General features: G+C 55.8%; 5 protein-coding genes across 22 annotated transcripts; all 5 read right to left on the bottom strand.

Annotated features, from left to right (window-relative positions):
• Positions 1 to 8,466: 8,466 nt before the first annotated feature.
• Positions 8,467 to 67,290, bottom strand: TRIOBP (TRIO and F-actin binding protein). Of its 6 annotated transcripts, XM_073788197.1 has the most exons (24): positions 67,141 to 67,290; positions 66,514 to 66,643; positions 65,404 to 65,564; positions 60,218 to 60,357; positions 58,525 to 58,714; positions 56,904 to 57,072; positions 48,914 to 51,365; positions 44,706 to 44,820; positions 42,878 to 44,008; positions 39,408 to 39,485; positions 36,745 to 36,882; positions 27,346 to 27,402; positions 24,679 to 24,747; positions 24,467 to 24,556; positions 23,966 to 24,075; positions 21,970 to 22,495; positions 21,198 to 21,329; positions 15,879 to 16,026; positions 13,704 to 13,806; positions 12,977 to 13,136; positions 12,785 to 12,898; positions 11,719 to 11,805; positions 10,796 to 10,959; positions 8,467 to 9,189 (listed from the first exon to the last, which is right to left on the bottom strand). In XM_073788197.1, the coding sequence occupies exons 3-23, from the start codon at positions 65,515 to 65,517 to the stop codon at positions 10,798 to 10,800; spliced, it is 6,285 nt and encodes a 2,094-aa protein (XP_073644298.1). In that variant the 5' UTR covers positions 65,518 to 65,564; positions 66,514 to 66,643; positions 67,141 to 67,290; the 3' UTR covers positions 8,467 to 9,189; positions 10,796 to 10,797. The 6 variants fall into 6 exon arrangements, with proteins under 6 accessions (XP_073644298.1, XP_033721976.1, XP_033721979.1 ...); XM_033866085.2 differs by lacking the exon at positions 36,745 to 36,882; XM_033866088.2 differs by having other exon boundaries at positions 66,514 to 67,290.
• Positions 67,291 to 68,769: 1,479 nt separating this feature from the next.
• On the bottom strand, positions 68,770 to 79,977 carry NOL12 (nucleolar protein 12). 3 transcript variants are annotated; one of them, XM_033866091.2, is made up of 7 exons: positions 79,839 to 79,977; positions 78,186 to 78,291; positions 77,851 to 77,899; positions 77,171 to 77,313; positions 76,116 to 76,213; positions 75,604 to 75,716; positions 68,770 to 73,799 (listed from the first exon to the last, which is right to left on the bottom strand). In XM_033866091.2, the coding sequence occupies exons 1-7, from the start codon at positions 79,919 to 79,921 to the stop codon at positions 73,783 to 73,785; spliced, it is 609 nt and encodes a 202-aa protein (XP_033721982.1). In that variant the 5' UTR covers positions 79,922 to 79,977; the 3' UTR covers positions 68,770 to 73,782. The 3 variants fall into 3 exon arrangements, with proteins under 3 accessions (XP_033721982.1, XP_073644301.1, XP_033721981.1); XM_073788200.1 differs by lacking the exon at positions 68,770 to 73,799 and adding an exon at positions 73,806 to 74,742; XM_033866090.2 differs by lacking the exon at positions 68,770 to 73,799 and having other exon boundaries at positions 75,286 to 75,716.
• Positions 79,978 to 84,651: 4,674 nt separating this feature from the next.
• On the bottom strand, positions 84,652 to 87,909 carry LGALS1 (galectin 1). Its single transcript, XM_004312145.4, has 4 exons — positions 87,772 to 87,909; positions 86,467 to 86,546; positions 85,172 to 85,343; positions 84,652 to 84,851 (listed from the first exon to the last, which is right to left on the bottom strand). The coding sequence occupies exons 1-4, from the start codon at positions 87,778 to 87,780 to the stop codon at positions 84,705 to 84,707; spliced, it is 408 nt and encodes a 135-aa protein (XP_004312193.1). The 5' UTR covers positions 87,781 to 87,909; the 3' UTR covers positions 84,652 to 84,704.
• Positions 84,652 to 102,105, bottom strand: PDXP (pyridoxal phosphatase). Of its 8 annotated transcripts, none has more exons than XR_012324190.1 (7): positions 101,435 to 102,105; positions 96,454 to 96,829; positions 91,789 to 91,888; positions 90,483 to 90,563; positions 87,772 to 89,909; positions 86,467 to 86,546; positions 84,652 to 84,851 (listed from the first exon to the last, which is right to left on the bottom strand). XR_012324190.1 is itself a non-coding variant. In XM_019943194.3 (2 exons), the coding sequence occupies exons 1-2, from the start codon at positions 102,006 to 102,008 to the stop codon at positions 96,513 to 96,515; spliced, it is 891 nt and encodes a 296-aa protein (XP_019798753.1). In that variant the 5' UTR covers positions 102,009 to 102,104; the 3' UTR covers positions 95,487 to 96,512. The 8 variants fall into 8 exon arrangements, 1 of the variants encoding a protein (XP_019798753.1); XR_012324189.1 differs by having other exon boundaries at positions 90,443 to 90,563; XR_012324191.1 differs by lacking the exon at positions 91,789 to 91,888 and adding an exon at positions 95,077 to 95,295.
• Positions 102,106 to 104,490: 2,385 nt separating this feature from the next.
• Positions 104,491 to 117,180, bottom strand: SH3BP1 (SH3 domain binding protein 1). Of its 4 annotated transcripts, none has more exons than XM_033866095.2 (18): positions 116,780 to 117,177; positions 115,590 to 115,632; positions 115,253 to 115,357; positions 114,033 to 114,109; positions 113,612 to 113,723; positions 113,444 to 113,520; positions 112,804 to 112,942; positions 112,176 to 112,244; positions 111,934 to 112,024; positions 111,367 to 111,512; positions 110,276 to 110,387; positions 109,841 to 109,922; positions 109,670 to 109,750; positions 109,023 to 109,139; positions 108,377 to 108,474; positions 107,877 to 108,042; positions 106,761 to 106,866; positions 104,491 to 104,674 (listed from the first exon to the last, which is right to left on the bottom strand). In XM_033866095.2, exons 1-18 carry the CDS (start codon positions 116,836 to 116,838, stop codon positions 104,549 to 104,551), a joined length of 1,806 nt encoding a protein of 601 aa, XP_033721986.1. In that variant the 5' UTR covers positions 116,839 to 117,177; the 3' UTR covers positions 104,491 to 104,548. The 4 variants fall into 4 exon arrangements, with proteins under 4 accessions (XP_033721986.1, XP_033721983.1, XP_033721984.1 ...); XM_033866092.2 differs by lacking the exon at positions 104,491 to 104,674 and adding an exon at positions 104,731 to 105,341 and having other exon boundaries at positions 106,772 to 106,866; positions 116,780 to 117,178; XM_033866094.2 differs by lacking the exon at positions 104,491 to 104,674 and adding an exon at positions 105,222 to 106,687 and having other exon boundaries at positions 106,772 to 106,866; positions 116,780 to 117,176.
• Between the last annotated feature and the right edge of the window lie 2,430 nt (positions 117,181 to 119,610).

Genomic DNA, 119,610 nt, shown 5'->3' on the forward strand with positions numbered 1-119,610 from the left:
TAACCACCGCACCACCAGGGAAGCCCTATTTCTCTTCTTTTACATAAATAGTGGCTCACCCCACACCCAGATCTGCACCTTGCTTTGTTCACTTCACAGCACATCTTGGCGATCTCTCCGCATTAGCATGTAAGAACGTCCTCACTGCTTTTTATAACTGCTTGACCCTGGAGCAGTTATAAAAAGTTATAACTGTTATAAAAAGTTATAAAAACGTGGTGGGGAATTTATTAAATACTTCCTACTCCCAATGCGGCCATGAATGTTCTCGTACAGGCGCAGACTTTGACTGAATGAATGGATCAATGAAGGAACAAGTGAAGGGGAGAGAGGATGCCCGAGGTTGGGGCCTGGGTTATGGGGGGATCCTGGGCGTGGGGCCAGAGGTGCCTCCAAACCTGTCTTTCTAAGGAAATGGGAGAACATGAGAATCCGCTGGAGTCCTGAGGGTCACCGCCAGCTGGGTCCCAGGTGAGGGTCTCTCGGCAGGACCGCCTCGGCTCCTCGTCAACAATGCAGCAACGTCACGCTGCTGGGGAAGTGTGCCCGCCATGAGTCACCTTTCACACCTGCTTGGCCAGTGCAGCCAGCCGCCCCCCTCTCAAAGCTAGAGATGCCTCCGCTGAGGTCTCCGGGCCAGTGGGTGGCCAAACCAAATGAGCATCTTTGGGACGCAGGTTCCATGCCCTGCCCTGATGGGGGAGATGGAGACACAGAGATGGCCACTGACCTCGTTGAACCATGAACCAGGAACCACAAGGGAGCTTGGAGACAGTGGCCGACCGGGTCCAGGGTGCCCAGAGCTGGGGTGGGTCTGCTTTGGGAGTTCAGGGAGTGGAGTTGGAGGTCCAGGCAGGGATCCACACTGCAAGAGCTCAGGGACTTTGAGAAGAAGGTGTGATTGGCACCCCTCGTGACACAGGGGGGAGACTGGAGCTGCCGGATGGTGAAGGGGCAACAATTCAGGCACCTTCTTGCCCTTTCTAGGGGCCTCCAACCTTCCTAGCCCCCTTGGGAGGAACCTCTTGATCTGCTTAACCAGGGAAACTGAGGCAGGAGTGTGGAGGTGACTCATCCAAGTCAGTCCAACAGAGGTGCACCCAGACCTCCCCCCAAACGTATGCCCCAAGGAAGGGACCCAGGGCACCTGGTCTCTGGGCAAGTTTCCAATGAGAAGACCTTGGTCAGCTTGGGAAGCCCCTGCTATGAGAGCCATGGACCTGGACTCCAGCTCTGTGACCTCGGCGCTACTGAGTCCCAGCCCCCTCCCCTAGAAAATGGAGGTAACTGCGCACCTCCCTCACTGGGCTGTTCAGGGGACTAAAGGAGATAGTGAATGCAAATGCCTATTCCAGGACCTGGCACACAGTAAGTGCTCCACAAAAGGTAGATATCTTTCTGTTTGGGCAGGTGGCCTGAGTAAGAAGATTTGGGCGCTGGAGCCAGACATGCCGTGATGTGACTCAGTAAATTACTGACCTTGGTGAGTCATGTCCCCTCTCTGATCCTCAGTTTCCTCCTCTGCAAATGGGCTCAGCCCTTCAAAGAGTTGTTGTCTAAAAGTCTGCTCACGGCAGGAGCTCCCTCAGTGCGAGCTCCTCCTTTCCCGGGCCTCAGAGTCCGCTTGTAAAGTCAGATGGGATGCTGGGATGACAGGGATGACTCACGGTTACAGCGTAGGCTCTTCCATGTGCCAGAAACTGCCATTATCTCCTAGCACCTCAGGCTGGTTGCTGGGCTTCCAGGCTGATTTACGGGGAGACCCAGACCTTTGCCCTTTGGCGTGGGAGTGAGGATGAGGCTGAGGCTGTGGCTGTGCCCTGTCTTGAGGGTGCCTGGCTGGGTAGTCATTCACTTCCAGTCAGTCAGTCAGTAAGTCAATCAACAAACATACATCATACCGAGACTCCATGTGTTCTGTGCTGGGTCCTGGGGAAACAGAAGTGAATCAGAGCTGGTCCCTGGTTTGGGGTGCTCACAGTCTGGGGGAGCCATGTGGAGACAACATGTCAAGTAGAAGGGCTGTGGAAGCCAGAGCGGGCATCTAGCCCCATCTGGGGGGTCTTGGAGGTGGCAGGTGATGATTGATCTGAGTCCTGACTCTACTGGGTCTCCCAGAGGAGGGGCGGGGAGTGGGCAGGTGAATGTGGAGGAGAGGGGTGAGGACAGATGAGTGCCTGGCTGGGCACCCTTAGGAGCTGCAGGTGCCTTCGTGGAGTGGAAACCCAGAGCCCAGGGATCCTGAAGGGGCAGCAGGGGCTCAGAGCAGGGTTTCACAAAGGGAAAACCCTGTTTTAGAAAACCCACACTGGTGGTGTGCAGATTGGATGGGAGGGGAAAAATCAGAGGCTGGGGACTGGGAAAGATGCAGAATGAGGCATGGGCTTGGGGACAAAGATAGGCAGTAGCATCCAAGGGTGGAAAAGGGGTGGCCAGGAGGAGAGGGCAGTACCCCACGGCCACGCTGGGCTCCTACCAGACTGCCAGCTTCCCCCACCTGCTGGGGTCGAGACGGCGCAGGGGCAAGTTGGTGAGAGCTTGCTAATAAGACACTCTTCCAGAGGATTTATCATAGAGCCCCTGAAGGGGTCTGGCTTTGTACCTGGCAACACATCCCACCCCGAGAGACGGGAAGTCTCAGGACGCCCTGAAAAGTGACAAGTGGGAATCTGCCAAAATGGGAGGAAGAGGCCTGGATTCTCACAGAACATGGAGTCGGGGTTTGGACCAAGTGTAACCAGATCTCCTGGGAATGGCAGGGGGCAGGGACAGCCAGCTGACTTCTGACTAATAATAATAAAATAATAGCTCCTGTTTTTGAAATACTTACTGTATTCTGGGCCCCATGCCATGCATTTTACTTCCATCATTTCACTTAATCCTCATCACCACCCCATAACAATAACAACACCACAATGAGCACTAACATTTTCATTGCATTTTACTCTGTCCCAGGCGCTCTTCTCAGCATTTTATATGTATTGGCTCATTTTTGAGCTTCACAACACTCCTGCGGGGTATGAACTACTATCCCCATTTTACAGATGAGGAAACTGAGGCACAGAAAATTTGTATAACTTGCCCAAGTTTGCAGAGCTAGGAGCTAGGATACGGATGGAGGGCTGTCTTGGTCCCCTTACCCCCCGCCACTGACCTCAACCCTTACTCCTTCCTCATCCTGCCTCTCTCAGGCATCATGGGACGGGGAGGGGAGGGTCTGCATCATTAGTGCCTTCTGAGGTGACATTGCCCCCCCCTTCCCAGAGGAGCTGCAGGTCCCTGGAGCTGAGGGTGAGATGGTCCCAGAGCCCCTGGATGGGGTGGGCCTGGGGTGACTGAAGCTCTAGGCCTTAGAGTAAAGTCTGACAAGGTGTAAAGAGTAAAGGTGACAAGGAAGTGACAAAACTTCTCTGACCTCCCCTCACAGCCTCTGTCCCCCTCATGGCTCCCCACCCTCTGTGGCCTGACGAAATTCAGTGGGCCCTTGGTGGGCCTTTTCTCCCAGCCCCAGTCGGCCACTCCCTTCTCAAAGCATCCGCTCCCTCCGGTTGCTGGGAACCTACTTACTGCTCTTCCTTAGGGTCCTGTCCCCCTCTCCACCCCCCCGCCCCCACCCTGCTACTTGCCACCCTGAGACCAACTCAGAGCCTTCACCAACCCCCCCTGCTGATGATGCCCACAGCCCCGTCTTTGCCCAGACCTCCGTCCTGAGCCAGGGCACCGCCCACCTAAAACTCCCCAATGGCTCCCCACTGGGTTAAGAATGAAGCTAGAGGGACTTCCCTGGCGGTGCAGTGGTTAAGACTCTGAGCTCCCAATGCAGGGGGCCTAGGTTTGATCCCTGGTCAGGGAACTAGATCCCACACGCATGCCACAACTAAGAATTCCCACGCCACAACTAAGGAGCTGGTGAGCGGCAACTAAGGAGCCCTTGAGCCACAACTGAGGAGCCCACAAGCTGCAACTAAGACCCAGTGCAACCAAATAAATAAATAAATATTTTTAAAAAAAGAAGAATGAAGCTAGAGCTTGGATGCAGGGTCCCCACCCTCCTTGCAGACTGAATTCTATTCTAGCTCTGGCCTGTTCCTCTGGCCTCATTTTGGATCCCTGTACGCACTCCAAACTCCAGCCAAACCCAGCTGCTCTGTCCCCGAATGGGCTTTCCTTTCCCATCTACTGCCTTTGAATGTGATGTTCATTTGACCTGGAATACTCTCTCCACCCTCTTAGTCTAGCTAGTTCCTCCTCAGCTCCAGGGCCCCCTCCTCCAAGAAGCCTCCCCTGACCTCCCAGGCTGGGTTTGCTGCATCCTCTGTGCTGATTGTGGCCTCTTGTAAGTAACTGAAGCGGAACAAGTTGGAGGGAAGACAGGGCCTTGATAGCAGCCTTGAGACTGAGGCTGCCCAGGTCTGGAGTTCCCAAGAAAGGCTTGGGTTGCGGACAGACAAAAGCCAAGGACAAGAGATCAAAGACAGAGATCAAGCTTGTCACAGGAAAACACGTAGAAGGAGAAGACAGGAGAGCTGAGGACAGACCCTGGGGAACCCCAACATTAGAGGGCTGGACAGAAGAAGAGAATTCTCGGGAGACTGAGAAGGAGGAGGTGGAGAGTTAGGTGGAGAAGCCAGAGCGCAGAGAAGAAAGCTAGCTCCCAGGGAATCACCCCCCAGCATCCATGATCAGGGGTTGTCCCCTCCCCTTGACTATGGGCCGGCCCTGTGACTTGCTTTTTTTATTATTATTATTTATTTATTTTGGGCTGCATTTGGTCTTCGTTGCCGCGCGTAGGTTTTCTCTGGTTGCATCCAGCGGGGGCTACTCTTTGTTGCAGTGTGTGGGCTTCTCATTGCGGTGGCCTCTCGTTGTGGAGCACGGGCTCTAGGCGCGCGGGCTTCAGTAGTTGCAGCACGTGGGCTCAGTAGTTGTGGCTCGTGAGCTCTAGAGCGCAGGCTCAGTCGTTGTGGCTCATGGGCTTAGTTGCTCCACGGCATGTGGGATCTTCCCGGACCGGGGCTCGAATCCGTGTCCCCTGCATTGGCAGGCGGATTCTTAACCACTGCGCCACCAGGGAAGTCCAGTGACTTGTTTTTGATTAATTTGATCGGAACAAGTGCCACAGCACTTCCAAGCCTGAGTCATAAGAGGCTTGTAGATTCCACCAGCATCACTTGAAACTCTCTAAGGGGAAGTGAACTGCCATGTAAGAAGTCGGACTACAGACTGCCCTGAGACTGCCATGCTGAGAGGAAGCCCAAGCTAGTCACGTGAAGTGGCCACGTGGAGAAAGGGAGAGATCTGTCCTGGGGCCCCCCAGCTGCCACCTTCACCCCAGCTGAGGCACCAGATATACGAATGAAGAAGCCGTCTTGGACGTCCAGCCCAGCCACCATTGACTGCAACTGCAAAACAGACACCAAGAGAATGGTCCAGTTGAGCCCAGTCCATCCACGGGACCAAGAGTGATAATAAAAAAACTGTTTTTCTAAGCCATTAAGTTTACGGTAGTTGATTACACAGTAATAGATCATTGAACCAGTTGGTAATTTAATACCTGAACAACCCTCTGTGGTAGACATTATCATCCCCATTTAAGAGATGGGAAAATAAAGCCCAGAGAGGGATGTGACTCTGTGAGATTCATGTAGCCAGCTGGAGGCAGCAGTTGGGGTTTGAACCCCTATGGGGTTGTCTGATACCCCACCCTGTGCTCTTTCCGTAGCACATACTTGGCTGTCTGAGGAGGCCAGACCTAGCAGTCAAACCTTGTAGTTTCGGCCAGATTCCCTGTGTGACAGGTTATTGGGGTTTTCCCCAGGAGCCTCACCTGGGCACCTGCTGGAACCCTGGATTTTTTTTTTTTAATTAGATGTGATTCACACAGTCAAATGCACAAATCATTAAGTGTGCAAAGTGGCAAATTTTTACATGTGACCACTACCCAGGTCAAGATATGCTACATTTCTGGCACCCCAGAAAGTTCCCACTAGTCAATGTGCCCCACCCTACCCGGAGCCCAGATGACTATCACCATAGCGACAGTTTTGCTTGTTCTTGAACTTCCTGTAAATGGACTTTTCGTGGCTGGCTTCTTTCACTTAACATTATGTCTAGAAGACTCATCATGCTGTTGCAGGTAGCAGTAATTTTTTTTTATTTTGCCCGTGCCGCGCAGCATGCAGGATCTTAGTTCCCCATCCAGGGATCGAACTCGTGTCCCCTGCAGTGGGAGCTCGGAGTCTTAACCACTGAACCGCCAGGGAAGTCCTAATAATTCTTTTTTTTTTGCAGTATAGTATTCTAATGGATGAATATGCCACCATTTGTTTATTCATTCTACTCTTGATAGACGTGTATTGTTTTCAGATTTGGGTTACTGTGAGTAAGGCTGATGTGAATATTTTTGTACTAGTCATTTTATAAACCTAAGCACTCATTTCTCTTGGGTGTATACGCAGGAGTGGAAATCCTAGGTCACAGGGTCGGTGCGTATTTAACTTTATAAGAAACTGCTGGGACTTCTAAGATCTCGCATAGTGTGCAGTGGGGCCAAAAAAAAGCCAACAGTTCCTCACTGTGCTACTACCAAGAACACCCCCACCAGCAGTTCGTGAGAATTCCAGTTTTTCATATCCTCAGACACTTGGTATCATTAGTCCTGTTAATTTGAGCTATTTTTTAGTGGGGTGGGGTGGAAGTGATCTCTCATTGTCTTTAAGTGGTTCAGGTGGGGCACCTGTTCATAGGTTGGCCAGAGTTTTTGGTTTGTCCAGGAAGCCCTGCCTGAGGAGAGGGTGGCGTGGGAGGGAGCCGGTGAGGAGGACGTTCCCATAGCCCAGGTGCTGCACAGGCAGCCCGAGTTGGGCTGAGGGAGTCATGAAGACAGAGGAGGGACTCGAGGGAAGCCTGGGGGTGCTGGTGGGAGACAACAGAGCGTGGTGAGGATGGGCAGGGTGCTGGATGGGGCTGCCCATGGGATGCCCCTTATGAGACAGAAGTCCCGAGGCAGGGCAGTGCCAAGCCTGGGTGATTTGATGGCTCGGGGTCCTGGTTCTTCTTTCTTTCTGCTCGGCCATTTTTAGCGTATTAATGAGGCAAGATGGTGGCAATGTGGGGACTTCATCCAACAGTGTCCAAAGGCTGGGAGAAAGAGGCCTCCCTTCCTTGTGCCCCACCCCCCTTTTGGCCACACCATGCGGCTTGTGGGAACTTATTTCCCCCTCCGGGGATTGCGCCCAGGCCCTCGGCAGTAAGAACGTAGAGTCCTCACCACTGAACCGCCAAGGGGTTCCCTCCTTGTGCTCCTTTTTAAGAGCAAGGCAGACCTTTCCAGATGACGCCCTCCAGCCCTCCACCCCAACGAAGACTTTCCCTGGCATCTCATTGGCTGGAACTGCAACGCATCCCATGCTCATTCCTCAACCCATCACTGGCAAGGGAATGGGGCACATTTCCCCCACAGCCCACAAGCTTACTCCCCTGCGGGTCATTCCCTGAACGTACCAGGAAGTTCACAGGGCATCTGATCATGCTGTTCCCTTGGAACTGGAATGCCCTTCCTGATTTTTCCATCTAGAAAAGTCATATTCCAAAGCCACCTCCAAAAACCCTCTCTGACCTGCGGGCTGGGTTGGGGGTCTCCTCTGGGTTCCCACAGCCTTCCGGGACCCAACCCAATGTGACCTGTTTTTGTGGCCTCGGTGCAGGGTAGGGCCAGTTCTTGTTCAACTCTATACACCCAGTGCCCAGCCCAGAGGAGGTGTTCGAGGGTTGATGGGAAGCGCATGGGGCCGGCTCAAGTTGTCCCCTCATCTTCATCACCTTCGCCACAGCCCTGCAAATCGGAGAGCCCAGGCTGGACTGGCAGTACCTGGGGCCTCTTCTCAGCCCCACGTGGAGCCACAATCAGCACAGCCAGCCAGCAGGGATGAGGCCTCCTGGCCTGATGGGCCTGGGGTGGCCTCGTCCACTGCTCCCGCCCCCAACCCTGCCAGGGCTGGACAAGCCCTCTGGGCACAGCCTCAGTACAGGACTGGGGCTGAAAGGTACCCATTTGATGCAGAAGCAGATTAAGGCTCTTAGAGAGGGGCGTGGCTTGCCCAAGGTCAATCACCGGCAAAGCCTCAGCTCCAGTCCTCCCTCCAAGGCTGGGCCCAGCGCCCACTCCCGGGCTTCTCAGACTGAGGGGCCTTGTTAAAGTGCAGATCCTGAATCAGTAGGTCAGGGCGGGGCCTGGACTTGGTGTTTCTAAAAAGCTCCCTGGTGTCACTGCTGTTCCTGCTGGTCTGCAAACCCCACGTGGAGCTGCAAAGCCTAGTGGAGGAACCAGATTCACAACCCCACCCTCAGAAGCCCACATGCTGCCCCTTCAGGAAGGGTGGAGCGCTGGCGGGGGCAGGTGGTGAAGCCACTTTAAGAAACCCCAACCTCCATTGCCCTCCCTGCCCAGCCACCCAGGACACCAGAGCTGCCGGAACATTTTATTAAGTTAAGGCTCACAGAGCAGGAGAGAAACGCCTGCCTGCACGGGGTGGTCCCCGCAGATCCATGCCCAGCACCCCTCAGAGGAGGGGGTGGGGCCATGGGGACAGCTGCTGGCTCCCTTTGTCCATCTGTCCCTCTGTCCAGAGTCCCAGGGAGTGGGTCCCCCCAGGGCAGGAAGTAGTTAGTGGGAGGTAGGGTAGAAAGAGGGTGGCTGGCTCCCGGCCTCTCCCAGCAGAGTCAACCCTGCCATAGCTGCTGCTGGGCCTCCGCTAGGCCCCGGGCCAGGCTGTGGGCCCAGAAGCCCAAGCAGGCGTCTGGAGACACAGGGGGAGCCAGTGTTAGAGGCACACGCCACCAGGAATTGCTTTTTAAAAAGTATAAAGTGTTTGGGGGAAAAAAAAAAAGGAAACAAAATCTATATAAAAATCTCTTCACATATAAAATCCTGAAGAAGGTGCAAGGTAAGACCCAGTGCTAGGGGCGCGCTCAGATACGCAGAGAGTGTGCGTGTGTATGTGTATGTGTGTGGACGTGTGTGCGTGTGTGTGTGTGTGTGTGTGTGTGTGTGTGTATAGTGGGTGTGAGTGCATGTGCGGCCCACAGAGGGTGGGGAGAAAGCTTGGCTTCTGACGTCCATCCAGCAGGGAAGGAGGGAGATTGGTCCCCTTGGGCTGGGGGTCTGCAGCAGGGCTGGACCACGAGGACCTAGAAGACAAGAGTGGAGGAGTCTACTAATTAGAAAAGATACACACACCCCAGTGTTCATAGCAGCACTATTTACAATTGCCAAGACACGGAAACAACCTAAGTATCCACTGACAGATGAATGGATAAAGTATACATATACAGTGGAATATTACTCAGCCACAAAAAGGAATGAAATAATGCCATTTGCAGCAACATGGATGGACCTAGGGATTAACATACTAAGTGGAATAAGTCAGACAGAGAGAGACGAATATCTTATGATGTCATTTATACATGGAATCTTAAAAAAAAATGATACAAATGAACTTATTTACAAAACAGAAACAGACACAGAAAACAAACTTATGGTTACCAAAGTGGAAAGCAGGGGTGGGGGGAGGGATAAATTAGGAGTTTGGGGTCAGCAGATACACACTGCTATATATAAAACAGACAAATAACAAGGTCCTACTGTAGAGCACAGGGAACTATATTCAATATCTTGTAATAAAATATAATGAAAAAGAAATGTATGTATGTCTTTCTGTATATAACTGCAGCACTTTGCTGTACACCAGAAACTGACACAACATTGTAAGTCAACTGCATTTCAATTAAAAAAAAGAGTGTGGGAGTCTGGCTTAGGCCAGGCAAGGGTGGCTGGCAGGTCCTTCCAATGCCTCTTGGCCCCAAAGGCTGGGCCAGATCCTCTCCTCCGGGCTTCTCCCCAAGCCTGGCCCACAGGGTGGCCTCTCCGGAGTGCCTTAGGAAGTCTCCAGGGATGTGTTAGAAAGAGGAAGCTCCAGGTAGACAGAGCAGTAGGAAAAGGCATCATAAAAATGTTTCACACCCTGCCAAGTCAGGGATGACCGTGAGCAGAAGTAGGGCAGAGCACGGCCTCCAGTGATGTCCGGGGTGTGAAGCACGGAGGAAGGAACGCTGTGGGTGATCAGTGATGCGCGCCGTGCTGCTGGGTCTAATGAGGGGGTGGCCACACCGGATTTGCCACCCAAGCCCAGGCAGATCAGTTAGGGCACTGCCAGCCCTGAGGAGGGGTGTGGACTGCTCGGGCTGTGGCTGTGGCTCTGTGTTAAGAAGCACCCGCTGTCACATGGCAGGGACAGGGCGAAAATCAGACCCTGAACTCACTGGCCCGCCTCTGAAGACACATGCTCAAGTTTACAGAGCAGCCTCTGGCGGAGTCTGACAGGTCCCCACGACAACCCCGAGTCGCTAGTGTCACTGTCCGCATTTACAGAAAGGGATACGGAGGCTAGGAGAGGGAGGTGCCCTGGCCCCCATGGCAGGGGCAGTCAGGTGCGGATACGGAGGCTAGGAGAGGGAGGTGCCCTGGCCCCCACGGCAGGGGGAGTCAGGTGTGGATACGGAGGCTAGGAGAGGGAGGTGCCCTGGCTCCCATGGCAGGGGGAGTCAGGTGCGGATACGGAGGCTAGGAGAGGGAGGTGCCCTGGCCCCCATGGCAGGGGGAGTCAGGTGTGGATACGGAGGCTAGGAGAGGGAGGTGCCCTGGCCCCCACGGCAGGGGGAGTCAGGTGCAGATGAGCCTCAGCTCACACCTCCAGGCCCCGCGTGGCCTCAGCCCCGCCCAGCCCGGGGCGCCCACCTCTACTCGGCCAGGCTGTTGCGCACGGCCTCCTTCTCCTGCAGCGCGGCCATGGCGAGGCGCAGGTGCTCTTTCAGCTGCTCGATCTCCCGCTCCGACCGCGTCTTAATGTGGTTCAGCTCCACGTACACGTCCTGGTACTTTCCCGAGGTGAAGCGCCTGTCCTGGGGGGCGGGGAGGGGTTGTGAGGGCACGAAGCCCTCCTTCCTGGCCCTGCCCACCTGCCGGCACAAAGCAGCCAGGCCCCTCCACTGCCCCCATGGCCTCCTCCCTCCAGGTGGCCCCCCTAGATGGCCCCCGGCTCCACTCAGTGACACAGGTTTCGGCGTCATTTTCATCCCATTCAAGATGACAGCTGAGGCCCAGGGAGGTGAAGCTTTTGTCCGAGATCAAACAGCAGTGAGTGGCTGGGAGGAGAACCAGGTCAGCCTGGCCCAGTGCTTGGGCCCCTTCCATGAGTTTGGCTCACACACATTTCAGAGCCACCAACATGCAGCGGGTGTCAAAGACAAAGGGACATGGCACCGAGGGTGGGCCAGACTGGGCCCCGAATCCTGGTCCCCCAACTCCCAGCAACACGGCTTATCCCTCACTGCGACACACGCTGCACACGTGCGGGGTTTTGGTCTTGCCCACGGCTGTCACCCAGCACCCAGCACAGTGCTGGGCACATAGTGGGTGCTCAATAAATATTTTCTGACTAAATAAAAGCAAATGTGGCCGTGAGCAAGTCTCTTACATTTCTTAGCCTCAGTTTCTTTGTCTGTAAATGGGAATAGTGACACCTACGTGGGGGAGGCACGGGGAGAGCCTGATGAGGCCAGGAGTGGCCGGCACAGAGCAGGTGCTCACAAGATGGGACACAGCTAGATCCAGGGGCTCCCCACCCCGCTGACGCCCTGCCTTGGCCGGCTGGGACTCACCTTCTGCATCATCTGGAGCTCATCCCGGAGGCACTGTACCTCCTTCTTCAGGTACTGCAGCTCATTCTCCTTCACTCGCAGCAGCACCTGGGGTCACAGGTGCCAGGCTGATGCAGGGCCAGAGGCCAGAGCTACCCTGGCTCACCGCACCGCTGAAGCATGGCTTCTCTCTGCCTCAGGCCCCTAGAATGCAGCTCCCAACCTGCACCAAGACCCATGTCCCCAGGAGCAGACTCCTCCAAGAAGTCCTCTCTGATTTCTCCTTGCTCTCTCACCCTGTCCATACAGTGTGAGTGGGTAGCTTATGGTCACCTCTGCTATGGCCTCAACACAGTACCAGGCGCTCCACTTCAGGGCAAAGAGCACGAAAAGAAGCCATAGTGTGGCCCTAGTGTGAACCAGAGTGGGCTGGGCTTCCTCGTTAAGACCTCCCCAAACCCTGATGAGCAGGTACTGCTACCCTGACCTGACCAAGGAGGAGACAGTTTCAGCCAGGACGAAGGAGGCTTAAAAGCTTAGACTCTGGAGCCAGGTTGCCTGGTTCAAATACCAGCTCCCATACTGACTAGCCATGTGGCCTTGGGCAAGATACTTGACCTCCCTGTGTCTCAGTTTCCTCACCTATAAAACGGGAACAGTAATGGCATCTTTCTCATAGGACTGTTAGGAAGCTTCAATGAATTAGCAGATATAAGGGCTTACAGAAGCGCCAGCCACAGAGTAAAGCTGTATATAAATTTTTGTTAAATACAGCAAAAGGCTAGGGTGGCCCTGGGATCACCCCGGCTTCTCCCAGTAAGGGAGGTGCTAGCTCCATTTTATAGATGAGCCACTGAGGCTCAGAAAGGTGAGGTGACTTGCCATGGTCACACAGCAGGTGGGTGGCAGGACCTACCACGGGAGGGCTTTCACCCAGTCACCCACTAGTGCTGGGTGCACAGCAGGCATCCTTCCTAGCTGCCCCGTCCTCTCCCGGCTACAGGGCAGACCCAACCTGTCTGGATACACTCCCCACACCCAGGCCCCAAGAACCAGCTGGGCGGCCTGGCACAGGGGGTGGACGCACCTCCAGCTCACAGGAGCTCCGCTCGCTGCTGCGCCCGCAGCCGTTGCCGGTGCCCTGTGAGGCGATGAAGCTGCGCAGCCGGTCGATCTCCTCGGACAGGCGGGCGTGCAGCTCCTGGGAGGGGTGGGATGGTCAGTGCAGGGGCGCCGGGATGCCCACGCCCCACCCCCACCCCAGCGGGGCCAGGCCCACCTGGTTGTGGCGCAGCAGCTCCTGGCCCTCCTGCTGGCAGCGCCGCAGCGTGTGCTCACGCTCCTCCGCCTGCCGCGTCAGGGCCCCAATCTCCAGGCACTTCTGCGAGTACTGCTCTGACAGCACCTGCAGCTCCCGCTTCAGTGCCTCCAGATCTGACCTGCCCAGGGCAGAGGAGGGGAAGGATGGCCCGGGCTCTCTCGCCCTCTGCCAGGCTGGGTCAGGTCACATAGACTCAAAGCCGCTTAGGGCTCCTGGTTCCCGCCCTAGTTTTGCCTTCAGCCAGCTCTGGGGCTGTGAACTGGTGACAGCCTCTCTGGGCTGCAGGCGCCTCCTCTATGAGGGGAGGGGTCGGAGAAGCCCATCTCTAAAGCTTCCATAGCCCCAACATTCCACGGCAGAGGGGCACCTGCTGGCTGATACTGTAGCCCAGCTCTAGGGAGACACTAAAGAGGCGAAGAGAAGGGTGGAGACTGAGACTGGCTAGACAAGAAGGGGCCTGAGAACTGCCGTGTGCACTGGCGTGCGGGTCTGGCTGAGGCCCCACTGCTTCTGTTCCCGGTGCCATGCGACCGGAGCAGGCGTCTCAGCTGGGGGCAAACTGACATGCCCTCTGCCAGGGGTCTTAGCACAGGTCCCCCACGCATAATCATCAGGGTGGACAGCTGGGCTCCTGGCTCAGAGGGAGCCCCTGTCCCCAGACCGCAGGGCCCAATTGCCATCTTACTGGTGCTGTTTCTGGAGGCCATCCGGGCCCTGTGGGAGACTCTGTGTCTTGCTCAGCTCCCGGCTCAGCTCCTCCTGGTAGGCCTTCTTCATGGCTTCGATGGCTGGAAGCAGGGCAGAGAGGTGGAAGGGAGATTGGGGAGGGGTCAGCGGCAATAAGCCCCACTTCCTCCGGGACTCCATATGGAGACAGGAGCAGAGAGTGGTAATGAAAGAGCACTGGGCCGGGCTGTGTCATGGACTGAGCGGCTTCGGGTAAGGTGCTCAACCTCTCTGAGCCTGTCTATCAAGGGAGGATGACAGTGCCTGTCTGACGGACCCTGCTGGGGAGACACCTCAATGTCTGACCACTGGTACCTCTTGTTGTTAGTGATTTCTTGGCAAGAGCCCACACAGTCCTCCCTGCAGAGCCTGGAAGGTTCTTTAACAAGGTCCATCCGCCTGGCCCAGCTTAGTGGTCAAGAATGCAGGCTCTGCGGTCGGTACAAATCTGTGTGACTTTGTGCAGGGGACTTAACCCCTCTGTGCCTTGGATTCCTTATCTGGAGAACAGGGATGACAACAGCACCTTCTCTCGTGGGTTGTTGGGAGACACGTGTAGAGCAAGCAGAACAATGCATGGCAGAGAGTCAGTACTCAGACACTGGCCCCCGCTGGTTTATTTTCAGGCTGTGAGACCCCAAGGACTGAGTCTCTTTCCACGCTCAAACGGGGTTGTTGTGAAGATTAAACAAGCCCTGGGCTTCCCTGGTGGCGCAGTGGTTGAGAGTCCGCCTGCCGATGCAGGGGACACGGGTTCGTGCCCTGGTCCGGGAAGATCCCACATGCCGCGGAGCGGCTGGGCCCGTGAGCCATGGCCGCTGAGCCTGTGCGTCCGGAGCCTGTGCTCCGCAGCGGGAGAGGTCACAACAGTGAGAGGCCCGCGTACCGCAAAAAACAAAAAACAAAAAAAACAAGCCCTCATTCATAGTCTTATCCAGAATTCCAAAATCCCAAAGCTCTGAACACTGGACTCTTTTGGTGGCGACCCCCAACCTGAACGGACACAAGGCTGTTTGTGATCATGACTATCCCACTTAAGTGACTTTGAGACTTTGAGAAAGTGACTTTGAGAAATTTCCAAAATTTGCCAAAACCTTAGTGCTAGATTTCAGGGTGAAGCCCAGACCCTGCTGGGAGAGGATATTTAATATACATACCAGGTTATCTTTCTAAAATGCAAAACGCACTGACCCCAGGGTTTGGGATGAGGGGCCCTGGGCTTGAGTGCTTGAAGCACTGGCAGGTGGTTAAGTTCCAGATCATGTGGCCTCTTTCATCATTTCCATTATTCTGCAAACCTTATGAAAGTGTCTAGGATGCCAGGCACACACAGCAGGTGTACGGAGAGGGAGAGCTGGCCAGCATCTTGGGCCTTCCTGTTTCTGACTTGGGAGAGCAGAGGGGAGAGGGAGAGTTGGCCAGCATCTTGGGCATTCCTGTTTCTGACTTGGGAGAGCAGAGGGGAGAGGGAGAGTTGGCCAGCATCTTGGGCATTCCTGTTTCTGACTTGGGAGAGCAGAGGGAAGGGTTCAGAGAATGGCTTTGCAGTCAGAATGCTCTGAGCTCCAACGTCAGCTTCTGCCACCTCCAAGCTATGCCATCTGGGACAAGTCGCTAACTTCGCTGAGCCCCAGTTACCTCATCTGTGAAATGGGTTCACTCCCTCGGGCCCTGCAAGGACTAAGGTTGCTCACGTGGGTAACGGGCTTGGTAAATCCTCACACCTTTCCCTGCTCTCCCCAGGGTCCAGACCACATGCCCAGTGAGACGGCACTGCCACGAGAGCAGGGTCTATGGCTGAGCGGTCTCCCCCCAGCACACGGCATGGGCCTGGACGTGGAGTTGCAGCTCAGGGCATGTGTGTGGCTTGAGGGGGGCTTCCCAGTGGCCGCAGGCCCCTGAGGGAGAGGAGTCACAACCCATGGTCTGTGAGTCGGGGTCTTTTATTGCCTCGGTTTCCTCTTCGCAGGCAGGGTTAGAGGCCAGATCTAGGGGCTCCTGACCCCTCACCCCAGGTTTGGCATCAGGCCCTCACCTCCTATTTACAGGCCTCCCGAATCCGGTCAGGAGGAGCCTCTGCTTGGAGGTTCATGGGGCTGGGCCCCCCTGTGCCGCTCCTGCCCAGGGACCTCACCTGAGGCTGTGGCCGCCGTCTCCTCGGCCAGGAGCCACTCCTTCTCCTGCTGCAGCCGCTGCAGCTCCCGCTCGTGGTGCCGCTGCAGCTCCTCCATCACCTGCTGGTGCGAAGACTCCATCTCCGCCAGGCTGCGCTCGCACGCCTCCTGCGGGTGGGAGGCCAGGCGGTCACGGGGCTGCCCCCATTGTCTGGCTGGTGGCCCTTTCCCAGCCTGTGACAAGAGGTCTCAGGGGCAGGCCTGCCCTGGTCCAGGCTTCACCACCTCCCCCAAGACCCTGGCATCATCGGCCTGTATCTGCCCCTGCTCCCCGCCATCCGCAAACCTCACCCTGTCATTCTCCTGCTTCGAACCCTTCTGAGCCTCCCCATCCCGCAGAGCCAAGTCCCTGCTCCAGTTTCTGACCCTGGTGGTCTCATCCCTGGCCCTCCCCACCAAGAAGTCCCGTAATTATATAAAAAAAAAAAGCACAACCAGTTCATGGCACGTTCACACCTCTGAGCTTTAGCTCATGTTCCCACTGCCTGGAACATTCTTTTACAACTTTCTCTTCCTGGGTAATTCACTTGGCCAGCAGACCAGTTTAAAGATCCTCCTAGCTCTGACTCTGGGCAGCCCCTCCCCTGCCTCCAAAGGCTCTGCTTCTGGCAGATCATAAATTCCCCCAAAAGAAGGAAGATTTGATCCAGCTCAGAGCCCCCGGGGTCTGGGCTACGGCCTGGTTTGTGGCAGGTGCTGAGCAAGTCAGCTGAAATGAATGGCTCACTGCAGAATGGGGCTGTGTAGACAAGACAGGCAAGTGTTTAAATGATTGACAATACCCACTGCTGGGAGAGCAAGCCGCGACCGGGTGCATGGAGGGCAGTTTGGTGGCATCATCTAATTTTAACGACCCCTTCACCTAGCAGGTCCACTCCTAGGAATGATCCCACAGAAAGTCATACGTGTACAAAGACTCTTGGACAAGGGTATTCCCTGTGGCAAGGTTGGTAACAGATGAAAACTGGAAATAATCTAAATACCTAACAGGGAAGCCCTTAAATAAATTATGGGATTGAGTTTTACAGAGAACCCAGGCAACTGTTAAAAGACAGAGCTGCCCACATGGACTGCTGTAGAAAGTGTCCCAAAAATTAGGTGATGAAAGCTGGTTTCTGACAATACACATGGTGGGACCCCAGTCACGGACACAAGACACTTAGAGCTGTAGGTCTGAGTACATGTACATGAAAACACAGAGAAAGGTATGGAAAGATACTGTGGAAAGCAATGGTGCCCCAAAGATGTCTATGTCCTACTCCCGGAACCTGCGAATACGTTACCTTACATGGCCAAGGAGAACAGAGGCTGCTAATCAGCTGACCTGAAAATAGGGAGATTATTTTAGATTATCCTCTGGGCCCAAAGTAATCACAGGGTCCTTGAATGTGGAAGAGGAGGCAGGGGAGCAGAGGGAGAGGCAGAAGGGACTACGGAAGGAGCTCAGTGGGAAGTGAGAAGGACTTGACTCTCCTTCGCAGGTTCTGAAGGTGAAGGAAGGGGCCACGGGCCAAGGAATGCAGGCGGCTGCCAGACGCTGGAAAAGGTGAGGAAACGGAGCCTCCCCAGAGCCTATGGAAGGGAACGCGATCCTGTGGATGCCTGGATTTTAGCCTGGCGAGACCTGTGTTAGACTTCCACCCTACAAAACTGTGAGCTGATAAATTTGTGTCTTATGTTAGTGGTTAATTTGTTACGGCTGCAACAGGAAACTCTATAGATGTGCTCAAATGGTAACCAAGGCTCCCTGGGGTTGGGAGCAGGCAGGGGAAGGAGAGTTCACGTGTTTGTTTCTAACCTTTTGATTTGTTTGAATTATTTTTGAAAATGTAAACAAATTCATTATATAATTTAAAAATGTTTAAGATCATTAAAAAGGGAAGGGGAAGAGCCAAGGAAGAAACTGAGGCACGGAGGGCCAGTTAAGAGGCTGCATTCTCCCCCGTGCCACAGGGCACCTCACGGCCGGTGGGGACTGACCCCCACCTCGCCAGCAGCCACATCTGGGGGCTGCACGGGCCAGTTTGGGGGAAGGGCAAGGGTCAGGTCCCCTGGGTCCAGGTGTTCTGAGTGGTGGACAAGGGACACCTGTCCCACTGAGCCTCTGTGCCTGTCCTCTGTGTGTGCCCCCAGTAAGGGCAAGAGAACATGGCTCTGGAATTCCACAGACTGGGTCCTAGTCTTGGCTGTACCATGGAGCGAACTCGAGCAAGCTCCTTTCCCTCTCTCAGCCTCAATCTCCTCATCTGTAAAACAGACCCCATAAGACCAACTCAGGAGGGTCCCTAAGGTAAGTCAGAGTCCACCTGTAGAGATCGCCGACCTGTAGAGACCGGAGCACTGTGGGAGATGGGACTGCTGTTCTTAAAGAGCTAGATCAGGCAGGCAGACCCGGCAGCCAATAGGGCGTCTGGAGGCTGACATCAGGAGGTGGGAACCAGCCCACGATGAGGGGCTCCCAGAAAGCCAGGCGCTGCTCCCTCTGACCTGCCTTCCCGAGGGCCCAACGTGTTGGCCGCCACCTCTGACATGGATCAAAGTAGATAAAGAAGTACGCGTGGCCCCCACTGCAGTAAGCACCCGCGGGGTGAAGCGCCAGGCCCTCGGCTGCTGTCCTGTGGTGGCAAAGCCCCACAAGCTGGAAGAGGGGTGCCCACTCGGCCTGATACCAGGCTGGGGAATCCCTCCCCTGCTGTCACCCCTCCAGGGTCCAGTGACTCTCCGGCTGCCTCCCCAGGGACCCGAGGGGACGCAGATGGCTCGGCTCCTCTCCTCTGGTGCCCCTCCCCCACCCCGTCTCCCCATTATGCCCTTCTCACCCCCCATTCCTCCTGCCCATCCCAACCTAGCAGGACGAAATGCTGACAGCCTTGGGGTGCCCAGTGGGCGCCTGGGGACCAGGAAACCTGGACTGCAGACACAGGTCTGCTGCCAGCTGCAAGGTCTCGCTCCCTCTCTGGGCCTCAGTTTCCCCATCTGTAAGCTGAGAAGTCAGAGCAGTGCTTTTCAAACTTCATTTTAGTGACAGAAACCTCCTTCCAAAGGGAATCTAATGCAGGTTCTAATAGTAAAATGGACAAGGATGGAGCTGCTCTGGTACTGGTGACTGTGAATGAACCCACCCAGAATGGACCCTCCACAGAGCAAAGTCTGAAGCCCTCTGGGTGGGGGTCTCTGAGGTCCCCAGATGCCTCAGGTGGTGGTGGTGTTGGACCTCACCCTGTCTAGAGATGCCCCACCTTCCTCTGGCCTCAAGGGAGCCCTGACAACACTGGGCCCTCCCTTTCCCCCTTCCCCATGTCAGGTGATCCCCAAGCTAGGCCTCTATATCACACCCCAACTCCCCTTGGCCCTGGTCTCCCTTCAGCTGAACGTTCCATCAACCACTCAGCCCCAGACGGCCCTTGGCCTTGCATGGAGGCCCCAGCTCCCAGCCGCTCCCCTCTGCCTTCCTTGGGGCAGTGGCCCAGCCTTAAGCTCACCTCCCTCCACATGCCCTCCCATATATCTCTCTCCTTCAGCAAAGTCCTAGCTCCTGATTCTGGCCCTACCCCCTCCCAAGCCCCCTGCACTCCAACCCCACCTTCCCGATGTCACTGTCAGACCCCAAACCTCCTCAGATTTGTGGGATGCGATCCCAGCTCCTTAGCTTGGCAGTGGGGGTCTCCACGATAGGCACCCACTGGCCCTCCACCTCCTGCTGCAGCCCACGCTCCCACCCACAGCTCCAGGAAGACTTCCTGAGAGCCCCACGCCCCCTCAGAACTTCTAGAAGGTCCCCCTGCCCAGAGCCTGGGATCCCAGCATTCTTTTTTGCTTCAGTCAAGGGTGTGCTGGCTGGGGGCAGCCGACTGTCAAAATTTTTAGGAATTCTGTGGCACGGTTATTCAGCATACCCATTATTAGAAATTATATAAACTTATAATTAATTGTTACATTAAAAACAAAGCTGATACTCAAAACTCATCACTTCCTAATCATTTCACTGCATTTTATTAGTAGCTATGCTTTGAGGTTATTTACGTCTCCTGTATCTATAGGGTGGAAATGTCATTATGACGGCGGGCACACAGCTTCCCAACTCTGTGTTCAGGGACATCAGCCATAGCAGGAGTATTTACACCATGGAAATTGGTAAACGTTACAAATCAGGGCTTGATTTATTGTTTTGTTGATTGTCCAGATTTAAGCAAGAGATGAGAAAGAGCTGATAATGCTCACAGTACAGATTATACTTCAAATCGGCGCGCCCTATCCACGACCGTCACGCTGTACACAGAACAAAAGCCTGAGAAATATTCTTAAAAGAATATCCTCAAATAGTCTCAACACAAAACTATCCTCTAATTCAGCAAAGAAGTTGCTATGACATTGACCAAGTAAAGTTTCAACATTTGTCTTGCTGTCTTACTCATTCACACAAACGAAAAGGCCAAACGACATTCGTGTTAGAACGATACTCGCTTGTCAGCTGGCTGTGGATACGAGCATTCGGAAAAAATCAACGAAAGTATTCTGAGAAAAATCAATTTGCTATATGGAATTCACAATAAAAAACATTACATACTTTTTATTTGTAAGTTGCACACTAAACATCCTTTATATCAGTGAAATTTACAATAAACATATACAAGTGTGTCTGTGTGTACACACACATGTATTTTTTCTGGAGAGCTAGTTGTCCCAGGCATAACAATCAAAAGTGTCTCCGGACACGGCCAAATAGCCCCAGGGGAACAAAATCAGCTTGGTTGAGAGCCGCTGTCCTAGGCAGACCGTGCGTCTCCCGAGGGCCACTGGAGGCGCCCACGTCCCGCAGACCACCTTGCGCAGGGCCTCGGCCTGGCAGGCATGGGCAGGATTTCCCTGTGTTTAGGGGGCGACTTCCAGGGGCCTGCCCATTAGGAATTCCACTCTCCACCAGGCCCCCTCTTCCCCAGACATGCAGGGGAAGGGGTCTAAGTACAGAGGATCACGTGGGGGCTCACACACAGGCTCTGCAGTCAGCCTGACCCAAGCTCAAATCCCACCTCTGACATCTGCAGGCAGGTTGACCTCAGGCAAGTCACATAACCTCTCATAGCTCAGTGGCCTTGTCTGTAAAAATGGGCACAGTGCTCACGTCCACCCGCTGGGGAGATTAAATGAGATGATGAATGTCGAATGCCTCACACGGGTTCCGGTACACAGAAAGGGCTCCCAGAATGTTAGCCGTTTTCTCACAACGTGGCAACCAGAAACCTGCCCCCACCCCCAACACAACAGCTTCTTGGCCTTACCTGTGAGATGTAGCCTGGGGGGATGTGGCCGTCCTCCTGGGACTTGGGTGCACCGTGAGAAGCCTCCCCTTGGAGACGCCGAGCCTCCCCTTGGAGACGCCAGGCCTCCAATTGGGCACGAAGGGACTGGACCTATCGCAGGGGTGGGCAGGAAGGCGAGGTCAGTGAGGGCCTGAAAGTGGGGATGTAGCTGATGGGAGGAAGTGGCCCTCGTGTGGAGATGCAGGCAAGGGGGACATTCTAGGTGTTTCCTGGATGGTCAGGTCAGAAACCCAGGAGAGTGCTGGCCCAGAGTAGGATCGACAGGGCTGGGAGCAGGACACTGCGGTCACCCCCACGTTATGTAGGTGGGGAAAAATGGCTTGGAGCCTCAGTTTCCCATTAGTAAAACGGTGATGAGGTCTACCCTATGGGACCATGAGACTGCTGTGAGGATTACATGAGCCAATGTAGGTAAAGAGGGCCTAGCACAAGGCTTGGGATGCAGAAGGTACTCAATAAATGGTCTCTCCCTTCTCTTCCTCTTCCCTTCTATGTGACTGCTGAGGACAGAACTCAGATGGGAAAACAAAAACAAAAAGTCCCCAAGGTCCAGGAAAGAAGATTCTAGTTCATAAGGAATCGGGGGGGGGGGGGGGGGGGGCAGGGTGTCAGTGGTCAGGGGTGAGCTCCCCATCATTGTAGGTATGCAAGATGAATGCCATAGAGCGACTGCAGGGATAGGAAGGGTGTTGGTAGGGTGAGGAGGCTCCCAGAGGCCAGTGCCGCCTACCTCCCTCTCCAGTGCCTCATGGCTGTCGCTTGGGGCCCCCCGGCGCTCCCTGCGGCTTTGGTTGAGCAGGGCGGTGAGAGGTACCCGCTTGTTCTCCCGCAGGGGCAACTTCTCCAGCTCCTGCCACTTCTTCTCGATCTCCTCACTGAGCCGGTTCTGCTGGTCCTCAGTTAAGGGGGCACCCAGGCCCCGGCGCGGACCCTCGCCGGCCTGTGTCTCCGTGGCCCTGCTGTCCGTGGCCTGGAACCACTTGCGTCGCTCCTCGGAACGCTGGGCCAGGTCCCGCTCCAGCTCCTCCTGCTTGGCCGGGCGGTCGAGAGCGCGGGCCGGGGTGCGGGCCCGCTGCAGGGAGCCCTGAGTCAGCGGGGAGAGCTCCACGTAGTCCAGTGACTGCCGCTGCCCGTCCGCCTTCCGGGGGCCGCCCCAGCCGATGACCTCAGAGCCTGCCCGCTGCTCCCCCGCCTTCAGGGAGCCCTTCGGCGTGCCGTAGCTGTGCAGCGTGTTCTCCTTATTGCAGTCTGAGAGCCTAGGGGGCCAGCAGAGCCACATCAGGCGAGACCTTGCCCTCTTGGTCCCAAAACAAGCACTTCTGCAGTGTCGCCCGTGCACTGGGGCCAGGGGACAGACCCCAGTGGAGGAAGCAGCTTAGAACTAGAGCTTCATCATTAACAGACCCTGGGAACCATCCCAGCTCTGCCACTTACCGGCAGAGGGTCCAGGGTACCTGGCCTCTCTCTCTGAGCCTCAGTTACCTCATCTGTGATATGGGACAACAGTGCCACGCACAGGAGGGACTAGGTGAGCAAACGTGTGCAAAGCGACCAGGAAGCCCTTTGAGAATGTGATCGAAGCATTAGTATTAAGGGTGTGCTGTTTGACAAGGCCCTAGGTTCAAGAGCCTCACAGCGGGATAGGGGAGATGCCCAGGGTCACTGCTGGTGAGATGAACGGTGGCCTCTGGGTGGGTGCACAGAGCACAAACTGTGGAGACCCGTAACGACTGAGGCAGTTGCCCTCTTCTTCCATAGCAATACTGAGTACGTGCTTACCCGGCCAAACACTAAAGCACCCCTTGGGGCTACACGTGGCCGTGTGACTCCACTCTGCCCAGTGCATATGAGAGGTGGCACGTTTTGAAGGACCAGGCGTGCCCTGGCCTGGCTCCTGGCTGGGACCCATGAGAATGTGAACAGTGCTCTGGTGCAGAGGCAAGGCTGTGGGCTGCTGTGGAGCGAGAAAGAAACCTGTCCCTTGTTTAAACCCGTGTTTGGGGTTTCTTTGTTATAGCAGCGGAGCCTATATACTAAGTCACAGTCCAGCTGCACGGCAGCTGAGAGTTTACAAGGGGCCTCCATGCACGTCCTTGCATGACACACCTCGGTGTGACACGTGAGGAACGTGAAACTCAGGCCAGACGGCAACTGGCCTAAGGTTGACCAGCCAGGGTGTGGCCAGGCAGGTGGACGCGCACTCAGCACCCCTCGATACCACGCTTCCGTTCCTACTGCCCAGCAGCCAGAGTCCCAGCCCCTACGGGCATCTGGGGTTTATCCTGTGTGGGGCTCTACCACCAGGTCACTCGGTCCTCCTGCCCCTCTACCCTCAGTGACCGCCACAGGGAGTGAGCTCCCCACCCAGACTAAGTAGCCATCCCCTCTCCCTGACACAGGCTCAGACGCAGCCCCTGCGGCACACAGTCAATCAGCCACCTCATGGGGCTGTGACTGACCGGCATCTTCTCCAAAGAGCCAAGGCCTCTCCCTGCCTTTTCAGGATGTGGGGAGATAGAGAGGGACAAGAGGCAAACCTCAAATCCTCAACGTATTTCTGGATGAGTGCCACGGATACCCCGTGCCCTCTCCCTCTCCCTATTCTGCTGGTGGAGAAACTGAGGCCCAGCAGGTAGAGCCACAGGGCCCTCAGGTGAGTGCCGGAAACCCACTCGGGATGCGGGGTAAGTGCCTCCCCGCAGGCCCCGGTCCAGCCCAGCACGTACTTGGTGACATCTGGGGCTGAGGTTGGACGCACAGTCTTCCTCAGAGCCTCGATCCAGTTCCTCCGGATGCCCGAGGTCATGGCCGACAAGGTATAGACAGCATCTTTGGTCTGTAAGTCCACCCCACAGGTAGGTTGCCACCTGGCCAGCCCCCTTGCTCCCTCCCCACTATGGATTCCAAAGAGGTGCCCTTCCCTCCCAGGTGGGTATCTAAGGTCTTAAGCCTGGAGGTGAGCAGAGCATGCAAAACCTCCCCTCCACTAGCCTCAGGAGAGCCCCATCGGCTCCAAGATCTCTCCAACATCTGAATAGCCCTGCCAACGATATCCGGGATCGCCCCAGAAATGCTCAGCGCTGGCAGCAGGGCTTCTGACTGGCTCTGAGGACAGGATCTCCAGGTAAATGAGTGATAGGAGCCAGTCTGCTGGGCCACGCCCCACCCCGACACCTCCTCTGGGGGGCCCTCCAGGCATGCCACCCCCCAGCCGCCCGCAGGCTCACGTGGATCTGGAAGCCATAGTTGCGCTGCACCGCATACTCGGTGACGTCCGTGCAGCAGCGCAGATCGATCTCACCGTCCAGCTCATCTGCCTGCAGCAGGAGGGCTCACGATGGTCCCTGGACTCCAGTGACCCTACCGGGACCCCCAAGCCCCTTCCAGGTGTCCCCCGGCACCTGATGGGGGAGAGAGCCCTCCCATCTCATCGTCTCACCTCCTCAGCAGTGGAATCCCTGTAGTACTTGAGGCTTGAATCGGTCAGCACAAACCAGTGCTTCTTCCACTGTGAAGGAGAGATGGTGGTGAGGGAGGGGGTGCGGGGGTGTGGAATGACAGTGTGCGTGCGTGTGTGCACCATTCCGCGGGCATCCTGGGCGCTGCCAGGTCAACCGTTCTGTTTGCAGCAGGGGCCTGGCACCCTCATCTGCTCTGCTGAGGGGTGGGGGACAGGGGGCAGTGCAGAGTCACAAAATCCACATTTGAAGTAAGCCCCCCCATTTCCTCTCTGCGGGGACAGCATCTGTGAAATGGGTCGGCTTTTCCTCAGTAACCACACCCTTCTTTTCTTTCTCGGGGCCCTTCTCTGATTTGTTGACACTTCCACAGGCTTCCTGATAACTTTCCACCAAGATCACCAAGGCTCCTACGTGCAAATCCCACCCAGTGCAATCCAGGAAGGGGATATGACCTGTGTAAGGTCATTTGCCTAGCAAGTCGGGGGCCAGAACTTCAAAAACCTTTTTCCGTACACTGACCCCAGATCAATCACCCCAGTGGTCAAAGACAAGTCTACCAGAGAGCAGGACTGGAAGGGTGCCCAGGGAGAAGCATCCGAGTGCTGGTCGTATTCTGTTTCTCGATCTGGGTGCTGGTTACATGCGTGTTCAGCTATGTGAATACATTATCTCTACATTTATGATGTGGGCTTCTCTCTGCTCCAACCAGGACTAGGTTGGCAGGACACATAAGAGAGGGGTGGGGGCATCAGAACAGCCTGATATGAAAGTGCCAAGCTCAGCCCACCTCTGGGCTTCTGACCGTTCACTGAAAGGCCAGTCGAGGTCCACCCACTGCCAGGGTCAGTCCATGTCCTCCTGGTGCTCTCCCACATCACTAAGCCCTTGTTTATTACTTCAAGTACTTCGTTTTCTTTCCTCAGGAAGACAGTAAGTTTTCAAGGATGTGCCAGGATGATACTTTCTACTTCTTTCCACACTGCCTCCCCTAACAAATACGATTTTAGCATCCAAGAGACCAAGGTTACAACTATTGTATGCCTTGCTAGCTGTGTGTCTTTAGTCAAGTGTCTCGACCTCTCTGAGCTTCAGTTTTCTGACTTATAAAGTAGGGCTAATAAGACCCTAAGCCTCCTAGTGAAGTTAGAAATGCCTAACCCTCCCTGGAACGTCTCTCGTGGCACTGCACATAGGGTCAGGCACTAGGTTGTTGGGGATCGTTCTAAGAGGCTGGCCTTAGAACCACCCTGCTCTTCTGAATGGCCCGAGCTGCTGCTCAGGACAACTGTCCCTCTGTAAAGTGGGGCAGGGGTTCTGTGTCAACTGATCTCTTTGGCCCCTCCAGGCCTAGTCTGTGACTGCCTGAGATGGCAGCTGCATGGGCCTCAGGTGCCCTGAGTTCTAGGCCAGGGTTTGCCCAAAGTGCTGCTAGGCCCGGAAGAGATTAAAGCCCTTGTGGGCCTGTCTCCTGCCTGTGCACTGAGGGGTTGGGCTGGCTGAACTCCCAGGGCCCTTCCAGCTTGGACATTCCAAAACCCTGTGAAAGAGAATGAGTAACGGCCAGTTCTGGGTGGAGCCCATAATCTCTGCCCTCCAGAGACCCTGGGTGGGGGTGGCCGGGAAGGGTCACTGGCAGGGTGCCCAGCCTTGTGTGAGCCTGGAGCCCAGCCACCAGAGGACTGGCAAGCAGGCAGCGGGTACGAAGGCTGTAGGCTGGAGGGAATAAAGCGTGTGGGTAGGAAACACAATGAGATTCCCTTTGGCTCCATGCCCTCCCCGGCATGCGGGCTGCACACAGACTCAAGCCGCAGGCGCATGCAGGACCTGGGCGGGGAGATGTCCCTTCTCAGGCTGGGTGGGCAGGAGGCCAGCTCCAGCTTCAGCTTGGCAGCCAGAAGGGTAGAGTTGGTGCAAGGCTACTGTCCCTTCTGGCTGTAAAGAGGCGCACGTTAGAAAAAGGGAAGGTTATCAGCTGAGGCCCATCAGGCACTGGGGGCTGTGTGGGACCCTTTACATGCTTAATCTCTGTGACTCCGTTATCCACCCTGGAAAGAACTATTACTATCCAGTATGTCCATTTCACAGATGAGGCCACCGAGGCCAGAGGAAGCTGTGACTCACCCGATGGGGCCCCAGGTTGGTGAGACTTCAAGAAATGTGGTCTGAGCCCCACCCCCAGGGTTGGGGGGAGCTGCTGCAAAGCTGAGTCTTTGGGAATCTGTACGTGTCTCAGGCTGGATGATCTCTGTGAACGCTTCCATCCCAGACCCTTGGATACCCAGCCAGGGTCGTCAAGAGGTGGGAGGGCTGAGGGGCTCTTGGTGAGAGGAGGGGATGGGGTGCAGGGCGTGAAGCACCAGGAGGCCGCCATCCCTGGTGACCTTTACAGACTGCAGACTGCTCCGAGAGGCTGAGATGACTAGCAGCCTCTGCCCTCCCACCCCACAGCCCAAGGCCTTCTTTCCAACAGGACAAGAAACATCCTACCCTCAAGCCTCCCACTCCGGCCCCCACCCTGTACCCTCTCCACCCTGAAGCCAGGGTCTCTAGAAAGCCGGACAGGCCAGGGAAGCAGCTCAGCCACCTGGGCCCTGCAGCAACCCCACCTCCCACCCCCCACCCCACCCCTGCCTCAGCCCTCCTACCTCTCCAGGTTCATCCAAGATTGACATCCATCCCTTCTTGAAGTTGAGCAGATCGGGCTATGGGGAGAGGAGGGGGCAGATGAGTCAGGCCCAGCAAGAACCAAAGGGGCCTGGGGAGGAAGGGGGGCTGCCCATCCTGCCCCCGAGTGAGGGAGGGCTGAGGGCCCAGGTAGCCCCCTAAATCCAGGCAGGCTCCCCAGCCACTGAGGCAGCCTTGGTCCCTTTCCCGAACATCCGGCAATCTCTGAGAGGTGGGCTGGGTGACTGGCCACCCACCACAGACCTCTGAGCTCCCTTCCCACCAGCCGGCTTCCTCACCTGAGAGTGGGACAGGGGGCAGGAGATCTCTGACTGTAAAAAGGGACCCTTAGAGAGCTCAGAGGACAGGCCAGATCAGCAGGGCTGAGCGAACCGTCCAGTTCTTCTCGCTGATGAGGCCCAAGCGGCCCAGCAGGACAATGCCTTAACGCTCCTACCCATTCCCAACCCACTAACCCTCCCATGGTCCAACCAGCCCTGCACTTCCCTCATCTCCTGGAGAGCCTGAAAGATGGAGCCAGGCCCAGGCTGAGGTCAGAGACCTCCTGGTCCCCCCTAGATCTCTGGAAGGGCCGGGGAGATGGTACCTCAGTCCCAGCAAGCCCTACCTGCCGGGTGCTGCTCAGGGGGGCACGGCCCCGGGGTCTGGGGGCTCCCAGCTGTAGCATGTTCCACGGGGGCCTGTGAGCTAGGTCCCCCACCTAACCCTAGATGACGAAACTGCTCATCCAGGCATTTTCTCTGGCCAGGCCTATCCACAGACCCTCCCTGCCTGCTGGGGAGACCACTCTCTCGTCTAAGTCCCGGTCCGCCTGCAGAGGTTCAGCTCGTGCCCACTGGCGGGCCAGGCTGGCAGGCAGGGAGGAGGCGGCCACCTGTTGCCATGGCTCTGAGCCCACCTATCAGCACCTGCATCACAGCCTCACCAGGCCAAGGTGTCCGGTTGCATGGAGGGAGCGGGTGGCATGGCTCAGTGGGGTAGGCGGTGACGGCGGTGGCGGCTGGAAACCTGGAAACCGGAGCCACCTGACCTGGCCACCTCCCCTGACCCGCCTTCCTGTCAGGGAGCCCCATTCTCCTCTTCCTCAGGTGGAGGAAGAGACCTGAGAGGGGCTTGGGCCAGCAGCCTGGACATCCTGAGCCGTCTCCAGCCATGGCCTTGGGACCAGGGCCCCTGGATCTCGGCAGGCCGGCAGCCCAACTCCTGCATCGCAGCCCCTGCCCGGAGACCTGTCTGAGGGAAGGGACACAGGCTCTGCCCAGACCTGGGAAACCCCAGGCTGCATATGCCCTGTCTGCTCTCTCTCCTTCCCCACCCTGTTCCCCACGTGGGCCGGAAGCCGCTCAGCGTGGTTCTAAGCTAAGACTGAAAACCGGTTAGCCACGCTCAGGGCCACCAAGTCACCTGGGTCCACATGCAGATGGAGACCGCCCCCGTGGCCCCAGGGGAAACGTGCTGAAGAAACATCCACCCTCCTCTACCTCCCTGATCTAAATTCCTGTGCTGCTGAGGCAGTCCGCACCTCCACCTCCTGGCGCTGAGAATGAGAAGGTAGGCCTTCTGGGATGGACCACGGAGCTGGCATCACTGTGCTGACCCGAAGAGAGCCCCCGGAAAGGACAAGCAGATAACCCAGCCAATCGGACTGAGCTGAGCCAGGGCTGGGAGACCAGCCGTGGGCTTCCAGAGGCTGAGGAAGGGCAGGAATGACAGGCTGGGACCCTGAGGGCTGCCTGGGAAGTGGGGTCACGGTGACCTGCCTAAGTCACATGCCCTCCCTGAGCCCGGCTGCCTGATGTGGCTAATGATAGCAGGACCCTGCCCTCCTGCCGGTTCCGTGAGAGAACTGAATGGGCCACACGTGGAGACGCCAGCACACACACCGCACACGTGCCGCACACGTGCCGCACACGTGCCGCATCAAGCACGAGGTGGCGCAGTGACCTTGGGGACAGGAGCTTTTAAACCCGCTGGCAGGAGAGGTCCTGAAGTCACCCTGGAACCCCCCCAGGGGTCACAAGGTCTGATAACATAAATCGCCTCCCCTGCACCTTCACGCGTGGCCCCCAGGCCCAGACACCATTCCTCCTCCCGAAGGAAGCTCCCTTTCTCCTTTTTCCTTTCCGGAGCACTGACAGGTCCTCACAGTGGGCCCTCGTTCCTTTGGCCACAGGTCAGCACTGCCTCCCGCTGGCCTGGACCATCGACACAGCCTCCTGTAAGGACACTCTGGCAGGGGACCCGATCCAAAAGGCCGAATGTCACAAGCCGCTTAAAACCTCCAGGGATGGCTCCAGATGGCTTCAGAACAAGGTCCAGCTGCCTTAGGATGGCACAAAAGCCTCAACCTGGACTCCCCACTGCTTAGGGGGCCCCATGTTTATGTCATCACACATCCTCTCTGATGCCCAACACATCAGGACTAGTAGGGCCCTCCACACATGCCTGTGTCCTCTGCTTGAAATACCAGGCCGCCGCCTCCTCCTCCTTCGACCAGGCAAACCCCTTCGCATGCCTTAAGACCCGGCTTAATTGCCACGGCAGAGGCCCCTTTCCCAGTACACACCACACACCACACCAGGCGACCTCCCACGGCCTCTGTTGCATCTGTGATTGTCTTGAAGCCATTTACTTATCCCTCACAGGCTAGACTAGAAGCAACTCAGTCAGGGAGTTCATGCCCCAAGACCCGAGGACTCAGGGAACATTCATAAAAATTTCTTTCTTTCTTTCTTCTTCTTTCTTTTTTTTTCCTCTCTCTCTTTCTTTTTTTTTCCTTTGGAACCAGGCCCCTGTTCTACGCCAGAAAATAAGCTGTGAACAAGAGATGTGGCCCCTGCCCTGGTGAAAACTCAGGGCAGAAACAGACAATAAACAAGCGCACAGGTATATAATTTGATGCCAGGTAGCAGCTGGGGAATGAAGCTCCAGGGGCAAGGCTGCACCCGGCTAGCGCAAAAGGAGGTGGAGCAGATCCTGACTCCAGGCCTGGCTTCCCGAAGCCTCTAAGCATTTACCCAGTCACAGCACCTTTGCCACTTGCTCGTTCAGATTCCTGAGGTCGGGGAGATGGGGCCAGAAGAGAGGAAAAGGGTATGAAGATGAAACAGGAAGGACCCCGGCCTGGAGCAGGCTCAGGTCTGAAAGCGGCCAGGATGAATCCGGTAAACGCTGTCAAAGGTGACTGTGAGCCTCCCCTCCGCTCTGAAACCTCTCATGGCTCCCCAGTGCCCCTGACCAAAGCCCAAGCTGCTCTTCCTGGCCTCTGAGGCCTCCTCCCCAAGTCCCTTTTCTACGTTTTCACCATTTAATTCCCCAAATATGGCCACCAGCCTTTGTCCACACTGTCCCTCCTCCCCCAGCCCATCTCCACCTGACCAAGTCCTACAGTCACAGGAGGACATCTCCCTCGGGAAGCCCCCTCCCATCAGCAGGGATGTGCTGTCTTCCTCCACATGCTGCTTCTAGCAGCCTTACCCTTGTTCAGTGTGTGCTTCCCCAGGAAAGGCAACTGTGTACATTTCTTATCTCATCCTGAGAGAAGACTGGGACAGACCTGGTTACAAACTCTGGCTCGGCCAGGGCCCAGCTGTGTCACCTGTAACTTCACCTCTCTACACCTCAGTGTCCTCATCTGTTAGATGGGGAGTTACCATCAACCTTCAGGGTTCCAATGTGGTAATGTGAAAGCACCCAGTTCAGGGCCTGGCAGGCACCCAGTCAGCAATGAAACCACCCCCCACTAGCCTGCTGGGGGGGCGGGGGCGGGCGGCCAAGACACTGACTCAGCTCCTCCCCCCACATCCCTCTCTACTCCTCCCTGACAGGGAAGGGGAGGCTGCTGACAACAGGAAGGGCCAGCAGAGAGGTGGCAGGATGTGCAGAGCCTGAGGAAGTCCAGGCAGTGAGCAGGTCATCACACTCACAGGGGCAGGGCCCCTGCACACAGCACCCTGCTCAACTCTCCCCACCCTCCTCATCAGGCTGTCAGAGCCTCCCTAAGTCACTTGCCAGAAACCAAAAGCAGTCCTGCCCCTCTCTTCCAGAACATCACAGTCAAGGGGCCAGAGTGACGTGGAAAAGGGCTACTCCTTCCCTTACAATCAGGGTAACCTCTGGCAACTCACCAACGCCCCTCCCCAAGCCTCAGTTTATCTGACTGTAAAATGGGGGTAATGGTGAACTCAGCTATGAGGTGCAATATGATAAATAAGGCGCATGTATTGAGAGAGCTTGGGTAGGGCTCATCCCCAAGAGAAAGACAAATCCCTGCCATCGTGTTCCCCACCCCCAAGAGCGGGCCTGCCCCACCCAAGGTCCCAGCGCCGCTGCGAAGTGGCAAGCTCGAAGTGGCAAGCCCGAGAGAACATGGTATCCTGCTGCTTCAGAAGTCCCAGGACAGGCTCTGGTCAGGATGGGAAGAGGCGGCCCCTTCTCACCCACCCAACCTCCGGCCAGCGCCCACACAGGCGTACAGCCTTCCCAGGCCCACATCAGCGCGACCCATCCGAACCAGGGAGCGCCTCTCTCCAGGCCCCGGCGAGACCCAGATCCAGGCCAGGCCCATCTCCGCTCCTCCCGTGGCCCAGAACCCTGAGAGACCCTACGGATCTGGCAGCCTAGGAGGATCAGATCAGGTTTTCACCAAGGGGGGAGCTGGAAAGGAGAAGGGAAAAGGCCACCCGGAATCTGTCCGTGATTGGTCCCGCAAAAGTGAGGGGGTGGTGCCTGGGAACGAGAGTTCCCATCTTCTCGGGGGTTGCCCGGGCTTCTGGCCCAGAAAGGTGAGGCGGAGGCCGGGGGAAGGTGAGGCAGGACGGCCGGCCCGTGCCACCGGAGTCGCCCTGTCTTCCGGCCGAGACCTCCTCTCGCCTCCGAGAAGTGAGGAGGGGGCTGCCCAGGAGGGGAGCGGCTCGGCTCTGGCTCTGGCCGTTGCTCTCATCCGGACCTGGGGCGCAGAGGGGCTGCCCCCCGGGGAGGCACTCACCGTCATGGCGGCACCCCGGGGCGGCGAGAGCAGGAGGCAGGAAGGTGGAAAGGGCTCTCGGGCCGGGCTCAGCGGCGCGGGAATCCCGCCGCCGCCGCCGCCGCCGCCGCCGCCCCTTTCGGCCGGCCGCCGCCGCTCGTCCGGCCCTTCCCTTCCCCGGCGCTGCCCCAGCCCCTTCCATCCGCCCATAAAACTTTTTTTTTTTTTTTCAAACTTCCTGGGAGGATCCGGGCGGGCCAATGGGCGGCGGGGAAGCCGAGACAAACAGTGGCGGGGGCCGCGAGTAGGCCAATAGGAGCGCGGGAGGGGCCCGGGGGCGGGGTCTGCCGCGACGGGACGGGTGAGCTGGGGCAGTCGGGGCGGGCGGATGGGGGCGGATGGGGGCGGAGGGAAGTGAGGGCGGGCCGAGCTCTGACGGCGGGCAAGCTAGGAGGAAGGAAGGGCCTAACGTGCAGGTGACTCCGTCGGGCCACGGCTAGGGAGTGCGGGGTGGGGGCAGCCGGGTGTGGCACCCTCGTCGTCCAGCAACGGCTTCCCGACCCACGCCAGCCGCCGGACGGAGCGATGGGTCCATTAGGCCTCGGCGCCTCGGTTTGATGGCGACATGGGCAAAGCACCCATTACTACCAATTCAGCGGGTCCCACACGCCAAGCCCTGTTCGTTACCCATGTAATGGACTTTCAACCTTACCACAAACCCGACAGGTGATATCCTTGTCCCCATTTTACTAATGAGAAAACGGAGGCTCAGCGAGGTGAGCCAACTTGCCCAGGGTCACACAGTAAGAAGAGAAGGGATTCCTAGGAAGTAATCTAAGCACAAAGTGAGTTCTGGAATTGGTAGGGCCTTTCCTAAACGTGCCCTCCTCACCGGGGGTCTTTCTCGCCTTAAGAACCTCATTTTGGGTTCTTGGGTGTGGGCTATACCCGTTTCTCACTTTCCCAGAACACTTGGTGGTTTCTAAGAGTACATTTGCCCTGCAGAATCTCCTCTAAGCCTGCAGCTGAAGAGGTACTGTGGTGGAATTTGTTGCTAACTGCATGAGGTGGCTTATGGGGCATTGTGACTTAAACCCTATATTACCTTAAGCAAGGTCCTTAACCTCTCTGTGCCTCAACTTCACCCTCTGTAAAATGGGATAATGCTGTTATCTCACAGGCTACTGTAAGTATTAAGTGTTAATTTAAGTAAAGCACCTAGAACAACCCCTTTATCCCTAGTTAGCTCTCCTTAGGTAGGGGCGCAGGGGAGCTTGGAATAATTACCACTTCAATGATTCTGCCATCTCAGTTTGGGGTTCGAAAATTATTGCTGTCATGATTATAATCACTATCTGCATTTCACAGATAAACAGAGGCCCAGGGAGCTGAAGTTTTCCCAGCATTTCCCATGGGAATTCTCTCCTCCACCCTGAGGAATGAGACCAAGGGTAAGTCCTCCTAGACACTGGCCTTCTGGCATCCCTGTGCTGAGTGTTCCCACACTACCCTGTACCTCACTCAGGCATTTGGTCCTTGGGAGAGTGCATGGACAAACAGAACACCTCAGCTACCACCAATGCCCTATCGCAGTGGCGTGGACACCTGGCAGTACCAGCCTCCTTGCTGGTTTCCTGGCCTCTGGGACTCCCTTCTAGTACCCTCAACACAGTGATGAGAACACTCCCCTGCTCAAAGTTCTTCAACACTTCTCCACTGTTGATACACACATCCTTGTGCCCGCAGTCATGTCCACTATCATCTGGCCCCTGCCTGCTGTCCTCTATCATTAGACACACACATTTCACGTGCTAGGGCTACACAACGCTGGGAAGTCCCAGAACGAGCCAGGTCCTCTGTGCCTCCCTAACTGCACATGTGCTGTGCCATGCCTGGAACACTTCCCTTCCCGTCCTCTTATGCCCCAACACACGCACACTCACTCTCTCCCTTCCCTCCCTCCACATGTTTGTTTGCCTGGAAAATTCCTCCTTACCCTTCAAGTCTCAGCCCAAAGGAAGCCAGAGTGCCCCCAGCACAGACTTAGAAGCTCCTTTCCCAGGGCTGCCTGCGTGAACTCCCTGCCCAGAGCTCCCTGCATCTGTACACTCCCCAACTCCACTGATGACCACACAGTGTTCTAATCAATTATATGTCCGTGTCCTCACAAACTGTGAGCTCCTTGTGGGCAGGAACAGAGTGGTTTTTGTCTATATCATGGTAAGCCTAGGGCCTCAGCCCACATTAGGTCCTTAGTAAACATTGGTCGAGTGAATGAATGCACAAATGAAGGAATGACTGCCTCATTGCAACTTGCCCCGGTAAGACAGAGATGGCACGGCTTCAGGGACCCAGGATTGACTTATTAAACAGAGCCACCAAACCTTGGGGTTATCCAGTCTCAAAGCGTTACTCTATTGAAGATAACAGTGTGAGGCTCAGAGAAGGGAGACGATGGCCCAAAGTCACACAAGTTAGGGGCAGAGACAGAACTCAAGCCCAGGCTTCCTAGCTCTTGACCTTGGACTAATTTCACTGTCCAGCCCAAGAGATGTGTGAAGCTGCTTTAAGTAACTGGGTGGTTCCACTAGCAGTTCCGTCTCTCAGCTCCTGATTTTCCTCATTCCCAGGTGAGAGAATAGCTGCAAATTCATTGAGCCTCAGTTGCCACATCTGTCCAATGGAGAAAATCTGCAGAGACTCTCAGGGCTGCAAGGAGGACTCAGGGAGATACGGATGCACAGAGGTGGGGGGGTGGGCTCTGAAGTCGGCCAGAGCAGGGTTCAAATCTTAGCTCTCCCCCATTGTGTGACCTGGAACAAGTGAGTTTCATTCCCTCATCTATGAAATGGACAATATGAACTGTACCTAGTATGCCTAGTGGTGAGGATTCAATGCAATCAGATGTGCCACGCACTGAACACAGAGCTGAGCACATAGTAGGTGCACAATAAATGCTGGCCATCATCACCATCATCATCATCCCAGAGTCCATTTCCCCATTTCTCTCCCCCTTCTCTCCAGCCAAAAACTTACCTGCCCCCTCCTGCCGGAACTGCTGTGTGTTAGTGACCCTTAGTTAGGTTGATAAGGTAATTCCCACCCATGGCTTGAAGATACCACTCTGCCCAGATAACCACGTTTGCCTGGTTACCCTTGTGCCTTAACCCCCAAAGAGCAGCAGCGAGGAAATTAAGAAGTGGATGGAGAAGCTAGTGTTTGGACGCCCTCCTACCCCGTACCCCACCCCATCACACCTCTGTGCATCCTGATTTCCCTGAGCCTTCCCTGCAGCCCTGATCATCTCCATAGATTTTTTTTTTCCCCATTAGACAGATGTTGCAACTGAGGCTTGGTGAGTTTGGCTGCTGCCATTCTCTCATCTAGGAATGAGGAAAATCAGCAAGAGGCCAGTTCCTCTAAACCAGGGGTCCCCAGCCCCCAGGCTGTGGACTGGTACTGGTCCTTGGCCTGTTAGGAACTGGGCCGCACAGCAGGAGGTGAGTGGCGGGCAAACGAACGAAGCTTCATCTGCCACTCCCCCGTTGCGCCCCATCGCTCCCCGTCGCTTGCTTTACCGCCTGAACCATCCCCCCCACCGCCTGTCCATGGAAAAATTGTCTTCCACGAAACCGATCCCTGGTGCCAAAAAGGTTGGCGAACGCTGCTCTAAACCATAGCTGTGCAACCTCGGGCAAGTCTACCTCACCTCTCTGAGTCCCGGTCCCTTCATCTGTAGAATGGGTATACAGGCTCTCAGCCTAGAGCTAGACCCCAAGCTGATGAGAGTATGAGAGTCAGCCTGTCACCGAGAGAAGAGACCCCATGAGCCAGGCTGTGGCTCCTGGAGATGGCCAGGCCTCTTCCCTCCCACCGTGAAGGGGGCAGGAGAGCACAAGTCACAGCTGCCTCCCCTCCCCGCCCTTGAGAAAACCACCAACCAGAGGCCTGAGTGTTTACAGCCCTCTCTGGGCAGGGAATGGGTTACGTAATGCCAGATGTTTGTGCAACTGGCTCAGACCCAGGTCTGAGACACACTTTGCAATCCCAGAGCCCCTCGCAGGCCTTCCCTCCCTCTCCCCCTTGCTCCCAGCCTGGCTCCCCTTGGCCTATTTGCTGATTGGGAGCTTTCAGCTGGGTGGATTATTCCATCACCCCTCACCCTGAAAGCTGAAAACAGCCCCAGCCTGGTCCAGCAGGTGGGACGTCCCCCTCGCTGCAGAGACCACGGAAGCTCTGGGCTCTGCTTCCAGCTCTCCTTCCTCACATGGGGCCTCCACATCTCTCACTCCGAGCCCCTACTGGCTTTCCTTTGACTGACACCAGCCTCCTCCCTCCCCTCCCCCACTCTCCCCACCCTCACCCGAGCCCCACCCCACTGGAGCCAGCCTACCCTTTGCCACCTGAGGACCCCCAGAGACAGCAGGAACGGATTGAACAGCGTGGGACGGTCCCCGGGCATCCGCCATGAGGTCACCAGTCGGCCCTTGAGTGGGCTCTCAGCCTTGCCCTCCGCTGGCCTCTTGTCTGCCTGTCAAACAGGGTCCAGTGTTGGCCCCCACGTCCCTGACGACAGCCTCCCCTGCCCATGCTGCCATGCCCACCTCAAAGGCCCAGGGTTGCCATCTTTCTCCTCTCCCAGAACTGCCGAGGTGGACTGCCACGTGTTCACACCGCGTGGTATTGGTTGACAGGGCTCCTGGGGCTCAGCGCCCTTGGGAATGTGCACTTCTCCACCCTCAGGTCAGACCCCAGGTGGCCGGCGGGAGGGCAGTGCGGACCATAGATGTGTATTCAGCCCGCATAAGGTTTTTAGATTATTTTGCATTAGGTTCCAGTGTTAAATAATCATGTAGTTTAACACATAGCTACATATTTCCAGCTCCTCTTGAAATATCTAAAGATGGAGAAACTCTGGGCTCCTCTTCCCCAAGGCAACAACCCTCTGGAGCCAAGGGGTCACTCAAGGGCCCCCTAATCCTGAGTCCTCCATCTGCCTACTCTCCTCCCCTTTGTGAAAGGAATGAGTCACAGACTTCCACAGCCACACACCCGGCAGAGTCCCCAGTGCACCCTCTTTGGAGTCATCCTTGTTGGGGAAACTGAGGCCCCAGTGAAGCAGAGGCATTTGCCCAAAGTCACACAACAAGTTACTGGCAGAGGCAGGGCAGAGCCCAGGTGTCCCAACTCTTCAGAATCCAGGGATTCTCTGGACGTGGGACATGAAGCATCAAAGCACAGATCCAGGGCTTTGGGGGGAAGGCCTGCCTCCACCCTGCACCTCATCGCCATCACAGCCCTGACCACTAGACCGTGGGCTCCTTGAGGGGGCTTTGGGGGGAAGGACTGCCTCCACCCTGCACCTCATCGCCATCACAGCCCTGACCACTAGACCGTGGGCTCCTTGAGGGGGCTTTGGGGGGAAGGACTGCCTCCACTCTGCACCTCATCGCCATCACAGCCCTGACCACTAGACCGTGGGCTCCTTGAGGGGGCTTTGGGGGGAAGGACTGCCTCCACCCTGCTCCTCATCGCCATCACAGCCCTGACCACTAGACCGTGGGCTCCTTGAGGGGGCTTTGGGGGCAAGGACTGCCTCCACCCTGCACCTCATCGCCATCACAGCCCTGACCACTAGACCGTGGGCTCCTTGAGGGGGCTTTGGGGGGAAGGCCTGCCTCCACCCTGCTCCTCATCGCCATCACAGCCCTGACCACTAGACCGTGGGCTCCTTGCTGGTGCTTCACGTCGCCCCTGGCCCACACCCAGGCATACACAAGGTGCTCACGAAGGGTATGTGAATGAATGAGTGAGGCAGTTATCAATTCTGTCCAGTCCAGGCTTCCTGGGGGGGGATTGAGAGGTTTTCTGGGTTGCTGGGGCAGGCCAATTTCATGGAGACTAGAGGGGGACACCTGTATTGCTGTTTCCTCTTTGTTCACAAAACTCTGGCCCCAGGAAGTATGAAGAAATAACCCAGAAAGAGGAAGAGCAAAGTTGCCGGAGTCCCTGTGAGAGCTGGAAGTGCTTTTGGTGACCAGTCCCCGTTCCCTCCCATTTCACAGATGGGAAGACTGGCCACCAAGCAGTTAGAATGCTGCTTCTACTATGCGAGGCCACGCAGGCAATCAGGGCAGAGCCAGGAAGCGGCGTTGGGGGTAGCAGAGAGAGCGCTGGGTAGGAGATCCTGAGCCCTAGGTCCTAATTTGAGCCCGACCACCGACCGGCTATGTGATCTGAGATGACTGCCTACCCCTCCTTTCCTCATCTGCACAGTCAGGGGCTGGGCAGAATCCCTCCAGCTCTGACTAGCGGCAGGGCCAGACTTGGGGGCTCCAGACTGCCAGACAGACACCCCCCCCCCGCCCACCCCCGTCACACCCAGCTTCTCAGGAAGCGGCATGGGGAACAGCAGAACAACAGCAGGATTAGAAAAGCACAGCCTCAAACCGCCTGGTGTTCTCCTCGCCCCCCGCTGCCCCAGGCCCTCAGCTCTGACCTCACCTCTCTGGAGGCTGCGGGTGATGAGAACAGTCTGTTTGGCAGGTCTGTGGGGAGGGGCGGGGCAGAGCATGTGCTCCAGCTGCAGCCAGGCCTCAGAGCGGCCTCGGCGGGTCCCACCCCTTGCACACATCTCTCCCGCCCCAGGACCCTGGAGCTCCTCCAGGCCCAGCTGACTTCTGTACCTCCTTGGCCCTCTTCAGTGCTTCTCTGGCTCCAGCTCCTGGAAGCTCTACCCTTTCTCCCAGCCTGGCCAACCCTCCAGAATCAGGAGGACCTTGCCTTCAGAGACCATCAGGGCCAAACTGCCATTTGCCCAGGGAAGGGCAGCGACCTTTCAGGGCATCCTAGCAAGTTGAAAGCAGAGCCCTAGGCTTCTGACCCTAGGACTGTCCACCCACCCAGATGCGGTGGAGCCCCTCTTCTCGATGTCCCCATGGCAGAGCCAGCCTTGGTCTGGATGACCCCAGAGCTGATCTGAGGGCCTCAGCGCACCTCCAACCTGATTTCCCTTCCCTTCCCCTCCCTCTGTGCCCACACCCATGACCCAACTACCGAGTCTGCCTGCTTCTGGTCAGTCAGTGAGTCTTGGCCTCTGCTTCCTTCTGACTCCTCAGGCTCCTTTGATTGGAACTGGAGGTAAGAAAGAACACACTTAGGTCAGATTATTCCCCAGGTTCCAACTTCTTATGCATCCATTCGTCATCCATCCATCTAACATCAATAGACCCATGTATCCATCCAACCATCCAGAATCCATCCTATGTCATCCACCCACTCATCTAGCCAACATCCATTATCCCAATACATGCATCCTCAATTTATTCATCATCTATTCATCCATCCTGTATCCACGGGGCTTCCCTGGTGGTGCGGTGGTTAAGAATCCACCTGCCAATGCAGGGGACATGGGTTCGATCCCTGGTCCGGGAAGATCCCACGTGCCGTGGAGCAACTAAGCCCGGGAGCCACAACTACTGAGCCCGTGCGCCTACAGCCCGTGCTCCGCAACAAGAGAAGCCACCCCAATGAGAAGCCCGCGCACCGCCACCAAGAGTAGCCCCCACTCACCGCAACTAGAGAAAGCCCACGCACAGCAACGAAGACCCAACGCAGCCAAAAATAAATTAATTAATTAAAAAAAAACTATATCCACGTATCCTTCCTCAATCCATCCAACATCCATTCATCCATCTACCCATCCTTCCAACATTCATTCACCATCCATCATCCATATTCCACAACATTTACCCATCCATGCAACATCTATCTATCCAGCACCCTTCATCTGTTCCATTCATCACCCGTCTATCCATTCATCCATCCACCCATCCAACATCTGTTTCTCATTTGTCCAACATATATCATCTATCCATCACCCGTTCATACATCTGTCATCCATCATTCATCCATCAACTACCCACGGACCTACCCACCTTCCGTCTGTTTCTTGCAAGCCCTCAAGCATCCATGTATTCACTGGTCAACCAGCCACTAAGCTCATCTCCTTTGTGTCAGACCCTGGGCCAGGGGCCAGAGGTACAGAGATAAAGTAGGTGCATCTCCTGCCCGCATGGAGCTCATGTTTTTTAAGGGAAAACGACAACTGAGTGTGACCAGATGAAGAGGAGCAGAACTACCAAGCCCGGAAGGGAAACATCACCAATCCAGGGGTGGCGTGAGTATTCAGGGAAGGCGTCTCAGAACAGGGCAGCTGATCTAAGACTCAAACAATGAACAGATGTTTGGTGAGTGAAGAGGGAAGGGAAGAGCTTCCTAGCTAGAAACAGCAGGCACAAGGGCAGGGAGATGTGCTCACAGAGCTCTGCAGCCAGCTCAGCACAGCTAGAGGGCAAATCTGGGGGGGAAGGAAGGCCAGGAGGCCTTGAACGCCATGCCAAAGGTTTCCTAGAGGTGACCAGCTGGAGCCCCAGCAGGACCTGGTGAATGCCTCTGCTGTGTCATCTGTGAAATGGCCTGAAGCACCTGGTGTTCCTGCCCCTCCCCAGTCACCATCTCCTAACCACCCAGGGACCCCTGAGCCTCACCATGGAGTAACTCTAGCTAGAGAATCTCTTTCCTCCCTCTTCTCTTTTGACCAGACCAGCCTGCAGCATCCCAGCGTCCACTGGGACGCAGCATCTTCTCCTTGAGCTGCCTGTGGTGGTCCACCTGCCTGCCCAACAAGCCTGATAGCAACCTCTCATGTGGGGCCCCAAGTCCCCTCTTGGTCCCAAGGGCAGGACCAAGCTGGCTCATCCCTGCATCTCTGGTGTCTGTGCATTGAGTTGATCAGGGGAGAAATCGAGAGCAGCCTCAGGGAAATGCAGGGAAGGGGGCTCCCTAGTCCTTCCATGGGCTCAGAGGCTCCACAAAATAGTGGTTAAAAGCTTGGGCTTTTCCAAGACATGGAAACAACCTAAATGTCCATCAACAGATGAATGGATAAATAAGATGTGGTGTATATACACGTGGTGTACACACACACGTACACACACACACACACACACACACACACACTGGAATATTACTCAGCCACAAAAAAGAATGACATAATGCCATTTGCAGCAACATGGATGGACCTAGAGATTATCATACAAAATGAAGTCAGAAAGAAAGACAAATGTCTTTTGTCTTGCAAACTAGTATATATAGGATGCATAAGCAACAAGGTCCTACTGTATAGCACAGGGAAATATATTCAATATCCTATGATAAACCATAATGGAAAAGAATATGAAAAAGTATATATATGTATAACTGAGTCACTTCGCTGTACAGCAGAAATGAACACAACATTGTAAATCAACTCTACTTCAATAAAATTTTAAAAAGTAAAAACTCGGGCTTTGGAGTCAATACTTTGATCTCACTTCTCTCGACTTATACTTGTGTGACCCCCAGCAAATGCTGAATGAGTCTGGGCCTCGTATCGAGCTGAGGCACATGTGGCAAAGCATGCGAAGCCCGAAGGCCAAGGCCCGGCACACCATAAGCCCTCCCCTGTCATCCGTGGGGGAGGCAGTACTGGGCTGCACATTGTGGAGACGGGGAGGGTCTGGATGAAAGAGCAGGAGCTGCCGCATCGCCCCAGTAGTGCCTGTCAGGGAAGTAGTTGGTCCCGTTTTACAGAGGAAGACCAGGACCAAGAGAGTCTGGGTGTCCAAAACCACCTGCTGCATTCCTGGTGAGCTGAGGCCAGGTTGCAGGGTTCTGGCCTCCAGGACCCTTCCCACTGACCGTCTTCAGGTAAATGCTCTGGGCAGCACCAGAGCACTGCTGACTCTGTGACCCTGCCCCTGGGCCAAAGAGACAGGAAGGGATTTAGTGAGCACCTACTATGCGCCAGGCACTGGGCCTACTTTACATATAGGCCCCCATTTAAGCAGCTGTCTCAGCAGCCAGCTCAGCCCAATGAGCATTTATGCAACCCCTTCTCTGTGCCTGAGAGGAGCTGTATGGGCCAGAGAAAGGTAAGTGAAGCTGTCAAGCTTCACTCCTGGACTTTAAGGAACTTGGAATACAGCAGTGGCGAGGGGACACGACCACGCTGGCTGCAGTCCCAGACAGGGCCAGGTAGAAGCCACCAGAGGCAACACAAACCAAGTATTGTAGGGCCAGGAGGGGAGAAGGGCCTGGCCAGTGCATCTTGCTTGAGGCCTCAGGGTGATCTGCACGGAGCAGACCCGGGGTCCACCCCTACCCTGGCCCTGACTAGCTGTGTGATCTTGGGTGAGTGGCTTAACCTCTCTGTGTCTCAGTTTCCTTGTCTGTAAATAAATAGTGCCTTTCTCATCAGACTGCTGTGGAGATTAAATGAGGAAAATACCATGAAGCATTCAGACCAAGGCTTAGCACACAGTACATGCTCAAAAACAGTGCTCTCATTATCACTGTGCAGTTTGTGCTAGGGGAAGCTTTTGGTCAGGAGGATTGCGTGCAGAAGCTGAGGGGAGGCCTTTCGGGACACTTGTGTGCGGTGGGACTGACTTTCAGGCTGCCCCTCGGAAGTGAGGCTGACTTACCTCCCATTGTAGCGAGCTGGGGCCCTCTGCAGGGCTCCTGCCCCTCAGTTGGCCTGTCTCCTCCAGACCAGCCATAGTTGAGGTCTCTGGTCCACTTGTCACTTTGGTCTTTGGCCACTGGGTGGAGATGCCGGCAGGGCTGGGTGGCTGGGCGAAGCTCTGGGGCCACTGCCCAGGGCTGTATCCATTGACCAGAGTAGCTCCTGCCCCTCCTTCAGACTGGGTGTGTCGCTCTGGCTCCAGCTCCAGAGTACCCTTCGTGCCTGGGGAAATTGTGCCTGGCCCACCCCAGTGTCCAGCCGAGTCCCGGCGGGGCAGCTGGGCCTGCAGGAGCTCCAGGAGGCCTTCCCAGTCCAGCCTCGGAAGAGTGGAGGCGAGTGTCGGCTCCCCCGAGTGGGTCCAGGCCCCCTCTCTGGGGGCCATGAGGAGGCCCACCAGGTCCCTCCAGTCAAGCTCGGGCTGCCTCTCGGGGCCACGCAGGTGTGGACAGGCTCCCTCAGCCCCCCAGCCCGTGGCAGGGGTGGTCTCAGGCCTCTGGGGTTTTGAGAACTCTCCTGGGCCTGCCCTGGAGCTCTCTGGGGGCCTCATAGGCTGGTGAGGACTGGACAGCTCCTGCAGGCTGCCCCAGCCCCGCTGAGCTGGCCTGCCAGAGGGCTCCCATGGCCCAGCACTGGGGGGTTCCTCCCAGGCCTCTGCCTGCCCCCTGTGGCAGGGGGGGCCAGCCAGCAGCTTCCAGCTCTCCTCAGACTCCCTGGGAGGGCCCCTCCAGGTTTCCTCTGGGGCTCTGGCAGCCCCCTGCCTGGGCCCCCCAAGTCCTAGCCAGCCCCCCAGGCCTGGGCCCTCCTGCCTGCCCCAGCCTCTCTCCAGGTGTCCGTGTGGGTCCCCGGATCCTGGCGGTCCCTCCAGACTCTGCTGCCCTCCCAGGGGCCGTCTTGGGCCCGCCCGGCCTCTTTCCAGAGGGCTCTCTGTCCGCTGCTCCCTCTCAGGAGTCCTGGCTGACGTCCTCGGGGGCGGCGAGGACCCCTGGAGCCGCCGTTCCCCCTCAGGCCGCCTCTCGGGGCTCCTGGGATGAGGGGGCTCTGCTCGGCTCCGCCGGGCCGGTTCTGCCTGCTTCGCGAGGGGCTTGGTTACCTGAGGATGAGGTGAGGGAGTGGGTGAGGCTCCAGGACCTTGACTGGGTGGTGTCTGTCTAGGAGGACAGGAAACTGGGGTCTTAGCCAGGCTTCAGGGAGTTGCAAGCTCTGTCCTCACGGCAGGCTGGATTAAAGCAGGTCAAAAAGTACCTAGGGTCTCTGGCTTCCCTCCCTGGGGGTGTCAGCCCTTACCTCTCACCCACCTTCCTCAGTTCCAGAAAAAGATCTGCAAACAGCTGCTCACTTTCCGGACTTCCCCCTCCCCCCCAAGATATTGATTCCAACCTGGGCTATCAGGTGCCGGAATTTCCACCACCAATACTCCATTCACACTGGGTTGGGCCCTGCCATCTAAGAGTTTCTTTAAAAATACCAATCCCCACCCTGGAAGAGACAGCCCTTAGAGCTGGACTGACGTATGGGGAGGTTTTCCCTGAAAACTTCTCAAGATGGCAGGTGCCTAATGGAGGACGGGGGCAGCATGGAAGGGCCGTCTTCAGGATGGACTGATGGGGTCTGGCTCAATTTTGCTGGCTCTTTGGGAGAGGGAGGAGCTGGACGCCCATGATTGGGACTCTGACCCTTTCGTAAAGAACCTCCCTTCCCAGGACCCCCGCCCAGCACCTGGGGGAGGGGAGAAGCTGTGGCTCACCCCTTGGGGGTGCAGGGGCCCCGGGCAGGCTGGCAGTGCTCACCTCCCTGCTGAGGGCAGGGCTGGACTGTCTTCGGAGAGGTTGGCTCTGAACTTGGCTGGGCCGCTGCGACCGCCCCTCATCCCGGGTCTGGAAGGCCCCCGGTGCCTCGGACTTCCTATGAGCAAACGCACCGCCCCTCTGAGGGCCCTTGGGACTGCCCCACTCCCGGCACCCCAGCTCCTCTACTCCCACCCCCAGTGGAAGAGATGTAGCAGATCCAGGGACCCACCACAAGCTCGTTGAAGGGCCTTAAGTGAGGGAGGATCCTTTCAGGGCCTCAGTTTCCCCTTCTGCAAAATGGGGATAGTCGACACTGCCCTATTCTACCTGCTTCATGGGGCTGTTGGGAAGACGAAATGAGAAAAGGGGTGGGCAAAGGTCGGGGAGCTCAGCCTTGGCCTTGACCGCCTCCTGTCTCACTCAGTACTTCCTTTCTGGCCGCCACCCCACTCGCAGCCCACAGTTCACCCTCAGACAAAGGCTAGACTGGTCCTTGTGGGAATTAAGATTTATTGAGCACCTACCATGTCGCAGGCAGTGTGCATGCGTGATCATAATGGCAAACATTTATGGAACACTTCCTGTGTCCCAGGCACTTGTACTATCTCATTTCAACTCCTGCAATCCATGAGGTGGAGACAGGAGAGGCAGAATGACATATGCCCCCATATTCCATTCTTTCTGCCCATTTTCTGTCCATATGGTAAATTTTGGACTTCCCAGGCCAACCTGTTCCCCTCAGTACTAGCTGCAGCCCTCTAGCTGTTGGTTAAAGAGCTCTTAGCAAGATCAGAAGGAAGAAACATCCTCTTTTCCCCACAACTCCAGAAAGGCCAACATAAAACCGCCCATGCAAATGTCATTTCTAAGACACCCAGATTTCAGGCATTGTTGCCACGTCCGGCGAAGACAACCTCTAAGCTGTGGAAAGTCCCTAGTTCCAGCTAGTTGTCTTGCTTAATAATCGTTAGCCATGGCTATTAATATTTAACGTGACATCTCTGTTGAAATGTAGGAACATTAAACAGAATCTGGGTACATCTCTCCCCTCCCCTGTGTGAGGGGGTCAAAAGAAAAGACCTAACCACTCCACTGGGTATTTAGGATATTTATTGCAAGAGGGTTTGAGAGTCAGACTTCATCTAAATTGGCAGATGGAGCTGTGTCTCTGGTGGCTGAACCAAACCAGAAGGCTGGGAAAGATGACCAGGTGCTGACCTTGACCCAGCCAGTGAAACAGGAAGAAGAATCTCTCCTCAGGTCTGAGCCAGGACCCATACCCTGCAGTCTGCCTCCAGCTTGGGGACTAGGCTGAAACTCTACAGAGGCTTTAGAAAGTGAAACAATTAAGGCCTTGGGCTTTGTTCTTGTCTTATGGCTTTTGCCAATGTTATTGGAATCAGATCCATAAACTAATTTGATTTTTTAGCCATTCTTAGCATTGGACTCACAGGAAACCAAAGTTCCCTGCTCTGGAGTAACTGTTTCTAAGTTTGATGGCTGCCTGATCAGGTTCAATTTTTAATCCAATTTGAAGCGAGAGAGTTTCCTTGCTCTGTGAGATCTGATGCCTTAGAGTGAATTTCCCTCAGAACCGGGGTGTAGGAGCCTCTGCGAAGCAAAAACTCCAACGTTGACTAGGTGGGGAGGATAATGGCAGAAACTACCCTGTGCAGGGTGGCGAGGCAAACGTGCGTTCTCTTCCGAATGAATGCATTTTCCATATAAACTCCAGCTTGTTCAGTGAGCATTCCGTCTGAGAAGGTTCCCCCCGTGTGGAATGGAGAGAGGGGAGAGAACTCAAGAAAATTCTGAGACTTGGACAGAGACCCAGCCTCCTGATGCTGAAGCAACAGTATTTCCTCGGGCCACCTGTTCCTGAGGGTTGGTGTGGCTCTGCACCGAGGATGACAAAGAAGCTTGGATGGGCTCTTCCACCTCCAGGGGGTATTAAAGGACAGCGACCATCAAGTCAGGTAAATTCCATGAAGGCTCTGTTTTGAATTCAAGATACTAGGAAATGCTTATATGATTCTAAGACAAGAAATTCCAAAGGCATCAAGAGGGCAGGAATGAAGATATCGAGCCAAAATTCCTAATGCTTTAATGTGATAATAGCCCTTTAAGAAAAAACGTCCAGCCTCAGTTAGAGCAATGCTTGAACAGAGTAGATGCTCAATAAATACATGTTGAATGAATGAATGGGAGAAAGTAAGAGTACAGCTCTATAGCCACCCACTCATAAATTTCAGTCTGTCCCTTAGAGATATTTAAGTAGGTTTTAAAATTTTATCTTCAGAGGACGAATGGTTTTCTACTTGGAAAAAATGCCATACAAGAGGGAAAATTTTAATTACTCAGTAGAGTCGTAAAGCCTTGGTTAAAAGCAAATAATCTACTTCACCAAAATATATATGCTAAATATGCAATTTTTATATATCAGTCATACCTCAATAAAGCTTTAAAAAAAAGGTAAATCTACTTCAAAGAGAGCAAAATGAATAGAAGTATCTGTGTAAAAACAATTAAATGATTAATAAAAGTATAAATATTCCAGACTTCTACTATAAATGCTTTATCTCTCTAGAAGTTAATCAGGGTAAGAAAAAAAAAGAAGGAAAGAAAATTTAACTTTGGTTCAAAGACGCTGCTGAGTCATCAGGTAAAGTCAAAGGTATGCAAATTGACATCAGACCAAAAATAGTCATCATAAAAGGCCAAAGACAAAGGGGATTTTCAGGGTAGTGAGACTATTCCGTGTGATACTCTGATGGTAGACACACGTCATTATACATCTGTCTGAACTCAGAATGTACATCACCAAGAGTGAACCCTAATGTGAACTATGGACTTTGGGTGATAATGTGTCAGTGTAAGTTCATGGATTGCAACAAGTGGACCACTCTGACGGGGGATGTTGATAGTGGAGTAGCTGTGCACGTGTAGGAACAGGGAGTATATGGGAAATCTCTGTACTTTCTGCTCAATTTTGTTGTGAACCAAAAACTGCTCTAAAAAAACGAAAGTATTTTTTTAAGAGGCCAAAGAAAGAATTACACTAATGCTGGAGACCACAAAGGTTGTCGCCTGGGTTTTAAATGGATAAAACTGACTGGAAAAGGAAATTTGAAGAATAAGAGATAAGGTTTCTCGTGCAGATTCAAATCTAAGAGAAAATGTTTTCTAAGGAACAACAAAGAGAGGAATTGTGGATGCAAAATATTAGCCACTCCTTAGGGTGATGGAAATGTTCTAAAATTATGTTGTGGTGTTGGTTGTACACCTCAGCCTCGGTAAATATGCTATAATTTATTGAATTCTACACTGAAAGTTTTGAGACTTTCAGACCTATGTTTTTTTGTTCTCTTGAACTTAGCGAATGGAATTTCAGCCCTGATCCTTAAAGACTCTGAGGCTGGAACTGCTGGAGAAAGAAATCTCAGCCGGATCTGGAGGAAACATTTCTCCTCCCCAAGACTGGGGAAAAGCAGACGTTCTGCTGGGTTGTAAACACCCGCATGAATGGAGCCACTGACCAAGGAGACTTGTGGGATTCCTGGACTTCAGGTGCTGTCGCTGCGTCCCAGGAAAGGAATATTTAACCTCTAAAAAAAGTCTGTCATCCTGTGGGTTCTCTTATTTAAAATATGTGGCTCTGGCCATACGTTTTAAATTGACATCTCTGTTTTCGGAAATGCAAGGGACCTGTGAGCTTTCTTCTTTAAGGCAGAAAAAAAATCTGGGACACCTTCTTCTCCCTCACATAAGGTGTAAAAAATAAATAAATAAATAAATAAACCTGTGACTCTGGATCAAACAAAGGGTTTGAGAATTTAACCTCATTTAAATTAATGTACTAATGTTCTAATTCTACAGATGAGGAAACTGAGGCTCAGGTAGATTAAATCACTTTACCACATCACACCAGTTGGTGAATGGCGTTGACCCAGGGTTTGAACCCAGCCTGCCTGACCCTGGTCTTCGCTCTTACTCTTAGGCTATGCACAATATCACTTAATTGTCAAAAACAACTCCTAAGGTGCGGAAACAGGTGAAGTGATTTGCCTAAGGTCACATAGCCAGTAAGCGGCAGGGCGGGGGCCTAAACCCTTTCCTGGTTTGGAACCTAAGCCTGTGAACCTTCCACCTGTCCTGCCGCCGCCGAGCCTCCGCCCCAGCCCACCTGGCTGCCCCAGCCCTGGGCTCACCTGCGCTCTTGCCCGAAGAGGCGCTCCACCTCTGCGCGGCCAGGGCTGCGGGTGCGGCCCCCGTTGCTGCACTGGGGCCCTGGCTCCCTCTGCGCCAGCCTCCTGGGTGGGGGCAGGTCGGCCAGCACGGTGTATTCCTCCCTCTCCAAGTTGTGCCTGGTCTCCCCCGGGGGTGCCGAGCCCCGGGAGCCCCCCGAGCTGCCTGGCGGAGGTGAGGGTGCCAGGAGCGCTAGGTCACTGGGCGGGTGGCGGGGTGGAGAGGAGGCTCGAGGGGCATCCCGGTGCCCTATGCACACTTGAGGGGGCAGCACTGGGGAGCCACGCAGAGAGTCGGTGGAGGGGGCCAGGCTCTCCATGCTAGTCCCAGTGGGGTCCTGGAAGAAGAGGGAGGGCTCGGGGGCCTGGCGGGGCGGGGACGAGAAGGAGGGTGCATCACGGTGCCCAATGCATACAGGGCTGGGGATGTGGAGGCGCTCGTGCAGAGAGTCTGTGGAGGGGACAAGGCTCTCCGTGCTGGCCCTGGGGAGATCCTGGAACAAGAGGGCGGGCTCTGGGGCTTGGCGCGGCGGGGAGGAGGCCCGGGGTGCGTCACGGTGCCCGATACACACAGTGGGGGGGAACTGAGGAGGCTCGTGCTGGGCGGACTGGTTCTCAGCATCTGACGTGTCTGGGAGGAAGGGAAAGGGGTCAAATTGGGTGTGGCGGGGGGGTGAGGAAGCCCGAGGGGCATCCCGGTGTCCAATGCATACGGCTGGGGGCATATAGGGGGGGTCATGGTGGGGCGATTCACTCTCAGATGCGTGGGGGTCTGGGAAGAAGGGAAAGGGGTCATGCTGCAAATAGCGAGGAGGCGAGGAGGCTCGAGGGGCATCCCGGTGCCCAATGCACACAGGGCAGGGGGGCTGGGAGGGCTCCGGAGAGGTCTGGGGTGCACCGCGGGTAGCAGGGTGCAGAGGCGAGGAGGTCCGGGAGGCACTGTGGTGGCTTGGCGGGTGGGAGGAGGAAGTGGCCCGGGATGGTGAGTTGTGCTGGGTGGGGCTGGAGGAGCGCTGGGGTGAGTCACGCTGAGCTGGTCTGATGGGAGATGAGGTCTGAGGCCTGTCGCTTTGGGTTGGCCGGAGGGCAATGGATGCCCAGGGAACCTCACTTTGCTTGGAGCGAGATGGGGAAGAGGTTCGGGGGCCATCGCCCTGGGTTGGCCGGAGGGGAAAGGAAGCCCATGGAATGTCTTTGTTAGTACGATGGGGAGAGGAATTCCTGGGATTGTTCCGCTGAGAGGAACGACGGGGAGAGGAAGGTCCGGGATTGTCCCGTTGGGTGCAGCCCTGAGAGGAGGAGCTTCCTGGGTTTTCCCGCCGTGAGGAAGAGGATTTGGGATTGTCCCGTTGGGCACAAGAGGTTTTGGGGTTGTCCCTTTGGGTAGAAGAGGTTCTGGGAGTGTTCTGTTGAATACAAGAAGGTCTGGGGTTGTCCCTCTGGTGAGTACAAGTAGGGACAGGAGCTTGAGGGCTGTCCTGTTGGGTAGAAGAGGCTCTGGAGTTGTCTTGTTGGGTGGCTCTGGGGGGAAAGGAAACTTGAGGATTATTTCGTTGGGTGGACGAGGTTCTGGGGTTGTCCCGTTGGGCGACTCTTGAGGGAGAGGATGCTCTGGGCGTGTTCTGTTGCGTGGAAGAGGCCCTAGGGGTATCCTGTTGGGTGGACGAGGTTCTGGGGTTATCCCGTTGGGCAACTCTTGAGGGAGAGGATGCTCTGGGGGTGTTCCGCTGTGTGGAAGAGGTCTTGGGGGTGTCCTGTTGGGTGGACGAGGTTCTGGGGTTATCCCGTTGGGCAACTCTTGAGGGAGAGGATGCTCTGGGGGCATTCCGCTGTGTGGAAGAGGTCTTGGGGGTGTCCTGTTGGGTGGACGAGGTTCTGGGGTTGTCCCGTTGGGCGACTCTTGAGGGAGAGGATGGTCTGGGGGTGTTCCGTTGCGTGGAAGAGGCCCTAGGGGTATCCTGTTGGATGGACGAGGTTCTGGGGTTATCCCGTTGGGCGACTCTTGAGGGAGAGGATGGTCTGGGGGTGTTCTGTTGCGTGGAAGAGGCCCTAGGGGTATCCTGTTGGATGGACGAGGTTCTGGGGTTATCCCGTTGGGCGACTCTTGAGGGAGAGGATGCTCTGGGGGTGTTCCGCTGTGTGGAAGAGGTCCTGGGGGTGTCCTGCTGGGTGGATGAGGTTCTGGGGTTGTCCCGTTGGGCAAGTCGTGGGGGAGAGGAGGCTCGGGAGGTATCGAGTTGTGTGGAAGCAGAGCGATGGAGAGAGGAAGCCTGGGGGGTGGTACTTCGAGCACCACTCTGTGGTGTCGCGGGAGAGACCGGGGTCAGCGCCGACCGGTGCCGCTCCAAGAAGTACGCGCTTTCTCCCCGGAGCTTCGCCCAGTGCTGTCCGGCGCTTCGGTTCCCACCACCAGAGCCTAGAGAGAGAAGAGTTAGGTTCAAGGTAAAGGCAGAGGTCTAGGCAGCTCCCACAGCCTACCTTTCTTTGTCCCCTGGGACAGATGACTGGGGCACACCCCACACTGTCTCCTTAGAGGACCCACTTTCCCTATCACACAACTCCACCCCTCTGAGCAACAGATTGGAGGAGGGCTTAGATGCCACTCTCAAGCTGATGTCAGGAATCTGAAATTGAAAACCAGGATGACTCGGTCAAAGTGGGGTGGGCTCTAGAGCCGAAGGTCACATAGTCTGGGGGTTCACGAACAAGTTAGAAAAGAGGCAAACTCGTAAAGAGCAGTTTTGAAAATAGTCTGTGAGGGACTTCCCTGGCCATCCAGTGGTTAAGACTTCGCCTTCCAATGCAGGGGGTGCGGGTTCAATCCCTGGTCGAGGAGCTAAGATCCCACATGACTTGCGGCCAAAAAACCAAAACATAAAACAGAAGCAATGTTATAACAAATTCAATAAAGACTTTAAAAATAGTCCACATTGGGCTTCCCTGGTGGCGCAGTGGTTGGGAGTCCGCCTGCCGATGCAGGGGACACGGGTTCGTGCCCCGGTCCGGGAAGATCCCACATGCGGCGGAGCGGCTGTGCCCGTGAGCCATGGCCGCTGAGCCTGCGCGTCCAGAGCCTGTGCTCCGCAACGGGAGAGGCCACAACAGTGAGAGGCCAGCGTACCGCAAAAAAAAAAAAAAAAAAAAAAAAAAATAGTCCACATCAAAAAACCTTTAAAGAAAAGAAAAAGAAAGAAAGAAGCATAAAATAGCCTGTGTGACCCCGAGAGGGAGAGCTGGATCCAATAGCAGCTACCAACAAATTTTCATTTCTGTTCTACTTCCTGCAACTGGATTCCGAGAAACTCCCCCCTCTCTTCCAGTGAGACTTGTGTGATCGCTCTAAAAAGTTCCTTTTGTGAACCGGCAGCATTGGCCTCACCCGGGGGTTTGCTAAGAAATGCAGAATCTCAGGTGCACCCTGGGTGCACTGCATCAGAATCACATTTTAATAAGATTCCCAGGTGATTTGCATGCACGTTACAGTTTAAGAAGCCCTGATCTAAGGGATTCATGTAACTTCGCTAATCAGTGACCCCCTCACAACTCCCATCCCCATGAAGGGGCCGCCATGATCATGGTGTCACCCTACACCCCCCTCAGTCCCTTGGTCACCAAGCATGTGGTGGCCACCAGCTGTGTGCGTGTCCCTGGGCTGGTACTTCAGGAGAGAAGTAACGGGTATTGTGGCCGTGTCTTGAAGGAGCCACGACTGCATTCATTAAAGTCCACACTTAAGAGTCCCTCTTCTCTGGGGAGTTGCCTGATGGCCTAGTGGTTGGGATTCTGCACTTTCACTGCCTTGGCCCAGGGCTCAGTCCCTGGTGGGGGAACTGAGATCCCACAAGCCACGCAACGCGGCCAAAAAAAAAAAAAATGGAAACCCTCTTCTCACACTTTGAAACCTCTGCCTCCTCCAAACTCTCTGAGCTGGTGTCACTGAAGTCTTGAGTTTCCAGCACCCATCGAGGAACTGGAACCACGCACAGAGCAGCACTTAAAATTTGCGCTGTTGGGAATTCCCTGGCAGTCCAGGGGTTGGGACTCGGCGCTTTCACTGCCGAGACCGGGATCTAGGATCCCGCAAGCCGGCGATTCGGCCAAAAAAAAAATTTGCCTTGTGGTTGCGTGATGGTCTGATGCCCCACGACGTTCCAAATCTGCACGCTCCTCTCATCCACCTCTTCCCACCTCCCCGCTCTCAGCTACCCTCCTTTCTCACCTGGATGGTTGCAATAGCCCCCCAACAATGTGCACTCTGGGCCCAAGGTCATCACCCATCCAGGGAGATCCTTTCCAAAAGCAAATCTAGCTAGATCACCCCTGCTTACAAGGAGAGACGAAAGCTGTCACAGATGGGAGAAAACTGAAAGACATGGTAACTAAACACAATGTGGGATCCTGGATTGGATCCTGCAACATAAAAGGGCCATGTGTGGAAAAACGGTGAATCCAAAGAAAGTCTGTAGTTTAGTCAGTAGTATTGTTACCAGTGTTAATTTCTTAATATATATTTTTTTTAATTTCTTAATTTTGATAATAGGGCTATGGTTATGTAAGATGTCAACACTGGGAAAACCCGGGTAAGCGGTATAATGGAAACTCTCTGTACTATCCTTGCAACTCTTCTAAAAGATTAAAAAAAAAATGCAGGGCTTCCCTGGTGGCGCAGTGGTTGGGAGTCCGCCTGCCAATGCAGGGGACGCGGGTTCGCGTCCCGGTCCGGGAAGATCCCACGTCCGCGGAGCGGCTGGGCCCGTGAGCCATGGCTGCTGAGCCTGTGCGTCTGGAGCCTGTGCTCCGCGTCGGGAGAGGCCACAGCAGTGAGAGGCCCGCGTACCGCAAAAAAAAAAAAAAAAAGCAAAAACTTCAAGGGCTCCCATCTGCACTTGGAATAAAATCCAGGCATTTCCCATGTGTGGCAAGGCTCTGCCTGCCCCCACCGGCCTCCCAGCTCCCTGTGGGTAGGGGCCTCGCCTTCTTGTTTATTACTGTGTCTACTGGGCTTAGGAAAGTGTCTAGCACACCATAAGTGAGCAATAATATTGTGCCACCACCTTCCAGCTCTGAGTTGCACCTCGTCCTGGAGTCTTCCCACCCTTTGAGCATGTGCACTGGCTGAGATGGCGTTTACCACCACTCCCAGTGGCTCACAGCTGGGTCAGCACCCCCAGCCCCGGTTTCTTCCCTTTCCCACCCATCACAAGCATCCCTTGGAGCCTGGCCCACCCAGGATCTGACTTCATTCCTGCAGCCCCCTTAGTGAGCACACAGGGCAGGCTGTGCAGAGGTTCTAGGGCATCTGTGTTTTGTCCCTCAGCTAGCCGGGCTCGGCACAGCCTGCCCCATGGAGTGTGTCTGCAAACTGAGAGGTGCCCCGAGAGGGATGTCAAGGCATTCCCAGCATCTTGGACTTGGCTAATTCCCCCCAGGCCGTGGCCTCCTGCTGCAATTTGGGAACCTGCCGCCAGGCAGACAGTGGTGACTGCCTTTGATCAAGCAGGTCACATAGTGAGGGTCCCCCCACCCCACGGCCCCTGTGTTTAAGAGCAAGAAAGCAGGGATTTAGTACAAAACCCCACCAGCTCTCAGGCCATTCGCACTGGGGAGGCGCTTCTTCCCATACACACCCTCCCCAGGGCCTGATGGGGCAGGGCAGTGGAGGCTGGGGTGCTGACAAGATCTGATGAATGTTTTTAAAGGATGGCTCAGCTGCTGGGGGCAGAATGGACTAAAGGGGCCTGGCAGAAACAGGAGATCTGAAGGCGCTGTGGCAATAACCCCTGGTTTGGTCGGGGAGCAGTGGTAAAGATGGCAGAAAGGAGACATATTTGGGGTGTGTTTTGGAGGTGCTGGCCAGAATTGCTGCTGATTGGATGTGAAAGGTGAGGAAAGGGGAATCGGGATAACACGAGATTTGGGACCTGAGCCTCCGGATGGGTGGTGACATAGAACAGATTGGAGGAGGAACAGGCTGGGAGGGAGGGTCAGGTTACTGGTGGCCCCCAACACCGGCCTCCTCTGCACCCCCTTCTCCTACACTCCACATGCTCCTATCACCCCATCTTTCTTCTCTCCTCGAACCTGCCACCTCTGCCCACTCCTTAAGGCTCTGCAATGGCTCTTCTGTTTCTGAACTTAGATCTCAGCTACAATGTCGCCTCCCCAGAGAGGCCCTCCCTGTCCACGGGCCACTTGCTCTCACAGCCTCCTGTCTAATTGTCCAAAAATCAGTTCCCACTCTCTTGGACTTGGAAAAGATGCCACGTCCTCCCCCGTGCAACACATGGGGGCACCTGGCCAGTTTGCCCCATGCTGGGATGCTGAGTGTCCACTTGGTTAAGGTGCTGTCTGCCAGATCTTCCCATCCTAAGGCTGCCTTTTCCCTCTGTAATCGATATGTAATCTGAGGGGCGATACTCTGAGACCGTGTGAATATACTGTTCCCTGACAACCCTTCACCCAGGAATTTAGCATCAGCCGGTGATTCATGCCTAAACCAGTTATCACTACAGTGGCTGCAATGGTCTCTTAAACTGCAAAAGTCTCCTCTGCCTCGTCCTGCTTCAATTCATCCTTCACACCTTGCCCTAGTGAAATTCTTAAGGCACAGGACCAATTACATCGCTCCCCTTCGCAAAAACCTCCTGTGGCCCCCTGCTACTTACAAAAGAAAGTCCAGACTCCTTGGCTAGACTCTTGAGGCCCCGCATGGTCTGGCCCAGCTATATACCACCATCCCTGCTAAAGCTGTGCATACCAGGATACTCCCTTTTCACACCTCCATGCCTTTACCCAGCTGTTTCCTCAGCTACAGTGCCACATCCAAAAGGTGTTCCTCTGAGTCCTTCCTTGGCTGGAATGAAGCTCTTTCTCCCCAGACCCCGGACCTACCCTGACCCTCACCCCCAGCCCTTCTCACAACTCCGCACAGCTGTTTCTACCCTTCCTCTGTCCTGAGCTGCTGTTTGTCATCTCCCATCTGTTTGCTTTACTAGATGATGTGCTTTTCGGGGCAGGGACCATGTCTGGCTCTTCCTGAATGCCCAAGGTATCTAGCATCAGGTCTTACACATGGTTAGTGCTCATGTGTCTGATGATTGAATGCTACAGGAGCCGTAGGAAGCCAAGACTGCCTTCTGGGGTTAGGACATGGATGCCCCGCCCCACATCTCTAAATCCTGATGATGCTGAAGACACAGACCAGGAGGCAACACAGCGCAGTAGTGATGGAGGGCCCAAACTTTGGGGGTCCAGCATCCTGGGTTCACATACCAGTGAGACGCTGACCAGTGTCATGGGCATCTGTGGGCTTGGCCTGACCAGCAGCCTTCTGCCTTTCTCTGGAAACAACACCTCCTTGATTTCCTTTGAGCCATCTCCTCTCTTCCACTCTCAGACCATGAAGTTTGAACAGGGGATTGATCCCATCCCTGATCTCCAGGTTGGGCACATGACCCATGCTGGGTCCCAGGGAGAACCCTTCCTGGGACTTTAGCTATATCTATAGGGAAGATTGTGCCCGCTTACTGTGGGAGTTGAAAATTAGGTAGGATACAGCCTGATACCGCTGCTACTCATCCTGCCACCATCAGGGGAGGATCTGAGAATGAAGAGAGAAGAGCAGACACCAGATTTTTGATGCCATTTGCATACCTGGATCCAGCCATGCCCGAAGGCATTCCTCTAGACTTTTACTCAGCCAGTTTCCATCACTTGCAACCTGAAGATCCTGACCCACCAGTTGCAAGATGATGTATTTAAAGCAGATTGCATGGCACATTGCCTGCTCCATAACTATATGGGGACCGTTACTGTTATTAAGACTCAAGTTGTCAAAGTAAGATGTACCCAGGGGCCCACGCGGCCAGAGAAATGGTTATCTGGTTCCCAGGCCCCTGGCCATCACCACACCTGTGGTCACAGGGACCAACCTGGCCTGGCAGAAGGTACTCACCCTCCTTTCTCTGGCCTGCAGTGTCTCCTCCTACAGGGGACCGGGTGAGGAGAGGAGGAGCCCTTCGGGCACTGTCAGCCCTTGGCCCCTCCTGTGGCTTCCGTGGGATCATCACGGTGAACTTGTCCCCACTGGGGGCTTCCTCTTGCCTCTCAACAGTGTCCCAGTCCTGCCAGGGAAGGGGAGGAGAAAGCCTGTTTGGAGAGCAAGGAGAGAGAGCCCAGGGCCTGCACTCCCAGCATGAGATGGATAGATGGAAGGAAAGGGAATTGACATTGCAAGAGCACCTGCTGTATGCTCAGGACTGTGCTGGGCTCTTGGAAGGTGTGAACTCAGCGAAGGTTCAATCAACCCTGTGCAGTAGGTATGTCCCTTGGTGCTAAGAACTTGCCCAAAGTCACACAGCTAGGAAATGGTTTATATGGGAGGGGACTTGAATCCAGGGTAGTCAAACTCCGTGTGGTAGGAGGGCCTTCGAATAGCGGTCCCTGCCCCAGAGACACCCCCAGGATCCAGAGAGAAGTAGGTGAGTTCAAAGTCTAGCCCCAGGGGCTTTCCTGGTGGTGCGGTGGTTAAGAATCCTCCTGCCAATGCAAGGGACACGGGTTCGAGCCCTGGTCCGGGAAGATCCCACATGCCACCGAGCAACTAAGCCCGTGCACCACAACTACTGAGCCCGCATGCCACAACTACTGAAGCCCACGCGCCTAGAGCCCGTGCTCTGCAACAAGAGAAGCCACAGCAATGAGAAGCCCACACACCACATTGAAGAGTAGCCCCCGTTCAACAAAACTAGAGAAAGCCCGCGCGCAGCAACAAAGACCCAATGCAGCCAAAAATAAATAAATTTATAATAACAAAAAAACCCCTAAAGTCTAGCCCCACCACTTCCCAGATGTGTGGCCTCAAGTAAGTCACTTCCCTTCTTTGAGCCTCAGATTTCTTGCCCCAAAACAGGGACATAAAACTCTCCACCTCAGAGTCGGGTGGTGAGCCTTCCTGAGACAATGCCTGCAGGGCTGGGTCGTTTTATTCTGAATCTTATCACTTTCCCCTGGGGTCTCCTGGATAGCCGGCCTCTTCTGTCCCGGGACAACACTTTGAGGGTCGCATGTCCCAAGAAGTTCCCCTGAGTCTCCTCTTCTCCTGGCTAAATGGCCCCCCGCCCTTGCCAGGCCCTACAGCCTGCTCCCTTTCCTCTGACCCTTGGAGATCCATGCCAGGGCTGGCCATGGGCTTAGCAGTGTGTGACCAGGGCGGGGCCTAGGTCCAGTCCCACTCCTGATCTGGGTACCACACCCAACATCCCGGCCCTCCGTGCACTGAGAGTTTTTGGCGGCTGCAGCCCGTTGACGATGCACGAGCTCCCTGTCAACGGAAACACCTGCCTCTACCTTTTCATAGCCAGGCCCTCAGCCCCCTGGGCTGGCCCTGCAGAGCCCCCGGTCCCTCCCAGGTGCATGGTCTGGGGCAGCCCAACATGCTGGCTAAGGCTCCAGAGGACCTCGGCTCCGTTCCCTGTTGTGAGAGGCTCAGCCCCGTCTGGGGGTTTGCGTGGGACCCCAGGGCTGGCCCAGGGGCAGACACCTGCTCTTGCCCTGGCCTCCCGCCCCCCTCTCACCACGGAAGACGAGTCGCTGGTATCATCAGGGGCTTCGCAGTCAGGGCTGGAGCTGGTGCCAGAGTCAGGGCTCTCGTTGAAGTTGCCGCACAGGGAGGAGGCCAGGCCCTCCAGGTAGGGTGCTGCCTCGGGTTCCTGGCTCCTGGGGGTGGCTGTGAGGCCCTCTGCAGGGAGCCCTGTTGATGGGCCCCTGGGAGAGGAGACAGACCCATGACTTTTTCCCTCAAAGTGATGGGAATTAAGGAGTAACACCCCACCACCACCCAGGTGCACACACACCTCACTTTTGAGTGGAGGAGGGAGCTAACACCGAGGGCTGCCTGTGTTCTGCCCTTCACGTGGGCTGCCTCGTTTAGCTCCAACAGCCTCCCTTCGAAGTGAGTGTAAAGATTCCCATTTTACAGATGAAGAAACTGAGGCTAAGAGAGGTCAAGGGACTGGCCAAGGTCACAGAGCTAGGAAAAGGCAGAGATGCACTGTGAACCAGGGCTGTGGCCTCAACCCCCACCATGTTACTGGAGCAGGAGAGAGGACCCCAAGCTCTGTAAGACTAAGACAGAATCATGCTGGGCTAACAGGGGGCTTTGAGAGGGAGCAGGGCTCCAGGGGCAGTGACAGGGCCACCGGTCTGGATGCCAAGGGAGGGAGCTGTAGAGAAAGCCCTGCTTTAAAGAAGCCAGTAGGTTAGAGCTGGCAGTATCCCCAAAAAATGACCCACAATGGACACCAAGGGGGGAAAGTGGTGGGGAGGTGTGATGAACTGGGAGATTGGGATTGACGTATATACACTAATATGTATAAAATGGATAACTAATAAGAACCTGCTGTATAAAAAATAAATAAAATTCTAAAATTAAAAAAAAAAAAAGAGTGACCCACAAATTGGCCTATGAGACAGAAATGAGTGATGACTCTTAAAAGAGGTCTGTGGTCAAATAAGTTTGAGACATATTACACTCTTCTCCTACCTTCCCCACCCAAAAGCACAGTGCATGCTAGCAAACTAAAAGCTCTGACAAGTCCTGCAAAAACAATATTCCAATTTGTTTATACCAGACTTTCTGAAACATATTTGACGGCAGAGCTGTTTTTTGTTTTTTGTAAAATAATGCCTACCTATGAGGAACACATGTTCGCAAAACAATGCTGATTTGATTCAATCCCTCTTCTTTTTTAAACAGGGAAACTGAGGTATAAAAAGAGGGAATAACTTGCCCAAGGTCCCACAGCCCATCAGGAAAGGATGGCTGAAGCTGGAACCCAGGTCTCTAGACCCTCAGCCATGTCCTCCCAAGGCACCATGGCCCCAAAGAGGGACTTCGGTCCAACTCAGGCCCCGGGGTGGAGGGATTCCAGAGCCTAGGGGCAGTGCATGGTCAGGTAGGTGGGTGATAAAAAGCGCCCCTGGGTGCTGAGACTGTTTAATCTTTTAAAGCAGTGCAAAGGGAACCAGGAAATGTGAGTGGGCTGTGGGCCATGCCCACTTCAGGGTGGGTGCACGCGCTCCATCCCCTGAGCTAGGGCCCATGGAACATGCCCACTGCTGCCTGTACCCAGGCCGAGTGGACTGACCATGTGACCCACGACAGCAGCCATCACAGACGGAGGCTGCCAGCATGAAGGGGTGTGGGGTGGGGTGGGTGAGGGCATCCAACCCCGGGAACCCCTCCTCAGGCCCCAGGGTTCTACCCACCTTTCAGGCCCTGGCCCAAGGCCCGAACCCACCACAGACTGGCAGTTGGAGGTCGAGGCACCGAGCGGGTCCTCAGGGGCGGCCGGGCGGCGCGGCAGGTCGCAGTAGGGCGCCTCAGCACTTGGAGGGCTCCCGGGCTCCTGAGACAGAGTCGGAGAGGAGGCAGCTCGTCGCCCACGTGGGGGCTCCCCTCCCCCTGTGCAGCCCCTCCCCCCACCAGGCAGTGTGGAAGAGTCTCCAGACAGCTCCTCCTGGGACCTCCACTTCTCAGGGAGAGCTGTCCATCAGACTGGAAGTGCTCCTTGGGGCCCAAGCTGGGGGCTGGCAGAGGCACAGGTTATGTGCATGTGCACATGTCTACAGGTATGTGTTCGTATAAATTCCTGCGTGTGTGCAAGTATGCGCATGTGCACGCATGTGTGTGCATGTCTGGTGGGTACACTGATGTGTGTTTGCGTAAGTGCATGGACGTTTGTTTATATGTGTTTATAAACACGCGCATTAGCATACCCACCTGACCTGTGTACACGAGCAAGCACGTGTGTGTCGGCACATAGGTATGAGTCTGTGCCTGAGGATGTGAAGGGCACTAAAGGATCCAAAAGGGTCTTCTGTTGCCAGAACTCAAGGATGAGGAGGGAGAGGGAGGAATAAGCTAGTCCGGAGGATGAAGGAAAATGTCTGAGGCAGGAAGAGGTAGTCTGAGGGAGGAGGAGATGGGAAGGAAGACCTTGGAGAAAAGGAGAGATGTGCACTCCTAAAGGAGGGCCAGGGGCCTCCAGGGCTGGAAGGTCAAGGCTCCAGGGGTTGGGGTCAGGGCCCCCGAGCTGGCTGAGGGTTTCTCTCTCCCTCCTGCCCTGAGCAGGGCCACACCTGCGAAGGCTGGTGCTGGGCTCACCCGGGGGAACGGCTGCTCGCCTCCGGGAAGGCCCCCCCATTCCTCCCCACCTCCCAGGGTGGCAGGGCCCTCCCCCCGGTGAGGGGGACAGCGGCCACGGCACCCTGCACCCCGCCTCCTCTCGGATTACCTGGGCGGCGGGCTCCGGCAGTGGCGGCTGGCGGCTGTCAGCACCCTCGTACCCGGGGGGCTCCAACTCAGGCCCCCACGCTGCTGCCCTCCCAGGCCCCGACTCTGGGCCGAGGTGGCGGCAGCCGAGGCAGTGGAAACCTTAGAGGGGCCGGCTGCGGGAGCAGGGGCCCCTCATTACTGTTTCATAAGCCGGGGCCCAGCCAAGAACAATGCAGGACATGAAACCGCAGGAACCCGATCCTCGTGGCTCACCTGAGAGCGGGGCCGGGCGGGGGCCTGGGCCCGGGCTCCCTGGGGACCTTGGAGCCCAGAACCGGGGCGGAGGCCACAGCCTGGCCGCAGCCCTGGGGTGGGCACAGAGTCTCCGGGTTCCAAGAAGGCCGCCACTCTGGGACCTGGGCAGTGCCAAGGAGTGGGGCTGGGGTGTCTGCCGCGCCATCCAAGCCAGAGAAGGAAGGCCCTTCTGGATTCAGTTTCGCCCCCTGCCCGGGAGCCAGATTCTGATCAGCGCTCCATAGCGGGAGGTGTCAGATCTGCAGCCCGGCCTGGCGCCTTGGCTACCCTGGGGACCTTGCCGCGTGAATAAGGAGGGAGCGGCACTCTGGGCATCATCGAGGGGTCCCAGCCCAGCTGGGCCCGGCAGGAGCCTCAGCCTGTCGTGGTACCTCCTCCCTGCCTTCACCTCCAGCCCCCGTCACTACCCACCATCCACACGAGTAGGCCCAGCAACTAATCCCCAGCTCTGATTTCCTGTCTGGCGGGTCAGCACGGGCTCTGGCCTCAGACAGTCATCAGGCCCAATCCTGGCGCCTCCACTTCCCAGCTGGGTGACCTCAGCCCAGTGACTTCCCTCTCTGAGCCTGGTTTCCTCATCTACAAAACGGAGGTGATTAATGGACCCACTCCCTAGGGGTGTTATGAGAATTAAATGAGTTAATATGAGTAAAAGGGCTTAGAACACCGCCAGGTCTGTACATCTTAAATATAATAAATAATGTAAAAACATTCAATAGAATTTTATTAGTGTTAAGTCAATAAAATGTTAAAGACACTTAAGAATAGATGCATTGAAAAGGAATGTGTGGGGCCTGGCATACAGCAAGACCCTCCCCTCTCCATCCAGAACCTGGCCATGACCTGGTCTAGGCTGTGTGATTTCCAGGGATAAGCCCTCCTCACACCTCCCAGCCTGGGAGACTCAGCTGAGAGCAGAGCAGAGATGCATCCAGAGCCCAGGATCATGGGGAACTGGAGCAAGCTTCTGCGAAAGGTTTGCTCTGTGACCTGGGGCCCTTTCTGCATTTTCTTTTTCTTTCTTTTTTTTCCAAATAAATTTATTTATTTATTTATTTTTGGCTGCATTGGGTCTTCGTTGCTGCGCGCGGGCTTTCTCTAGTTTGGGTGAGCAGGGGCTACTCTTCAATGCGGTGCGCAGGCTTCTCATTGCGGTGGCTTCTCTTGTGGAGCGCGGGCTCTAGGCGCGCAGGCTTCAGTAGTTGTGGCACATGGGCTCAGTAGTTGTGGCTCACGGGCTTAGTTGCTCCACGGCACGTGGGATCTTCCCGGACCAGGGCTCGAACCCATGTCCCCTGCATTGGCAGGCAGATTCTTAACCACTGCGCCACCAGGGAAGTCCCTGCATTTTCTAACATAGGTGAAGATGTCAGAACTGGCTCTAGCCCCAGGTGATACCTTTATCAGGCCCCTCAGGGATGAGTGTGTGCTGGAGTGTAATTAAGGATCTGGCTGGGGGATGCTTTTCTAACACACAGATTTTGGGACTCTACGTGTTTGAAACTGTTCATCAGCGCCAGATCCTGATGACTTGAAAGCCTCTACCTCCTGCAGAGGTCTGGCTCCTGAGCTCCTCATATTAAGTAAACTCCTCTCATCTCCAGTGTGTCCCCCAGGCACCTCCCACTCACCATCCCAAACAACTCCAAACGGGCCTCCCATTCCAAGAACTCTGCCTCAGAAAATAACACAGCAGTCAGCCATGTTCCAGCCTCTCCACGTTACTCATTTACCAAATCCTTTAGATTCTCCTATTCAGTTAGTTCTGAAATGTGTCCATTTGTCTCCATCTCAAAATCTCCAGCATCAGGGACTTCCCTGGTACTCCAGTGGTTAAGACTCCATGCTCCCAATGCAGGGGGCCTGGGTTCAATCCCTGGCTGGGGAACTAAAGTCCCACATACCGCAGCTAAGCCCGTGCGCCACAACTAGAGAAGCCCGCGTGCCGCAATGAAGACCCAGTGCAGCCAAAATAAAATTAGTTAATTAAAAAAAAAGTCTCTGTCACCTCTGATATGAGTAATTGCACTTTTTCCTCATTGGTCGCCTTGTTCACTCTCACTCCCTGCTGTCCATTCTCTGTCCTGCAGTCAGAGTGACTTCTGAAAATGCAAATCTGATCACATCACTCGTCTGTTTAAAATCTTTAGTGGCTGCCCATGCGTCTCAGGAAAAAGTCCAAGGTTCTCAGCATGTCCACAAGTCCCCACAGGCGGTGAGACCCAGCCCCCACCCCATTCTCCATCCTTGGCTTCTCTCCACCCTCCAGTGTGCCTCCTCCTTGCTGCCTCAGGGGCTTTGCACTTATTGTTCCCTTCCACTCCTCTTACCCCAGCTTCACTGGTGATGCCCTCCCAGCCCTTACCAAGCAGTTAAAGTAGCATTTCCTTCGAGAAACATTCCCCGAATGCCCTATCATTTACCCTCATGCCACTTGCTGCTCCTTTACAACATTTATCACAACCATGATTAAAAAATTATTTGCATGATTACTTTCTTAGTCTCCATTTCTCTTGCTAGACTACAAGCCCATGAACCAGGAACTGTGTCTGTTCTATTTGTCACTGTTTCCCCAATATCTAGCATAATGCCTGGCACATTTTAAGCACCAATTCAATATATGTGAACACATGAGCTGGCCCAACTGGTCTCAACTGGGAAGTGGTGGGACTGAGACTAGAACTCAGACCTGTCTGAATCCAAGCTTCTCCTCCTGTTCCAGGCTTGCCATCTCCCCACCCACCGGGAGAAGGTCATTGGCATGGGAGATGGACTCAAAGGGATTTCAGGCAACTGCTCCCTGAACTTGGGGGTGAGGGTAGGGGAGCTGTTTTTGGAGGTATCAGGACAGGTAGAAAAGAATCTCCCAGGTTGACTCTTCTGGTCGGGAAGGAGGAATAAAGGAAACGAATGTGTATCGAATTAGCCACATGTGACTTGGGCTAAGCAGGGCCAGATGCCCTGGGTGAGAAGACTTGTTGCCCCACTTTACCCATTAGGAGAGTGAAACCAGAGCAGTCAATGACCCAAGGTCACACAGCGGGTAAATGGCAAACCTAGGACTGGAACTCTGGTCTGCTTGGCTCCAAAGCTGAACAGCAACTCCCTTATAATGGCCACCTCTTAGAGGCTAATGCCTGCACGGAGATGGCGGCCAGGCTCAAGGGGAGCCTCGAGTCTCACTGAGAATGACACAGAGCCATGAGGGGGTCAAGGCTGCAGCGCCCTTGGAGATTCACAGTCCCGTGCTTCGCATAGCTCTGGGTTTACTCGGACCAGGGCTTAGCCTGAAACCTCATCCTTCACAAAGCGAGAAAATGCCTCCCCTTTCACTCCTTCCGTACCTTCAAGGACAAAGTCTCCAGTGGATGTGTGTATCTTTAATGGCTAACACCTACCAATCTCCCTTTTTAACAGAGAGACAGCAGGGCTCAGGCTCAGAACCTTGAGCTGACAACACTCTCTAGTTAGAATTTAGTGACATTTCTGGGTTGGTTTTTTTTTCCTCTTTTATTCTTTCCTTTGAACCTTCTATATAAAGAATATGATTCTAGTTTTCTATTTGTGGTGGTGATGTAAAGTTTTGTTTTAATATAAGTGAAAAAATGCGTATTGATTTAATGGACAGTACGGTAAGTAATAGGTTATATGAGGCTTGGCAGAAAATCATAAGAGCAGGAGGAGAATAACTGGCATTTGGGAAGCATTAACATGGTCCCACTCATTGTACAGACTGGGAAAACTGAGGCTCTGACCACAAGGAAGGTCAGTGTCTGAGTTCAGCTGCAAGTTAGTGGCCCAGCCAGGCACCCCCATCACAGACTCCCCTGTCCCAAACCACTACTCAGGAAAGCCTGCCTACCTGATGCCTTGCTCTGTGGGCCTCCTCAGGGTGGAAGCAGTTTTGACAGCATCTCTGGGCAAGCACATTAGCTTCAAAGTGGTCACAGGGGGCATTCCCAGCCACCCCCTCCATATCAGTTGAATCAGGCCAGGGCAGCTCCTGCAATCCGATGGTGGGGCCTGGGAAGAATTAGGGGTCGGGGGGAGGCAAAGACCAGCTGACTGGCTGGCAGCCCACCCGGACTCCAGCCCCAGCTTGCCCCCAGACCGCCAAGGACCGAGGAAATGAGGTTATCCATCAATTCTTTCACCTGTTCACTTATTCACTCAACAAACACTCATTAAGCACCTCCTGAGCACCAGGCACTCTGCCAAACATTTGACACGTGATTTCTAGTCGTTACTGCAGTGTTGCTCAAAGTGTATTTTGAGGACCCTGCACTAGACTCAGCTGAGCTGCTCATAACATGCATATCCCCAGTTCCTTCCCTGATCCACCCAGCCAGAACCTCTGGAGGTGAGGCACTCATACAAGGCATTTATACAATGCATTTTATACATGTCTCCTAGGCGATTCCAATGCACCCCAAAGTTTGCGTACCCTTGCCTTACAGTTATCCTGCACTGTAGATAAAATTAATGCTAATTTCAGATGAGGCAACTAAGTCTCACAGAGATTCCATAACTTGTTCAAAGGCCCAGTGGCTGAACTGGATTCAAACCCAGTCTTTGTGCCTCCCCATCCTCTCAGAGGTGGGCGTGAGGGACACTGGATCACACTGCCAACTCACACAGGTCCCTTGGGAAACCCTGAGAGTGAGGCAAGTGGCCAGCCAGGTATTTTCAGAACTGAGGACAAAATCATGGATGAAAGTGAACAACATAAGGTCACTCTGCAAGTCTGGCAGAGCTCAGCCAAAGAGAACCCCTGGTGTTGTGCTGAGCACAGGGCTCTTCCTCTGGGCGCCACTGAGGGCTCCAACCCCATGCCCTGGCGGGGCGGGGGAGCCCCGTCAGAAGAGTGACTTGAAGATGCTCTCCTCACCCCAGCAAGCGGGGTGGGGTGAGAGGAATCCATATCCCCAAACACACATGCACCTTACTGTGACCCCAGGTCGTCTGCTCATACCTGTCGAGTTTCCTCCAAAGCGTCGCAGGGGATCTGGCCTTAGTTGCCAATCTTGGCGGAGAGCTGGGGAATTTCACATCCTCCCCTGGGGCAACCAGGGAGAAGATTCCTGGCTCCTTCACCATCAAACCTGAGGAAGTGGCAGGGCACGGTGGAGGTTGGGGGCACCACTGGCACTTCAGTGGCCCCGGGGTCTCCAATTCTCCCCGAGCTGTTATCTCCCTGCGTCGTTCCCTGTTCCCAGTAGTGCAGAGAGTAGGCATCCGTCCTGCCCAGCCTGGGCGGTTCCTTCCCAATCCCGCCACATAAAGGAGCAACGCCTCGGACTGAGAAAGCAGCTTAATCCCCTGTGGGCGGGTGTGGGGTGCTCTTATACACATGCCCCTCACTGCTCCTGCTTCCCCCTCCCACCCCCAACCAATTGGCAGAATCCTTCTCTAAAATGCACTTTAGGTGTGGATATAACAATGAAAAACCTTCAGCGGACATGCATGCCCCACCCGGGGAATGGACCCCTGGACCTCCCTCCATCCAGCTAGTCAGACAGTCCCTCCTCGTGTCCCTCAGCCCTCTACCTTTTCCCACTAGCCTTTCCTCCCTCTCAACCTTTCTGCTCGCGGTACTAACCTCGGCTCGGGTTTCCACACACAAGGGGGTGCTGGGGTGAGGTGCCAGGGGTCACAGCCTTTCTATTTTAACAATGAATCAGAACGTTGCCTTGAAGGTGGACGAAGACCACGCCCCTGCCGCTCGCATAGGCTCTTTCTAGGTGCTTCATTTACATGAAGACCTTGGGATTGGACAACCCGAGGGCAAGGGGCGGGGCAGAGGCGGGCGGCGCCCAGATGCCTCGGAGTGCCAGACCCGCTGCACGCTCAGCCCGAGCAGCAGTGGCAGGGTTCCCAGGGGGTTCTTGAGAGGGCTGGCACTGGCGGTTCTGGCTCTTTTTAATCTCTTTCCCTTCGGTTCGTTCCCGCCACAGTCTCCTCGGCTGGCTTTGGCTCTGCGTCTCAATTTTCTTATCTGTAAAATGGAGGTGGCAGTAGTACCTGTGAGGATGAAATGAAATGCCCAGGGGTTTTCGACCATTTGCACATCCATTTGCACACTTCCACTGATGTGGAGCTCACTCACAAAATGCAAAGCTCCTCCTTTTTAAAAAATATGCCTTCTTTTCTAACATTCTGCACTATGCCAGCTTCTATTCCAAAATCTTTACATCTATGAGGACGTAGTAACCTGAAGGATTAAGTACCAAGATCCTCATTTCACAGCAACTAGGATCAGAGAAATGAACTAATTCGCCAGTGTCACCCAGCTAGTAAGTGGCAGAGCCAAGACTAAAACCCTGGTGTGTCTGGACTCCACTGGCCAATACAGAGCATCTTCATTCACTAGTTCACTCAGACATTCACAGGTACCTGGAACATGCCAGGCCTATGCTGGGCACCAGGGATATGGTAACATGAATAAAACGTGGCTTCTTCTGAGAGGGGGAGCCCACTGACCAGGGGGAGAGACAGACCCCTGAACAGGTCATCCTGGCACAGGACGGAGTGGGTGAAAGCACACCTTCATAACAAGGACAATGATCTTTCTGCTTAGTCCCAATGACTGTAAGCAAAACAGGGAGCAGCGAGGCTCTAGCTCTTGTAGTGAGGCCATGGGATCCTGAGACAGTTACTTGACCTCTCTGACTCAGGGGGTGGGTGGGTGCTTGGTTTGAGTTTGAAACTCTGGGTATGGCCCCAGCTCTCTAGCCCCCACCAACCAGTAAAATCTGGGGCCAACTCAGCGTGGCACTCCTGACACTTCAATTCATTCAATACTTACAGAGCCCCTACTTTGTCTGTTGTGCGTGCTGAGGACACATCAGTGAACAAAAGAGCGAAACTCCTATTTTTGTGGCACTTACATTCTAGTGGAGACAAACAGATCAGATCCCAAACAAGATAAAGAAGCAATACATGGAGTATGTCGGCTGGTGATAGGTGCTAAGGAGAAAAATGAAGGGGTCGGGGGGTTGGAAGTGGCTGGTGTGGGGAGAGCATTTTTTTTTTTTTTTTTGCGGTACGTGGGCCTCTCACCATTGTGGCCTCTCCCATTGCGGAGCACAGGCTCCGGACTCTCAGGCTCAGCGGCCATGGCTCACGGACCCAGCCGCTCCGCGGCATGCGGGATCTTCCCGGACCGGGGCACAAACCCATGTGCCCTACATCGGCAGGCGGACTCTCAACCACTGCACCACCAGGGAAGCCCAAGAGCATTACTTTTTAAATAAGGTGGTCAGGAAGTATTTACAGCTGGATCTCATATATATACACATATATTTAGTCAATAAAACAATTCCAATGGCTCTATTTCTTAACATTACAAAAAGCCAAAAATAAATTATTTAGAAAATGTTAAACATTAAAAAATAAATAAGGTGGTCGGCGATGGCCTCTCTGAGATGGCGACCTTTGAGTAAAGACCTGGAGAAGACGTGGCAGTGAGCCTGCAGGTCCTGGGAAAAGCATTTCAGGCTGAGGGGAAGGAAGCAGCGAGGCTGGAGGGGAAAGAATAAGGAGGTGAGGGGGAGAGTCAGTGGGTGGGACTGGCGGGCTGTCCTGAGTGCTCTCCGCAGCTCTGGAGCTACCTGGTTGCATTCCTCCAGGGCAGGGAAAACAGTTGTGGTGGGGGGATCGGGGTTGGGCAGCAGCCAGGGTCCTGAAGGGGGCCGGTGAGCCAAGGGTGTGTTGGGATGAGTGAAGGGGTCTGTTGGAGGGAGCCCCTTCCTGTGGGGGACAGTGGTACTTTCATCCCTGTGATGGGAAGGGCAGCTACAACCCCATTGTACAGATGGGAAACTCAAGACTCAAGCAAGTTGCCCAAAGCCACCCAGACCCTCGATGACAGTGCCTGGTCTGAAAACACACTCAAGTTCTGTGGGATGGCTCAGGGCATAATGGTGGCAGCCAGGGCAGCGTCCCACTTGTCACCATTTAGCCCCAGCCTCCCATTCCCCTTTCTGCTCCCTGAAGAGTCTGTGCCTGCTCACCTCCACCCCTTGGCTCACATCCTTCCCCTCGGCGCAGACATACCTCTTCAGAGATTTGGGGAAGCAGAACAGTAAGTGACAGTTCTAATCCCACTCTACCCTCCTGAGCCTCAGCTTCCTCACTGATCAAGCGGGAAGGGTCATCCCAGGCCTCCGGGCTCACAGGCCTATTGGAGTGTCACATGGTCTGGGCAGACAAGGTAGCGATGCAGGGGGCTGTGACCCAGTGGAGCAGGGGCTGGAAGGTATGAGTCTCTAAAACGGTCATCAGGGCTGGCTCCAGCCCAAAGCTACCTACCCTGTAAAGTGGTGATCCAAAGCCTGCAGAAGCTGAAGCTGGAAATCTGAACTTTTATATAAAGCCTCAAAAAATTTTAAATATGGCTAAATCAAATTGTTTTCAAACATTATGTGAGTCAAATCAAACTAACCCTCAGGACTTCTCTTTTATGCAGTGTCTCTGAAATGGTAAATCACAGATTTTCATCCTTTAGTTATGGCTTAAATGCCCACCCCCTCCAGGAAGCCCTCCCTGGCTTCCCCAGCCTTAAGTGAGGGCTCACTCTGCCGGGCTCCTGTGCAAGACTCCCGTTGTTCCTGGGGTGTCTTTCACATTGTCGACCATGTGAGTGGCGCCCCCTGGAGGTAAGATCCTGGATCTCCGCCTCCCGTTTCTTTGGGTTTGTTCAGCTAGTCCGGCAGTGTTAACCAGTGTTAACGTAGGTATCCAGGGTGTGACTTATTTCTTTGCGGAAGGACCCATGGCTTGGGTATATCTACCTTCTTGATCCTTCCCTGGAGATGTACATGTGCCCAGCCAGAGATGACCCTCAGCTTAAATCCCAGCTCCAACTGAGAGACAGTGAACAGTTAGAACTCAGCTGAAACAGTGTCCTGGAGGACATCAGGGTAGGGTTGGGGGGCATCTCAATGTGCCTCACCTGCAAAATGGGCTTAATGGAATTCCCTACCCTGTGGGGTTATGGTGAGAACTCAGTGAGTTGAACCAGGTAAAGAGTGACTGGTATACAGTGAGTGCTCAATAAGTGTTATCATCTCCCTCCTCTCTGTCCCTATAGAAACAGCTCAGGCAATCTAAGTCCCTGGAGGGCACGGACCACCCTGTCTTGCTCACCAGTGTATCCCCAGTGCTAACCACCCAATACTGGTGCTTTACTAAGCACTTCCCTACCGGTGCTCAGTAAACACTTGCTGAGAGAGCAAGTGGTACCTGCATGAGAGGAGGGTCTACCCACCCCTCCCCCGGATTATTGCTGGAGGGTCTTGGAGCTTCCAGTCCCCCTGGTGCACCCTGACGCTGCCACCAAGGAGATTTCTCTCAAATGAATCCCTGACTGACTCTCCCCAGGCTCAACCCCCACTCCCAGATCGGAGGCTCCCGCTGCCCCAAGATAAGGGTCCAGATCCTTAGCTCAGTATCTGAGGCCCTTAAGGGTCTGGTCCCCGCCGGCCTCTGCAGCTTTCTCCTCTCCTCTGACCACCCCTCCCCCACCTTTGCTCACCAAGGGCTCTCGGCCTGCCCATCCCCTCTCCCATCCACCTGGCCAAGCCATCTTCCAAGACTCCTTTCAATGTCGCCTCCTCTCTGTTCTGTGCCCCCCGGGCCTATACTTTATTGAACCGACCTCCAGGGTGATCTCTATGTGTCTGTCTCCCTCATGAGACGTGAGGATCATGTCTTATTATCTATACCGGGGTAACTTTTGATATAACTTAACCTGAGACTCAGTTTTCTCAACTGTCGAATGGAGCTAGTACCCACTTCACAGTGCTGCTGTTGAGTTAATGTCATCACTGGCACATTGGAGATGCTTGGTAAATTTGTTTTCCATCCTCCTTCTTTTGGTTATTTGCCAATCATGATGGCTAAGGGGGAAGGGAGAGGGCAAAGCTCACTGGACAGGGAAGGTTTCAGCAAGGGCCCACGGGAGATGGTTGTGGCGATGAGGAGAAAAAACTAGATTCGGGGAAGGGTGAGCTGTGACAGGGCGAGAGAGTCATGGACATATACACACTAACAAACGTAGTAAGGTAGATAGCTAGTGGGAAGCAGCCGCATGGCACAGGGATATTGGCTCGGTGCTTTGTGACTGCCTGGAGGGGTGGGATAGGGAGGGTGGGAGGGAGGGAGACGCAAGAGGGAAGACATATGGGAACATATGTATATGTATAACTGATTCACTTTGTTATAAAGCAGAAACTAACACACCATTGTAAAGCAATTATACCCCAATAAAGATGTTAAAAAAAAAAAAAAAACTAGATTCGGAAACTTGCAGACAGGAAAGAATGGCACTAGGGCCAAGAAAATCTCAAAAAGATTATTTCAAGGGTTACGTGGGAACACCTATGAGGAGGGGGAATGGGTCCAGTGTAATCCAGCCAGAACTGGCCAAAAACCTACAGCGATTCAGGTCTTGTTTCAACAGCAGAAACACAGAAATGACCGACACAACTTCCCATTCAGAAAGCTCAGGGCCTGGCTGGGGGGAAAGAGGTAACCAGGTTATAATACGTTCAGTGTTTAAAAGAAAGAAACGCAAAGTATCCCGGGAGCCCAGATGGAGAAATGACTGATTGCCAGGTGTCAGGGAAGGCTTCCCAGAGGAGGCAGCTCAGAGCCGAGGTGAGAAAGGTGGAGGGCAGCGTGCAAACACCTAAAGGGCTTCTCTGGCATCTGGAGGAGGCAGATGTTTGCTCAGAACAGGATGGCTTTTCTTTTTTCTTTTTCTTTAATAACTATTTATTTGGCTACGCCGGGTCTTAGTGGCAGCAAGTGGGATCTGTTAGTTTTGTTGCAGCGTTCAGGATCTATTTCCCCGACCAGGGATCGAACCGGGCCTCCTGCATTGGGAGCACGGAGTCCTAACCACCACTGGACCACCAACGAAGTCCCAGGAGGGCTTTTCTAAGATGGACCTGCTCACAAAAGAGCAGGCAGTAAGCCCTCCGAGCTCAGGATGAATTGGGAACCCCTCCCCAGAGTCCTCCACACAGCTAAAGGGAGGGCAACAGCTCAAGTCTAGGGAACATCAAGGTCAAGGGGTTTCTGGAGAGGAAGGAAGCTGAGGCTTAACATCAGATCCCTCCCCTCCTCAGTTTCAGGCGCTGGCGGGCAGCTCCACCCAGCCTGCTCACCTCAGCCCCCGGGGGAGAATCAGGCCACCCCAAAACGGATCCTACTACGAGAGTTCTTTCCTCTACTGGGCTGAGCCTGGCTCCCAGTAACCATGGCCATTGCTCCTTGTTTTACCAGCACAGGCCTGACCCATCTGGGAAGTTCAGTGCGGTCACAGGAACGTCTGGATGAGCGTCTGCTATGGCTTTAGTTCCACAGTTGGATCCCCTCTGGACAGCCCTTTACATATTTGGCTCCTGTGTAAGAACCTGCTGCTTGCACCCCAACACCAATTCTCCCATTAGTAACGCAATCCCCAATTCTTAGTGGGTACACGGTTTTCCAGAACAGACCACGGACCCCAGCCTTCCCTGCAACTGGGAGCTCCCTCTTCCTCCTGCCCTAAGCCTTTGCCGCCTGCCTAATAGCACAAGCATCAAGTGTTCCTAAAAGGAGGGCCCTGACCTTCGTCCCTTCCTCCTTCCTGCAGCTGAGGGGCAGATATGATGGCTGAAGCTCAGGCAGCCATCTTGGACCACGAGGTGGAACCCATGTGTTGAAAATGGCACAAAACAAAAAGCTAAAAGCCTGCCATCTCCACTCCAGGCTGGCTACCTTCCATCTTTGTTAACCTGAGAATTCCTCTCTTACATAAGCCAGTTATTTTAAAATCTTGTTTCATATTATATGTAGCTAAATCTAATCTTTCCTGATTAACCTCCTAGAGGTCCCAAACCACAGGGCCCACAGGATGGGGAGCGACAGGAAGAATCCAGGTAGAACATGGAGAGAAAAGACAAGTTCTCCAGAGAGTTCTGACTCTATCACTTTCAATCTTAGGATTGGCAAAAATTACCATGATTCAATTTCCTTGGTCTGCTGGTTTCCGAGGGCACACGTGGGAGAAAGTGGATGAGAACTTAATACTAGTAAACATTACAAATATAGGTTTAAGTTGTAAAACCTCCTATGTCATTGGGGGTGGAGAAGAGAGCCCGGCATGGTGTCTCAGCGGCAGCCACGCACACACGGAAGACACACCTGGGAAAGTCAGGAGCCGTGGGAAGAGGTTCATGCACGTGGTCTCCCTTCAGCCTCCAGGCAGGCCTGCGAGATAGGTGTCTTATGACATCTCACACGTGGGGAAACAGTCCCAGTGAAGTCAGCAGTGAGGAGCTCACACAGTGGGCCAGCGGCTGAGCCAGGACTCAAACCCCAGCCCGGCTGTGTGTGCGAATTCCCCGGGCTCATCTCTGCTCCTGATCACAAGGGGCTGTGAGGGAGAGACTCACTGCCCCGGGCCAAGTACCAGAACCACCTGGACAGCTTGTACAAGCTCTGCCCTCTGCCCTGGATAGAGGCAGCCGAACGGGGCAAGTCACCCCACCCCACGCACGGGGAGGACAACAGGAAGGCAGCAGGGAGAGCAGGTGGAAGGAGCCAAGAAGCCAGGTGACCGGGCCTCCCAGCCACAAGCCCTGAGCTTCGCACTCGCACGGCCAGGTGTGGCCTTCAGCCCCGCAGCAGCCAGCACCAGACGGCGGGCTGATGGTGACAGGGCTGCCCAGTGCAGGGCCAGGGCTGCTCCTGGCAGCCCCGCCACGGGGTGAGTGGAGGGGAAGGCCGGCTCTGCGGACCCCCGATCCCTGCTCCCCTCCTCCAGGAGCCCCCGCGCCCCACGGCTGAGCAGAACCTGCGCTCCCCTCACACACACTCACTAGTGCATCAGCTGCACAGGGGCCTAGAGCTCATGTGTCTCGCCTTTGCAGTCCTAGTGTCAGGGCCCGACACAGCTCCACTAATCAGGGTGCAACCTGAAATTCCTGTGCCCTGGCCCAGAGTCACAGGAACCAGTCAGCGCAAGTGGGGTCTGACAGTCTCCAGAACAGATGCTCCGGCTGTCCTCACCGGCACCACATCCATCTGAGGCAGCTGGACCTGGATTCTGCCACCAGCCCAGCTCGGTCAGGAGAAGAGCGGGGAGTGTGAGTGACGTGGGTCACTAACAGGCTGGCTTCCATCGGCTCTGAAGCCGCACCTGAAGGTGTCCCTGGAAGAAGTGTGAGAGAGCAGCAGGCCTCACTGAGCACCAGCCGGCCTCACGAGGGGCTGCTCTGAAAGGGCCAGGCTTTCAGGCGAGTGGAGGTGGATTTTCTTTACAAGGGACTAATTGCTCCTTCTTTGTGGGGCTCTGTCTGGGAGCTGCTGGAAGCCTGGGGCAGCTGCCCAAGTTTGCGGGGGTGAGGAATACTCCGGGACTTCCCCGTCTCCACCCCTTCAACGTCAGCTAAGGAGGCCAACAAGGCCAAGGAGAAGGAAGAGGCAAAAGGTCCCAGCCAGGAAAAGGCAGAGCCCAGCTCTGCTCAGCCACCGGCTCAGGTCCCAGAGCCGCAGGGATGGCGCCGGCCTTCTAGCAGTGGTGGCGCCGGCCTTCACCCGGGTTGGGGGCCCGGGCCTAGCGCTAGCGTTTCGTGCCCACAGGGAGGACTGCTGGACAGTGAGGATGACCCACACCCCAGCAGCTCCCTCCACCCCAAACGCCTACCCTCAGCATGCGGCATGGGGGCCAGGGACAAACCGTCCACACGTGTGCTTACTTTCACAAATGTAATCAAGGTACGGTGGAGTATACATTTGGGAAGATGCCCCAAACGTGGCCCTGGAGGCTCCCCCTGGCGGAGGCCAGCTCTCAGCCGCCTGCGTCGGCTGGAGTCTAAGCCCCAGGCCGGAGAGGTGCTGGCCTCCCAAGTTTGGGCTGGGGAGTCAGCGCCTGGGTGCAGGCTGGCTTACGGGACAGCCAAGCTGGGACAGGACAGGTCCTTGCAGCCGAGGCTGGGGCATGGCCTGGGTCTCAGGGCTCACTCCCCGCTGTGCCGGGCTTGGCCTGTTAGCCGGCGGCGCTGGGTCTTACTGGTACGAGTGGCGCTTGGGGGCTTCTTGGTGGAGTCCTGGGCCCGGCTGGGATGTTTCCTCCTGACCTTCTTGCGCCTGTGCGCGTGCAGCGAGGCCGTGAGAGAGGAGATCCTGTGAGAGGGCGGAAGGCTGGTGAGGCTCGGGCCTCAGTCTACCCTGGGGAACAAGGTGCGGGTGGAAGTTTGGACAGGGGGGTGACTGATGGCCCAGCTCATGGAGGGGAAATCAGGACAGGCCATGGACGCCATTCCAAAGGCAGCACGCTCTGTCCCCAGAGGGCCTGCCAGCTCCTCAGCTCACAGCAAGAAAGGACCTTACCCCAGGCACTAGGGGTACCCAGGGTCAGACATTCTCAGGGGATGGAGGTGGGGGGCAGTGAGGGAGACCACTTGACAAGCAGAGCAGAGGGCTGCCCAGGGCCCCACACGTGCCCCACACCACCCACCACAGGCACCCTCACAACGCCAGCCATAGCAGCAGGCTCACAGGGAAGGACAGGCCAGGGCTCACCGCTGGGACAGCAGAGGGTCTCTGGACTTCCTGCATAAGGCTCTGGTCGGCTTCTCCGCGGATGACGCCCCCTCCTCAGACCTGTGCCCGACCCCTTGCTAAAGAAGCACAGGAGAAGGACTGTCAGGGAGCAGTGGATTGAGGGGCCTGGGCACCCTGAGTAGTTGCAGCTGTGTCGCGCGGGGGCATGACCTGCCGCCTCCCTCACCTGGGTCGGGGCTCAGAGAAGGCTGTGGGCAGAAAGGCCACGTGTGCCCTAAAGCAGGGATGACACGGGCAGAGCTGGATTCCAAAGTTCTCCACCACCACAGCCTACAGTGGACCCACTCAAACACTCACAAATGAACGAACTCTAAGACGGAGACGAAACTGGTCTTTGCATCAGACCTTACAGAAGAATGAGCACCAAATACAAGGTGAGTGTGAGCTCAGAAAGGATGTGATAAAGGGGTGGCCCTCGAACTTAAGGACACCGTAACCCATGCTCGGGGCTGTGGTTTACCTGGTGACTGTACGTGCACACGCATATAAACCCCTACGCGACCCAAACACAAGTTTAACTGAAACAAACGTTTCATAAGACAGCACTTGCTGTGACGTTTTCTGATATTTTCAATGGTATTGTGTTCCTTTTCTTTAAAAAAAAAATGCTGGTTGGAACTTGCTGTGACTCCCACCCCACAGATCAGGGCACAGAGACACACCGTGCAGTGAGTGATCACAATCAACGGCTCTCTCGCCTGCTTCTAGTGGATCCACCACTTTTATCCTCCACCGCGACCCCACGAGGCAGCTGCTATCATCAGCGACCCCAAGGTAGTGGTGAAGAGAAGCAGACAAGGCAGAGAGACCTGCCCAGGTTCCCACAGCCACTAGTGGTAGAGCCGGCCCCTGAAGCCCCAGGCTCAGGGCTTTTGTCCAGGCCCTGGAGAGTGCCCCAGAGGGAAGAGCCCCTCACACTGGAATCCCATGACATGGACCCGCACTTAGTGAGCCCCTGGCCAGCTAGGTTGCCCCTGTGTCCCCTCTTCCCTGGGGCCGCGAGGGAGACCCACCTCAGGCGGGGGCAGTCCGAGCAGCCGGGCCGCTGAGAAGTCCAGGTTGCTGATGGTGGTCACGGTGACCGTGTGGTTGAGGTGGTCGTACTGCACCGGCTCTGTCTTTGCTGTCACCAGCCGGTCCAGTTCGTCTGCCTCCTCTGTGCGAGTGGGCACAGAGCCAGGCCTCAGCCCCAGGGCACAAGTAAGCAGGCTCCAGCCACCGCCCCCTGCCCCCAGCCCTGGAGTGCAGTGGCCCCCCCTGCTCTATCGGAGGGCATCCAGGAAGCCCCCAGCTCCAGAGCCTGGCCTGCAAATGCTGTAAATGACCCCCAACTCTTCCCTTCACGCTCCAGGGAGACCTCAGACCCCCTGGTCCCCACCAGGACAAAGCTGGAGCCACACCAGGAGCTGCTGCTTCCGCTACCCCTCCACCCCCAGTCCCTCCAGGCCTCAGAAGCTGGCCTTTCTGCTCATGATCAGTTTACCAAGAGGTTTGGATCTCCTCCTGGTCTCTGATCCACTGACGTTTAGAGACAGCTGAGGACTACCCCTGGCTGCCAGGTCACCACCAAGATCCCTAAAGCAAGGGACGTCAGCTTCTGTGCAGCCCTCACACCCCTCCCCTCCCACCCACCAAGGCATAAATAAACTCAGCCTGTTGGCTATTCGCCAGGACAGGCCAAGGATGGGATTACCCAGCGCCTCCTCTCTCTCTGCCAGCATCTTCAAGTATTCCCGGTGGCGCTGAAACCAAAGGGAAGGGAACATGGTGAGTATGGCCTCTCAGCCCAACCTCAGGCAGAGGCGCTGCTCACCTCCAGGGTAAGTAAGACCATGGCTTGAACAGAAAGGCCAGGAGATCTCACCCTAAACGTTCCCCAGACCTGGGCCCACGGTGTCTCTATCTGTATAAACTGCTCCCCAGGCCTGCCCACACCTCCCCTCATCCCTGCAGGTGCCCCTTTTCGGGCCATCGAGGCTGCAAGTCCCCTGGAAGTCAGAGACGCTCTCCTGCCCTCTCCCTCTGCACCTCCTCCCGGAGCTTCTTCTGCTCCTCCTTGAGCCGCTTCTTGATCTCCTCAATGGCTGCCTTCTTCCGCTCCACCTTCCGCTTGTGGAAGCCTGTCAGGTACTCCCTACAGCAGAGGGGCAAGAAAGAAAGTCAGGATACAAGGAAAGAAGAGCTTGCTCCAGAAAGAGAAAAAAAAAAAAAGAAAACCTAATACTGCACTCACCATGTGCCAAGCACCATTCCAAAAATGTACGTTCACTCATGTAATCGTCACAGCAACCTGCGTAGTAGGTACACATCCCCATTTTACAGATGGGAGACACTGAGGCACAGAGAGGCAAGGTTACTTGCCCAAGGTCACAGAGAGTGTAAGATAGGGAAAGAGAGGGAGATGCTGCCTCTCTCCACTCACTACCCTCCAGGGCTCTCAGCTGCCAGCAACAGGGCCAGGTGGTGGGCACAGGCTGAGGGCCTCTGAACCTAGAACAGGTGAGGGTCCCTTCTTCTCTGGCAAACTCCATTACTCAGTGAATTAAGCCACTTCCAGCGGGGCTTTTAAGGCCACCCTCACCCAGACCTCCACGAACTCTCCATTGGACCAACCCCCCATTTGCCCAGGACCCCGCCCCTGGACTCATCTGTAAGTTGTGCTGATGCCACCCTGAGTTTCTTTTTATTATTTATTTATTTAATAAATAAATAATATTTATGTATTATTTTTGGCTGCTTCGTTGCTGCGCGCGGGCTTTCTCTAGTTGCGGCGAGTGGGGGCTACTTTGTTGCGGTGCATGGGCTTCTCATTGCAGTGGCTTCTCTTGTTGCGCAGCATGGGCTCTAGGCGCATGGGCTTCAGTAGTTGTGGCACGCAGGCTCAGTAGTTGTGGCTTGCGGACTCCAGAGCGCAGGCTCAGTGGTTGTGGCTCACGGGCTTAGTTGCTCCGCGGCATGTGGGATCTTCCCGGACCAGGGCTCGAACCCATGTCCTCTGTATTGGCAGGCGGATTCTTAACCGCTGCGCCACCAGGGAAGTCCCACCCTGAGTTTCTTGATGCTTCTTCAGCATTTCCCTCCCTCCCCCTATCTGATCTCAGCCCCTCTCATCTCTCTAGAGCCTGCTGCACCATTCCCATCTGTTCCGGGGCCCAACGCTAGGCTTTTCGCTGACCCACTACCATATACCCAGGTGGCACTCTGAGTGGGGGACATGTGATGGGCCGGACGCTAAGGCTTCGGGGTCCGACTCAGGGATCCCGAGGCCTGGCGCGCACACCCCGAAGGAGCTTAGTAATCGCCTGGCGAATAAATGAATTTAAGCCACTCGTTTCATTCACTCATCGTTCATCAAAAGCAGCTGAGTCCGCTGCGTGCGGGGCCGCCGGGCTGGGCTAGGGAGGTCGAAGCCACCGCTCGGAGACCCGAGCTCCCCGCTCTCGGGCGGCGCGCACAGCAGCGCTAGGCGGGTTGGGGAGCCGAAAAGAGAAGTAAGGGCGGGGCGGACGATTCCATTCCTCTGGGCTGGGGGCCCAGTGCGCCCGCTTCCTTCCCCGGGAGCCTCGCACCACGCCCAGAGGGCGGGACCGGAAGGGCCCTCCGCTTGAGCGTGTGCCGGCGGACCTAGCCTTAGTCTTGCCCGGCGGTCCGAAGAGGATACGGTCCAGCCTTGATACTCACCGCCGCTTCTCCTCGTCGAAGCTCAAAATGAGCCGCGGCCGCCGGCCGTCGCCATCTCGCCTCTTCTTCTTGTTGCGGCCCATAGCGGTGAGGCCTCGGCGGCGCCGCTCCCTCTCACCTGATACTTCCGGTGTAGCGTTTCCAGCCTCCCGGAAGTGCCCGCAGAGACGCCCCGCAGTTCCGCTCGCCAGGCCCCGCCTTTTAAAGGGGCCGCCCAGCCCGTCTCCTTGTTCCTCTCTTCTGCCTGTAACAGGCAAGATTCCTGCCCTTCCCCAACCCACCCCCGCAACTCCCAGCCCCACTCCCTCTCTTAGACTAACAACGGTGAGAGCGAGACCCAGAGGTCCCAGCGCCTAGCACGGTGCCTTGCACACAGTAGGTCCTCAATACAGAGTTATTAGTGAATGGCCGAAGATTGCTGATCCTTCTTTTGATTTGGATGTCAACTCCGTGGTGGTCTCCAAGAGCACGTTTCTGGAGCCAAACTACCTGGATTAGAATCCTGGTACCCCAGTTACAGCTGTATGGTCCTGGACCAGTTGCCTTCGCTGTGCCTCAATCACCCTGTTTGTAAAAGAGGACTAATCATACTGACTTGGTAGGTATTGTAAGGCAGTGGTTTCCAAACGTTGGCGCGCATCAGAATCCCCTGGAGGGTTTGCTGAACCCCAGATCGCTCGGGCCCACCCCAGAGTTTCTGATTCAGCAGTTCTGGAGTGAGCCCCAGAATTTGCACTTCAGGCAGTTCTCAGGTGATGCTGTTGTTGCTGATCCACAGACCAAATGTTGAGAACGCTGATTGTGAGGGATAAGTGTGTTATGTAGCGTGTATGTATAACGTAATACATGCCACACATGTGTTTGCTACACAAGCCATCACCCCTCTCTGTGCCTCAGTTCCCCAAGTATGGAGTTGGGATGTAGTAACACATCCTCTACTAAAAATGACGGCATGAATGTGAAGGCAGTAAGTAAAACACCTGAAGGGGAATTTTAGTAGCTGGGATTGTATGCCTGAATCCCCCATTCTCAACTCATCTGTGCTGTGTACTGCAGGCAAGCTGCTGCCCTTGCCCTTAAGGACTCACGGGTTCACAGGGTCAATGATCATTACAGTCCAGGGGATGACACCTCTGCTGTGAGATTCACGGGAGGCCGGAGGAGCTCAGGGTTGGCTCTTCCAGTGTGGAGGGCTTCCCAGAGGAGGTGACCACAGAACAATCTGGGAGTGCGGATAACAGACTCTTAGGACCCAATGCTCTTCTTTGACAAGTGACTGGAGCCCAGAGAGCAAGTAAGCACACACATATTGAGTGCCTACTGTGTGCCAGGCACACAGGGAAGGCAACTGTTATCTCAACTTGTCCAGGGTTACACTGCTGTTCTTTGGTAAAGCTGAGACTTGACCTGAGTCACTGGCCTCATGGCCCAGCATCCTGGGGCGCTGGCCTGAGGGATCACTCTCCAGTAGCAGCACACCCGCTCCGGGGGCAAGACGCAGACCCTGACCATGAGTTTTGAAAGGAGCTAGGCACACAGTAGGTGCATCTCTCCACGAATGTTGAACCCATTCCACAAGGGTCCTCCGCCTGAGGGATTCCACGTTGGGCACTGAGAGGAAGTTATCCTCAAATACAGGGCACAGCGGGGGGCTTCAGGGTGATGCACAACTGCCCCTCTGCCCCTCTGCCACCCTATAGTGGCAGTGCCCCATGCCACCCTTGGCACCCTCCTCCTGGGAGAAAGCATTGCCTTGGATGCAGTGATGCCCCCCAAAAAGATGCCCAGCGAGCCGCCTTATGTGGAGGTTCAGAGATAAGTGACTTAAGCAAAGTCACCCCATTATTAAGTGGTGTGCAGCGTCATCCTCAATTGCTGCCCTGTGTGTGGAGTGGTTCTGCCCTCCCGGAGCTTCCGGTCAGGCGCGGAGACTGGGGACCGAGTAAGGAGACACCTGCTTATGCAGGACCTCGTGTGGGGAGCTCTGTACAGTCCGCCCTCGCAGCCCACCGGGCCCGAACTGCCAGCCCACGAGTGGTTCAGGAAGGTCACATCTGCGAAAGCTCCCAGTGCAGAGTGAAGCTCGCCACTTCGGGCAGGTGCTGTTGCTCCAAACTCTTCCCTGGGAGTTCCAGGTCCCCTTTACTCCAGGAAAAGAGATGCAGGACTGGCAACCCCACCCAGATTCCAAAAGCTTGAGAGCCATTTACTGCAACTCACAGTCTAAAACACTTCCCTTTTTAAGTCAGCTTCTCCTTGACATTATTTTTATGTTTATTGAGCCCCTGCTGTGTGCCAGGCACAGCAAGAGGTGGTACGTTCTCCGTAATAGAAATGATGATGAAGATGATGAGCCAAAAGAATTACGGCAGCTGCCATTAATTTAGCTCTTTACACGATTATCTATTTTGAGGTATGAGTTCCATTTTAATGAGACCCAGAGATGTGCAGTCACTTACCCAAGGTCACACAGACAAGAAGAGCAAGTGCTGAGGGTGAAGCTTGGGTGGTCTAAGGGCAGAACTCTGCTTAGTTTCTCTGGACCCAGTTTCACAGGCTCTTGAGACACACCGAGTCTTAAAAGAGGTGAAGGGAACCAACAGTTACGGAGCTCCTACTATGTGCCAGGCACAGTGTAGTTCTCTACGTTATCTCAGCTGATCCTTGCAACGGCCGCACAGGGTGGATACTAGTACTAATGCAATTTGATAGATGAGGAAACATGTTCAGAGAGGTTGATTAACTGGCCCAAGGGCACACAGTGATAGAGCTGGGGTTTGGACACAAGTCTGTCTGACTCCGAGCCCAGTTCCTTTCCTCCACTGCCAGTGGTCTCTCTCCTTATCTGCCCCAGGGCTTTCCTCTGTCTGGTTGTAGTCCCAGTCCTGGAGTATCGTTGAGTTCCGCCAGTGTAGAGAGAATAAGTGGGATTAGAGAAAGGCAGTCAAGAAGACACTTTCTCTGATGTCCAGCAGAGGGCGCCCCATCCACAGCCAGACTGCCAAAGCTGTTTCTCTCTGGGTGGCCAGTTGGGTGCCCCAGGAGAGCCTGGAGATTGGGTGTGGCTCATGGCAGCTCCCAGCCTTTGCGCTCCATCCTTCTTGGCCCTCTTATAGAGATGTGCCCTCCAGCAGACCCACTGAGATGGGAATCACCCACCCAAAAGGGCCAGGTGAAAATAATGACACCCATTTTATGGATGAGGAAACTCAGACTGGGGGGTGGAAGAGACCTAGCCAGGGTTCCACAGCTAGTGCTGGCTGTCCTGGAGTGAGATTTGCCAGGCTCCCACCCAACACATACCTCAGGAGACTGCCTTGGGGGTTGGGGGTGCCAGCTGAGGTCCTGATTCCAAGCCTTCTTGGAACATTGGCTCAGTTCCCAGGGGCTGTTTCACAGGGAGGTAGGGGGCCCTACAGCAGGGAGCAGAAAGGAAAAGGTGCAGGGGAGTGGTCGGTCTGCAGAGTTGCCCAGCTATCAGCTCATGTCCCATCACTTGCAACAAGTGAGTGTGACTGCCGTCCAAGGTAACGGAGCCTGGCCGGTCTTGGAAAACACGTCCTCCGGAAACCAGCAGAGGAGAGGCTCACGGAGGCCTCATCTCAGGGAGGGTGAGTCTCCCGCACTCTGCGGTGCAGGGAACAGGCTGTGTGCAGCAGGAGGCCTCTGAGAACCTGAAGGCGGGGCTTCAAGTTGGCCCACGGGCCTCTACTTGTAGGTTCTCTGCAGGGGCTGGCGTATCCTGCCACCGACCCCAATTCCTCCTATACAGAAACGGGCCAGCTGGTGGTGCCAGGACTATCGCCCAAGCCCATCTTCCCTATGTTGGGTTGAGGGTCCTGAGGAGGGCCACAGAACCCGACTTTCCAGACTAGCACCCTGGTTGCCCTTACACTGTAGCATTGAGGTGTGTGGCCTGGCGCCACAAAGCTGGGATGCCTGGGGAGCCCCAGAAGGCTCAGCTGGGCCTGGTAGAGACCAGGGAGTCATCACTCAGAGCCTGTTTACTCCCCTTCAGATTCGGGGGATAAGATCTCAAGAGGTAGTGCGGCAGCGACGGGAAACGCTATCCACTGCATGTGTACGTCGTGCCAGGCCCTACACTCATCCTCCATCACACACCTCATTTCATCCTCACAACAGTCCCACGGTAGTCTCCGTGCTATCATCCCCCTCATATAAATGAATAAACCGAGGCTCAGAGAGGTCAGTTAAGGCCCACAGGGGCACACAGCTGCTTTCCCTGCACTGTCTGAACCATATCTCTTTCTAGTTCATGAAAACAAATGACAGGGGCCCCAGGTATTCCTTTCACTTCCCCCCGTGTTGCCCCAGGTACCATGGCATGAATCAGTCTGTCCTTGCCTCTCTTCCCGTTTTCGTTTATTTCAACATCTTTTGTGCATCTACTGTGTGCTCGGGCCCAGTGAGTTGGGAGCTGTTTGAGGGCAGTGACTGGGTCTTATTTAGTACTGAGCCCCTCGCTGTGTATTGAGCTCTCTGTTCAGCCCAGGGGACCCAGGGGAACAAGATGTCACTAGCACTTAAGAGGTATGCATCGAGGGAATTCCCTGCCGGTCCAGTGGTTAGGATTCGGCGCTTTCACTGCCACGGGCCCGGGTTCGATCCCTGGTCAGGAAACCAAGATCCCACAAGCCGCACAGCGCAGCCAAAAACAAAGGTATGCGTGCCCCGAGGCCATGAATGGAAGTGTATGCGTGCACCGAGGCAGTGAATGGAAGTGAAGAAGGGGCGGAGCCTGGGGGAGTCGGCGGAACCCTCCTCTTCCACACCCACACACACAGGAGGCCGGTTCAGGGGGAGCAGAGGCAGCTGCCTTTATTGGGGGCCATGGGCCGGCTGGCTTCACTCAAAGGCCACGCACTTGATCTTGAAGTCGCCATCGGCTGCCAGGTAGTTGATGGCCTCCAGGTTGAGGCGGTTGGGGAACTTGAAATCGTATCCACCAGGCAGCTGGATGGTTAGGTCTGCCTGGTCGAAGGAGATGCACACCTGGGGGTGGAGAGGAGCAGTGAGCGTGTGGACCCCACAGCGGGAGCCTCGGCCCTGCAGCCACGGCCTGCAGGTCCTAGGCCCCCCCAGAGCCCTTTCCTCACGTAGCCCTGACAACAGCCCCGCTTCATGGTGAGGCCCTGAGGTTGGGAGAGGGGATGCTTCTTACCGAGGATCACACAGCAGGTGACTGAAGGGAGGGGAGATGGGGAGGGAGGACGGGGGGGGGGGGCAGGGTGGGACCCAGGTCTCTAGCCACTCAACCCAGCTCTGCCCCAGCCCACCCAGGGCCCTGACCCCACCCCCAGACCCCAGCCCACCTCCACAACACTTCCAGGCTGGAAGGGGAAGACGGACTCCCGCTGCTCAGCCCCCCAGGCCCCGCCATCCTTGCTGTTACACACGATGGTGTTGGTGTCCCCGTGCGCGTCGAAGCGGGGGTTGAAGTGCAGGCACAGGTTGTTGCCATCTTTGCCCATGTTCAGCACGAAGCTAGGGGATAGCGGGTGGGCTTGAGGCTGCCCCCTCCCGCTGCAGCCCCCTCAGGCCGACCGGTCTGTGCCACTCAGTCCATGTTAATGGACCTCACCGGGGCAACGCATGGAGCCGAGGCAGGAAACCTGGATTCTAGCTGTGCCCTGCCACCTCCTTGCTGTGTGACCTTGAGCACGTCCCTGCTCCATCTGGGTCTCAGTTTCCATATCTGCACAGTAGGGGCTCCACAGGAAGTATCTCTTAAGGGCCTTGCTATGCTGACAGCCAGGACTCTTGTAGACATGAATTTGTGTCCCTGCCCGTTTGGTCAAGGTCAGAAACTCCCTCCAGATGGTGACCTCTGGGAGGGCAAGTGTCCTGTCTGTCTTGTCTATCTCTGTATCCCTGGTGCCCAGCATGATGCGTGACACACAGTAGGTGCTCTGTAACCGTGGGGCGAATGAACGAATAACAATAATGCATTTGCTGAGTGGAGGTAACAGCAAGGCCTCCCTCTGAGGGTTTAGAAGGAATGACATGAGCAGTGCATATGAAGCGTGCGGCTCTACACTGTCAGCTGGTCATCAACGTGTGAGATGACCCAGCATTTCGCCTCCACACAACCTCCCCCCTCCATTAACTGATTAACAAACGAGGCTCAAGGCGGTTGGTTGACTGGTCCAAGCTCACAAGGCTGCGGTGAAACTAGGCCAGCTGGCCGAATGAATGATGAGCTAAGGAAGGACGGAAGGAGTGAAAAGTCGAGAGTCCAGAGCGCAGGATACACAGACCTCAGAGGGCGGGCAGCGAGGGTGACACCCTTTCACTCCCTCTCCTCGCCCCGCTCAGCCTCTGGTCCCGCCCACAGCAGTAGGGAGGGGAAGGCCAGCCGAGGCAGCTGACGAGGCCGCAGCTGGTTTAGTTTAAGGGGGCGACAACGGTGGGAGCGTCCAGACTCCGCGGAGGAAGTGACTCACCCAGAACTCGTAGCCTCAGCAGCCGCCGACATTAACCCCGCCCCGCCGGAGGGAGGAGCCGGGCCTGGCCAGCCACGCCCCTGCCAGGCGCGGGGCGGGACCCTCGAGCTCCAGCCCCCGCCCCCGCCGCCTGCTGCCCGCCGCCCCCGCCGTCGTTCCCTCACCTCTTGGCGTCCGGGGGCACCTCGCCCCGCACTCTGAGGCACTCCCCAGGTTTGAGATTCAGGTTGCTGGCGACCAGACCCTGCGCAGACAAGACCCCGCCCAGCCGGGTTAGAGGACGCAGGGTGGGAGGTCGTGCCCCGCGCCGGGAAGACCAGGCCTGCTCTGACCAGGCCGACCCGAAGGCTGAGGAACCCGGCTGCAAGTTCTAGACTCTCCTTCTTTGTGTGGTCCTGGGCAAGTTTCTTGTCTGTAACATGACTGAGGTTCTAGAAGACAGGATCTAGAAGTTTCTGCGGTTTAGCCCGGGGATTTTAGATGCAGAGTAGCCTGGGTGGTGGAGTGCTGTGCTCCATCGCCTCATTGAATAGATGGAGAGAACCAGGCTCCAAATGCGTCACACTGCGAGTTGGGGGCAAAGGAAGGTGAGTGAGGCGCCTGCCCCTCTGCTGGCGAGGAAGAGGCCTGGGGCTGGGCCATCCCCCACCATCCCCTTCAAGCTCCTCTGTGCAGAGAGGGCCAGGGGCTGGAGAGGAGACCCCTAAGGGGCACAGCTAGACCCCTCTAAGAAGGGAGAGCAGCCCAGGGCGGGAGCCTGCAACCTGGCTGGCTCGGGGTTAACAAGAGCCAGCGCAGAGCTTCACTGGTGTGAGTGGTTCCTCCTGCCAGAAACTTGAATCCTTTCCCTAGGGGCCTGCAGAAGATTCTTGCTGCTTTCTTGCTCCTTTATCACAGCCCCCACCCCCCAGCTTGGAGGAATGGTTGAGCGGGAATGCCCCCAGCCCCCACCTGACCAGCCTGGACAGAATCACCCGCCCCGGGCTAACCCAAGCAGGCTCCCTCCCGGCAGCCTGTTTCAGATCCTGGCGACTTTTGCTCGTGAGCAGAGGGTGACTCTGCCCTGGCCCAGTGACGGGGACAGCTGCAGGGGGGAGGGGACAGGAGGCTCTTTGGGGGGAAGGGGGAAGGGATAGTGGCCCGGGCACCCTCAAAATGCCCCACTCCACCTCCAGTCGGCCACACCCTTCCCACTCCCACTTCTCAGAGAGCTGCAGAATGTAAGCCCTTGGCAGAAATAACTGCTGTCAGACCCTGGAGGAATCCAGAAAATTCTTAAGCCAGAGAAGGCCTTGGGGAAGCATGGAGCCCACCCCCATTTTACAGACACGGCCACTGAGGCCCAGAAAAGACACTTGTTCAAGGCCACACCACAAGAACTAGAACCCAGATCGTGATCTGCCCTCACTATGCCTGGCTGTCTGCCCCCACGCCGTCTCTGGGCCTTGGAGTGGGGTCCCCATACTCACACAAGCCATGATTGAGGAGAGGAGGATGTTCCTGGGACTTCGGGACCAGCTGTCTGAAGACTACCCGAGAGATGGGCCACAGCCCGCTCCCACCCTTTTAACTGGACCAGACCCGGGTGAGTCCCGCCCCCTGGATGCTGAGCCAATTGTAACTCAGAAAGGAGATGGGGGCCACGGGAGGCGGAGTCAATGGAATTTTGAAGCCAGTTCTGGAGCAGAGATGACCAATCAGAGTGGAGACCCCCCCCATTCCTTCTTAGCCACTCCCCCACGGTCCAGGCTCCACCTCCCATTCTCTTACCCCTTCCCAAAATTATGCTGTGGCAAGGATTGGGGGAAGCCAGTGGAAAATAGTTTGAGGATGAGCTAGGCCCAAGAGTTGGCTGGAAGAGGGCCAGGGCCAGCTAGCTGAGCTCAGGGGGTCCCCCATAGAAGGCGGCTGAGGAGGTGCAGTGTCCTTCAAGAATTAGATCTGGGGTTCGTGAGGCTGCTCCCTGGCAGGGGCCAGGGCGTGGCCCGCTCTGGGCGCCTCTGCAGAGGACCCAGGACCCATTAACCACAAAGCCCTGCCCCTGCCTGGGCCTCCCTCTGAAGCAGAGATTGCGGCTGCTGCTCTCGTGCTCCTCGCTAGCGCTAAAGAAAGGCTGGGCCGGTGCCAGGCTTGAGGCCGCCGCCCAGGCTCAGGGCTCAGGCCTCAGGCTTCGTTCTGCCCTCCCGAGGGGTCTGCCGGGGATCCTCCAAGAGCCCCTGCCTGACAGCCTCTGTCCTGTCCGAGAGGCTCAGGCCTGGGAGAGGGCCCGGGGTGAGCCAGACCATGAGGGGATGGGGTCCCCGGTCTGTGCACCCCCATCCACTCTCCTCACATTTCTCCCTCTGACACCCGGCACAGCTTTCCCTTTCCCCATCTGTTTATTTTACTGAGTACCTACTATGTGCCTGGCCCTGAGCTAGCCTCAGAGGATTCAAAGATGAAGCCCTCAGTCCCTGTTCTCAAGTAGCCCACTGTTGGGGCAGAATCTGGCCATGAATCTAATTAAGAAGTAGCACGATGCAGGCTCTGAGGGAAGTCATGAGCGAGCACCTTGGTGGGATGGTCCAGAATGGGAAGAAGGTGGGTCTTGAAGGATGGGTGAAGAAGCAGGGACTGGCATTCCAGCGTGGGCAAAGGCTCGGAAATGAGAAGGCACAAGTCTGGGGAACAGTGAGCGTCTGGGCATGGCTGGAGTTTAGGGTGTGCTGGGGAAAGACGGGGCATGAGGGTGGGAAGCCAGCGGTACCTGGATCGTGAAGGGCCTCACTGAGGGGTTTGGGCATTGTTTTATCGGAGGTTGCCGGGGAGCCACCAAAGGTTATAGGAAGAGTGAGTATTGAGGCCAGATTTAGGCTGCAGGGAAAATCACTGCAGCAACAGAGTTGAAGGTGGGGTGGAGGGGTGCTCACCTCACACTCAGAAACCAGGTAGAGGAAGGAGCGCGGGGAGCACTGGGTGAGGTGGGGGGCTTGCTAAGAGAGTTATCAACAGGACCGCCTTCACGTCACTGTCCCCCTTCTGAAATCACCAGCACTGAAGAGGGAAGTAGATGTGGACCGGGGGTGACTCACATCTGGAGCAAACCTGCCCTGCCCTGCACTGCCTCCCCAGACCCCACCTTCCTCCAGATGACTGAAACCCACGCTGGCACAGGAGGAGAGAGGCTGCCCGGGGCTGAGAGGCAGGTCCAGAGAGGTTGGGTCGCACCCCTTGCGAGCCCCTCATCCCTCCTCCTAGAGCAAGCCAGCTGCCACGGAAACCAACAACAGAGCTTCACTTTTTCCTCCAGGGCCTCCCCCAAACCTCAGCATTAGGGAGGGGTGGGGGGGTGCCTAGCTCCACTGCCTTTCCTCTGTGCTTCCCCTCCGAGGCCCACAGACACTCTCTCTGCCTGGTCAAGGAATGGAGGCATTTCAGGAGGAGTCCAGGCAGTCGTTGCTGTGACTGCCATCAGGTGGGACTGGCTGGCTGTTCCAACCCAGTAGTTGGGCTCTCAGGGCCTCAGGAGCTGCTCCTCCATTCTTCCCCCAACCTGGAAGACGGGTCCAGCACCAGGAAGTGTTTGCTGTTGGATGAGGGGCTGCTTTACTCCTCTCCGGCATCTGGCCTGTCGAGAGATGGAGCGGCAGGGTGACAGGGCGTATAGGCTCCCGGAAAGGCCCCTTTGGGAGTCTGGAGACTCGGGTTCTGGTTCTAGCTCTGCCACGCCCTCCCCAGGGCATCCTGGCAAGCTGCTTCTCCCTGCTTGCCTCAGTCTCCCCGTCTGTGAATTGGGGATGTGCAGCCCTGCTCTCCTGCATAAGGTTAGTACAAGGTGGAGTTCAGGTCTGTTGTACTTCATAGATGATTATTTTTTTCATAGAGTCTCAGAAGGTTTTAGCCTTCCTCTTGTCTCTTCTCCCAGGCTGAGTTCACCTTCCTGGGTCGGCATTTCTGGGAGGCCTCCCCCTCACCACCACCCCCCATCCCTTGGCAGTCTCCTCCTGCCAGTCTCCTCCCGCCTAGGCTGCGTGGGGAGTCTCCCCAGAGTCCAGTGACCCCTATAACAGGGGCCGCAGTTTTCCTGAGGCAGGGACCAGGGACAAGGTGCATTGTGTGCCCCCCGCCCCCATCTTGGGGCCTCCTATTGGTGGCGCCTACTTATCTGTCAGGCCCTGTGCCCGGCGCCTCACTTTCATACATTATCTCATTTCGTCTTCACCTCCCTCCTGGAGCAGGCCACGTGGGTGAAACTTCTGCACAGGGAAGCTGCTCTGGGGCCCTGAAATGAAGCCGACGTTAGAATCAGAGAAGACGGACAAGTCCTGATTTGGGGGCTGCCTGGCTGTGACTCTAGCCTTGGTCCTTGTCCTCCCCGAACCTGTATCCAGGCCCGGAAGGTGGGAATGTCACCCATCTTGGAGGGTAGCAGGATTGCAGGAGTGATGTGAGAGGGGCTGCACGTCAGCTCTCTCTCCTGCACCCCCGAAGGCCGAGGGCACCCACCCCAGGGACTCTCCTCCCCCTCACTGGCCTGCCGCAGAGGCAGCGAGCTCTCTGGAATTCCTCCATCCTACAGGCTGGTGCTATGGGCTGGACCTTGGCTGCTGCCATGAGACATGAGCTGAACTTGTCCAGATAGGGGATCCAGGCCAGCACGGCCCTTCCCAGCCTGCCCACTCCTGCCCTGCCCCCCGTGAAGGCCGCGCCTCCTCCAGCTGGCCGAGGCGGAGAGGGCTGCCAGGCCCACTGAGACACCATCCACACCCCCAGGCAACCTGGCTGGCTCAGCTGGGGAAAGTGTGGGTGGTCAGAGCCTCCAGAGCTCCTTCATTGAATGATGCAGAGACCACCCAGAGAGCGTGGCCACGTGGCCAGGGTCACACACGGAGCTAGCGCTGCAGCCCTTTCATCCGCCAAGCCAAGGAAAGAACACTGTGGTCTGGGGATACCTGGACCTCAAAATGATCTTCTCCTCCTGCTCCATGAAGGAAGGACTAGTTGGGGGCTGCCCTCAACTTCAGATACTTTTCCAACCAGTTTGTGCTGGAGCCCGCCTCCCCACTTACCCACTCATCCAGTCCCACCTCCCTGCCTTTGCTTATGCTGTTCCACCTGCCCCAGCCAGCCACCTCCCCAAACACAGTACACTCTGTCACTTTTGCCTTCCCACCTGGTGTTTGTCGCCCTCTGAACACATGCCCCAGCTCGCCTTTGGGGAACACTCCTCCTCTCATATGAGGGCTGGGTGGGGTCCAGACCCTGTCATTCATTAGTCCTCCAGGGCTCAGGCATGAGTCTTTTTTATTTTTTTAAACGTTTGGGGGTGTGTGTGTGTGACAATTATAGACTCAGAGGAAGCTAAGAGTTTTTTAAAAGCTTAGAAAATATTTGAGACTTGAAGAAAAAAATGTGTTGGCCCAAAAATTCTAAGACTGAAGAGCTGGAATTAATGAACGTTTACTGTGCTCAAACCTAACACTCGGTAGTCATAAAAATTGTATTACCTTGGAAACAATTTTGTGGGTTGAATTTTCTTCGAAAGTGTGCCCAGTTCTCTCTAGAGGTTGGTCACTCCTAAATTAGATCCCCATAGCCAAATCATGTCTAAAACAAAAGCATAAAAATATTTGGAAAAATGTATAGCAAAAACACCCCACAAATCTATTTAATGGGGCCTGTGGGTACATTTTAATGTTTTCTATAATGTGCCTGGGACCTGTGTATCAGGAGAGTTTGGGGCTGCAAATAACAGAAATCTCAACGAAAACTGCTTGAAAATTAAGGAAAATTCACATACCAAGCAGTCTGGAGCTAGGAGGTTTCCATGGTAGGTTAATGCAGTGGCTCAATGAAATCAAAGATCTGGGTTCCTGCATGATCATGGATTGTGGCCATGTAGACAGTCCTTGCTCTTCTGCACAACCACAATCCACAATTCATCCTTGCTCTTAGGACAGACAGGCCAAAGGATTTGGGATGAACTGTCTTCACATCTGCAACAGACTCTCGAATGAGTCAGTTAAAAAATGTGAAGATATTGGATGGGCCAAAAAGTGAACGGTCTTTTTGGCCAACCCAATATATACAGAGCAGTTAAGCAAATCAGACAAATTGGGAATCTAGGTGAAGGGCACATGAGTGTTCATTGTGCTGTTCTTGCACCTTTTCTGTTGGTTTGAAACATTTCTAAATTAAAATCTGGGGAGTGTGACATAATAAGAAATGTATATTTGGTCCATGACCCTAGTTCCTGACACAGAGTTCCTAAATCCTTTGGAATTTCCTAAGTGATATGGGTGCCTGAAAGAGCATCTTTTGTTCTAACATTTTGGTCTCTGACCCCAGTTCCTGACACAGAGCTCCTAACTCCCTTGGAATTTCCTGGGTGATAGGATCTTCTTTTGTTCTAATGAGGTGACTCTTGGTGGGTACCTGGATGGCTTCAGGAGGGGGGCTGGTCACCAGAAAGACCAAGCAGTGATCAGAAGCTTGTAACTTTCAGCCCCGCCCCCCATCCTCCAGGGAGGGGTGAGGGACTAGAGACTAACAATGAGTCATGCCTATGTGATGAACCCCTCCATGAGAATCCCCAAACCACACAGTCTGGAGAGCTTCTGGTTTGGTGAACCCATCCACATGCTGGGAGGGTGGCACACCCTAACCCCACGGGAACAGAAGCCCCTCACTTTGTACCCTCCAGGACCTCACGCTATGTATATGTCTTCATCTAGCTGTTCATCCGTACGCTTTATCATATCCTTTATTATATAATAAAACCGTATTCGTAGTGTTGCCCGAGTTTTGTGAGCCGTTGTAACAAATGATCAGACCCGAGAGGGGAGCTGTGGGAGCCTCTGATTTATAGCCAGTTGGTCAGAGTGCCAGGTGATGACCTGACACTTGCGACTGGCATTGAAGTGGGGGAAAGTCTTGGAGGACTGAGCACTTAACCTGTGGGGTCTGCACGAACTCCAGGTAGTGTCGGAATTGAATTATTGATAGATTGTAGGATACCCAGTTGGTGTCTGCAGAAAACTGGTGAGTTGCTTGATGTAGAAAACGCACACATTTGGTGTCAGAGTACTGTATTCTGTGGGCAGAGGAAACAGTTTTCCCTTTCAGTTGGTGTCAGAGAAGTGGGATTTGCTACAAAGGCCCTGGCTCATGGGAACGTGTGGTTTGGGAAGAGAAAGTGTGAAACGGCGCGGGATGAGGAACCTTTGATTCCTATGTGGTCACGTGGTCACCCGTGGCATGAGCAGCAGCTGTGCTGCACTGTCTAAAGGTAAGCGTGGGGGAATCCCCTGGCGGTCCAGTGGTTAGGACTCCATGCTTCCACTGCCGAGGGCCTGGATTCAATCCCTGGTCGGGGAACTAAGATCCCGCAAGCGATGCATTGCAGTCAAAGAAAAAAAAAAAAAAAAATTTTTTTTTTTTTTGGCCATGCTGTGTGGCATGTGGGATCTTAGTTCCCCGACCAGGGATCGAACCCGTGACCCCTCCGTTGGGAGTGTGGAGTCTTAACCACTGGACCACCAGGGAAGTCCCAAGATTATGTGCTTTATTTATTTTACTTTTTGCGGTACGTGGGCCTCTCACTGTTGTGGCCTCTCCCATTGCGGAGCACAGGCTCCAGACGCGCAGGCTCAGTGGCCATGGCTCACGGGCCCAGCCGCTCCGCGGCTTATGGGATCTTCCCGGACCAGGGCACGAACCCGTGTCCCCTGCATCGGCAGGCGGACTCTCAACTACTGCGCCACCAGGGAAGCCCTATGTGCTTTCTTAACTAACTAACTAAATAATTTTTTTAAAAAAAGGTTAACGTTACCAATGGAATTTAGACATGGCTCCAAGTCCTGGGGAGCTGGCTTACTGATGCATAAGGAATTGCGAAAAAAGTAAAACTTACAGTCCTGTGGTTATGCTTATCTGTAATAGCTAAGATGAAATAAAAAGAGTGCTGGGTGGGACTCTGATGCTAGACCAAGCTCAGATTTCAGCGAGTCTGAGCTTCGGCCACTGTTTCAGAGCCACCCCCAGAGGAAAAACTTACGGCAGGGACAACAGAAAGTACCCCTAAGGCCTCTGGTCACCAAGAAAGTAGTCAACATGCAGGGGTGGGGGAGGAGGGAGGCAAAACTAGGTAACTATTGAAACCAGGGGGTATAATGTGAAGGAGTTGTTTCATTTTGTGGACTGGTGTCATCAGCTTCCTGAAATATTAGCTGGGAGTCCAGTGAAGGCCATATGGTATTCACTGTGCTGTTCTTAGACCTTTTCTGTTGGTTTGTAACTTTTAGAGGTCTGGAGGAAACAACCCCAACAAGCTCTTCCCATCTTTCTGAAGCAGAGTCACAGGCAGAGAAATACACTGGGCCATGCTTTGCGATCACATAATAGCTGCAACCGCTTCCACACCCAAAGCCCAGAAGAGTGAGAGGATGAGAGGGATGCGCCTGGAGGGTGCTGGACCACCTCCTGGGGCAGCCAATAAACCCTCTTACGCCTTAGCCAGGTTGAGCCAAGTCCGTCACAACCAGAAGTCTCCACAAGAGCACATTTGCTCCCACTTCCTGATGCAGCCAGGCTCAGTCAAGTACTCCCTCTTCCCCAGAAGAATCATAGTGAACAGAATTTTCCAGACCTCGAAGTCCTACCCTCAGCCAGCTCACAGATGGCCACCTGCTCTGCAGAAGGCACTGAGGATGCTCGAGGCCAGCAGGGCACACGTTCACAGCAGCAGCCCAGGTGTGAAGGATGCCTGAAATGGAGGGGGGTGCGCGGCACCTCACCTGAGCCTCCTGGAGGGTGAGGACCGGTCTCGCACCTGTCTCCACAGAGAGGGGCCGCAGCCTCCCGGAGTCAGCCCACACAAGTCCAGATCCTGCCTCAGGTGATCACACTTTCCAGGGGTGTGCCGTCGTGTTTAACTTAAGATCACCTTTAAGATGCTCATTCCCCAAGGAGTAGAGTGGGATGAGTAATGCAAGCTTGCTGGATTTTCTGAAGGACTGAGACAGATTGGTATATAAAGACTCAGTGAGGCACAAAGTGCTATTGTGCTAAGGTACCACTGCACACAGAGAATACTCTGCAACTGGGGTAAATCATTTCACGAAGCGGGTGGGCCAGTTCCGGGGAGAGCAGGCTCAGGCAGGGGCTCCTCCCCCCGCCCCACCCTGGACACAGACTTCAACCCACAGACACTCCCACTCGCACTTTATTAAGTACGGGAGGACTGGTTACAACAGGGGTGGAGGTGGCAGGGAAGGCCCAGCCCCCAGCCCCACCATCACTGGCACGCAATAATAAATAAATAGCTGGGGGTGGGCGCGGGGGAGAGGTGGCACAGCAAACACTGACAGCACGGGGGGCGGGCCACAAAAGCCCCCCTCCCAAGCTGTGACCACCGTCAACACTGGTCTGGTACCGTGATCAGGGAGGGTGGGGCTCTCAGCTACAGAAGCCCCCAGAGCCACCAAGTGGCCCCCTTTGTGGAGGAGGGGTGTCTTCAGCACTTGGACCTGTATTTATGAACAGAAATCTGGACCCCTGGCTGGTCCAGTCAGACCCAGATTGTCAAGAGGCCAGTCTCTCAGACTTCTGGATTGTTCTATTCAGGATCCAAGAGACTAATGGGTCATTATTACCTAGGGTCCTGATTGGTCTACCAAGGACCTAGGACAAGAAAGGGTCATTGTCGCTTAGGCTCCCAACTGGTCCACTCAAGTCCCAACAGCAACGAGTCACTATCACTTAGCCTTCTGATCGGTCCATTCAGGGCTCAGGACAATAATGATTCATGGCTACCTAGACCTCTGATCGGTCAATAGGAACCCAGGGCCAGGACCCAGGAGCAGGCAGAGCCCTAGAGGCCCCAGGGAGGAGGTAGGGGATTAAGTGCTCAGGGTTGGGGGAAGTCCTCACAAGGCAGCAGGGCCCAGATTTAAACAAGCGGAGGTCACAGGGCAGGATATAAGGCCACCTGGCTGGGTCAGGCCAGGGTAAACCAGTGGCAGGGAGGGGGCAGCTTCTGGGACAGGAGAGTGCCCAGCCACTGCTGGAAGGGGGTCCGAGGGCCCTGACATCTTCCCTGGGTTCCAGCCCCACCAGGGTAGAAACTGGGGCCAGGGAGCTGGTAGCCCTTAATGCGGCTCTTGGCCCATCACCTCCATCTACAGGAACAGGGTGAGCAAGGGTTGCAGCCACAGTTGCTGGTCAGGTGGGCTCAGTCCTCCAACCCCTCCATCATGTCCGCGATGCTCTCCACATAGTAATGGGGCACGAGGTCGTGCTGGCCGGCTGCCAGGTAGGTCTGGGCCTCCTCCAGACGGGAGACGCCTGTGAGCGTGAGCACGGTGGTCATGCCACAGCGGTGGCCGAAGAGGATGTCGGTCTCCAGGCGGTCGCCCACCATGAGTATGCGGCTGGGGTCCACGCTGAAGTGCTCTGTGATGCACTCAAACATGTAGGGGCTGGGCTTGCCCACCACCAGGGCCTGGCGGCCTGAGGCTGTCTCTACGGCAGCAGCCAGGCTCCCGGTGCCTGCAGGGACATGGAGACTCGGTTAATGCGGGTGGCAGCGGGGAAAGCATCCAGGCCCGGAAACTGGAATTCCCATCGAGGCAGCTTGGCATGGGGGTCAAATTAGGCACTGAAATGAGTTAAAAGGCCACCTGCTTCCAAGTCTTAGTGTAGGGGTTAAGGGCACAGACTCTGCAACCAGATGCCTGCATTCACACCCCATCTCCGCCTTTCTTGGGCAGGCTACTTAACCTCCCTGTGCCTCAGTTTTCCCATCTCTTGGATGGGGATATCAATGGCAGTATCTCACGTGGGTACTGTAAGGCCTGAATGAGCCACTGCATGTAACCGGGCCTGGCTCAGTCAGCCCTGCGTGCCGTTCACAAGTTTACCCAGGCGGCCACACGCCTTTGGGCAAGCCAACCTCTCTGAGTTTCCCTAGACTCACTGGAAAGGGGGATCCAAGTAATGCCTACCTTCAAAGAGGTGCTGTGAGCACCACAGGGGCAAATGCTTTGGAAACAGAAAAGCCCTTAACAAACAGCAGCTGTGGTCATTGCTACAAGAATGTGTGCTCCTGGCATCAGAAACTGGCACAGCCCTTTTGGAACACAGCAGGGCACAGAAATGTTCGCACCTCTGACCCAGTCAGCCTCCACTGGGAAAGTGATCACAAGGCGAGAATTCAAACTGGAGACAAACAGCTACATGGTTGAAGATGTCCGTGGCCTCAGTAACTATAATAAGCAAAATTGTGGAACACACCCAAGTGTTTAACAATAGGAGGACTGTCTAGAAAAGGCTAATTCCCAGCCCAGTACCATCCTGTCCCACACAATGAGTCCACTGTGCCCGTCTCAGGGGTACATCTTTGTGCCAGAATGTTCTACCTTCACACTAATGATGAGCACATTCTAAAGTGCCAGGGGCTGTGTGGGAGCTCATGAACGCCCATTTTACAGATAAGAAAGCTGATGTTCAGTGTCGTTAAGTAACTTGTCCAGGGTTGCACAGCTTAATAAGTGGCAGATAAAGGATATGCATTCAGGTAGGTCTGACCCAGACACATGCAGGGCCAGCCTGTACGGGCTTGGGAGTGCTGAATGTTTCATTTTCAGGAATTCTGAAATGAGTTGGTGGTTAAACAAAGCCACTATTAAAAGTCAACTTATATAAACTTAACAATCAAGTGAAATATGTTTAAAACAAAGGTAATAAATTCTCAAAACTCATCACTTCCTAATTATTTTACCATTATCTATGCTCTTGAGGTTACTTGCATCCTAATGATGGAAATATTACAGAATGGCGTGTACATATCTTCCCAACCCCATGATAAGTGACTTCACATTGGTAGGCTGAAATCAGCCACAGTGGGGGGAGTGCTTACACCACAGAAATTGGCAAAAGGCATAAATCAAGACTCTTCCAGTTACCAGACATCAGTACTCCACTGGTCTGACCCCAAATGCTCTGGGCCTCCTGTCTCCCTTCTCATAGGGGATGACACTCAACTTGATTAAGCCCAAGACACAGAAGGTGCACAAACAGGAAGAATCCTCAGCCCTGCGGCCCCCAGATGAGGAGGAACTTCCTTAGGATCAAGGCAGAGCTGGCCCAGAGCAACCCTGTTGGGAAGGTCTCCCTGACCTCCGACCTAGAACTCGCCTGCTTGTTTTCCTGAGAACTGGGTAGGGAAGAAAAGCTATTTGCCCTGTTAGTTAGAAATTCCTTCCAGGATGGGAAGGGCTCAACTGCGTCACCCCAAAGTGATTTTCTCAGCTCAAGAATGGTAGCTCTTTGGGCTTCCCTGGTGGCGCAGTTGTTGAGAGTCCGCCTGCCGATGCAGGGGATACGGGTTCATGCCCCGGTCCGGGAAGGTCCCACGTGCTGTGGAGCGGCTGGGCCCGTGAGCCATGGCCGCTGAGGCCCGCGTGCTGCCAAAGAAAAAAAAAAAAAAAAAGAAGAATGGTAGCTCTAGGGACTTCCCTGGTGGTCCAGTGGGTAAGACTCCGTGCTCCCAATACAGGGGGCCTGGGTTCGATCCCTAGTCGGGGAACTAGATCCTGCATGCATGCCGCAACTAAAGATCTTGCATGCCACAACTAAGACCTGGCACAGCCAAAATAAATAAATAAATGAATAATAAATATTAAAAAAAAAGAATGGTAGCTCTGTTAGCATATTCCTTTCCTTTTTAAAATAAATTTACTTATTTATTTTTGGCTGTGTTGGGTCTTCGTTGCTGCACGGGGCCTTTCTCTAGTTGCAGTGAGCAGGGGCTACTCTTCGTTGCTGTGTGCAGGCCTCTTGTTGCGGTGGCCTCTCCCGTTGCAGAGCATGGGCTCCAGGCGCGTGGGCCTCAGCAGTTGTGGCACCCGGGCTCCACAGTGCAGGCTCAGCAGTTGTGGTGCACGGGCTTAGTTGCTCCGCAGCATGTGGGATCTTCCCGCACCAGGGCTTGAACCCGTGTCCCCTGCATTGGCAGGCAGATTCTTAACCACTGAGCCACCAGGGAAGTCCCAGCATCTTCCTTTCCTACCAGGTCGGAGCCGATCCCTCTTGGCCCCCCATGTCCCACCTCACTCACTCAGCCAATATTACTGAGGCCCAACTATATGCCAGGCACTGTGTGAGGCACTGGGAATAGAGCAGTGAATGAAGCTAAGATCCGTACCCTGGGTGAGCGAGCATCCAAGCAGGGGAGTCTATGAACGTAACTGTGTCCTCAGACCACTACATCCCACTCTTCTCAACAACCTGTCATCCAAGGCTGGCGTATGTTTTGCTGGTGATGTATTCCTAAGACAACAGGCATTTCTATTTGCCATCTCAAGTGGCTGCCACATGGTAGATAGGTAAACACACAATTTAGGAGACCCATAGGGACTGGGGAGGGGGAACTGGGGTGAGATTAGCATTATTTCAGATTTTATGCATATTGGGGCCTTTATTAGTGTTTTTATTCCACTTTCAAAGCTGCATGATTCAGTTGTGCCCAAACAGGACACCAGCGCTGTATTTGTTAAGCTCTGTCTCCCCCTCTTGGCTGTGGGAATGACCAGCAGAGCTGGCGGGCAAAGCCAGATGGGTGGTGAGACCCAAGGGGCACGCGTGGGCAGGGCCTGGTCTCTCCCCAGCTCCTCCACACCATCCTTCCTGAGCCCCTGGGGGAGCTTCTGAACCCAAAACCTTAACCTGAGCTTTGAGGCCCCCAAAGAAACTCACTTTTCATAGCATGGCTTAGGGCAGGCAGGAGCTAGTGCAGCTGGGAGCCCTGACCAGCGCCCTCACCTTGGATTTATGGGGAAACTGAGACTGAAGTGGTCATGCAGCAAAGCTAAGACGGGCCTAGAACTATAAGATTCTCAGCCTGGAACTGGTTCTGCCATGGCTCAAGCCCTGTTCCATTCCCTAGTGCCCTGTCCTGCAAGATGCCTCCTCCAGGAAGCTTTCCCAGCTCTCCTCAGCTCTAGGACCTCCCTGCCACCCATCTTAATACTGTGTCTACTCCTCAGTCGATCCCACCCTGCCCTCCTAGGGTCCGGTATCAATCGAGTCAGCGGCCAGCAGGGAGTGAGTCATGGAGATCTCACCCTGCCCTCAGCTTACTGACTGGTTGTCCACACACACACTCACTACTGTCAGTTAGCCTCTGCTACCACCTGCTCTTGTCTAACTTGAACCCTCCAAGATGTAGGAGGCTCACTCGCTCCTGCTTTCTCTGCAGATCTGAATTCCCAAATGACAGCAGTGAAGAGTGCCTTGGATGGAGGGGGTGGGGTTTAGAGGCTGGAGGTAAGGTGGCCTCAAGAGCCAAGTTCAGATCCTCTTGCTCTTTCTTGGGTGGCTCACTTCCCTTCTCTTAGCCTCAGTTTAACTGGGAAATGGGACAATAACTTCCATCTCCAGAGTAATTCTGAAACTAAATAAGACACCAAGGTGCTTCATAAAGCTCTGTAATAGGAGAGGTCTTGGATACAATTTACATCATCTGAGCACCTACTGTGTAGCAGGCACTCATCCTGATCACTCTCTCCTCAGCGAAACTGTCATGGTTACTATTCCCATTTTACACCCAGGGCAGAGATGCTCAAAGGTTATGTAACTTAACAAGATTACAGAGCCCTGGAGCTGGAACTGGAACTCAGGTCAAACTCCATCCACTTTCTGTGCTCCCCGCACACCTGCCTTCAACCTGCCGCTAGAAACTCCTGTTCCAAACCTCCAACGGTGGCGGGGGGAATCCTTCCAGGCTTTGTCCCCAATTCTCCGACCTCACCCCGATGGCGGGTGGGGAAAATGACAGGAGCCCTTGAGGCTGGTTCAGAAAGGCTAGGATTGGGAGTCGGGGCCCTGGATTCCGCCTGCAACTCCTTGAGCCACAATGGGCCTCAGTTTCCTCATCTGTCAAACCGGGACCCCACTGCTGCCCCTCACAGGGTGACGGTTGCAAGAATTACCACATGTGGACATGAAAGCATCCTGGGCTCTTGCTGGGTGGGGACCGCCCTCACATCCCTCCTGTTCCCCACCTGGCACCTGGATACGCCCCTTCCCCACCCCACTCGCAGGAGTGGAGGCATAAGCGCCCTAGCTCAGTTTCCCCGCCAGCCCCGCGCTCACCGGGAGTCCGGCTGCCGTCGCTGAGCGGGTGCCACGGGTCGCGGTCGGTGGCCACCAGCAGGCAGTCGGGGTCGCGCAAGTGCGCGCAGGCCTCGCTCAGCTTAGCGAAGGAGAAGTGCTCGTCGTAGCCCACCAGCACGGCGCGCACGCGCGGGGCCGAGCCCGGGTCCTCGTCGGGGTCCCCCGCCAGGCGCAGCCCCGCGGCGCGCAGCTCGGCCCGCAGCCCCTCGCCGCCCAACACGAACACCGCGCCCTGCGCGTCCGGCGGCCCGAGCTGGCGCTGGCGCAGGAAGCGCGCAGCGCACAGCGCGGAGCTGAAGAGCTGCTCGGCGCGCAGCCCCCCGAAGCCGAGGCGCGCGAAGCGGAGGGCCAGCTCGGGCCGCGCGCGCCGGCTGTTGTTGCTCACGAACAGCGTCGCCTTGCCAGCCCGCGCCAGCCGCTCCAGCAGCTCCGGGGCGCCCGGCACGGCGCGCTCGCCGTTCCACAGCACCCCGTCGCAATCGAAAAGGACCCCCTGCGCCCGGCCCAGCACGTCGCGCAGGGTCGCGCCGCGCAGCCGTTCGCAGCGCGCCATGCAGCCGGCTGGCTGCCCGCACGCTCGCGCCGCGCCGCTCTGTTTCCGCGGGCACGGCGCGCTCGTCCGCAGCTGGCTGGTTTCCGGCACCTGCCAATCGGCGCGCCGCAAGGGCCAGGGGGCGGGGTCACGGCCTGGCCCGCGGCCAATGGGGGCTAGAGTCTCGGGGAGGAGCTGGGCTGCGAGCTAAGGGAACCTTTGGAGAAAAGGGCGGAATCGCGGCCGCCACCGAGGGAAAGGGACCAACGACGGCCTAGCCTGGTCCTTCGTCACTCCCCTTAGTTCCGCTGGGCCAGTAGTCGCTGAGCTTCAGTCCTAACTAGCTTCTTGCAGGGATGGGAGGCTGAGAGACTGACGCTCCTTTTGACCAATAAGGAGTTACAAGTAGAAAATATGGCCCGCTCCGCGTTCCCCAGCCAATCAGAAGCTTAAGACGGCTGGTTGCTAGGAGGAAAACAGATGCTAAAGGAGATGTTATCTTTGGGTCAAATCTCATTGCTCTCTGAACCGTGATCACACCAGTTACGAGCGAAGTCTTGAGAAGAGTGTGGGTGTGTTGAGGAGAGAGGCACACGGTGTCCTCTCGGACGCTGGAGCCCTTGGTCTAGACCAGTGGTTCTCCACTCTGGCTGTGCGGTGGAGTCCCCAGGGGAACGAATTTTTTTTTTTTTGAGATATAATTTACATACAGTAAGATGTGTAGATCTTAAATGTACAGTTCCATGACTTAAAAAATATATATTTATTTATTTAATTTATTTATTTTTGTCTGCTTTGGGTCTTCGTTGCTGTGCGTGGGCTTTCTCTAGTTGCGGCAAGTGGGGGCTACTCTTCCTTGCGGGCACGGGCTTCTCATTGAGGTGGCTTCTCTTTGTTGGGGAGCACGGGTTCTAGGCGCGCAGGCTTCAGTAGCTGTGGCACACGGGCTCAGTAGTTGTGGCTTGCGGGATCTAGAGTGCAGGCTCAGTAGTTGTGGCGCACAGGCTCAGTTGCTCCGCAGCATGTGGGATCTTCCCGGACCAGGGCTCAAACCCGTGTCCCCCGTGTTGACAGGTGGATTCTTAACCACTGCGCCACCAGGGAAGTCCAGTTCCATGATTTTTGAGAAACGTTTTTTAAAAATACCAATGTGTTGCAGGATCCCAGAAATTCTAGTTCAATTGTTTTGGGTGAGACCCGGCATTTCAAAATTTCTTTGCTTTTTTAATTACCCAGGGATTCTACTGTGAGGCCAGAGTGGAGAGGCACTGCGCTAGAGGCAGTCTGTCACCCGAGGACCCTGGAGCGGGAAGGAGACAGAGCAGCAGTAGCCAGTTGCCCAGGGCAGTGATGGGACCCAGCTGCCTAGGTCCCCACTTGGGGAGGTGGTCTGCCAACCTCTGAGAAGGTTCTGAAGACGTGTCTGACCCCCAGGAGCAACTGGATCTTCAGAGACCTGGGAAAAGCCACACCCTGTCACTCAGGCTCTGAGGCTGATATTTTCTGTGCCTCAGTGCCCTGGGCATTTGCTCCTGACCTTTGCATAGGTGGTCTCCTTTGCTTGGAATGTTCTTCCTTCTTCCCTTTTTTAGCTGGCCAGCTGCTGAAAGACTCCCCCTCAATATCACCTCCTCCAGGAAGCCTTCTTGGCCTTCACCCTACACACACACACACACACACACACACACACACACACCCCAGTCTGGGTTAATTGGCTTGCCCCAAGTGTGCTAACATGGGTTCCCAGTGCCATGACACTTGATTCTTTTTCTTTTTTTTGGCTTTGCCACGCGGCTTACGGGATCTCAGTTCTCCAACCAGGGCCTGAACCTGCGCACTCGGCAGTGAAAGCGTGGAGTCCTAACCACTGGACCATCAGGGAACCCCCATGACACTTGATTGTAATTGTCAGTTCTCCTGCCCGTCCGTTCCCAGGAGCTCCGAGGGCGTAGGGCTGAGTTGGGACCTAGCCCAGCGTCTGGCACAGAGCAGCCTCAGGGAATATTTGAGGACAGATCCATCCCTGCTCCACAGGGGAGCCTTCCCTGCCTTCTCCGGGAACAGAGAACACCACAGGTTGGGGGAAACAGCAAGCAGTCATCACTTATAGGGCACTTCTGTGTGCAAGGGCGGTACCTTGGTCTTTACAAGTGTGTCTCTTTTAATCCTCAAACCAACATTTCTGTGGTGGAAGTTGTTAAATGTTTTCACAGATGAAGGAGACTTCAAGAAGTTAAATAAATTGCTCAGGATGTGAGGGACTGATCCAGGCTCTGGAATCAGGCAGACCTGGGCCAGGTCCATGCCTCACTTGCCATGTGGCCTTGGTCATTTTCTGAGCTTCAGTCTCCTCACCTGTAAGAGGTAATGGGCTTTACTTCCCTGGAAGAGGATTAAATGGAAATCATGCATAGAAAAGCACGATGGGTAGCACAGAGTAAGTGCTAAAAATGTTGGCTGGTATTATTTCAGACAGGGAAAAAGAAAGGAGGCAAAGAATAGGTAATTTTTTCCCCGTTATCAAAGTGGCTTCTTTATTTCAAGAACAGAAAATAAAACTATCATTTGGGCAGCTGCTCCAGTTTTGTCCAAAATAATTTATTTACCAGCCTTACAAAAAAATATGTTGGCAAGAGAAAAATAAAAGTCCTGTAGGAGCAGGCGTCTCCTTCCTTCCGGCGGCTCCCCTGGGACCCTGCCAGAGAGTGGGGAGTTGGCTGAGGGGCGCCCCCAAGCCCAGGGTGGAGCCAAGAGTGAGAGGTCTGGAAGTGGAGGACTGTCCTGAGTCCTCCTTGCCGTGGGGGCCGACCCAGCGGACACCGAGGCACTTGTAGGCAAAGGCTGGAGGCCCTCACCCCCTTGGGAGGGGTGAGGGCTGTGTCCTAGGAGGACAAGGTGGGGAGGAGGGGATGCTGAGGGCTGTCGGGGAGAAGCCGCCAGCTCAGTCGGTCTCTGAGGCGAGGCTCCTGGGCCGGGGCTGAGGGGGGATAACCGGGGGAGTGGGGGCCCTGCCTGCAGCCTCAGGGGCCCCTCCCTCCTCTGCGGCCGCCCCCAGGTCCACATCGGCAGGTGCGCTCAGAGAGACTGGGACGAGGGAGGCTGGCCCTGGAGAAGCCGGGCTGGGGGAGGCTGGTGGGGGCCGGCTCTGGCGCCGGGCAGGTTGGGGGGCAGTGGGGGGCAACGGGGGTGGCACCGTGGGGGCCCGGAGGCTGCTGCCAACCAGACGGCGGGGCAGAGCCCGGGGGGTCGCAGGGCTGCCAGAGCCAGGGGGCGGGGGTGGGGCTGGAGGGGAGCCGCGGGCGCTGGAGACCTGGGGGGGCGGCATGGTGGGTCTGGCCGGCGCTGGGCGCTTGGCTGTGGAGGAAGGAGAGGGGCGGTTAGGCGTTCACACTGCCTGCGGCAAATCCCCCAGCTCGACGCCACCTTGGGATCTTCGAATCTGCTGTATCTGCCGTTCGCTCTGCCGGGAACAGTTTCCACGCTGGCTGCTCACCATTCGGGCCTCGGTCCACGTCTGTCCTCAGCTAGAGGGCCCCTCCCCCGCTCTGCCCCAGTTACTGGCATATTTTCCGGTCGTATTTTCTTCATGGGACTTCCTGCCCTCTGAAATGATCTCGTCAGTTTTAATTCTGCTCGATTATTGCTTGTCTCCCTGACTAGAATGTAAACTGAGTGAGGCCAGCTGACATCCAGCTGGCTAGCGCAGCGTGCGTGTTCAGTACAGAGCTTCTGAATAAAGAACTGCTGCCTGTTCCACCTGCCACCTGGGTCCTCCTCACTTCCTCTCAGAAGCCCACCAGAACTGCCCCACCCCAGCGCTCAGATGCCCCTGCACAGTCCATCCTCACAAGGCAGCCGAGGGGCTAGGTGGGGCAGGACATCTGGCCCCTGGTCCTAGCTCTGTCTCCACCCACTGGAGGGCCTGGGCAAATCACTTGCCCCCGGGAGCCTCAGTTTCTTCATCGGTGAGATAAGATGACAGCCTTGACCTCGCAGGGCTGACGTGAGGACCAGTGCAGGTGATGCTGTGACCGTCCTTTGACTTGTGCTCCGGTGAGCAAACATCCTGCTTGCACCCCATCCAGGAAAGGTGGCTAGAAGCCCCCTCCTGTAAGAAGGTCCCTGTGCGACCTGCCAGCTCCTGCTGGTCCAGAGGCTCCTGACGCTGCTCCACCTAGTCCCATCCAGGTGGAAAACTCTAGAGCCTCCTGGGCTGGGTGTCCCAAGTGTCCTAGTTACCCTGGCAGACTCTGCACCTGAACCCTCGGCCTCCTCACCTGCCTGGCTTTAGGCCACCTGAACAGGTGAACGCACCAAAGGGGCTCAGGAGGAGGCTACCAAACCACCACCACCACCACCACCACCACCCTCCTTCGCTGTCTTTTGAAGACCCCATCCTCCCTCTTCACTCTGTGATCCCTGGTCTTCTTGAGGGACTGAACTCCACCACCCCCAACACTCAATCGCTGACCTTTATCGAGCATTTATTGTGTGCTGGGTATGGGCCAGGCAGCACCGTTTAATTCTCCAAACAGCCCTACAAGGCAGGTGCAGTTATTGTCCCATTACACAGAGGAGGAAGCTGAGGCACAGACAGGTGAAGTCACCTGCCCAAGGTCACAGAGCTGGAATCTGAACCCAGAGTGTCCGGCAGCAAACCTGGGCCCTTAGCCACCCGGATTCCTGGTCTCCCTGGCTGTCTGAAAACATGGGACAGTCTGGGATTGCCCGGCCCCTTTCCCTGCCCACCCTCTGCCCCCCTTCTCCTCCCACAGCCAACTCACTCCTCCGAGCCATGTCCTCTGTTGGGGTCGCTGCCTCCAGGGAGCTCCTACTGACCTTGGGGGAGGCTGGTCTGGGGGGTGCCTCAGACTCTGCCCTGCGAGGGAAGGAGAGGGTCAGGGTCAGCCTTGGCCATCACCCAGAATCCTGGGGAGATTCCCAGCCAACAGGCTGAGTTTGGGTCCTCCCAGGAGTTGTTCTCCACCACTTTGTGGCTGGGCCTGGGATCTGATAAGATGCTTCTGGCATGGGCCAGAGTTTGTATCCATTGAGCCCTGGCTGCTGTGTGACACTGCGACAGTGTCTGAGGTCCCTCATGTGACCAAGATGTGGGGTAGAAAGCAGGGCCTCCCCGGTATCTCAGCTCTCAGCCTCCATGGGATCTTTACGGGATGTTCTGGCCACTAGAAGCCAGAGAACGGACGAGAAGCAGGGGAGGAGGCCAGGGCTCATTCCTGGCTCTGCTCCGTTGGCTACTCCTTGGGGAGGCCTTTCCTGAGCCCCCCTTGCCTGACTCCTGTTCCCTACTCGACCCCCCGACCCTGCTCTACTGTCCTTCGTAGCACACATCACCGCCTGACATTATACTGTGCCTTTATCAGTGTTCTGGTTGATTCTGTCTCCCCACTCCCTGGAATGCGAGCTCTAAGGGCAGCATTTGTCGGTCTTGCTCATCGGAGGAAATTCATGGTTTGGGCCCCAGCAGTCTGTGATAACTGATCAACACCCGCTGGGTACGGAGGCAACATGGCACCGTGTTAAACCTCCTGATTTAAAGGATCAAAGAGAAGACTGGAAGGTACAGAATTTACACATTCCAAAATGATCAGTTCCCTAGTTCCCTAAATCTCCAGGGTCTGAAACAGCGACTGGCACACAGTAGGTGCTCAGTAAAGAACCATATAACACAGAAGGGAACACATCAGAGGTTAAGAATATGCCTGTGAGGTCTCTATCCTACTCACTCCAAACTGGGAAACCTGGTATTTGGGATGAAAATATAATAATTATATTTCCTAAAATGCTACTGGACACCCTGAAAGATGGTGTCTCAGGCTAGGCATCTCAAGGCCAGGACAGGGGCCATTCATACCCATCAGTCCTTACCTTTCCTTGAGAGCCACTGAGGCTGGGGCAGGGGCCGGAGCCGGAGCTGGTACAGGGGCCGGGGTGGGTGTGGCAATCGATGGAAGCTCCTCGGAAGCCGGCCTGTCGCTGACCTTGTCCTGGGGTGCAGGCGCTGAGAACAGGCCTGACACGTTGAAGTTGATATCTGCAGACAGAAGGGAGCAGATCTGAACTTACAGAGCTTCCGCAGGCCTCCCCTCCTCAGCCCGTGTTGGGACCACTTTCCCTTTCTCCGGATGTTGTCTGGACCATGTTTCGCCTTCCCACTCCCAGGTGGGCCTCACAAGAATCCCACGAGGCAGGCATCATCATCCCCATTTTACAGATGAGAAACTGAGGCTCAGAGTGGAGGAGCCATTTCCTCCAGGCCTCGTGGTGAGTTTGCAGGGTTGCCAGGGACTGAAGCTGAGTCTGGAGGGCACCAAGCTGGGCAGATGAAGGCACAAAAAGGGACACGTTCACAAAGGCGGGAGCTTTACCTCCAGGGAAGAGGGTGTCTGCATTCTGTATCAGAGCCTCGACCATGCCCACCACCTGGATGGATGAGACGGAGGCTGCGTCCAGCTGGGCCAGGTCCCTGGGACGAAAAGAAAGTGAAAGTGAGTCATCATTTAGCAAAGCCTAGTGACCCCAACTCTCTGGCCCTGTGCTGGGCACTGGGGACACAAGGACCAGGTGAATAACAACCGCTCACATATCACAGCTCTTTACAGTTTACAAAACATTTCTCCGTTTATTATCTCATCTAACTCCCAAAGCAACATCCTCAATGTCTGTCTAGTTTCTCTCCCATTTACAGGTGAGGAAATGAAGGTCCAGAGTGACTTCCTAAGGCCCATCTCTGGAAGGTGGGGGGCGAGGGGGGGGCACGCTAGAATCAGATCTCTGGCTCCCAGCTCCCCGTAACAGGCCACCAAGCACCCCATTACTGCCTTTACCCAGAATGCCTATCTCCAAAGCCCCATGGGATCCATGATCCCTTTGGCTGCTCGTCACAGCAGCTTTGACAATTGCAGCTGCTCAACCTACTCCAAGGATGGGGACACTGAGGCCCAGGGGAAAAGTAAGCAGCAGATGTGGGGGGGGAGGGGACTGCCGCCTTCCCCCCAACCTGTGGCCACTCACCCTTCTTTCTCAGGGGGCCACAGCAGGTTGGGCCCCAGGACAATGGCGATGTTGCTGGGTGTCATCTTGTTCACCTCCTGCGCCTCGGCCAGCAGTGCCAGGAACTTCATCAGGTACCTGGGGCGTGGGAGGGGCACTTGGACCAGGGGCAGGGCATCTTGGGCCATGAACACCCATGGAGGCCCCCCAGGACCTGAGACTTCTCCAGCCTGGGATTGCCAAAGAGTGGCAGACACCACACAGGACATCGAGGAACATTTTTACTAGTTACATTAGCTGACCTACTGAACACCACCTACGTGTCAGGCACTAAGTTGAGAACCTCCCAGCCACCCTAGAGTAGGGACTGTTATGCTCCAAGTCTTCCACATGAGGGTGCTGAGAGTTAACTCTGTGCTGAGAGGCACAGAGAGTTAAATTGCTAGCCTAGGACCACATAGTGGCAGAGGTGGGATTTAAAGCCGGGTGGTGTGGCTTCAAGGTTCAAGGTATGTGTTCAGTTCGATGTCTAGCATAAAGAAAATACAGTTAATACATCAAAGTGGTATTTTCAGAAATATTGCTTAGGACAAGGATACCAGCCCACGGCCCTGAAGTGGCAGCTGGGCCTTGGCTGGGGGAGGCCTGGGTGTGGGCTGGGGGCTCACCTGAGGTTGCTGAGGTTCTCGCGGGGCAGGCGGCTGCACACCTCCTGGAGGGCCTCCAGCCGGGCTCCTGGCTCCTTCAGGCTGTGGACGGGGGAGAGACCTGGTGAGCCTGTCCTGGGTGGCCCCTCTGTAGGCTCATCCTCCCCAGCACCTGCCCCCCACCATCCTCACCTGGCTGCCCTCATCCAGTCATCATAGAGGTCAAAGGTCATCAGGGGCTCCGGCAGCTCCCGCAGGTAGGACTTGAGGGCACCTGGAGTGGTGGCGGGGGCTCAGATGCAGCCCTCTAAGCCCCCAACTTTACCCCCAGGCCTCAGCTCTCTCCATGTTAGGAACCTTTAGCTCTTGTTCACACTAACATGTCTAGGTCTGATCACTTCTTTGGGCCACGGGCCCTTTTGAGAAAATGATGAAGCCTAGTGATGTTGTCCGCAGAAAAACATACACACGTTTCGGGGGGCTCACCATGGACCTCAACATTAAGGACTCCTGTGTCTCCTCAGATTATCAGGCCTTAAGCCAAACTATCACGGGATCATTTCAGGCAGCTTCAGGGAAGGGATTTGGGGGGAAGGCTCTCCACCCAGGGCTCCTCAGAGCAGGTACCTGCCACAGCGTGGGGGTCAGAGCAGAACTCCTGCAGGCTGCAGGGGTCCGAGGCCATTGTCTGCTTGAGGCGCTTCAGCACCGAGGCCCCGGCGGCCAGACGGAAGAGGCCCTGAGGTGCGAGAGGGGGAAGGTGGGGATCACAGAGGGGTGAGCGGGGCAGGACACCCCGGTTGGGAGGCCCTGGCCCACTCATGGCCTGGAGTAGGCCTCGGGGGCCCACTGGGCTGGTGGGCGGAGTGAACACCACCATATTCGTGGTTCCTCTCGACCCTTAAGGTCTAAGATTCTGAGCAAAAGGGGAAGTCTAGGGGCTTCCCTGGTGGCGCAGTGGTTGGGAGTCCGCCTGCCGATGCAGGGGACGTGAGTTCGTGCCCCGGTCCGGAAAGATCCCACATGTCGCGGAGCGGCTGGGCCCGTGAGCCATGGCCGCTGAGCCTGCGCGTCCGGAGCCTGTGCTCCGCAACGGGAGAGGCCACAACAGTGAGAGGCCCGCGTACCACAAAAAAAAAAAAACAAAAAAAAAACCGGGAAGTCTGGGAGGAGCTCAGAAAAGTCGTGGGGAGACAGGAGTCTGGTTAGGACTGAAAGGGAGATAGGAGGCCCAGCAGGACTGTCCTGAAGCCTAGGTCTGCCTTTGGGTGCGGTCCACCTCCTAAGGGTCTGTCCTTAGGAAAGCAGCCGATACACTGGCACGACCGAGGTGCAAAGGACGGACGAGGGCAGCGTGTGGCTGTGACTCACGTGGAGTCTCCGGCTTCCCCGCCACTTTCTCACCTGCTGGGCACGTCTACCCACTGGCCTCTGCCTCCCCCTTGCAAAATGGAGCCAATGAGGGCTCCCACCAAGGGTTATTGGGATAATCCAATGGAACAAGGAACGCAAAGGGCTGATGGCACAGTGCCCGGCCCACGTGAGCATCGTTAAGTGGGAGGTGGTATCAGTTCAGCAGCAGGCGGCCACGCCTTCTCCCGGCACCTGTACGCTAATGGTGGTGAGATTACAGGTCCCAGCGACGGGCAGCGTGTGGGAGGTGTGGGACCGAGTGAGGGCCCTGGTGTTCCTTCCCCACCCACTCCAGTGAGCCCCACCTCTTCTTTCATGCCCTCAGAAAGCAGCATCATGACGCAGGCCTCGATGGGCAGGGCGATGTCCCGGCCCAGCTCTCGCAGGTGGGTTCCCAGAGGCACCCCATACACCCTGGAGAAGGGGGCGGCCATCATCGAGGGGGAGGGGTCTGCAGGGACGAGACAGATCAGCGGCCCAGGGTCTTCCCACCTCTGAGCATCGAGGTCAGGGCAGACAGGGGCATCCCCAGACGTTCTCAAGGGGCTCCCACCTCCCTCCTGACCACCCATGCCACACATCCTGAAATTATCCAACACATCTCTTGAATCTGCCCACCTCCACTGCCCCCACTCCAGTCCCGGACACAGTCACCTCCCTCCTGCCTCCTAACAGGGTTCCAGTCCTGCCCCTTCATTCCATCCTCCACGCAGCCAGAGCAATCTCTTCATCGCAAATCTAATTGAGCGCTCCCCTGCTCAGAACGCATCTCTGGCTCCCTGCTGCCTTTTGTGATGGAGTGCAAGCTTCTTAACGTGCCCCAAGCAGGGTGGGGGTCAGGGGTGGGGGTCGGGGCCTGCCTGTGTCCCCACCTGTTTGGCTGTGGTTCTCCCTCAGCTCAGCCAGGGCCGTGTCCAGCGAGCTCAGAGACTTGCGATGGTAATCGGCCTGAATCTCCATGAGCTATGGGGACAAGGGGGCACCCCCGGGGGGAAGTGAGGGAAGCTGAGCCTCCCCCAGGGGCCACAAACGCAGACCCCTCCCTCCCACCATCTCGCAGGGGGTCTCAGTGGCCCCGGAGCTCCGGGTGGCAGGAGCCTGGTCTTGGACTCACGTGGATAAAGTGGTTGGCATAGGTGTCCTCCTTGGTGGCAAAGTGGTACAGATCGGCTAAGTACTCGTCCTTGGGGACAGAGAGGGGAGGGCTTATACCAGCGAGGCTGGGGCCCAGCGGGGAAGCTTGGAGGGGACAGCAACTTGCCCAAGCTGTACGGGGAGGGTCACAACCAGCTCTCCTCTCTCTGCTTACGGTTTGCTCCTGGGGCCAGCCCGCAGGGACCCCTTTGAACTCTTGGGGGGCTTTTACAGCTTCTAGTCCTCTTCTCTGTGTCCCTATATCCTCAGCACAGTGCCTTGTGTTACTCACCCCTCATTTGTTCACCCACCCTTCATTCATTCATTCACTCACTTAGCAAACGCACTGAGACTCCGGTGAACAGGCGTCTCTCCCTCTCAGGTGTTATGCGTATGGTATAGACAGAAGTGGCTACAAGGTGATGGCTAAGTACACAGCCCTTGGAGCCTGACAGCCTGGGTTCAAATCCCGGCTCTGCTGCTTCCTAGCTATGTGGCCTGGGGCAAGTCACGTCACCTCTCTGAGCCTCAGTTTTGCCATCTGAGAAATGGGGACAGCACCCACCCGTGCCACCACCACACATGCAGGAAGCCCAAGTGCCCCTCACCTTGCACTGCTCCACCTTCCTCTTCAGCTCCTCCTCCTCGTCCTTCAGCATCTCCACCTTGTTGGCTGTGGTGGTGTAACTGCCCGGGCCGCCGCCCAGGCCCTGGCCACTGCCTGAGTTCTTAGCTGCCTGACTGAGCCTGGGGAGAATCCCAAGGTGGGGTGGTTACGTCCCCATCGCATGTCCAGAGCCAAGGGCCCCTCTACAGGCCTGACCACATAGGGTTCCGGAATTTATAGATGCGAATCCCAGAGCTGAACTGGCGTTGGGTCTCTGCCCACCCTGGGCAGAGTGCTCTGGCGCAGCCCCTGGTGGTGGGCTTGGTGATCATGGCCACGCACCTCCAGAGTGGAGGGTGGGGCCCCTGCCGCCATCCAGGGACCTTGGAGGATTGTTTATGGCTATCCCGGGCTTTTGGGTACCCCAGCTGGCACAAGCACATGCACATACGCGCACAGAGGCACCCTCACATGCACTGTCCCCATATGTCTTCTTAAGGACCAGGCGTGTGCACAAGGACACACACTGTACTCAGTGGGCCCTGCAGCGTCCTCCTGGTGGGGGAAGGGCCTCGAAGCTCTGTGGCCACATCCGTAGGCTGAAGCAGGAGTGAACCTCACCTAGAGGCTGTGGCTCCCACCTGCTCTTGAGTGTGTTCCAGTCAGACACCAGCTTCTGCAGGCTCTTCTTGTGCTTGAGGATGGCTGGCAGCTCCTCCTGGGGGCGGGCACAGGAAGGGTTCAGCGGGCTGCGGAGGTGGGAGCTGGAGGCTGGGGACGCTGGGGGCAGAGGGAGGGGGCAGGGTCACCTCACTCAGCCTGTTGAGCGGCTGCAGGACGTCCCGCTCCAGGGTCATCTCAAACTCAGCCAGGATGCGAGCAAGCTGGTTCTGAATGGCACAGCTCATCTCCAAGGCCTTCCTGTGGACACAGCACCCAGTGGGCCCGGGCTCCCACAGCCCCTCACCCCCCTCTGGAGAGACTGGGCAGGGTCACCTCCTCCCTCCCCATCACCCCCTATCTCTTCTGTCTCTCCTTCGTCTTCACTGAGCCCAACGCCCTTGCAGGCCTGGCCACCCTCACTGACCTGGACACTGTTCCCAGCCCAGACACTCTTCCCAGCCTGGTCATCCTTCCACCGTGGATGCCCTCCCTGACTGGGACCCTCTCCTGACCCAGATCCCTCCTTGGCATCTCCAGGTGAGGGCCAAGGTCCCTGTCCGTGCTCACCCCATGCTGGAATCGGGGTCCAGCTCCTTGAAGCTCTCGGCCATCGTGGTGGACAGAGCCATGAGGGGAAGCTTCTTCTGCAGGGAAGGGCAGGGCCGGCTGTGAGCGTGAGCGCGTGCGCTCGCCCACTGGGTTGCTTCCACGCCCCTGCCTGAGCACATGGTGAGTCTCCTAGGGGCAGAATCCCCAGCAAGGCCCTGGGCGTGGACAGGGGAGGCGGGAACCCAGGAGGGCCACGGACACAGGTGACAGTAGAAGCAGGAAGATGACAAGGCACGGTGGAGGTGACAGCTCCCCGTAACCATGTACAGAGCCCCCACCCATCTGAGGCCCCCCTGCCCCCTCCCAGAAGCCACACGATTGGGCAGGAAGGAGTCATGGACCAAGTCCCATCACTGAATGGAAAACTAAAAACAGAGGGCATGGAGCTTGTCCCAGTTCACAGTTAGAGGGAGGGCGGAGGAGCCAGGAACACAACCTCAGAGTGGGCCCTCTCCCCTGCCGCAGGGCATCTGTGGCTGACCTAGCCCCTGCGGAGCTCAAAACCCTCCACGGTTCCCTATTGCTCTGGCCACACGGAACTGTTGCCCAGTTACAAGTTTGCCCCCCCACATTCCTACCTAGCGTTGTACAGAGCACCAGCTTAGGTCAGGGAGACCAGAATTCGAATCTCAGTTTTGCCACTTACTAGCTGTGTGACCTTGAGTGGGTCACTTTACCTCTCTGTCTCTGTTTCCTTCTCGGTACACGGTGCTAATAAGGGCAGCCTCCTCCTAAGGTTGTTTTCACAGTAAGTGAGGCAATGCATGGAGATATCCTAGTAACAGACTAGCAGTAATCAGTCCGTAAATACTGGCTACTGGTTAAGACCAGTGAGTAACACTCAAAATCCAGCTCAAATGCCACTTCTTTCAGGAAGCCCTCACAGACTGCCCAGTTGTGAGCACCTGCTCTGGGTGCTGATTGGACAGAGAGGTTCAGGTGCTGTCAGAAGCCTGGCTGTGGCTCAGAAGATTGGTGCAGGCGGGCGGCGTCAAGAAGGGGATGGGGAAGAAATAGGACCTCATGAGTGGGGTGCCGGAGGAGCCTTGGGACAGAGCAGTCTCCACCCCCTTGGTGCCAGAGACTCAGACTAGTGGGGAGACCCCAGCCCCGACCCCGCTGCCCCACTGGACAGAGGTGTCCTGCCCAGGCCCCTCCTCCCTGGGACCCCCACTCACCACCCGCTTGTCCATGTCCGCCCCGCTCTGGCCCTGCAGACAGGCCTGCAGCCGTTTGTGGACATTGTGGGCTGCTCGCTTGGCCGGCTCCAGTCGCTGCTCCACCTGGGAGGGGGTCCAGGGGTTATGGATCGTGGGGGGCTGTTGTCCCCCATGCCCCACTGTCCTGTTCTCCCCCAGAGCAGGAACTACCTTTTTCTTCCCTCCTCCTGGGGACCCCATTGCCAACAGCATTGGAATGACTCAACTCAGGCCCCCAACTGGCATCCCTGCCTGGCCCTCTGCTGACAGCCTGCATGGGCCTGCCCTGCCACCCGCTGCCGGCCCAGGCACATACCTGCTGCAGGTCCTCCCCCAGGAACTCGGCAGTCTCCGGGGTGCTGCAGGGGGAGACAGCTTCTGCTGAGCTGGCCCAGGTTAGGAAACCCCCACCTCCTCCTGCCCCCCCACTGCAAACAGGGCACCTGAACCCCAGATGCTTCCAGTGCCCCTCCCAGTCAGGCCGCCCTGGGTGGCCCGCCTGCCTCATCCCCGTCGGAACACATTCCATGGGGGCGGGAATAGGATACCGGGCTTTTTCCTCCTCCACCCAGGGCTGTGTCCCCAGAGAGGGCGGACGAAACCGAAGCGGGGACCGGGGGCGCCTCTCTCTTCTGCTGACCTGGGGAGAGGAGGCCCGGGCTGCCCCAAGAACAGGAAGTGTGCGAGCTCAGACTCCTGGGCTGTTGGTTACAAAGGGCTCTGGACTGTGGTGGTGGGCAGGTCCTGGGCCCCTGCCCGGGGACACGTGGGGACAGGCTCCGAGCAAGTCGGCCTGCCTGCCCACGCTCATATAGGCATCTGTGCCAGTGTGTGACTACAGCAGGTCTGTGGACACCCAGTCCGCTCCCCTGAGCCCAGAGAATGAGAAACTCCCAGCGCAGGGGGAAGAGGAGAGAAGACAGGCCCTGGGAGCTCCCCAAATTTCCGCCCTCCACACCACCAGCTCAGGGACTGTGGTGGGAATGTGGGGATGTTTCCACCTGAGGCTGAGAAAAGCAGAAGCAAGACAGAGAAGCAAGGACGCTTCTGGGCTGGAGGACGGCGGGAAGAGGCGCAGGGCAGGGCAGGGGGGCCCCTCCTCCCATCACTGCCAGGACCCTATCTCTGCTGCTCCCCCAAGGTCTGGGGCCCTGACCATCTCTCCCCCGCAGGCAACCAGAGATGGTTAACAGTTCCCTCTTGTACAGAGGGGACAAGTGAGGCCAGGGAGGACCGTCCACTCAGGGGCTCATGGAGACAGAGAAGACCCAGCATCCTTGATCCTCCACCCACCCTCCAGTCAGGGGTAGGGGTGCCCCTTCCCCCAAAGGCCAGCGCCTGCCCCTCCTGCTCTGGCTAGGAGAGGGGATGGCATTCAGAGGGAAGAAAAGAGGTGGCCAGTCAGAGGTGGCTGTCCAGCTGTCCTCAGTCTCCCCCCGACCTCCCACCTCCTCTAGGGTCCTGCCGGGTGGGAATGGGACTGGAAGGGAAGGGGTTGACACTCACCGTCCCAAGCTGCCCGTGTGGGCCAGCTGCCGCATGCGATGCAGCTGCCTCTTCATCATCTTGGGGGCGGGCTGGGGGCTGCGGGGTCACGGTGGGGGTCGAGGGCCCGGCAGCCCCCGGCCCAGCCTGCCTCTGCCCGCGGCGCCTCTCTCGCCCCGGGTGGGTGGGCGGCGCTCTCCGCTTCCTGGGCCAGCCGCGCTCTCGCTGCAGCTCACTCTCTCCTCCCCCGCTGGCGACTCCGCCCCCGGCCCCCAGGTCACTCCTCTCTCCAAGTTCGTTTTCTCGCTCCTTCGCGTCTTCCGGGCCCCCCAAGGGCGCCCCCCCTACGGTCCCGGCGAGTGTGGGTCCGCCGGCCGCCTGGAGATCCACAGGTTGTGCGTGCGGCCCCTCCTCCCCGCTCCTCCCCGCCCAGCCCCGGTGGCGGGAAGCAGGTAAGCCCGTTCCTGCCACCGCGCCTGCCCGGCTTCCTGGGTTCCTGCCCCACCCTCCGGCCTGCAAGCCCTGGGTATAAATAACCTTGGCACCCTCTTAAAGGGAAAACAGCGTTCCATGTTTAGGAGGCAGCGGCCAAGGACAGGCCCATCTAGGCCTCCCAAAGGATGCTGTCCTAGACTCCCTTCCGGAAGGACCTCCTGGCCACCTTGAGCTAAAGGTCAACCCCTGCTCCTCTGCTGGAAGATGGGCTGGAGGCTTTGGCTTCCTGGGGCCACGCTGCTGCAGCGTGCCCTTGGACAAGTCCCTGGAACTCTGGACTCACTGTCTCTCATGGCCTGTGGGTCAGCTGTCCTGACGCTGCCCACCTGGAAGAGTGGATAAGACACTCCTGCCTGCTCCTCCAGTGCTCCCATCGCCCTTTTCACGGGGGTCCCCACCACCCTCCAGCCACAGCGAAACCTCCCAGAGCAGTTCCCTGACACCCTGCCGTCTTCTAGCCCCAGCCACGAGTTTCCGCTGTCTGTGAAATCCCTTCCCCGGCAGACTTCCTCAGTCCCTGCACTAACTTCTTGTAAGGCAAGGACGTGGATACCTCCCCAAACTCGGTACTGTAGCAATTTCTTGGGCTCTCCACCCAGAACACACTGGGACATACAGCAGATGCTCTGTAACTGCTAGTTAATGCAAGATGAGAGCCTTTGGCAAGCAGTAGGCTCTTCTTAGTCTGAACCCCTGCACCCCTTGGGCATCAGGAGCTGGGGGGGGGGAGAGGGAGGGGCCTGGGGTAGGGTCGTAGCACGCCTACTGCGCTTTGCCTTGTTGGAGTTTCAGTTCAGTTTGAGGGTTACTTGAGCACCTACTGTGTGTGGGTGGGCAGACTGGGCACTTCTGAGGGCAGGACCTCCACGTCAGACATCTCAGTGTGCCCCGGGCCCAACATGGGCCTGGCACACAATGGGCACGTACTGGACACTGGCCACCCCTCCAACTCTCCAAAGGGAGAGCCAGGCAGACCCTGGTGGGATGGGGAGGGGCTGCAAAGGGAACCCGAGTGTGGAATCCTGGCCGGAAGTTGGGAGGCTCCTGGATCAAAGGCTCAGGCCAGGATGAGGGGATTGATCCCAGGCTAGGTTTCCTTGCCCACTTCCCCTTCTCCCAGCTGGAAGGCCCCTGGAGGGGGGATTCTAGGGTGGCCAGGGCTTGAGGAATGCCTCGATGGAGGGAGACATTAGAGTCCAGTATAGACTTGGCTTCTGTTTTTTATTTTTTTTTGGCTGTGTTGGGTCTTCGATGCTGCGCGTGGGCTTTCTCTAGGTGCGGTGAGCGGGGGCTACTCTTCATTGCGGTGCGTGGGCTTCTCATTGCGGTGGCTTCTCTTGTTGCGGAGCGCGGGCTCTAGGCTCACAGGCTCAGTAGTTGCAGCGCGCGGGCCTAGTTGCTTCACAGCATGTGGGATCTTCCTGGACCAGGGATCGAACCTGTGTCCCCTGCGTTGACAGGCGGATTCTTAACCACTGCGCCACCAGGGAAGTCCCGACTTGGCTTCTTAAAATGTGGCGCTGTGCTTTGCAATGTCTGGGTTCTAGTCCTGGCCTCTCCGCCTCCCTCACTGGACAGATCCCAGAACTTGGTGGTGACTCAGTTTCCCCTGTCTCCGTAATGCGCACAACCTACTGTGTGCAGAATTAGGAAACTGAAGACTCCCAAGGCAGCAACTTGACACCAGGTGCCACTGTCCTGCCGTTTGGGGAATCTCCAGGCTACATGGCATCCCCATCCTGCTCCAGCCCTGCCTCTGGCCCAGACCACACTGGTCTGGGCTCGTCCACTTCCCCAGCTGTTCTAAAGGTCCTTGAGGGCAAGGCCTGGCTTCTACCCCTGTCCCTCCTAGTCTTGCCCGGGCCTGAGCCCCCAGCTGCAGCCTGGGGAGGGGTCAACCTATGTGGGCTGTAGCAGCAGCTGCTGTGGAAACAACTGAGCCGTATAATCAGGCCACGTGAGCTCTGGGCCTCCCATCTGGGCTCCAGACTCCCCTCCAGCCAGACCCAAGAGCCTTTGCAGGAAGGGCACCTGGCTCCTCCATGTCCAGCCTGGATGGGGCTGCTGGGTAAGGGGTATGTTTTAGGGTATATTTAGGCTCGAGCACACTCAGATGTTGAATCGTGAAAAGGTTGGAAGCCCTGAAGTTTGGGTCATTGGCTGTTCTTTCGAAGGATGTTGTCATCAGAGACTTCTGGACTCAGAGGTTTCAATCAGTGGATATTGAGATCATAGTTTTAGAACTGCAGATGCGGAAGGGGACCTCAGAGGTCACCAGCCAACCCCTTCTCTAATGACTTGCTGCGTCTCCTCCTGAGGAGGGCCTGGGCCTTGTCTGGCTTAGGCTGAAGTCAGGG

Source organism: Tursiops truncatus, chromosome 11, assembly GCF_011762595.2.
Source record: "Tursiops truncatus isolate mTurTru1 chromosome 11, mTurTru1.mat.Y, whole genome shotgun sequence".
Taxonomy (NCBI): Eukaryota; Metazoa; Chordata; class Mammalia; order Artiodactyla; family Delphinidae; genus Tursiops; species Tursiops truncatus.

Excerpts from the sequence above, each read along its gene's own strand:
- TRIOBP (XM_073788197.1), bottom strand. The coding sequence starts at position 65,517 with ATGGAGGGGGTGGCTGGGAATGCCCCCTGTGACCACTTTGAAGCTAAT. Across the intron at positions 44,821-48,913 it reads CTCTTCGGGCAAGAGCGCAG|GAAGTCCGAGGCACCGGGGG; the intron begins GTGAGCCCAGGG and ends GTTTGCTCATAG. Across the intron at positions 24,748-27,345 it reads TCTTGGATGAACCTGGAGAG|TGGAAGAAGCACTGGTTTGT; the intron begins GTAGGAGGGCTG and ends TCTCCTTCACAG.
- NOL12 (XM_073788200.1), bottom strand. The coding sequence starts at position 79,921 with ATGGGCCGCAACAAGAAGAAGAGGCGAGATGGCGACGGCCGGCGGCCG. Across the intron at positions 77,900-78,185 it reads AGAAGAAGCTCCGGGAGGAG|CGCCACCGGGAATACTTGAA; the intron begins GTGCAGAGGGAG and ends CTTTGGTTTCAG. Across the intron at positions 77,314-77,850 it reads AGAGAGAGAGGAGGCGCTGG|AGGAGGCAGACGAACTGGAC; the intron begins GTAATCCCATCC and ends CCACTCGCACAG.
- LGALS1 (XM_004312145.4), bottom strand. Across the intron at positions 85,344-86,466 it reads GTGCCCCCGGACGCCAAGAG|CTTCGTGCTGAACATGGGCA; the intron begins GTGAGGGAACGA and ends GCTATCCCCTAG. Across the intron at positions 84,852-85,171 it reads AGCCTGGAAGTGTTGTGGAG|GTGTGCATCTCCTTCGACCA; the intron begins GTGGGCTGGGGT and ends CTCCACCCCCAG.
- PDXP (XM_019943194.3), bottom strand. The coding sequence starts at position 102,008 with ATGGCGCGCTGCGAACGGCTGCGCGGCGCGACCCTGCGCGACGTGCTG. Across the intron at positions 96,830-101,434 it reads CGACGGCAGCCGGACTCCCG|GCACCGGGAGCCTGGCTGCT; the intron begins GTGAGCGCGGGG and ends ATGTCCCTGCAG.
- SH3BP1 (XM_033866092.2), bottom strand. The coding sequence starts at position 116,838 with ATGATGAAGAGGCAGCTGCATCGCATGCGGCAGCTGGCCCACACGGGC. Across the intron at positions 108,475-109,022 it reads TGGCCCCCTGAGAAAGAAGG|GGACCTGGCCCAGCTGGACG; the intron begins GTGAGTGGCCAC and ends TTTTCGTCCCAG. Across the intron at positions 105,342-106,771 it reads AGAGGACATGGCTCGGAGGA|CCAAGCGCCCAGCGCCGGCC; the intron begins GTGAGTTGGCTG and ends CTTCCTCCACAG.